The 144,179-nt window shown below is 41.6% G+C and overlaps 2 protein-coding genes across 4 annotated transcripts; one reads left to right on the top strand and one right to left on the bottom strand.

Annotated features, from left to right (window-relative positions):
• Positions 1–45,651: 45,651 nt before the first annotated feature.
• LOC148032392 (uncharacterized) lies at positions 45,652–50,107 on the bottom strand. Of its 3 annotated transcripts, none has more exons than XM_087683044.1 (4): positions 49,360–50,105; positions 48,539–49,157; positions 47,373–47,459; positions 45,652–46,922 (listed from the first exon to the last, which is right to left on the bottom strand). In XM_087683044.1, the coding sequence occupies exons 2-4, from the start codon at positions 48,562–48,564 to the stop codon at positions 46,733–46,735; spliced, it is 303 nt and encodes a 100-aa protein (XP_087539170.1). In that variant the 5' UTR covers positions 48,565–49,157; positions 49,360–50,105; the 3' UTR covers positions 45,652–46,732. The 3 variants fall into 3 exon arrangements, with proteins under 3 accessions (XP_087539170.1, XP_087539171.1, XP_087539169.1); XM_087683045.1 differs by having other exon boundaries at positions 48,539–48,611; positions 49,360–50,100; XM_087683043.1 differs by having other exon boundaries at positions 48,539–50,107.
• A 93-nt stretch (positions 50,108–50,200) lies between these two features.
• On the top strand, positions 50,201–118,952 carry LOC148032391 (uncharacterized). Its single transcript, XM_087683042.1, has 3 exons — positions 50,201–50,407; positions 115,734–115,852; positions 118,425–118,952. Exons 1-3 carry the CDS (start codon positions 50,329–50,331, stop codon positions 118,536–118,538), a joined length of 312 nt encoding a protein of 103 aa, XP_087539168.1. The 5' UTR covers positions 50,201–50,328; the 3' UTR covers positions 118,539–118,952.
• The last annotated feature ends 25,227 nt before the right edge of the window (positions 118,953–144,179 follow it).

The following is a 144,179-nucleotide window of genomic DNA, read 5'->3' as shown; positions in this document are numbered from 1 at the left end:
TTCCAAGATCTTATGACACTTTTCCTTGATTTCACCTTTCTTCACCTTTACCCCCTCCCCCCTTGGGAATGAGAAGAGTCCTTCCTAGGATTGGACATGGGAGAGGCAAGACATTTGAGTACCATAGGGTGCTATTAACTTGGGCATCAGCCAATTATAGAAATCAGAGTTGTATTCCAATTGGGCATGATGATCGAGATTACGAGGGCTAATGCATACTTGGGTAATGTTAGTCAGGACATCGGTTAGAAAGTCACCCAAGTTGATGCGGCTAGCGACATGTAGCTCTTCTTTGGTAAGGATACGATCAATGTAAGGATGGGCCAAGACCTGGTCGTCTAGGTGTTTGGATCGAGTGGTGTCCAAGACCCTAAATGAGGTTGGTGCTATGTAAGTTGGGTCATACCCAATTGTTTTGATGGCACGTCATTGCTCAACATTAGTCATTATTTGGCAACCTTGTTTCTTCCATTGGAGACGTAGGTTACCCCATTTTTGTAGGAACAAGGAGTTAGAGTTAGTGAGGTGAGTAAGTTCCTCAATCTCAACGGTACACACAGTCCGAGGTCAAGTCTTTCGTAGTTCCTAGCGAATGTGGTGAAGTTGGTATCCAAGAGCTTGATGCAAGTTACCAAGTCATCTCCCATATTCTCAATAAGGTCCTTGGTGATTGATAAAAATGGACGTCTCTCGTAGGAAAGCCTAAGGCCTACTGGTGGTTGAGGTGGAAGGGAGCAAGGCCCCAATGGTTCAAGGGGGAATGAAGTGACAGTGTGTGTCTACAGGTAGTTCCTTAGCCTGGTCGGTGGGACCAGTGCTACTTTGGGGTACTAAGGGTGGTGTCAGGGGCACGGATGGTGCTTTGCCTGCCTCATGTGCAGCCATTGGTGTGCCAAGCTCTCCACCCTTAGATGATTCCAAGGTGTCATGCATCCATGTGGTTTGATAGGTTGGTTGGGGTTTTTTTTACCACATCCATCACGGGTTCTGTAGTCTTGGTTGCTCGGGTTTTCTGGGTGTGTTGGGGATAAAGGCGCCTCCGTCGTGTCGCCCCGTGTATTACTACACTGACAGTACCCACCACTACACACTGCAGGTGATGGCCGCCCATCACGTCACTTTATTCTTTATTCTTTTAGTGACAGTTTGAATAAAGGAAGGCCTGGTCACACATTGTGACTGTTGGAGTTCCCATTTCTTGTCTCTCTCTTTCTTGCTCTTGCTCTCCCGCCATAGCTCGCGTGCAAGCTTCAATCCTTCTCACCTTTCAACTGGTATCAGAGCTTGGCATTCTCTTGCTCGAGCTCGACTCGGTGCTTCCCAACCTTCGCATCGACTCGCTTCACGCATTGGATCTCCATCCCGGTAGCCATATCTGATCTCCCCGAGCTCTCGTCACTCCCCAGCTTCCCGAGCACCTTCCTAGCCTATTGAGGCACCTTCAAGGCATTGATACTGAGGTGTTTGATCATTCTTTCAGGGTTTTATTTCAGTCTATAGGTTGCAAATAGCAAGGGCAGCCATGGCTTCAAACTCTTGAAGCTTATTCCCCTCATATTGTGCCTTACACCTATCAAGGCTCAAAGAGGCTTGTCATAGGCCTTTGATAGGCCCTTCTTGAGCCCCCCATTACCCCCTTTTCAGCCCATGTGGAGCAGCAGCAAGTTCAACACCAACAGGGCAGATTGCATCATTTTTTTCCAGGCTGTGAGCACTCATCTACTTCAGCTCCACACTTGGCCATTGCTTCTTGCTCTCTACCTTGATCAAGAGGGCTATAGACTTCATGTTTGATGTCATTCAAGCTTTGGGCATTGGTCTTGATCATTCGTGGCTGATTTCTTCAGATTTGGGACTATCATAAACTGTCATAACAGGCTGAAAACAAGGCAGCACCATTGGCATTAGCATTTGTTGCTTATACTCCATTCCGGTTGTGCTATTTGATGCCCGTATGCGGTCTACATGATGCCTAGTGCCTTGGGAATGTATGCACATGATTATGCCATGATTTTGTCTTGAAATATTGGCTGATTTGGGACTGTTATTTACTGTTATACAGTGCTGGAAACAGGGCAGCCACACTTGGCATTGGCATTTGATGCTTATACTCTACTCTGGTTACCTTATTTGATGCCCGTATGCGGTCTACTTCCTACTCGGATGTATTGGGGATGTATGCATTTGGTTTGATCATGATTTTGGCTTGAATTCGGGGCTGAAATCTACTATTTAGAACAGCAAATACATGCTGGAATAACAGTGGGCTGAAGGTACTTTACATGCTTTGGCACTTACCTACTGATACCGGATGTATGCTTTGAGCTTTGGCATGATGTCTCTAACATTTGGGGACGACTTGGAGCATATGTATGAGATTATGGGATGCTTTTGAGCTTCACATTAGCTCCATCTTCACTGGCATTTGGACCGACTTGGCATGCTCGTGGACCGCCTATGCCTCATGTCTCTGCTTGACAGTTAGGCTTTTGCATTACATGCTTTGGTTCGTGACATATGCTATTTGGTTCGTGTATGCCATACCGACATTTGGAGCTTGGATTTGGATGTATTTGAGCATTCCCGGCTTACTTGATCACTGATCTTGGTTGCTATTTGGATGTCATTCACTTGACCGAGAGCTTATTTGGGCTTATGTATTGCTTCATGGTTAATACGACCGGTGCTTCATGTATGTCATGCTCTCTTGGATGCGCTTGATGCATTGACAGGGTCACTTATCACTGGTGCTTTCTCTTGGGTTGTTTGAGCTTCTGAGCTCGCTTTGTACACCTTTTGTGCCAGTGGGAGCATTTTATATGCTTGCTTGACCTTTGACAGTTGCATGCTATTGGAGCACTTACATGTATTTGGAGCAGTTTATGTCTTGAGCAGCTACATACGCATTGAGACTTTGGGATCATACTCCGATATTTATGGATATGCATTGATGTACTCTTGGTTCACAGGATGCTTATGAGCTGAGTCTCATATTTGGATCTTTCTCTTTGAGCAGATACCTATTTGTGTCAGGTTTTGGCAGTTACAGGAACACTTTGCCTAGAGTGTCTGGGGGTGTGCCTTTCACTGGCAGATGTTATTTTGACATGCTTCGGTGTTGAGGTCATGTTCTTTTCACTGTCATTGGCCTTGCTTATGTCCGTTTCATGCCGGCTTTAGACCTAGCATTGTTTGCTTGACATTGGATCCTATTTTGGGACAGTTTGCTCTCTAGACTGCATACCTGCAATTTATTACAGCAAGCAGTTATTGGTGGACTGAGGTGTACTTTTCATGCTGAAATATCCTGATTTGGTGTACCGCACCTAGTACTAAGTGGGCAGCCACCTTTGGCACACTTTGCTCGCCCTTTGGACCCCGTTTTGGTCATTTTTGGGCAGTTTCTGCTGTAAAACAGCAAGCAGTTTTGGACTGTTTGGGCATTTCCAGCCTGCATAATGGCGTCATCTTCGCATGATAGTGCCATCTTTAACATTAAAAAGTTGGATGGTACCAACTACTCTTACTGGAAGAGTCAAATATGGCAGGTTTTGGTGTAGAAATCTCAGATTAAGCCACTTCGGTTGAGTGGGGAGCAGCCTGAAACTATGGACAATGACGACTGGCTTGAACTTGATGAGCTCTGCAAGTCCACGATTGTATTGTCTCTCACTGAACAGGTACATTATAATGTATTTGAGGAAGCACAGAGTGCATGGGATCTATGGAATAAGAGCAAGAATCTTTATGATAAGAAAAGTCCGGTGAGTCAGATGTACTGGTTGAAGCAGCTTATGGATCTGCACATGAAGGATAATGCGACTATGTCTGCTCACTTGAGCCAGTTCCATGCTATACTGAAGAACCTGACTTCTCAGGATATCACCTTTGGAGAGGAAGTAACTCCTCTTTTCTTGCTTGGGACTCTGAATGAGTCATGGGATGTATTCCGCACTGCTCTTTGTGCCTCTAGTGCTACTCTAAAATTGGCAGATGTTGAGAGTGCTCTTCTTCAGGAAGAGGTGAATCGCAAAAACTTGGATGCCTCTTGTGGTAGTCCTGCTTTGACAGTTAGAGGCAGGAATGACAGGTATGACCATGGTAATGGCCGAGGCCGTGACTCGCAGAAGGGTCGGTCTAAATCTCGTGGCAAGTCGCGTAGTAAGTCGCATGGGCGCAATGCAAATGTCGCTTGTCATCATTGTGGAAAAAAGGGCCATATTAGACCACAGTGTCATGAGTTGCGCAAGGAGAAGCGCAAGGATAAGGGGAAAGATAAAGTGCAGGAGAAGTCCTCTGATCGCAGCATAGTACCTGCAAAGTCCAGCGTCAAGATTGAGGAAATTAATGTCACGCAGACTGAGGAGTCCGATGGTGGCGATGAGTTTATACTTGTAGCTAGTTCTTATGATGCTTCACACTTGATTGAGACATCTAGTATGTATGCACAGTGCTGGTTATTGGATTTAGGTGCGTCCTTCCATGTGACGCCTTACTGTGAGTGGTTTCACTCTTACCGTACTGTATCTGGATCAGTCAGACTTGGAGATGACAGGTCTCTTGATATTGTGGGCTGTGGAGATATTCAGTTGCAGTTTTCCACTGGTAGTTCCTTTTTGCTCAGGGATGTACGTCATGTACCTGCGCTTACGCGCAGTCTTATGTCTGCTGGACAGTTGGATGATGCAGGGTTTCATGTCTGTTTTGGGGATTCTGCCTGGAAAATTACCAAAGGCAGACTTGTGCTTACTAGAGGCGCCAAGGCTGGCAGCCTCTATCCTCTTGTTGTATCTGGGTCTTTTGTAGACCATGTTTTGGCAGTGGGCTCTATCCCACATGTATCACTTTGGCATGCTCGTTTGGGGCATATGTCTTTAAAGGGAATGAAAATGTTATCTGGTTTGTAGTATCTTCCGCCTTTGGACTATGCACGTTTTGACTCGTGTGATCATTGTCTTTATGGTAAGCAGAATAGGTCTACGCATAAGAAATCGGGTAGGCCATGCATGAGTGAGCCCTTGGCATTGGTGCATTCCGATGTTTGTGGGCCCATGCCGTGTATGTCTATGGGTGGCGCGAAGTACTTTGTTACCTTCATTGATGATTTTTCTAGGAAAGTGTGGGCTTATCCCATAAAGCAAAAGTCCGATGTCTTGTCAGTCTTTTAGCGTTGGCTTGCTCTTGTTGAGAACAAGACTGGGTATAGGCTGAAATGCCTTAGGACTGACAATGGGGGAGAATATGTCTCACGAGCTTTTGAGCAGTTTTGTGATGACATGGGTATTAAGCGTCACTTGACCGCCCCTTACACCCCACCCCAGAATGGTTTGGCTGGGCGAATGAATAGGACTATTCATGAGTGTGTGCGCTCTATGCTTAGCCATGCAGGCCTACCCCAGAGTTTTTGGGCTAAGGCAGTTAGTACGGCAGTGCATGTCATAAACCGATCGCCTTCCAGTGGATTGGATTTCCAGGTTGCAGAGGAAGTTTGGGCTGGTAAGCCACCCTCTTATGCGCATCTCCGTGTCTTTAGATGTGAGGCATTCTGCCATGTGCCCAAGGACAAGAGGAGTAAATTGGATCCAAAGAGCATTAAATGCATATTCCTTGGCTATGGTGAGTCAGGAGAGATGGGCTATCGACTATGGGATCTGCAGGCGCGAAAAATAGTACGCAGCCATGATGTCGTCTTCCATGAAGACAAGATGCACAGGCAGCCTGAGAAGGTGGTTGAGATCCGCAGAGTGATCTTTCAGGAGGAGCCTAGAGCTCCAGCACAGCCAGTAGTACAGCCTGCAGCAGTTCCTCCATAGGGCCAGGGTGTTGGACAGGCAGTTAGACAAGCAGCAGAGCCTGCGGTGAGACGGTCTGCTAGAGACAGACGTCCTAACAGATTTTAGCCCTCTATGAATTATGTTTTGGTTACAGATGCAGGAGAGCCTTTCACTTATGATGAGGCTATGCGCAGGGGTGACACTCACTCCTAGGAGAGGGCTATGCAGTCTGAGATAGACTCCCTGCATAAGAATGAGACATGGGATTTGGTTGCCTTGCCTAAGGGCAAGAAGGCTTTGCCATGCAAGTGGGATTACAAGCTGAAAAGTATCCATGGACACCCCAAGCCGGCATACAAGGCTAGATTGGTAGCAAAGGGTTTTAAGCAGGAACATGGTGTGGACTTTGATGAGGTCTTCTCTCCTGTGGTTAAGATGGCCACCCTGCGCTTAGTCTTGGCTTTGGTTGCACAGCTTGACTTAGATCTATATCAGATGGATGTCAAGATGGCTTTTCTACATGGGGACTTGCATGATGAGATCTATATGGATTAGCCTAAGGGCTTTGCAGAACCTGGCAGGGAGCACCTAGTGTGCAAGTTGAAGAAGAGCTTGTATGGCTTGAAGCAAGCACCTAGGGAATGGTATCATAAGTTTGATGCCTTTATGCAGTCACAGGGCTACAGCAAGAGTGCTATGGATCCGTGTCTTTACACGAAGAAAGCCCGTGATGGCAGTTTGCTAATCTTGGTACTCTATGTTGATGATATGCTGATAGTAGGAAAAGCTCATGATGAGCTAGATGCTCTTAAATCTCAGCTAAAGAAGAGCTTTGAGATGAAGGATTTGGGACAGGCTTCACATATACTTGGGATGCGCATTAAGCGCGATAGGCATCAGGGGCTTTTGTATCTCTCACAGCGGGAGTACATTCATAAAGTCCTTGAGCACTTCCGCATGCAGGACGTAAAGCCTATTGGCTGTCCATTACCTTCTTATGTGAAGGTATCACAGGCCGATTGTCCGCAGACAGATGAGCAGAGGGCCGAGATGGCCAAGATCCCTTATGCATCAGCCGTGGGCAGTTTGATGTATGCCATGATAGCCACTCATCCAGATATTGCACATGCAGTTGGTGTTGTGGCACGCTATATGGCTACACCTAGCAGCAGACATTGGGATGCCGTGAAGGGTATCATGAGGTACCTGAAGGGCACAGTAGATATGTGTATTTGCGATGGTAGCCAGGATACAGGGGTCGTGGGGTACACTGACTCCGATTATACAGGACATGCAGATAGTAGGAAGTCCACTTCTGGCTATGTATTCACCTATGCTGGAGGGGCTATCTCTTGGATGTCCAGGGTTCAGAAGTGTACGGCTTTGTCTACCACTGAGGCCGAGTATGTTGCAGCCACTGAGACTTGCAAGGAGGCCATATGGTTAGGCCGTCTAGTTGCTGACCTTGGGATTGATGCTACACCCACACTGCATTCGGATTCTATGAGTGCCATTCAGTTGGCTAAGAATCCGGTCTTCCATGCGAAGATGAAACACATTGAGGTGAGGTATCACTTCATACGTGGTGTCGTGGAGGACAGGTCTGTTGACCTTATCAAGATCTCCATTGACGAGAATCTTGCATATCTGCTCACAAAGAGCCTCACTACTAAGCGCTTTGCCTTCCTCAGGAGGTTGATGGGCGTTGGATGAGATGTCGCCTTTCCTCATCCCTTGTACCTATGTACATTTGTACTGTCTTTTCTTTTTCTTTTCTCTCTCACTAGGGCAGATTCGCCTTTAAGTGGGAGGTTGTTGGGGATAAAGGCGCCTCCGTTGTGCCGCCCCGCGTATTACTACATGTTGAGATATCGAGCTCCACTCGTGATACGCCAGGGTGACCGTTGTGTATTTATGTCACCGACTTGTCAGTTTGCAGACGCGGTTGGTACACCGCCCATGAATAATAGCTACATGATAGCTATCCTTATCTACTCTAGTTTGTGGCTCAGTTAGTATGCCACCTTAGTTAGTTGAGTTTGGTTTGAGACCCATATATAGGGTTCTTCTATTTCTTTGTACTTGAGTTCTTTTGGCTTACACAACTAAGAAGAGGAAAACTGTTTTCAGCCTCCACCCTTGTGTGTATTCCCCCATTGTGCAAGCAAGAAAGCTTCAAGTGAGACTCCTTCCTTCTCTCCCACAATCTTGACATGGTATCAGAGCCTTGTTCGTGGTAAGGAGCTCAAGAAAGCAAGCCAAGCTCGCGATGTTCTGGTAAGAGGAGCAGTGTTGCTTTCATTTTCTGTTTTGGGAGCAGATCTCTGCAGGTAGCACAGCCGGAAAGTGCAGGAGTGCATTATCTCAGGTTGAGATGCCCTTCGCGGTGAAGCAAGAGGGCAGTATATGCTGCGGGCAAGGGCTTTAGCCCTTGGTGACCTTGTTTTTTTTATTTGAGGCCATTTTGGGGCCTGTTTTGGAGGCGGAAGTTTTCTGCACGTACTCGGGAAAAGGCCCAGTTTTATGCTGTGCGATCACTGTTCTACAGGTCGCTGAAAAGTTACTGTAGAAATTGCATTGTATGCCTGTGCGCAGAGACATTGGGAGTTACAGAATCATCCCTGTTGCCTGTTGATGCAAAATCGTCACTAGGAAGTGACTGTGTGGTCAAATACCACTTTCGTCAGTTTTGCAGATTTGCCCTTGTGAGGCTGAAGCTGTGTTCTTTGCAGTGACAGAACTTTTTGCAGTGTTCTGTAATGGCGTCTGATTCTCTTTCACAGATTTTCACTGAAAAGCTTGACAAGAACAACTTCCAAGCATGGAAGTTTAGAATGACAAATTTCCTTATGGGAAAAGGATATTGGGAATTTGTTGCAGGAAATGAAGAAGAACCAATTCTTCCTGATGTTCCCAATCAACAGCAAATGCAGGCATTCAAAACATGGCATGAGAGAGTCAGGAAAGCTATATATTGGCTGTCTATCAGTATTTCAGACTCTACGATTGTGCATATTCAGGATGCAAGTACGCCAAAGGAGGCATGGGATACTTTGTCAAAAATGTATAGCACAAATACGCAAGCCAGGAAAATGCAGCTCAAGCAAGAGTTGCATAATGTGCAAAGAGAAAGTATGAGCATCAATGACTACCACATGAAGGTGAAGAAGATTGCAGATGCACTTACTTCCATTGGGTCGCCAGTGGAAGATGATGATTTAGTTTCTGTGACCTTGAATGGTCTAGGAAAGGATTATGCACAGTTCCGAACATCGATTTCCGTCCGTGAAAGATTTCCTGATTTTGAGGAGTTGATTGCTCTTCTAATTTCTGAGGAGCAGAGAAATGGTGGTGCATCTTCTGTCAAGAATCGCGTGGTGGAGGGGGTTGCTCAAGATGTTGCGCCGAACACACACAGAATGCACAAGGAGAAGCTCACTCAAGAGACAAGAAGAGAGATGGAGGCCAAAACGTTTTCTTGCTGATTTCTTCTTCTTCTTCACACTCTTTACAATGTACACAAAGTATAGATAAGATACAACATAAAAGGAAAGTGGCCTACTAAGTCAAACAATGCATAACTGACTACACTAGTCGACTGGCGCTATAACTATGCCAGCTGTAAATAGGTGTAACGACTTGAATATAATAATTAATGAGTCAGTGGCCATGTGAGATGCATAATGACCACCGACGTGCTAGGTGTAGACGTGTGGACCCATCTAACCAGGCGGTCCATCATCAATGTCCGCATGTGTTGAGCTTGTCATCTCAACACTCCCCCTCAAGCTCAACTGCATCTCTGCAACTCCAAGTAAGCTTCGAAACTTTTGAAGCTTCTGTGTACCCAATGCCTTCGTGAAGATGTCAGCTATCTGATCTTGTGTGCTGACATACACCAAGTCAATCTGACCTGCTAGTACCTTCTCTCTCACAAAGTGGTAGTGTACCTCAATATGTTTTGTCCTGGCATGGAACACATGGTTCCTAGCCAACTGTATACTGGTCATGTTGTCACAATAAATGACAACTGGACCTTCCACCTGCACATCCAAATCAGCCAATAGCTTTTGCAGCCATACTACCTCACATGCTGCAACAGCGGCACCTCTATACTCAGCCTCTGTACTCGACAAAGCAACTGTAGATTGCTTTTTGCTGCTCCATGCAACTGCTGCACTATCAAGAGAGAACGTGTATCCGCTGGTAGATCTTCTATCAGACATACTACCAGCCCAATCTGCATCTGTGTATCCAAACACCTGTACATCTGTACCTGCCTCAAAGAAAAGTCTGTAATGTAATGTGGACTTCACATATCTCAATATGCGTCTAACTGCATCCAAATGTGGCTTTCTAGGTACTTGCATAAACTGACTCACAAGACCAACAGCGTAGCTCAAGTCTGGCCTTGTAATGGTCATGTAGATCAAACTCCCCACTATCCTCCTGAACATAGTAGGGTCTTCTATCTCATCCCCAACATCAGCACTCAACTTTACATTCTGCTCCAACGGGACTGAAAGTGGTTTGCATGCAGTCATACCATACTTGGACAACATATCCAAGCCATACTGTCTTTGGGACAGCCATATACCATCATCACATCTGATCACCTCAATGCCAAGGAAGTACCTTAGCTCACCTAAATCCTTCATCTCAAACTTCATCTTCAAATAGCCCTTGACTTCAGCAATCCCACTATCACTATCACCTGTAATAATCAAGTCATCCACATAGATGACTATGATGACCAAACCTGCTTCTCCCTTTCTCACATAAAGTGAGTAATCAGCATCAGAAACATAAAAGCCAATATTGACAAGATACTCTCTGATCTTGTCAGACCATGCTCTAGGTGCTTGCTTGAGCCCATAGAGTGCCTTCTTCTACCTGCACACATACGCGGGATGCTCTAAATCTTCATAACCTGCTGGCTGATCCATATACACTTCTTCCTGCAAATCACCATGCAAGAAGGCATTCTTTACATCCATTTGCTGCAACCTCCAACCTTTGGTTGCTGCCAAAGCAATCACACATCTGACAGTTGCCATCCTAGCAACTGGACTGAAGGTTTCATCATAATCTATGCCATATATCTGGGCATAGCCTTTTGCAACCAGCCTAGCTTTGTACCTGCTAATAGAACCATCTGCATTGTGCTTAATCTTATAAACCCACTTACATCCAATAGCTTTCTTTCCCTTCGACAATGATACTAGATCCCAAGTCTTATTGGCCTCTAATGCAGCCATCTCCTCATCCATTGCTGCATCCCAATGAGCATGACCAATAGCCTCCTCAAAACATGTGGGCTCAACATCCTCAACTAGTTTCACCATATAAGCATAATGGTGAGCTGCATAACCTTCAAAACCAAATCTTTTAACAGGGTATCTCACCCTGCTAGACCTGCGTACCACTGGATCACTCAATGGAGTCTTTGCATTAACACGTGCTCTCTGCACACCTGGAGTCCTCACACTGAAGGAATGCCAAGCTCATCATCCAAGCTCTCTGAGCCACTGGAGTCTCCATCAAGAACTGCATCAATGCCTTCTGACACTTTATTCTTTCCTTTGTCTTTACCTGTAGTGCTACTAGATGCACCTGAAGATGTAGAGGTACTCCTTAGTCTCCTAGACCAAGGACTACTAGATGATGTCTCTGGTCCACTAAGAGTCTGTGATTCTTGCTTTTCAGCCTGCACATGAGTATCATGATCATCATCAACATCCAATGCATCACCACTAGATGCATACCAACTGCTCATTTCATCAAAGATGACATCCCTGCTCACTCTGAACTTACATGTGACAGGGTTGTAATAGCGATACCCTTTCTGCTCTAAAGAGTATCCAATAAAGATACACTTTTCAGCCTTTGGATCCAATTTTCTCCGCAACTCATCTGGCACATGAACATACGCAATGCAGCCAAACACTTTCAAGTGTGAAACATCAAGCTTCTTACCTGTAAAACATTCTTCAGGGGTCATACCATGAACTGCAGCTGTGGGAGTTCTGTTCATAATATAAACAGCAGTATGAACAGCCTCAGACCAAAAATGCTTAGGCATATTCTTTTCAGCTATCAAGGCGCGTGCAACTTCTGCAATATGCCTGTTTTTTCTTTCTGCAACCCCATTTTGCTGTGGGGTATACCTGCATGTGAACTGTCTCTTTATCCCATGAGACCTCAGAAAATCATTGAACTCATTTGAGAGGTACTCTCCTCCTCCATCTGACCTCAAGCACTTTGCTTTCAAGCCTGTTTCTCTTTCAACTGCAGCCTTGAAAGTTCTAAAGTGCTCAAATGCTTCACTCTTTTCCTTCATAAAATATACCCACAGCTTTCTAGAACAATCATCAATGAATGTGACAAAGTATGAACTGCCTCCAAGAGATACATTTTGTGTAGGCCCCCAAATGTCTGTATGCACAACATCAAGGATATTTCTGCTTACATCTCTATCATGTGAAAAAGGTTGTCTTGCCTGCTTACCAAACTGACATGCTTCACATACCTTCTAAAATTCTACAACTCTAAATGTAGGCAAACCTGTAACCAACCCTTTGGACTGCATTAATTTTAGCCTTTGTACATTTGCATGTCCAATGCGTTTGTGCCAAATTTCAATGTCTGCAACAACACCTTTTTCCTTTGGCATACATAGCAGCATTCATAGTAGGAATTCCAGCGTCCAGAGTAAACATACGTCCAACTCTACTTCCCTTTGCTACCAACCTGCACTTGTCATTGAAATCTTCTACAAAGCAGCCCTTTGCATTAAATCTGACTTGTAGCCCTTGCTCTACCATTTGACCGACTGACACCAAGTTCTTTGTAATAGATGGCACATGTAATACATCTGAAAGACTCTTTGTCTTACCATCATGCAAGGACAAGGGAACTTTTCCAATGTGTGAAATTGGGTGGCATGAGTCATCACCCGTCTGCACATAACCTGCATTCTGCAAATTCTGCATCTCTCCAAACCATTCTGCATGGCTAGTCATATGATTGGATGCACCTGAATCAACATACCAAACATCATCATGTGCTCCCTTTTCTGTAACAGCATTCAGCATATGCTGCATAACAAACAGACGTTCATTTTTGTCTTCATTCTGTCGTGAAGACGATGCATAGTTTCCTTGCTGCAACTTACCACTGCGGATATCATCTCTCTTAGCATAACATTGGGCTGCAATATGACCTGTTTTGCCACAGTAGTGGCACACAATATCAGAGTTGTTAGAACCTCTGTTCTGCCATCCACCTCTTCCTCTAAAGCTCCCCCTGCCTCTAAAGTTACCACGACCTCTTGAAACCTGCATATCGCCAAATTGCTGATTCAATCTATTTTGATGGTTGTCACTACCACGTCCTGTACCACGGCCTCTTGAAGAGAACCTGCCACGTCCCCTTCCTGAACTGGAGTAGAAAGCTTGGACCTGTTCACCACTTCTTTCAGATGTCTCACTCTGCATGTTGATCTCTTCAGTGATCATAAGAGAGACCAACTCATCGAAATCTGGAAATGGCTTTCTAACATATATGGAAGTTACAAAAGACTTCCAAGCCTTTTCATTATTAAGTCCACCCAAGGTAGACGACACCAAATCATCATCATCGGGCATTGCATCAATTGCTGCCAAGGCATTTGCAATGCTCCTTACCTTCAATGCATACTCATTGATAGACATCTTCCCTTTCTTCAATGTATTCAACTCTTGCTTGAGTTGAATCTTTCGTGCCTTTGTATTTACAGAAAACATACTTTCAAGTATGGTCCAAGCTGCATATGCATTCTCTGCATTTCTAATGTGTCCCAACATATTATTGTCAATTACTGCAGACAACCAATACATGACCTTCTTGTCTTTTGCAGTCCATTCCTTTCGTGCCTTTGTCTCTTCTGCAGTTGGAGGATCACTCACCTCCGGCTCCTTTTCTTCACCTGAAACGAACTCGTAGAGGCCTTTTCCAATAAGAAAGTTCGTGACACGAAACTTCCATGAAGGGTAGTTGTTATTGTCGAGCTTCTCAATGATGGGGCTTCCACTATTCTCTGCCATTATCACAAGAATAATACCAAACAGCAAGCAAATCTTCTGCAACCCTCGACCTGTAGTGCACAGCAATACACCAGACAGCCTTTTTCACTGTCTGCTCAACAATACATGCAATCTGCAACCAATTTACAGATAAACCTTGTGTTTACTCACTGGTAAACACCTCTGATCTTACAGATCTGAAATCTGTAACCTACGCACCCACTTTCGGTCGATATAGCCGAAGTCACAGCGTACCCTGAAACTGCTGTCTGCAACCTTGCGGCTCTAAAACGGGCCCTAAAACGGCCTCAAATGCCCAAAATAACTACGGAAAAGCCCTAAATGGCTAATCTGCAGAATATACAACGCTCTTCGCGCACACCAAATCTCACAGCAATCTGAGATTTTTGCTCTGCCCTGCTTCCAGTGCCTCCACAAGCACTATCCAAGAGAAAGAGTGGAAGGATGGGAGAGCTTCTTACCTGTGGCTTGCTTGCTCGAACCTTGCTTCTTCTCCTTTGCTTCAACCTTCGAAATCAGCCTCTCTCAGTGGTGCGGCTCTGATACCATGTCAAGAATCGCGTGGTGGAGGGGGTTGCTCAAGATGTTGCGCCGAACACACACAGAATGCACAAGGAGAAGCTCACTCAAGAGACAAGAAGAGAGATGGAGGCCAAAACGTTTTCTTGTTGATTTCTTCTTCTTCTTCACACTCTTTACAATGTACACAAAGTATAGATAAGATACAACATAAAAGGAAAGTGGCCTACTAAGTCAAACAATGCATAACTGACTACACTAGTCGACTGGCGCTATAACTATGCCAGCTGTAAATAGGTGTAACGACCTGAATATAATAATTAATGAGTCAGTGGCCATGTGAGATGCATAATGACCACCGACGTGCTAGGTGTAGACGTGTGGACCCATCTAACCAGGCGGTCCATCATCAATGTCCTCATGTGTTGAGCTTGTCATCTCAACATCTTCTTCAGGAGGAACTTCAAAAGAAGCTGTCTTCTACTTAAATGCTGGAAGAGGTAGAGGAGGCCGATTTGGAGGCCGTGGCAGAAATCAGAATATGTAGCAAACTCAAGAAAACCAGTCCTATGGAGAACGTGGTAACTCTAGAGGCAGGGGGAGCCAAAGAGGTCGTGGTGGATGGCAAAGAGGCCAAAATGCAAACAGTAATGTTGAATGCTACTACTGTGGTAAAATGGGTCATATGGCTAAAGACTGCTATAAAAAGCAGAATGACATCATGAATGGAAAACTGCAACAAGAGAATTATGCATCTTCTAATAGATAGGGTGATGACAGAAATGAGCACTTGTTTATGGTGCAGCACATGAACAATTCTGTGACAAGTGCAGAAGAAAGCAATGATGTATGGTATGTTGACTCAGGTGCATCAAACCACATGACAGGTCATGCAGAATGGATGGAGGATGCAAGAAAAATGGAAAAACCAGGATTTGTGGAGACTGGTGATGATACTGTACATCCTATTGTGCAGATTGGAAAAATTCTCTTGTCTATGTAGGATAGGAAAAAGAAATACCTGTCCGATATATTTCATGTCCCGAATATCACCAAGAATCTGGTTTCTGTTGGTCAAATGGTTGAGCAGGGCTTGCAGGTCAGATTTAATCCTCATGGATGCTTTGTTGAGGATATGAAAAATAAAGGTCGCTTGATAGCAAAAGGAAAGAAGAAGGGCAGAATGTTTACATTGGATGCAGACATGTCTGAATTGAGTGCAGCAATGTTTGCACATGGGACCGGTGTAGTTGCAGATATTGATATCTGGCATAAACGCATTGGTCATGTTAATGTACAGCGACTTAAATCAATGCAGGCCCAAAATATTGTTGCAGGTTTGCTGAAATTCAAGGTTGCAGAAAATGCATAAGGTATGTGAAGCCTGTCAGTTTGGAAAACAGGCAAGGAAACCATTTCCTAGACATGTTCAAGGGAGTAAGAAGCCATTGGAATTAATCCACTCTGATGTGTGGACAACTAAAGCTGCATCTCTTGGAAGCTGTCATTATTTTGTTAGTTTTATTGATGACTATAGCAGAAAATTTTGGGTGTATTTTATGAAAAAGAAAAGTGAAGTTTTTGGGCATTTCAAAACTCTTAAAGCGATGGTTGAAAAAGAAACAGGCCTGTAGATAAAATGCCTAAGGTCAAATGGAGGGGGAGAGTACCTCTCAAATGAGTTTGCAAGGTTCCTACAGGAGCATGGCATAAAGCAGCAATATTCATGTAGTCATACCCCACAACAAAATGGAATTGCAGAAAGGAAAAACAGGCATATTGGAGAGGTATCTCGTGCCATGCTCAATGAAAAAGACTTGCCAGATTTTTATTGGGCTGAAGCAGTTGCTACAGCAGTCTACATAATGAACAGGACTCCCACTGCAACAATACATGGAATGACTCCAGAGGAGAGGTATACTGGTAGGAAACCAGATATTTCTCATTTGAAAATTTTTGGTTGCAATGCCTATGTACATGTGCCAGATGAGTTGAGATCCAAGTTGGATCCAAAAGCTGAGAAGTGCATCTTTATTGGTTACTCTCTGCAGCAAAAAGGGTATAGATGCTATAACCCTTCTACTCGTAAGTTTATAGTGAGCAGAGATGTTGTTTTTGATGAGATGAGTAGCTGGTATAAACTAGTAAATGTGATTGATGATGTAGATGCACAAAATGGTAATGCTGCACAGAATTCACAGTAGCAGTCACAAAATATTAGTGGACCTGGAGCATCCTCTAGCAGTGGTTCACATTCTTCGCCATGGACAGGCAAATTGAGATCAGGAGAATCTTCTCAAAGTAATGCAAATAGTGGTATGCAGGTATCACGAAAAGGAAAAGAGAAGGTTGATTAGCCCATGTTTGATGTGAATGCAGGTCACTCTTATGTGGATGGTGAATCCAGTGGCTCAGAACAAAGCATTGATGATGAGTTGGGTATTCCTTCTATTGTTACACCTGGAGTAAGGAAGACCAGGGATGTTTTGAGAGCATCTGGGAGTGAACCTACTTTGCGCAGGTCTACCAGGGCTAGGTATCCTATGGATAGGCTGAAATATGATGGATTTACAGCCATTCACTATGCATATATGGTCAAAGTGATACAGGAACCAGGACCCACTTCTTTTGAGCAAGCCATGGGAAAAGAAAAATGGGAGAAAGCCATGGATGAAGAAATGGATGCCTTGGAAGCAAATGCTATATGGAAATTGGTACCTTTGCCTAAAGGTAAAAATGCAATTGGCTGTAAGTGGGTTTTTAAGGTGAAGCACAATGTAGATGGTTCTGTGAACAGATACAAGGCAAGATTAGTAGTCAAGGGGTATGCACAAACATATGGGATTGACTATGAAGAAACATTCAGTCCGGTTGTAAGGATGGCAACCGTAAGAGCAGTCATTGCTATGGCTGCATCAAAGGGATGGTCTTTACATCAGATGGATGTAAAGAATGCCTTCTTGCATGGTGATTTGCAAGAAGAGGTCTATATGGAGCAGCCACCAGGTTATGTGCATGCTGTTCATCCTGAGTTTGTTTGCAGGTTGAAGAAAGCATTGTATGGCTTGAAGCAAGCACCTAGAGCATGGTCTGACAAGATAGGACAGTATCTTGTCACTATTGGCTTTCAAATTTCCAAGGCAGATTTCTCACTTTATGTGAGAAAAACAGAGAAAGGTATTATGCTACTTGTCATTTATGTTGATGATTTGATTATGACAAGTGACAGTGATGAAGATATCCTTCATGTGAAAATGCTATTGAAGCAGAAGTTTGAGATGAAGGATTTGGGAGAGCTGCGTTATTTCTTGGTCATTGAGGTGATTAGATCACCAAGTGGGATACAGCTCTCGCAGAGGCAGTATGGATTGGACATGCTGTCCAAATATGGGATGACAGGCTGTAAGCCTATTTCAGTTCCTTTGGAGCAAAATGTGAAGCTGAGCACAGATGCAGGTGAGCTTCTAGAAGACCCTACTATGTACAGACGCATAGTAGGAAGTTTGACTTATATGACTATTACCAGGCCAGATTTGAGCTATGCTGTTGGATTGGTAAGTCAGTTTATGCAGGCTCCAAGGAAACCACATTTGGATGCGGCTAGACGCATACTCAGGTATGTGAAGTCCACATTGCAGTATGGACTATTTTATGAGACTGGGGTTCAGATACAGTTGCATGGATACACTGATGCTGATTGGGCTGGTAGTATCTTTGATAGACGATCTACGAGTGGATATGTGTTCTCTTTTGGGAGTGCTGCAGTCACTTGGAGCAGCAAGGAACAGCCTACAGTTGCCTTGTCGAGCACAGAGGCTGAGTACAGGGGTGCAGTAATGGCTGCATGTGAGGTAGCTTGGTTGCATAAGCTACTTTATGATATGCATTAGTCTACAGATGGGCCAGTTGTCATTTATTGTGACAACATGAGTAGTATACACTTGGCAAATAACCCAGTCTATCATGCTAGAACAAAGCACATTGAGGTGCATTATCACTATGTGCGAGAGAGGGTTTTACTAGGTCTTATTGATCTAGTTTATGTCAGCACAGAGGATCAGGTAGCTGACATATTCACGAAGGCATTGGGCGTAGAGAAGCTGCACAAGTTTAGAGACCTGCTTGGTGTGCAGGAATTGGGATTAAGCTCGAGGGGGAGTGTTGAGATATCGAGCTCCACTCGTGATACGCCAGGGTGACCGTTGTGTATTTATGTCATCGACTTGTCAGTTGCAGACGCGGTTGGTACATCGCCCATGAATAATAGCTACATGATAGCTATCCTTATCTACTCTAGTTCGTGGCTCAGTTAGTATGCCACCTTAGTTAGTTGAGTTTGGTTTGAGACCCATATATAGGGTTCTTCTATTTCTTTGTACTTGAGTTCTTTTGGCTTACACAACTAAGAAGAGGAAAACTATTTTCAGCCTCCACCCTTGTGTGTATTCCCCCATTGTGCAAGCAAGAAAGCTTCAAGTGAGACTCCTTCCTGCACCCATATCCAGGTGTTGCCTAAGAGTTGATTGACAAGGGAGTTAGCTATAACATCCAAACTCACGCGAATTGGACCCTCATTGGTCAGCCATAGTTACAGCTGACCAACTCTAAAATTAGCCCATTCGGGGGCAAGTCATTTGCACTCCTAGGGAAATGCAAGATCTAAAATTAGTTGTCACGATTCAAACCACTAGGCAACACCCATATCTCCTCAAGCTGTCATGATTCGAACATTGCCAATGGCCAGGTGAATACGTTGTAGATCATAATCTACGATGCACTACACCTATTTCTTAAAGGTGCATCCTAATAATCATTATTGACATGCACCCTTTGTGTTTGGCAATACGTAGAAGGTGCCCCTGAATGGGCTAAGTTTAGAGTTGCTGGGCTGTAACCAATTCTCATGAGTCACGATGTTACAATCAGCTCCCTCATCAATCAAGACATCAAAAGTATGTGTGTGCCAAGCGGTGGCCATGATGCATAGGTATAGGGACATGAAACGAGCTTCCAGCATGGGGGGCTCATGCAGTGGGTGTATAGGAGAGTAGTACTTCTTTATGCGACTACTGTTAAAGAATCCTATGCCCTCACCTTCAAGGGTTTCAAGTTCCACATTGCTTGTCCTACTAATGGTGTGCACTCGAAAAGGTCCCAACCCTCAAAATTTCATTTTCTCATTGTGGCCCTTTATCGAGTAGAGCAAAACAAGGTCTCCTTGCTCAAAGTCACGTTGTTTGACATGCTTGTCGAACCACATCTTTTGTCGTGCTTTCTCACAAATTAGGACATGGGTAGCTAGAAGCCAAGTCTCAATGAGTCATTCAAATTCCATGAGGCAGTTGGTCCAAGCTTCCCTCCCCTCCCATCTCTCCTGCATTGCTATCCTCAAGCTAGGGACAAGGAATTTTAATGGCAAATTTACCTCAGTCTCGTAAGTCATCCTAAAGGGCGTATGTCCCATAGCCATTTTATAAGCCATCCGATAAGCCCATAATGTTGCCATAAGTTTGTTGTCCGAGTCACTTCGCAAGGTAGAAACTACCTTCGTAAGGACGATGACTAAGATCTGTTCGTGGATTCTTTTTGGCCATTAGCTTAAGGGTAGTAGGGTGAGGATTTTGTGTGGATGACTAAGAAGGTCAAGAGTAGGTGGGCAATCACCTCATTGATGAAGTGCATGCCTTGGTCTCTTACCAATTCAATAGGGTAACCAAATCGTGAGATGACTTGCTGCCATAAGAACTTTGCCGTGGTCCTAGCGTCATTCTTCCTAGTGGCTCATGCCTTAGCCCATTTTGTAAGATAGTCAATTGTTACTATGATGTATCTAGCATGTGAATAGTGCACTGCGAGGATGATGGGTCCGATGAAGTCGACTCCCCATTTCTCAAAGGGTTGCCATGCAATGATAGGAGTTAACTCCATCTTATCCTTTCGGACAGGGACTTTAGTCCTTTGACACTCGTCGCAATGTTTTATAAACTTAGCAGCATCACAAAATAAGGTGGGTCACCACAACTGAGATCGCAACACCTTGTGGGCTATCATATCCCCGCTGAAGTGCCCTCCAGCAATCACTCCATGTGATTTGCTCAATACATCGTGCATTTCATGCTCACACACACATCATTGTAGCAACCTGTCTTGCCCTAGCCTATAAAGTTGACCGGCCATCAACTAGTAAGGTTGGATTCTCAGAACAAGTCGTCGAAGTCTGGCCTTCTCGATAGGTCTATAGGGAAGACCATGCTCTAGCACCTAGACTATATCATCTGCCCAATATGGTGTTAGATTAGCTTTAAACAAATCTTTCTCGCTAGATAAGCTAAAAAGGTGAACGTCAAATATACCCTACCCAGCAACTTCTCCTGTAGGTATTCGGGACATGTGATCAGCCATGTAGTGTTGTTTTCCCTTACGTACGGCCACAGAGAAATCAAATTCTAGAAGAAGAAGTAGCCATCTAGTGATGCATCCAGTAGCGCATGGATTATTTACAAGATAGAGCAAAGCTTGATGGTCTACAAAGAAGAAGGTGAAAGGTGTGGCCAGGAGATAGTGTTAGAACTTCTTTACAATAAACACCATGGCCAGCCCTTCCCTTTTTGTAGTGGAGTAGTTCATCTCCATGTTGGTGATCTATCTACTGGAAAAACTCACAAGTTAATCCAAATTATGCTCCCCTGGCTGGCACAGGACAGCTCTAATAACACACTTAGACACGTCTATATGCACATCAAAGGTGATGTCCCAGTTTGGGGTGCGTAAGATGGGTGCAGTTGTAAGAGCCTTCTTCAACTCCTCATATGCTCGTTGGCACCCATCAATCCACTCGAATACAATCAATAGCTTATACAATGGTCTTGCAATCAATGCGTAATTCAACACAAAGCGCCAATAGTATCCTGTGTGACCCAAGAAGCAATAAACTCCCTTATAGTCTTTTGGTGGCAGCAAGACAACAATGACCTTGGCCTTCAAAGAGTCAGTGGCTATGCCATTCTTGGACACCACATGCCCTAAGATGCATCCATGCTTGACCCATAATTGGCATTTCAAGGGGTTCAATGACATGTTGTAAAGTCTGCAACATTCAAAGACTGCTTGCAGCTTCTCCAAGTTTTTTGCCCAACTAGAATGCATGCATAGGTCATCTACAAACACCTCTAGCTCTTGTCTAAGCATATCTTTGAATATGGTGCACATTAGCCATTGAAAAGTTGCAGGTGCATTCATCAACCCAAACGGCATTACGAAGTAAGCAAAAACACCCCACTCAATAGCAAATGCGGTCTTGTGCCTATCGTCAGGGTGCACTTGCACCTGGTTGTATCCTGAGAAGCCATCCAAAAAGCTACAGCTCTCTTTGCCTGCTACCCTTTCAAGCATGTACTATGTGTATGGTAATGGATAATGATCTTGTTTTGTCACGGCGTTAACCTTCTTATAATTCATGCACACCTATATCTTCCCATTCTTCTTCATGACTATCACAATTGGTGATACCCAATTTGTGTGCTCTATTTCATAGATGAATCCTACCCTCATTAACTTATCGATTTCCTCCATGATGGCTTAGGCATGTTTTGTATTCATAGGGTACGGTTGTTGTTTCACTAGCACTGCATCAGGGGCCATTGGTATGTTATGTGTCACCACTCTAGGATCCACGCCTTTGAGATCACATCTAAGGACCATGCAAACACATCCACGTACTCTTGCAAGAGCGTAACGAGACTGGCCTCTTCCTCCTCGGTCAGGGCATCAGCTATAAACACCAATCGAGGCTTCTCACCTTCCTCCTCGGTCAGGGCATCAGCTATAAACACCAATCGAGGCTTCTCACCTTCCTCCTCGGTCAGGGCATCAGCTATAAACACCAATCGAGGCTTCTCACCTTCCTCTGTCAAGTTGACTTCCTTGACCTTGGCGGGTCCCTCGATCGTCTTGTGGTTTCTTCTGTTATTTTTCCTCCTCCTTCTTCACTTGTTCTCTCCTTTTTTCCTTCAATCGCTAGAGCCTTAGGTGGATTGGCAAGTCCCCCTTTAGTGCGTTTAGTCCTAGGCGGTTGGGGTATCTCCGGGTCGCCGCTCTCTGTACTCACCTCCGATTGAGAATTAAATTCTCAATCCTTGCTAGAGGAAGAAGCTTCCCCTGGTAGTCAGACCTCGGTGGGTGCATCTATCCTAAGCAAGGATGTTGTTGGTGATTGGGCTATCCCTGCTTGTTCATAATCAATTGCTCCCACATGCTCTAGCTAGGAGCAATCGCATTCCATCCACATGACTCCCCTCTTGGTCCTGTGAGTACTCTCTTTTTGGGGCTTGGGGTCGGCCTTGAGCTGTTCTATCACCCTTCCTTCAATGTTGTATTCTATGGTATCTACCTCCTCCTCAATCTCCTCACTACTGGAGTAGCAGTCCTCATACTCATCATCAAATTCTGATCCTCCTGTTTGATTGTCATCATCTAGATTCTTGTCTCTAGCCTTGTCTCTAGCATGTCCTTTGTCGGTAACTAAGGCCCAATTGTACATTAAGTTTAGGTCATGCACCTTAGTCCATCTCCACTTAGGAGCGTTTAGAAGGTCTTTGAGGGGCTTGAGATTAGTAGTGGGATTTCCAGTCAACCTACCCGCCAGATACTCAAGGGTCTCATGCAGTTCTAGCTTGTTGCTAGGAACATGGAAGAAATAGGTCTGGGTCGGCTGCTTGAGCTTTTGGCCATCATACAGAGTGGCACTACGGGCTCCCCCTTGAGAAACTTATAGTTTTTGCTGTCTATTTGTATGTCTCCTCCTCATGTGAGAATGGGAGATCGATGGTTGCTAGTATGCACATCCAATCTCGCTCTTCGTCACGACAAGGGATGTATTTGGTCAGGGGTCTGTGGGACTTCCTTATTGGTGTGTCACCCCCCTGATCATGGTAGAGACAGTATCCAGGTCGATAGGGTTTGTCTTCCAAGTGTCCATCTCAACCTTTACTGCTTCCATTTGGTTCCCTAGGAACATTAGACCACTGTCCCAATCTTCAATGACTTGAGCATTCCTCATCCAGGGTCGTCCTAGCAGAATGTCATAGTCCACTCCTTCATGACAATGGAGTTCACATAGAACTGGACCGCAATCTTCACTGGCCAAAATTTTAAGACTCCAAATGGCCTTACTTTCATTATGTTAGCTAGAGTGACATTGCACCTAGCAGTTTTGATGGGCAAGTTTCCCCAAGCCTGGAGCACAGTATGGCTCAACACACTCACTCTTGCCCCGATATCTACAATTCCCACCAATACCCCCTCATATATCTTCACTTCCTATCCCAATGACCCACCCACCTGGTGGGCCTACCATTGCATTTCCAAAGTTCTTTGGATCTTCCAATGAGGATTTAGATGCCTTCATTTGCCATTTGATGTTGATTACACAATTGACTTCCTTGGTCAAGTCAATGAGCCTCACAAAGGTGCCATGTTAGAATCTTTAATGCAGAAAAAAGCTGCAACCTTGCTAGCAGTAGTGCCTGGATGGCCAATCTAAAATGATGCACTCACAATGTTATTTATTAGATTTCAACTCGACTGAATAGATCCATAAAAGCTAAAAATACATTGCAATCTTAAGGCAATAGATCTGTCCAAGCCTATACATCCAAGTTCATTGTTTCTCAACAATAGAATTGATCCAAATACCCAACCCAAAGATGAGATATTGAAATACCTTATATGCCCAAGGCTTCAACAAGCCACTCCGAAAAGCTTTCGCTTTCAATGACTTGTCTAAGAATAGTGTAGACCCATTTTACAAGAAAGCTCTCAAATTAGAATAGTTTTTGTTGAAGAAAAAGTTGGGAAAAGGACATAAATCCACCAAGTTAGCCCAAAAACACCAAAGTGATGATACTAATAATTCCAATTCTGAATTCAATTTGGAGGTAGAATCTAACAGTGAGGAAATTGACTCTAAGAAGGAAAAAGAGAAAAATCTTGATAAGATTAAAAAGAAGTATAAGAGCAAGAAAACCGCAGAATGATAAGAGTAAAAAGAAGGATAAGACCAAGAAAACCTCAAAATGCACTAGAAAAAATGAGGTCAAAAACCTATGGTGTACATAATGCAATAACCCTTGCTATGTTTAGGCTAAATGCATCCTAAATTAGAGGTGATGTGTAGTATTTGTGATAGGGCCACACATAACATCGAGTATTGCCAATACAATCTCAAGTATCAGATGGCCCTACCTAGGAGGATAGTAAGGTACCAAAGCATCCCTATCCGACCAATGGATCACCATTCTAGCTCATCAAGCTCAAACACCCGTAGTTGCTTGCACAAATCAAGAGTACCATTAGCCTGGCAGTGACCGTGGTATGCACAATCAAGGAGGAAGAGGTCGATGAAATTTTTGGTCATTCTCTAAACATTGATTCTTCTATATACAAGAGGGAAACTGTAGATCAGAGTGCCTAGAATCTTAGATATATAATGCCCAAAAAAGGCAAAGACAAGGCCCAGCACCCAGGCTTGGAATCCATATAGTTGAAATCAAGGAACTAACAGAGTTGAAGTTCATGTGCTAACCTAGTTCTAGAAAACATACAAGGAAGCTGCATTAAAACCCATAGGCACTTCATGGGTAGAACAAGAGAGTTTGCTATCAAGTGGCTAGTTTGTCAAGCGCACAAGAGTCGGTTGTAATGAAATATCCACAAACAAGCTCTAGTCCAAATTTTAGACTTGAAAGTTGGTCTAGTAGCTCATGCGTGGAGAAAAATCCTTTGTAGCACAAGGATAATTCGGATATTAAAACCTTGACATGAATGAAAGGTAGCCACAGTGTGATGAATTATCTACAGTCTAACTGGTAGTGGGATGCACACATCCCACTAGCATAGGGAGTACAGCCAAGTATGAAGATAAACCCACACCCAAGATCAAGTCACCCAACCCCACAAAATGGCCATAAGTCTAGAGTATGCGAAGTCAAAACTGTAGCAAGAATATGGATGTGTAGTTCCAACCCCAAAACTAGAGAAAAACAAGCAAGTTACGAGAGAAGATTCACAACCCAATGGAATTAAGAAAGATGGTCAACCTAGAATTCACAAGAGGAAGCAACTAGAGGTTTATACTAGCAAATAAAAGAATCATATACCAAATGATCATCTCGATAGGATATAAATAATCTAGAAGACCACCCCAACCAAGATTTGGTAAGACCTTGGAGACTAGTCTCAAATGCAGTAGAAGCCAAAAAAATGATGTCCAGCCATAGTAGCAAAAGGGAACACACCGATAGTTTTAATTGTTCTAGACTCATCCAAAGGACATGTAATGCGCTTGCTCGAGCTAATCCTCAGTGGTACATTCTTAGTAGCCCATCAAGAGATGTAACTAGAAACCGTCGTCTGGGATTTTGGTAAAACCCTCGAAGTTTGCTAACTAGGCTTGCTTAAGTCTATACCCCATAGTGGAAGTTCAGGCTGCTCCCACGAGGATCGACCTCAGTTTTCTTGATTAAATCTATTACTAGTGTCTAATTAATATTAGCAGATTCTAAAGCGATGTGAGTCTATCTTTATGGTTTATAATTATCCATCAAGTGTGATTTTTATTCCTTCTTAGGAAAGCTCTCGGCTTATCGAGACCACCCAACCATAGGTCTGGATGTCGGGGGTCCATCTTCTTGCTTCCCTCGAGAGAGTAGTTTTAGTTATTTAATTACCTACCACTTTAGGTTCAACATATAAAATCAGCTTCCTTGAATTACCTCTTGATACAAACTGGTTACATGCCTTTAATTTACGACACAAAAATAGAGTAAACCAATTCCTTCTTAATAGTTCCTTTCAAAAAAATGACTTTTACAATGTCTTCTATTCGAAGTATTATTCTCTCCAAGTTCCATTCCCTAAGTTGTATTGGAATCCCTAGAACACAGTCTAGAAATCGAAGGGTAGTTGGCAGTTTGTAAGAGCCTAAGGAGTTTATGACCAGAGCCCCTTGGTATCCTCACCTCCTCCTAGAATTCCCTACAATAAGACCTTTTGCGTCATGATTGGTCTAAACTCACTAATGCGAAACAAAAAGCAAAACCCCTTGGAGTAGGTTTTATTCACGCTGTCCTTAGGGAGGTCTAGCGCCACATCAAGAACATTGCCTCAATCGGCGTTCTGTGTTCACCAGATTACTACCTCAGTCACAGTGATTTGTACTCAGTCATCCATCTTTTAGCTTGATGATTTTAGGAAAGATCATTGCCTAGCTTACAATCACAAACATCTTACTTCTAATGCATTATACATAAACTTTTAACAAGTTTATTTCCAAGATAAATCTTTTCTTTTCAAAAATAATAACATTGAGAAAAATTAGCATAAGCGGCAAAATAACTTCAAGAAAAATCAACATTACTGGCAAAATAACTTCGAAACAAATCATCATAAATGGTAAAATAACTTCAAGACAAATCAACATAAGTGCCAATACCTTCCAATAGTCTTCCTAGATTCTTTCTTCCTTGGGGATTAGTTTGGATTGAATTTAAGCAAGAATTTCATACTTGAGGATAACTCCCTTGGATTTTCATGGGTCTTTGCCCACAATAAAAGAAAATCTTGATTATTTTAATTACAAACAATATCATTTGGCAATTGCATATCGTCTCTTATATACTGAGGATTAGCATTTGTGATTTAAAGATTTCATTTGATCGACACAAAAATAAAAAATATTAAATCTTTTAGGGGCATAGTACCTTCCTTGTACTCGCATAGGTTTCATTTTGTATAGACCCAAGTTAGCCCTTGGAATTCATGGTTAAGAATTCCTCAAAGAAACTATATACATGAATGGAATAAAATTTTATTTTTTGCATGTAGCTTGTGTTTCCTATTCATGGAATAAAGGCCTGCTAGCTGCTTTTATTTAAGAAAATTAGTACGTGAAGATCTGTGACGAGTGCTTGGTTGAAAGCAATTTTGGACAACCACTTTGTTGTAGAGGTGACAATTAACAAAATCTAGCAAGCTGGCTTGTGGTGGCAGACATGCATGGTGATGTACACAAGTGGATCTAGTAGTCTCGACTCCTACTAAAGGTTGGGTCAGCTTGGTGCTAGAGACCGCTTGCCACTCTAGCCAGACCTACCTTTGAAGCCCTTACAGAAATGAAGTCTAGACTATATTGGTCTAATCTCACTAATGGTTATTTATTCAAGAAACAAGTACATCTTGGCATCCACTAATTATTGCATGAAATGGGTAGAAGCATGGGCTTGCCAAACAACATTGCCAAATCAGTTGGCTAAATGGATATTCAGAGATATCTTCACAAGGTATGGTATCTCTATTGAACTAGTTAGTGACAATAGAGGTATGCCTTTTGTCAATAAAATCATCAAATAACTCACCTCGTTTTTCCTCATTGTACATAAAAATTCCTCCCTTATTATCCATAAGCTAATGGCTTAATTGAATCAACAAACAAGGCAATGTGTAAAATTTTAACCAATTTGGCAAATCAGAATAGAAAAAGACCATGATACCAAGCTTTCAGCAACACTATGGGCCTTTTGCACCTTCTTCAAGATCACTACCAGAATGACCCCTTACAAATTAACATTTGGCTTGGAAGCCATTACACCTCTAATGTATGTAGTACCAAATTTATAAATCATGGTTCAAGGTCATCTCATTCTGGAGAAATCACTTTCTTTTCGGATGGAAGCCATTGCACAATTAGAAGAAGACCGGATTTGAAGTGCCTACGTTTTATCCAAAGTCCAAGCCTGTTGGCAAAAGTATCGTGGACAAGCTTTTCAAGAAACCACTTTTCTAAAAGGGCCAACTCATCTTGGTCTTTAAGACTTGGATGGATAAACTTTCAAGGAAGCTCAAATTTCAATGGGGCAGTGCTTTCTAGATATTTCATAATTCCAGAATTAACTCTTTCTATCTAGCCAATTAATAAGGTAAACTGCTACCAAAGCCCGTCGATGGATCTCGGCTATGTCATTATCATGCTAAAGGCTTCCAGTGCCCATTCCACCCCATGGAATCAAATTCTCTTACCACTTCTTTGATGTATGGATTTCAGATCTTGTTCTCCACTAGTTTCCCGATCAACTTAAATCTAGAAGCGTCAATCACGGTGATGTGGCATTAATTTATGAACCCTCTCATTCGTCGATATCCCCAATGGTAACATAGTATCTTGAGAACCCCATTTTCATCATGCTCTTTTATGCCCCATTTTGCTTATATGGCATACATACATTGGCCACTATCCCTTCTCATTAACTCAATGGTCGTTTAAGAAAAATTTCCCTTTCAGCACCCTTATTTGTCATCTAACACGTGTGCATTACCTTGTTTCTCAAATTTACTTTCACTTCTTTTAAAATCTTTGTGTATCGCCTTTCTTGGTTCTTGCTTGCATGGCTACCTTCCAACTGTCAAGAATCGCGTGATGGGGGAATTTTCTTGAATGATGATTTTTCTTCTTCTTCCACACACTATACAATGTACACAAAGTATAGATAAGATACAACATAAAGGAAAGTGGCCTTGTAAGTCAAACAGTGCATAACCGACTACACTAATCGACTGGCGTTATATCTTTGCCAATTGTAGGTATAATAAGTGATAAGTCAGTGGCCATTTGAGTATCATAATGACCACCAATGTGCTAAGTGTAGATGTGCAGACTCATCTAGCCAGGCGGTCCATCATCAATATCCGCACATGTTGAGCTTGCCATCTCAACACTCCCCCTCAAGCTCAATTCTATCTCTGCAAATCCAAGTAAGCTTCGAAACTTTTGAAGCTTCTTTGCACCCAATGCCTTTGTGAAAATGTCAGCTATCTGATCCTGTGCTGACATAAACCAAGTCAATCTCTCCTACAAGTACCTTCTCTCTCACAAAGTTGTAGTGCATCTCAATGTGTTTTGTCCTAGCATGGAACACTGGATTCCTAGCTAGCTGTATGCTGCTCATTTTGTCACAATGAATGACAAATGGACCATCTCCCTGCATGTCCAAATCACCTAATAACTTTTGCAGTCATACCACCTCAGATGCTGCCATAGCAGCACCTCTATACTCAGCCTCTGTACTCAATAAAGCAATTGTAGGTTGCTTTTTGTTGCTCGATGTAATTGTTGCACTATTAAGGGAAAACATGAATCCACTTGTAGATCTTCTATCTGACATGCTACCAGCCCAATCTGCATCTGTGTATCCAAAGACCTGTACATCCTTACCTGCCTCATAAGAAAGTCCATAATGTAAAGTGGACTTCACATACCTCAATATACATCTAACTGCATTCAAATGAGGCTTTCTACGCATCTGCATAAATTGACTGATAAGGCCAACAATATAGCTCAAGTTTGGCCTTGTGATAGTCATGTAAATCAAACTCCCTACTATCCTCCTGAACATAGTAGGGTCTTCTATCTCATCCCCAACGTTAGCACTCAACTTCACATTTTGCTCCAATGGTACTGAAAGAGGCTTACATACTGTCATACTATACTTGGATAACATATCCAAGCCATATTGGCTTTGGGATAGCCATATACCATCATCATATCTGATCACCTCAATACCAAGAAAGTATCTCAACTCACCCAAATCTTTCATCTCAAACTTCTTCTTCAAGAATTCCTTAACTTCAGCAATCCCATTGTCACTGTCACCTGTAATAATCAAGTCATCCACATAGATGACTATGATGACCAAACGTGCATCTCCCTTTCTCACATAAAGTGAGTGATCAGCATTAGAAATACAAAATCCAATATTGACAAGATACTCTCCAATCTTATCAAACCATGCTCTAGGTGCTTGCTTTAGCCCATAGAGCGCCTTCTTTAACCTGCACACATATGTGGGATACTCTAAATCCTCATAACCTGCTGGGTGCTCCATATACACTTCTTCTTACAATTCACCATGAAGGAATGCATTCTTAACATCCATTTGCAGCAAACTCCAACCTTTGGCTGCTGCCAAGGCAATCTCACACCTAACAGTTGCCATCCTAGCAATTGGACTAAATGTCTCTTCATAATCTATGCCATATGTTTGAGCATAGCCTTTTGCTACCAGCCTAGCCTTATACCTGCTAACTGAACCATCTGCATTATGCTTGACTTTGTAAACCCACTTACAACACCAATAGCTTTCTTTCCCTTAGGTAAGGGTACCAAATCCCAAGTCTTATTGGCTTCTAATGCATCCATCTCCTCATCCATTGCTACATCCCAATGAGCATGACCAACATCATCTTCAAAACAAGTGGGCTCAACATCCTCAACTAGTTTCACCATATAAGCATAATGGTGAGCTGCATAACCTTCAAAACCAAATCTTTTAATAGGTATATGACCTGCTAGATCTGCGTACCATTGGATCACTCAATGGAGCCTTTACATTACTATGAGCTCTCTATACATGTGGTGTCATGGTTGAAGGAATACCAAGCTCATCATCCAAACTCTCTGAACCACTGGAATCTCTGTCAAATCCCAAATGACTGGTAGATGCATCATTACCATCTAGCACTTTCTTCTTTCCTTTGTCCTTCCCTGCAACACTTATAGATCCACCTGAAGATGTGGGGCTACTCCTTAGTCTCCCAGACCAAGGGATCATTGTAGGTATAGTACCAGATGATGTTTTTGGTCCACTAAGACTCTGTGATTCTTGTTTTTCTTTCTGCACATAACTGTCATGATCATTATCATAATCTAATACATCACCAGCAGATGCATACCATCTGCCCATCTCATCAAAGATAACATCTCTGCTCACTCTGAACTCACATGTGACAGGGTTATAACATCAATACCTTTTTTGCTCTGAAGAGTACCCAATAAAAATACATTTTTCAGCCTTTGGATCAAGCTTCTTCTGTAGCTCATCTGGCACATGAACATATCCAATACATCCAAATACCTTCAAGTGTAATAGATCGGGCTTTTTGCTAGTAAAGCACTCTTCAGGAGTCATCCCATGAACTGTAGCTGTGGGAGTTCTATTCATAATGTAGACAATAGTATGGACAGCCTCAGACCAAAAATGTTTGGGCATATTCTTTTTGGACATTAATGCTCGTGCGACTTCTGGAATATGCCTATTTTTTCTTTCTGCAACCCCATTTTGCTGTGGGGTATACCTTGCAAGTAAATTGCCTCTTTATCCCATGATTCCTCAAGAAGCCAGTAAACTCATTCGAGAGGTACTCTCCCCCTCCATTTGATCTCAAGCACTTCACTTTTAATCTTGTTTATGTTTCAACAACTGCCTTAAAAGATTTGAAGTGCTCAAATACATCACTCTTTTCCTTCATGAAGTATATCCATAACTTCTTTGAACAATCATCAATAAATGTGACAAAGTATTTGCTGCCACCAAGAGATACATTCAATGTAGGTCCCCAAACATTTGTATGCACTACATCAATTATTTTTCTACTTACTTCTCTGTCATGCGAGAAGGGTTGTCTTGCCTGCTTACCAAACTAGCAAGCTTCATAGACTTTACGCACTTATGCAACTCTAAAAGAGGGCAACCATGTAACCAATCCTCTGGATTGCATTAATTTCAGCCTTTACACATTTGCATGTCCAATACGTTTATGCCATATTTCAATATCTGCAACTACTCCTTCTTCTTTAGCATACATAGCAGCATCCATTGCAGGAATTCCACCATCTTAAGTGAACATTTGGCCAACTCTACTTCCTTTTGGGAATAACCTACACTTATCATTAAATTCTTCTACAAAACAACCTTTTGCATTGAATCGGACCTGGAACCCCTGCTCTACCATTTGGCCAACATACACTAGATTCTTTTTAATTGATGGCACATGTAATACATCTATCAGACTCTTTGTCTGGTCATCATATAAGGGCAAGGGAACCTTTCCAATGTGTGAAATTGGGTGGCATGAATCATCACCCGTCTACACATAACCTCAATTTTGTAAGTCCTGCATCTCTCCAAACCATTCAACATGACTGGTCATATGATTAGATGCACTTGAATTGACATACAACATCATCATGTGTCCCCTTTCATGTAACTGCATTTATCATATGCTGCATAACAAACATGCACTCATTTTTGTCTTCATTTTGTCGTGAAGACGATACATAGTTTCCTTGCTACAATTTACCACTGCGATTATCATCCTTCTTTGCATAGCAATGGGCTGCAATATGGCTTATTTTGCCACAATAATGGCAAACAATAGCAGAATTTCCAGAACCTCTATTCTGCCATCCACCTCTTCCTCTAGAGCTCCCCTTGCCCGTGCCTTTATATTTATTGAAAACATGTTCTCAAAAATTGTCCAAGCTGCATGTGAAGTTTTTGCATTCCTGATATGTTCCAACATCATATTATCAATGATTGTAGATAACCAGTACATCACTTTTTTGTCTTTCACATTCCATTCTTTCCATGCTTTTAATTCATCTACAATCGGAGGGATACCCAGCTCTTGCTCCTTTTCTTTACCTGAAACAAACTCATAAAGTCCCTTTCCAGTGAGGAAGTTCGTCACACAAAACTTCCATGAAGGGTAATTGTTCTTGTTGAGCTTCTCAATAATGGGATTTCCACTGTTCTCTACCATTATCACAAACAAGGACATAACACAGCAAGCTAGTCTTCTGCAATCTTTCACAACACGTGTACATCACTACATCAAGCAACCTTTTTCACTGATTGCTCAATAGTACATGTAATCTGCAACCTTTTTACATGTAAACCTTATGTTTGCTTCCTGCAAACACCTCAAAAATTACAGATTCGCAATATGTAACATGTGCACCCACTTTCGATCAATACAGTCGAAATCACAATGTACCCTGAAACTATTGTCCGCAATCTTGCGGCTCTAAAACGGGGCTTGCAACGGTCTCAGACACCCAAAAAAATTACAGATAAGACCCGTAGGGCTTTTCTGTAGAATATACAATGCTCTGCTTGCACACCAAATCTCACAGTAATCTGAGATTTTTGCTCGACCGTGCTTCTGGTACCTCCACAGCACTATCCAAGAGAGAAAGTGGAAGAATGGGAGAGCTTCTTACCCATTGCTTGCTTGCTCGAACCTTGCTTCTTCCCCTTCACTTCAGCCTTCAAAATCAGCCTCTCTCAGTGGTGCAGCTCTGATACCATGTCAAGAATCGCGTGATGGGGGAATTTGCTTGAGCTGCTGTGCCAAACACACACTGTATACACAAGAGGAAGCTCACTCAAGAACACAAGAAGAGAGATGAAGGCCAAAACGTTTTCTTGCTGATTTTTCTTCTTCTTCCATACATTATACAATGTACACAAAGTATAGATAAGATACAACATAAAGGAAAGTGTCATTCTAAGTCAAACAGTGCATAAGCGACTACACTAATCGACTGGCGTTATATCTTTACCAGCTATAGGTAGATGTAACAAACTAAATATAATAAGTGATAAGTCAGTGGCCATATGAGTATCATAATGACCACCAACATGCTAAATGTAGACGTGCGGACTCATCTAGCCAGGCGGTCCATCATCAATATCCGCATGTGTTGAGCTTGCCATCTCAACACACAACTTAGTTTGCTCTCCTACCCTTGAGGCTCTCGCTAATGCACAACCATGGATCAACTCCCTATAGCTTATCAACTTCATGAGCCTATCATGGAGCATGACCTCAGTTCACCCCTGATAACTAGGCCATCATAGAGTAGCTCCTCTCAAGCTCCACAATCCACATTTAGAGTCACAAATATACAATGTCCACTAAGCAAGTATAGGAGAAGTTGTGTCTACCCAACCATGGCAACCCCAACCCACAAATGCTCTCTAACCATGACCATTGAAAAAGTCTTTGGCCCCATGGTGAACCACTGAAATGCCGCACCCTTGAAAGTGGCGGGGAATATTGCTAACCAATGCTTAGGGTTTCTGGCATTGTTAGCCACACATGCTACCATAAATTCAGCTACATGAAGATCAGGGTATTCATTGTACTTTCCCTTAAAAATTGGCAATGGGACTACATTTGCTGGCATGTCATCAATATTTCCAGTACGAATCTGACTAGGAAGGGGACCTTGAGTTGCCATGGGGACTTCTGTAAAGAGTGATTTTAGGGCGTTAAAGGAGGCTTCTGCTGCGAGCTCACTCTCAGCTTTGATTTTTGCCCTCTCTCTTCTCACGTACCTCTAGACTTGTTCTAACACTTGCCTCTCCTACAAGCCAAGGCCTTCAGCATCTCCAAAAATGTAGATTCTCTCTTCTTCTCTTGCCTATATCTTTTGTGATGACTACCTCTTTCTCAAGGAAAAATACCTAGCACACCAGAGATCTAGCACTAAAACCATGAAGGTGATGTGTGGACAATACTTTACTCTATTGTTCCCCACACATTCTCACCTTATCCCGTCAGCTCTCAACACCTGTGATGGATGTCACCCAATCTCAACTTGAGGTTGGACCCTTGCGTGAGCCCAAACCCAATCCTCACCATGACTTGGTGGAGTAGTACCTTGAAGACCAACTCTTCAAAAAGGAGAACCAAATAGAGAACAATATCGAAAAGCAAGTCCCCTAAGCAAGACCAACCATCCCCCCAAATTACCCAAAATGTCCACCTTAACTACCAACCTTTTCACCAAACTCACCCTCCTCAAGTCTAAGGGGCAAAAGCACCAACAAGAGAAGGATCCGCAAGAAGACAAAAAGCCCCTTGGCCCCACTTCAAAATTCCTCATAAGCCAGGATGGCACCTCCTCTAGTACGACATGCCTTCCTACCAATTTGTCCCATCAAACTAGTTTTGATCTCACCAGAGTTTAGTTGGAAAATGGCTCACTAGTCATTGAACTTCATTAATGGGTTCTTGACCTGTTAGTAGCACCAAGAGTAGGAACTCACCACCCAAGTGGACCAACTCAAGCAAGCTAATGCCACCCTCTTCAAGTAGTTCTAATAGAAGAATATCGCCTTCTACGAACACTGACAAAGATTGGAGGCATGCTAGCATGCCCAACTAGCCTTTATAGATGATGTCTAGAGTTGAGCCTAATAGCTAGAGAGAGAGAATATCTTTCTCCAAGCACATGAAGTTGAAGTAAAGCCCTCGAATGGCATGACTCCGCTCTATCTAGAGGTCATCGAGGAATCTTAGCATGACTACAAGTAGGAAAGGATCAACCAATGGGAAAAGCTTAAATGCAAACTCCTAGCCACAATGACAAACTCCTTCTCCAAGCTCCCACCTCTACCCAACAAGCCAGATGAGTCTAACTCTATGGCTATGTTTACCCCTAGTACCCTACGGCTATGTTTACCCCCAATAGCCCACCTTAGTCCATTGCAACCCCACCCATTCCCCATTAATAAGGCAAGAGCACCCCTACTAGCTTTGCCCCATCGCACTTCCACTTTGCATCTAGCTCGACAATCAAGTTCAAACTTGTCACCCTCCCCCAAATCAGACTATTCACACTCAAAATCCTCATAGACCGGCCACCCAAGGAGTAAGAAGAGAAATAAAGCCCCCCATCCCCATAGGAAAAGGGAAGAAAATTGCTATGGAGGAGCTAGCCAATCCTCGAAGCAAGGGGGACGCTTCATTAAAACCCTGACTTCAGACTTCTTTGACTTCTCTGGCACTAGCTCTATGGATCCCAAGTGGCAGATGATAGTCAAGCACTACCAAGAAATGGAGTAGCAAAGTGTCAAGTCTAAGGAGAAAATTTAAGTGCCACAGCAGGCTATGTTTGGACTTGAACTAGGACTAGAAGGAAAATTTTGACCTTCTTTGGTGGCATATCCTAGAGAAAAAATGGGTCTCAGAGTGGCCTAAGACATGAAGAAGGTAGATATTCCCTATCATCCTAAACAACCAGTCCCTGCCCTCCATAGAAATGTTGTCGGAGCACTCACCTCTAGCCATCACCTCTAGCCAAAATCCAGAGTCAACAAGGAAACCCACCTAGATCAGGGAGAAGAATCTCCAAATCCTAATGATCCAAGCAAGGATCGGGGAGGAAAATATCCTAATCTTGATGATCCAATCTCTGAAGACCCCTCCATTCCCACCCAAACATCATGAAGTTGGCCAATATTAACTAGCTTCAAGCCCACATGTGACTAAATCCAAAGGCCTCCTCCTCAAGAAATAGCACCACATCCATGGTGTCTTGAGCATCAAATATGTGCATAAACTCAAACTTGAAGGATTACAAGCCCACCTTGCTAGGATCACATTCAAGCATGACTAGCTCTAGCAGCAAATCGGGCTTGGAATCATCTACTTGGAAAAGCTCAGGGCCAAGCTCATCTTCCACAACATCTCGCAACCTCCCTTTTGGACCCGGTTGGATCTCTAGCTATAGCACCACCACCTCCAACACAACCCACTCCCCCTAATGCGACCCCAACCTCCCAGCCACAACACCCTACCTTTGGCCTCCCCCTAACCCCAACCCACCTCACCCCTTATTGTCTTCCATCCCTCCTCAACCCACCTCCCTACTAGGACCAAATCTAGCAAGATGATGTGCTCGACATAGAGGATAACAGAGACATCAACAAGTAATTCTGTGGGTTCGAGTCCACCGTGCATACCAATGTCAAAGGTGATGATAGTAGTGGCATTTAAAGCAAGGACCACTAGCGGTGCATTCATGAGCCGATGAGTGCACGAGTAGTAAAGACCATGGCATGGAACATGGATGGAGGGAATATCATAGTAGGTAGCATGCTATATAAAGAAGAGACTTGCCCAAGTAGAGGGTTTGAGCGAGGATCAAGGGATCAAATTCTTGACTATTGGATTTTCTATATATCCCTTTGACAAGTCCTTTGACTAGCATCCTAAGTGCTACAATAGTAGTAGATTTCTCTCTTTTGTATGTTCTAAGTTATGATTTCTAGTAGTAGTACTACCATTTTCTATGTATCATTGGTTGTAATGAGTTTTTGTTGTCCCTCCATGGATTGTTCTTAAGTATTTTGTCACTATCATTTCCATCTTTATTGAGACTATTGTACTAGATTCATCTAATAATACACATTTAGGTATTTCCTTGGTTGAGTATATTTGGTATCTATTCTCATTTGTTTTGACTATGTCAAACTCTATACACCTGATGCCAATTGTAGACTAGGATGTCGTTGTCCACTTGTGTGGGCTTTGAGTATGACCACCCTCTACTATGTGGCAATGGTGCTTGGATGAGATTACAACTACTTCTACTCTTTTTAGGATAATATTTATTGATTAGATTTGTGTATATCGTGAGCCTTCTTATAGAGGCCAACAAATAGCAATTGATCTTACAATTTGAAATAAGATCCTAGCCTTATTGGTTATCTTAGAGGATTGACTCGTGTACTAAACTGAATAGCAGCATGGATTTCATGCATCACCATCTCATGCATCAAAATTGAGATGACAACAACACAGTAGATTTGAATAGTTGACATCAATCTCACAATAGTATTTTGAATAGTCTGTTGAGAAATAGAAAAATGATGTAGGCTCCAGGAAGAGTTGTACTGAATCCCATATGCACAGCGATGAGAGTGGAACAACCCAACTTCTATAAAGCATTGTATTTGAGTATCACTTTCATATGAAATGAATACGGTGTCATGATGCTTTGTACTTTCGGTTAAGTGTCTTGACTTTGTCAGTCCTACACAAGATTGTGTTTATGAGTCCAAGCTACCATCTTGGAACCTAATTCACTTGTGTAACAATTTGTCTCTACTTGTCTATGTCATCATGAGTTTGGTCCTTGTCTTCCACCCCCCATAGCATCTGCCATGCTCTAGATCCATGATTTTTAACATGGTATCAGAGCACAGTCATGCATGGCATGACTCCCTTCTCTACTCTCTCAGTCCTTCTTAAACCTCAAGTCAACTCAATGAGCTTATCTCTCAACTCATCTCCACTTGCTCCACCTTGGCAGCCATAGCCAGGTCTGCACCTATCTTCTTTCAAGCTTCTATAACTTTCTCTACAGGGCATACCTCTCCAACCTTCCTTTTCTGAAGATTTATTCCTTGACTCTCAAGTCTTCTCTGCATCACATAAGAACTTGAGATTTCCCTATCTAGAGCTCAGCATTGTCACTTCTATTAGTTGCTCCCATAAACTCAGTCTGTGGCCGGCAAGACATACCCTTCATGAGGACTTGGATCTCTCTCTAGAGGAAATATCTCTACAAGATTCCTTCTAAGGATATCCTTTTAACCTCAAGGCGCTCCCTCTTGTAGACTCAAAGCTTGACATTGCTCGTCATTCGACCCAACATTACCGAAAAACATAATTTCTATATGAAATTGTGCTTACCTATGTCTATGTGCTCTGCACGTGACGACTTTGCAGCGATCTAGATGATGATCATAGGGATTTCATAAAGCATAAATAGAGCTTCATTTCCATTAATTTTTTTTTGAAAATGATCCACTGTATCTCCTACAATCAGTGAAAAACCAGACCTGGGTCAAAACCCAAATCTAGGAACCCATAGCCAAGATTACTTAAAGCTTCAATTTTCTTCATTTTCTCAGTCCTCTTGGCATAGTCAAGCTCCTACCCCTCTGAACTAAGTAATCACTCAGTGTTTAGAAAATACTTCATTAACCAATCATTAAGCATTGGAAGATTTGGAGAAATCAAAGCTGAAGGGGTAATATCAACCATCAAGCAACAAGAATCATCATCTTCAAAACCATAGTATCTTTCGATACTACATAGTGGGATTTGATACTACCCATCACTTGTGCTTGTTAGCACATTCAAGAAGTAGCTAACCTTCTGATTCATGCTTCAAAAATTATTCTCAGTCCATGTGATGATTTAAAGTCACATTGATAAAATCCTATGTAAATCTCGATCTTCTTGTAAAAGGATAGACATTGCCCGAGAGTTCTCGTGCTAAGACCTCCTAGTAAGATGACTGAAGTGGAACATATAGCAAAGTTTAATAGTGAAGGCTTTCATGCCTGGAAGGAGAAGACCATGTACCACCTTATGTGAAAAGACTTGTGGGACTTGTTTGAAGATGAGGAAGAAGATGCAGATGACAAGAAAGAAGATATTGCAAAAGACCACGAAGGCACGGAAGAAGATGAACAACAAAGCTCTAGGTATTATTGCTTGGGGTCTATCAGATGATGTATTACTCCACATCTCCAACATCAGGGATGCAAAGAAGGCATGGGAAGAACTTGACAAAATCTTTGGTACACAAGCAAAGAACTCAAAGGTAAAACTACTTATGCAGTTTTATAAGTTGGATGTAAAAGACAGTTCATCTATGACTAAACACATCAATAAGTTCAAGAGCCTTCAAACTCAACCATCAACTCTTAAAAAGAACATTAATGAGGATGAGGCAATAGCAGTGCTACTTGCTAGTGTTAATCACGAACCATATGAGAACCTTGTTTCAACACTAAGCAATGTTCCCAATCTCTCACTCAAAGATATTGAGCACTCACTGCTTGATGGAGAAAGCAAATTTAAAAGTACAGATGTAAAAGAGACCAGCTCAAGCGAAAATCTCTTATACACCAAAGGAGCTACTGGACCCAAGGGAAGAGGTCGAGGATTCAACACCGACAACAGAAGTTGGGTGATATGTCATTATTGTGGTAAGATTGGCCACATTGCCAATGAATGTTTTCATAAGAAAAGAGCATAGCAGATGCAGAATGACCACCACCAAGGTCAATTCATGAATGAAGAAGAAGAAGAAGAAGAAGAAGATGCTTCCACTACCATTAACAACTCTAACAGATTATTCTAAGTAAAATTATTCCCATAGTGAATTTTCTTTGTAAAAACCCTTGCCAAAGATGTAAAGTATCAAGCTTTAACTTGACTAGGCTACCTATGAGCTAGTCTCCCGGGCCATGTTATCTGTAGGGGGGCAAAAGCTAGCAAGTGTAGGGACTCATCATTTGAGGGAGGGTGTTGAGAAATAGACAAATGATGTATGCTCCAGAAAGAGATGTACTGGATCCCATATGCACAATGATGAGAGTGGAACAACCCAACTTCTATAAAGCATTGTACTTGAGTATCACTTTCATATGAAAGGAATACAATGTCATGATGCTTTGTACTTTCAGTTAAGTGTCTTGACTTTGTCAGTCCTACACAAGATTGTGTTTATGAGTCCAAGTTGCCAACTTGGAACCTAATTCACTTGTGTAATAGTTTGTCTCTACTTGACTATGTCATCATGAGTTTGGTCCTCATCTTCCACCCGCCATAGCATTTTCCATGCTCTAGATCCATGATTTTTAACATAGTCAACATCAGTCAAAATATATCCTAGCATAGAAGGCAAGTGCATTATCAAGGCAACAAGTAAATACTATAAAAATAGACCTTCACAGTATCTACAACTTTGGATGGAGTTGAAATCAATGTGCGATTTAATTATGAAATTGAATATGAAGAATGATATATTATGTTTCTTTGTTACAGTGGTTTTTTTTTGTAATATTTTCTCTTTTATAAAATCTAGCTTTTTAGGGATTGTATTTCAATTATTTATTTTTAAAATTTTAAATGGACTTATCTCTCTCCCTAATACAGTAGGAATGGTGTTTGATATTGCAAACGAAATAAAATTTTATAATAGTAGACACAACAAATTTCACCGTTTCATAGCACATGACAAGTCTAAATTATCAAATCTCATCAATGCATTAAATAATATTTTTTAGAAAGAGGATCTGATCAACCTCCTCCCTTAGCAACAACCTAAAATAATTGCAAGGCCAATTTGAATCAAGATAATAGCTTAGACCATCCATCCTCATTTGCGAATCTACATAAGGAGTAGTCTTCTTACTTATTGCGATGGATCTTTTTTTTTCTCTTGCTATGTGTGGAAGATCTTCATTCCTTCCAAAAATGGTAGATGTAAGAAAATTTGAATCATAGTACGTCATAGCAAGAAGAATAACAACACCCAAGAAAAATAAGATTTTATTGTGCTAAACCACTAATGTCTAGAGTTGTTGGCTTCTAGTAGATTGTAGACAGTCTTGAAACAACCATAGCTAGTTGCACTTCCATGATCTTAGAGTAGTTCCTCCTGTTGATTTATGTTTAGGGGAAAATATAGCATGCTTTTGAAAACAATTTATATATTGCATCAATTTCAACTATATTGCTTTCCATAGGATGTTTCATTCCCTTTATGATTGAGCTGAAACTTTATGTATGTGCAAAGAATTAAACTATAGCAATTGAATGTATATGTTTCCTTTAAGACCCGTGTTCTTTTTCATCACGTTTGAGATCATTGAAACTTCTAAATTCAACCTAGTCTTTTGTGTTAATAGATTGTATATCTTGCGGGCAAGTCTGTGTATTTATATGGGCATTTCTCTATTTTGTGCCAAAGAGCGCTTAGGTTGGCCACCCTAATTTTGGATGCTAGTCCCTTAGTTTCCCGACCAGTATTTAGGTGCCCAATTATGGGATGCCCAACTAGTATTTGGGCATCCAATCGTGGGCTGCCCAACTAGTCATTCACTTTTGTATTTTTTATGCCTAATTATAGGGAGTCTCCCTCCACGTTTAGTCATCTTATTCACCACAATTGCTTCTTGGTGGAGAGAGAGATTGTGCCCATTGCCGATAACCAAGAGCTTGAGCTTTGTACTCTCTTATGTGTTGGTATATGGATTCCATTTCCCAAGCATATTCTTCTTGTGTTGTTTTATTCTTTGTAGTGTTTCTAATTCCTTTTTATGTTTGTGCAATTTATTATTTTAGATTCTCACACTTTTCACACTTTACCCCCCCCCCCCCCCCCCCCCCCCCCCAAAAAAAAATGGACATGGTATTAGACATCCATGTTAGAGTTGCTAATGTTACTTTCCACTATAGGATTGAGTTTATCTATTTTGAAGTTAATTTGATCTATGTTTATGTGCTATTGACAACTACTCTATACACTTGCCAAGGTTAGGTGCCATCCATCCATCTCTAGTAATTTGCACTACTTGTTGCATCATATAGTTTGTGTTTGACAAACATCCCCTATGTTCTATGCATAATACTTTGTACTTAAGGTTTTTGACCCCCTATTAAACTCGGTGACCACTTTGGTTACTACATGACCTCATTTGGACTTATTAAACCTATGTTTCTTCATTAGACCCTGCATCTGCATGTTACTTGCAATCATCTGATCTTGGCAATAGTTCTCTTACCAAATCGATTGCATGTTGCTACTTCAAACTTAGCATTTTTCAATCTACTAGAGCTATGCCTTGATTTGAGGATTGTCTTGGGTAATTTGTTTCCTATCAGAGTTGCTCTCAAGTGCTGTATTTTTTCCTTTTTGCCAATCATTTTGACTTTGCTCTAACATTTTTTCCATTTGCAACTATTGACTCTTCTTTTGTTAGTTAGAAAGACCTTTGTTTTACTCTTTTATATCAGAGAGAGTCTAGTCATAACCAATTATGACATTTTTACACTACTTTGTTTATTCTTGATCTCTTCTCTTATGCTTACCTGAACTACAAAAACTCTTGAACTTGTATTTCATAGTTGACGTCTTCACAGAGACACTTATCTCTCTCATATCCTTTAAATTATTTCATCTTCTCCGCATCTAGCTCATAATGGCTCCTATGAGCTCTACTACTAATCACAAGTTTCATGACATTGTGACCACTCATCTTTGAGTGTTCTTCTAGAAGCTTGATGTGTATAGATTTAGGTTCAATTGTGAATGTTATCTCTAGCTATTGTTTGTAATGCTTGAGCTTTTACAACTTAAAAGTGTGGAAGAATAAGAATAATGTATGATGTTATCATTGTGGCAAGAAGTGACACCTCTAGAAAGCTTGCACAACATTAGGGGCATAATGGCAAGATAAGGAACAATGAAGGTGCGCATCAACTCATTTGATGAGCCATCATTATCTTTAGGTTTTAGCCATGTGGCTAGGTGACAATTGTGTGGATCTCCTCTTCTTTGGTGATGGTGAAGGCCATGAAGGCCTCCTCTTCCTCTTACTAGTCCTAGTGGTTTGGTCATCCCTAGTGACTCTCTGGTAAAGGAGAGGGAGTGTGAGAGGATGGTGGAGTTAGGGCATCTAAGCCTCATCCATATGTGGATGCAATGGATCTAGAGTGTAGCTTTCCATATGCTTTGATGAAGTCAAGAAATTTGAAAACTTGGTACTAGGATTGACTTCCAGGTTCATGTAGACTCATTTCAATGAGAGCGGGCTTGGCTCCTAACATCACATGAGGGGACACTCTGGTAGTTTGGCTAAATGTGGCAAATCCATGTCTACATATGCAATTATAGAGGCATTGTTGATAGGAATAATAGACTATTGTGAGTATTTTTGGTTTTCAGGACTTGGGAAGATGGACATCAATGTTAGTGTCTATCTGAGGCACCTTGGTGGAGGCTTGCACACCCATTATGTGGGTATCCATGTACCATGAGCCATTACCATTGTATCTTTTATTGGATCATTGTATTTGATGGTTAGAGGCTAGCTACCCTGATTTTGGGCATCATTTCCTTAATTTTCCAACTATTACTTGGGCATATGTTTGTGGGCTCCCCAATTGATTATCAACTTTTGTATTTACTATGTCTATTTATAGGTAGGCTCCTCCTTCGCTTCTAGTCATCTCATTGACTTTGGGCATCAATTCCTTAGTTTCCCAACTGTTACTTGGGCATCTATTTATGGGCTACCCAGTTGATTATCCACTTTGGTATTTGGTATGCCTATTCATAGGTATGCTCCCTCCTCCACTTCTAGTCATCTCATTCACCACAACTACTTCATGTCTCAAAGAGAGGGAGACCATGCCCTTTACTGATGATTTAGAGCTTGAGCTTTGTACTAGCTTATGCATTGGTATATGGATTCCATTTTCCAAACATATTTTTATTATGTTGTTATGTTCTTTGCAGTGTTTTCACTTTTCTTTGTGTTTATTAAGTTTATCTTAGCATATTCTCATACTTCCATTGATGCCCCCCTATTCTTATATTTTCTCTATACAATTGCAAGTGAAATATTTTCTTATACTCCATAATTTGATTTTATTGTGTGGTGATTTGAAAGAAGTTGTATGCAAGAAGTATTAGTTTGCAAAAGAGCTCTCTCAATGAAGCTATAGATCTTGAGCAATACAAGGTTGGAGGTGGATGAAGTAATGTTACTAGCTTTTGGTTGTATGCCTTTGTGATTGATTTCAATTGGGTTGTTACAAGATTGATTGCATATGGGGTTTGTTTCAATAGCTTTTCTGTCTCATTATGTGACGACATAATGCACCACTCTAAATATGTTATGATTTGAAGGGTATATAAGGTGTCATAAAAATGCATCTCCTCTCAAAAATTAGATTTATGGAAGGGATGTAACTTTTGCCTTCAAAATTATCAAAAGGGGTATATAAAATGGTGTTTAAAATTTTTAAAGGATTTTATAGAACACCCTTTGAATACATGTTACATAGAGAGCTTCTATAAGGTACACCTAAGAAAAGTGGTTGTGCAAATAGGATTAAGAGGCATGTGCCAATTTCTTCCATGAGTCTTATGTAAGAGGGAGAAAGAGACTAAGCATGTGTTTTGAAATTGTTAAGAAGTGAATATTGTTTGGAAAAGAATAACAATTTTAACAAAAAATCTCAAAATAATTGTATTGTCACTTAAAAGAATATATTTTTAAGAGATCATGGTAATTTCAACGAGTTTAAGGGAAAAGCTCAAAACAATTATATTGTCACCTGAAAGAAGATACTTATAGGAGATTGTGGTAATTTCAATGAAGGATGTCACAAAAGACTTGAATATGACATGCCTATCTAATGGATGCTTGATAGCTCAAATTTGGTAGTCCATCAAGGGAGATACTTAGGTGATTCCATCGAAAACTCCCACAAAATATCCAAACTTCATGGCCTTGGGTCACTTGAGTCTACCCTCTTAGCGGAAGCTTAGCCTCATTTCCACAAGGATTGACCTAAAATAAGGGTTCTTGATTGACTCTTAAGGCCTCCCAATAAATTTTCTAGCATTGGTTAGTTACTTTTGGGCGATAACCTTAACCAAAGTAGACCCATGCCACACTTGCTTCAAAGAGAGTGAGAAACATAGGGGAGCTAAATGCATAAACCCCTCTAATTATGAGATTTAGAAGAGAAGGTGATGGGAGTTAATTAGAAGATGGAGAGGATATTGACAATGGATAAATAGGCAATTTCTTGGAATAGATGTAAGGAAGATGATTCATAATGGAGGAAAATGAGATAGAGCTTTGACTCAATGATGTTTGATGTCTTCTCACCTTCAAACTTCTCTCTCTCCTTCTCTATTGTTGCCTCTTCCCTCTCTTTCCATGTATCTCTTCCACACACACACACACACACACACTCCCCCTCTCTCTCTCTCTGTGTGCTACATCAAAATGATTTATGATTAACCTTTTGTGTGCTCTTGGAAAGGCTATTATATGGCCTATGTGCTATATTTAGCCGATGGAGGATGTTGGGGGAAATTAGAGTGTTGGGAACAACAATCACAAAAGCACCCCGAGCTGCAGTCATGGAGTATATGAAGGAGATCATTGCTTCCATAATGTAAGGAGGAGATGGAACTCTCAGTCACAAGAGTGACCGAGAGATGGGTCTAAAATAGGCCACCTCTTCTTCTCCCTCACTAATATGTGCTCCTCTCCATTCCCCTCATGTCGTCCCCTCTTCATGCCTTCGTGTCAATCCAAGGTCATCGTTTTTGTTCTCTGCGCTCCATCTGCTTCTTGCCTTGGCCATAGGGTAGAGGACCTTAGTTGAGGTGCATCACAAGTCAAATTGTACCGTAGGGTAGAGGGCCTTAGTTGAGGTGCATCATTCTTCTTCAATTCATGGAAATTTTATCAACTTTTTTGGCTCACAGTAATCGTTTACCCCTCAGCAAAAAGAAATTTGTGGGGGGATGCTTGTACAGGCCAAGACAATGACAAAATAGAAAATCACGAGTAACAAAAATAGGTTTTCATAAGGTGACAACATGGCACTTAACAAGAAATGCAAGGAGTCAGTTACGTGATGGCAATTGAACTCGCGCTAGTGAATGCTACAAAAACACAAATGATGAGCCGACGAAGTTTACCACAAGAGCTCTGGCATTACCAAGTTACATAGACACCAATATGTACCCAGAATAACAATGACAATGTCCAATTGACTCAATGTTACAAGCAATCTCTAACCTCAGGCTACAAGTCAATCACATGAATCAGTCAATAGTCAATTTCATGAACACTCAGGACCAAACAAACAAGAAAACAAATAACCCAGTTTGACCAAAGCCATTCTCATCATTGCCAAGAGAGGGTATCCTAACTTGGATTGACCATTTTGAGAACGTGGCCAGCTATCACTAGTGGTCTCCTGAGAGACAAGCCCTTGAAGTTTGAACCCTTCTAGAGGGAATAGCCACAACCTGGTTTGTCCAACAAGCAGAACATGTCAAAGCAGATTGGCAACTGACAAAGAAACTTCTCATTCAAAATTTTGCCCAACAAATCATAACCCAAACAACCTTACAGCAATTACAAGAACTCAAACAAAGGCCAAAGGAATCCATTGCCCAATTCGCAGTCAAATTAAACCAACTATTATTATGTGCCAACCCATCTATGATTGAAGCCATAAAAATATTTTTCCTTCGGTCAAGAATAAATCAAGAATTGGCTAGAAGGGTAAGAGACCAAGGCCCAACAACACCACATGCTGCAATCCGAATTCCACAGAGAATTGAAATCAATACCACCACCTCATCATCAACTCCATCAATCCAACAAGGACCTACCCCAATGGACATTGATGTCCAAAATGCCCAGTGGGCTCAAAAAAGAAGTACTACTACACAGAATAGAGAAGTACAACTTACAACTCCAGCTCAGAAAGTGTAAATGGGACACAACCAAACTGAAATTTCTTGGATTCATTGTCTCCGCGTCTGGGATTCAGATGGACCCTGCCAAAGTCATGGCAATCAAACAATATCCAGCACTAAGAACGCCAAAACACATACAAAGTTTTCTAGTCACAACCACATTTTGTACAAGATTCATCCCTAACTTTGCAAAGATAACATACCCACTGAGACAACTGCTAAAGAAGAATGCCAAATATGAATGGACTCATGAATGCTAGAAAATTATTGAAGAATTAAAAGAGTACATGAATGATTCAACAGCCTTAAGATACCCAGATTTCATGCAACCATTTGCAATACAAACAAATGCATCAAATGAAGGATTAGCAGTATTACTTCAAGAAAATGAACACCAACACATACAAGCCATCTCATTTATCAGTCGCAGCTTGAAAAAATTAGAGGAAAATTATTCAACAACCAGAGAAAGAACTACTAGCAATAGTATGGGCTTTAACAAAACTACATTGATATGCTCACGGTAGTCAAACCACAGTAGAGATAGATCACCAACCTTTAGTTGCTCTCATCCACAAGAAACATCCTCCAGGCCATTTGTTAAGATGGGTTATTTCATTACAAGGATATTAGTTCAAAATCCAATACAGGAAAGGCACAACAAATGAGCTGGCAGATGGGTTATCTCGCTTAGAAATACAACACATGCAATTGCTATCCATGATATCCCAAAATTTCAAAACGCAGATCCAACAATAGCCAATATTAAAGTTTTTATGAGACAAACAACACACAGCCCATACCACAAAAGCTTTATGATCAAAGACAACCAATTATATTTCATATAGAAGGATGAAGAACCAAGATTATATGTCCCAATTGGCCATTTGGGAGTTCACAAAGTACTGCAAAAGCTGAGGTGAAAACACTACTGGCCAAATATGAGAAACACAATCAACACAGTCCTACAAGAATGCACGGAGTGCTAAGCAACAAAAGATCCAAGAAAAAAACAAGGTATACTCACACAACAGTCAAACAACCTTTTGAATTAATAGGATGGGACATAATAGGACCATTCCACAAATCAACAATGGGCAACGAATACATTATCGTTATGATAGAATACCTTACTAGATGGTGTAAAGCCAAAGCAATACCTAATACCAAGTTGACACAGTACCATAATTTCTAATGGAAATCATTTGTAGATACTCATGCCCCGAAACAATCCTGTCAAATCAAGGCAAACAATTAAAAAGTGAAGTACTAGAGATAATCACAAATCAGCTAAGTGTTCAACAAAAATTCAGCTCACTGTATCGACCCCAAACTAATGGCCTTACCAAAAGGATGAACCAGACAATAAAACAGATGCTGAAATCATATGTGGATCCTGAACACAAGGAATGCGATAAAAACCTACAATACATCCTACATGCTTATAATACATCAGTTCAAGAGTCAACAAGGATCAACCGTTTCAAAGCACTGTATGGATGAGATCCCATCTTTCCTCTTGAAGTTCAACCATGGACTAAGAAAACAAACAAAAAAGATGCCACAGAATGGCTACAACACATGGAACAAAACTTGCCAATGATAAGAAATGCATGTGTCAGAAGTTTACAAATAGCTCATAAAAAATAAAAAAGATACTATGACTACGGACGTGCTGTCAACAAATACAAAGAGGTTAGCATTTACATCCCAATACGAAAGAAAGGATTGACTGAATCATTGATGCACAGTGGTTGGGTGCATACACGATACTGTAGCCTGTATCAGAAAATACTTACCAAGTTAGAAGGGATTCCAAAAATACAACAACTACAACACATGCAAGTCAAATCAAACCTTTCTATCAAATCAAGCCCAACAAAACCAAACAAGAACAACATTTTCATGACGAAGAAGACCCAGCAGATGAAGAACAACTACCAATTTCAACAGACAGAGGCCAATAAAACTACAGATATACCTCAACAACAGCCTATACCCTTCACTTCTTTTTCCCCAATGGGGGGAGGTGTAACGACCAACTGATCCAATCCCAACCGTATACGTGGATTGGCCAAGGCAAGAAGCGCATGGAACAGATAGAATAGAAACGATGATCTTGGATTGACACAAAGGCGAGTACAAAGGCGTGAAGAGAGGGGACGTCATGAGGGGAATGGAGAGGAGCATAGATCAGTGAAGAAGAAGAAGAGGTGGCCCGTTTCAGACCCATCTCAGTCACTCTTGTGACTGAGAGTTCCATCTCCACCTTACATTCTGGAAGTAGTGATCTCCTTCGTATACTTCATAACTGCAGCTCAGGGCGCTTTTGAATGCGTTTTCCAACACTTTGATTCCCCCTAGCATCCTCCTGTGATGAGAGTTAGTTCTGAGGAAGTGCATCAGCCTCAGAGATACTGCTTGCCAATTTCCTCAACCACGACAGTAGTTAGAGCAGCATCAACGAAGCTTGACCATGTTGGGAGCAACAAAGAGACTCTCTTCTTCACTTGCAAAAGTTAAACACATGCACAGTGTGCTAAGATCGGAAGTAGGAAGGATCAGAGGGAGATAAGTCCATATCTCCTCAAACACATGTTTGCTGTGGCGCACACAAAGCACTCGTCGCATAAAAAAAGTGATTTTCTTTTATTTAATTCAAAATGATATGAGGAGGAGCCCTCCGCTCTGTATTCTCGTAATAAAGGCGAACACCAAAGTATTTCTAATACCATTGTATGAAAAAAGGAGGGCATGCACAAAACACCAAAGTATTTCTAATACCATTCTATGAAAAAGGGAGGGCACGCACAAAACACCCGCCCCCGGCCCCCCAAACGAAAAAACACGGGCACCCCAAGAGGGAAAGCAAGACCCTGTCGAAAGCACCAAAAACCTGCTAACAGTGCAATTAGTGGAAGTCGCGCTTGATGTTGATTATGTGACTCTGATGGAAGAACCGAGTCAGCCCGAGGAAAAGATCAAGCTGTCGTGCGTGAAGCACATCGACGCCCTCTGGTTCTGCTACTGTGAGTTTCAAATCCCCTCTCATGTGCTTCCAGTCTACAATACGCTTTCTACGTTCATAATCTGGCCATACAGCGGCTAAAACTACAGTTGCCCAAATGAACTATGAGACCTCAAATTGACTGCAGTACTGGAATCTATGATAATGGCAAACTTATAAAGAGGAACTGTCGTGGTATCACCGAAGTAGCCTCTTGTGCAAGCAAACAACCCAAATGTTTGGTTTGAGCTCAGAGAGTGCTAAACACAACAGATGGGACTGTGCTGGTGTAATGACAATCACACAAAGTAAATAAGGCTGGACTGGTGCAAAATGCGGAGTTGGCATCAACAAGGATGAAGGCCCTGGCAGGGACTTGCATTGAATTGACGCAACTCAATCCTGGAAACACGGGCAGAATATGAGATGCAATAGTCACGCACAATCACGCACTCGGGGCTGAATTCTGAATGTTTTTATCACACTCAGCCAACACAAACAAACAATCAACCCATGTTTGGCTGCACAAGGGACTGTCGATCAATAGGCTCACTTATTCGATACTTGTACAAACATTCTATAATTCTTCATTGGGTTTTGTACCATTTAGATGTCTCGTTTGAATCAAGGTTCTAAATGAAAGTGGAACTCTCAACATTTAGATTACCATTGACTATGGTTTGATATGGCCTACTTCTTAGTGTAGCCAAACTCCAACTAGATAAAAGGGACTAGCTGTACTACGTGGTGCTTAAACCTCTCCCAAGGACACCATAGATGGAGTTATGCCCTAAGTGTATCTAGGTTATGGTGACTTTGGCACTTCATACATGTCTATGTATACACATCCATGTGTTGAAGTGCTAGTGGGCGCATGTGACATCGCCTTAGACCTAGCTTGTTGGTGGCAATTACATGGCATCCCCTCCCACCTTGCTGGTTGGTGGTAGTTGCATGGCATCTATATAATTTGCTAACAAATTGGAAATGCCTAGAAGAAGTCCTCATCAAATTGAATTGCTTAATGGGCTCCCCATCTTGGAACTTGATGAGGAGCTAACTTTGCTGTTGGGGTTATACCATGCTTTCAATGGTGGAGAAGGATTGGTTTCAGAGTGACTACTTTTGTCCAAGGCCTATCTAGTTCCTTCTCATGTGGTGATCCAATATTTGGCATTCAACCATGAACCATGAGGCATGGAATATATTGTGCATTCTATCATTGGGTAGAAACTGAAGTTTTGTAGAGGCGTCATTGGTCTTCTTCAATATGGGAAAGGGTTTGAAGCTACATAAAGATGACTTGGGACATCTCTATCCAACTTGCATTATCATATGCCTCATGAAAATTTTTTCCCTTCCCTGTAAATGACATCTTTATGTCTCTTTTCCAACTTGTCCTTCATATACTCCACTATTTTCACATAGGTCTCACTAGTTTGATTAGCCTTTGAAATTGGAAGACATTGTCTACATCGATAGATATTGGAATGTTGTTCAAAAATCACCTAGCATATGGAGTTTGATCCATAGCAAAAGAAATACCATTTAAGAAAGGTTGAGAGTGGCAAAAAGTCCCTCCAATGACTTTTTACCTTGAATTGCTCCCAAGACTTGCTCTAATTGGACCCCAAAATGCCAAATGCTGACCCCAAAATGCCAAATGCTGTCCCAATTTCACAATGGATGGGTTGGCATACGAATTCCTTGATAATTCCACAAATTTCAGGTGCTGAATTTAGTGTACAATGCTTTCTACTGATGGCATGGGTCCTAAGGTGGCTGCTAAACCCTAATTTCTATAGAAATTTAGGGTTTACAGCAGAGTTTTCTTTGTTGTCCACCAAATTTGGCTGAGATATGCTCCGAATGGCTAAGATAAGTGAGATCCCTTGAGAATTGACTGAAGGAGGTGAGAGAATGTGTGAGAAAATTCAAAGATTTCTCGTGGAAAAACCCTCCAATTTACTTGCTCTGTTTCAACCAGCAAGAAAAGCAAACATCTGCAGCTTGGGAGTACTAGAATGCTGTTGCTAGCTAGCGGATGATGCCATCAGCCCTTGATGGGCCTTTCCTGCTGTGGCCTGCCTGTTGATGGCTCCAAATGGTTGTCACCTGCTGTAATCTTTTGTTTTCTGCTTAGAAAATGGACCAACATTTTTCTCTTTCTCCTCTTCTAGCTGAAAACTGATCTGAATGGTTGAGACCAAGCCCCAAAGATGTTTTCTCAGTTTGCATGGGTATTTTTGCCAAGTGGTAGCCTGTTAAACCCCTCAAAATTAAATAATTCTGAAAATTAATTTCGGCCCTTCTGACCCTGCCCAAAATTAAATATGCCTATCTATAATTAAATTGGCTAGGCCATTTGCAGCCTAGAGTGGTTCCCAATCTCTGTTGACCCTTGGATTGACGTTAATTAATAATTAATGCTAGTCCTTAGTATTAGTACTGATGTTTATTGGCTTAACAATCGTTCTAGTGTCAAACGAACATCAATTGACCACCAAAGCCTAGTTGGCATAACTTGTCACAACTTTTGCCTTTGACACCCACAACATCCTTGGGGTCCTTGGCTTGTTACCATGAAAAAACTGCCATGTGTATCATATGTAATAAAAAACCTTGCACATTTTATTAATAACTTAATCAAATGTTATCTGCAAGATTAAAGCATCTCAAAATTTCACGTCCTTGTGACAGGCCGCTCCCTTGAAATCCTTGCAATCGTCCTCGATTGCATTGCATTGTGCCAATGGAAAAGCATATTGTATTGGAATTTCCATAAGGCATCACAATCACAAAATTGACCATTGTTGTCTAACCATGCTATATGCCCCAAACTTGCTAAAATTTCAAGCTAGCATAGACACCAAATAAAGCTGAGAAAAAGTCAGAATTGTTGCTAGAAACCCATTGGATGCATCCACAACTCATGTTTCTCAACTGTTCTGCCTTCACAACCATAGTAAAGCATATTCTCAGCATAAACCATGGTTGAAACTATCAATGGTATTCATTAACATGCTGTTGCCCATGGGACTAGTTGTAAACCATTGAAAACTGAGCATAATCTGATCATAAATTGATCACTTGCTGATCTTAGAACTGATCACAAATTACTGTAAATGTGATTCCAAATTGTTCACAATTCGATTGCTGAAACCAGCTTTCCTTCTCGAATACAGTGGTAATTTCTTGATCAAGCACTTAATTACAACAATCAACAAGTAAATACAAATTGAAATACACAATTTACCTTAGTAATCTTGGACATTGGACACCGTGTTGGCCCCAAAACTGACATCCCTTTCAGTATTTCTTTAACTTCAATTGCCAATGGATGTATTACAAGTTGAGATTTCTCGATCTCTGTGGCTAATCCAAAAGTCCCTTGCTGGTCCAACAATCAGTAAACAAGTTGGGTCATTTGCCTCTAGTTTTATGTAGGACTTGCTCTAATTGGACCTCAGTTGGCCAAATGCTACCCCAAATTTACAATGGATGGCTGGGCATCTGAAATCCTTGACAATACAACCAATTGTGGGTGTTGATTTCAGCGTACAATGCCTTCTACCTATGGCATGGGTCCCAAGGTGGTTGTCAAAGCCTAATTTTTGCAAAAATTTAGGGTTTACAGAGCAGAAATCATCTGTGAAGATATGCTACGGTTTGCACTAAGGAAACACAACATGTACGACCAAGACTGAAGCACAAAGACTCAGATAGAGATGAGCAAAACTCAAAACACAAATACAAAGACAAACATAAAGAGAAGATAATCTGAAGTGAATGAATATTGTACTCAAACCTTAAACTCATTACTGAGACCATTATTAGAGAGTATACTATTAGTCTTTTCCTAAATGGTTTTATTCATCTTCTCTTGGCAATACCATTTTGAGCAAAATTTTCAAGAGATATCAACTCTCTTTTAATAGCCTAACAAAAGTTAGTAAATGAATGAGAAGTGTATTCACCACCATTTTCAATTCTTGAGTAATTAAGCTTCTTGCCTAACTTATTCTCTACAAATGTTGAGAAATTTTGGAATGTACATATCACATCATTGTTCTTATAAAGAGGGTAAGCCCAAACCTTCCTAGTGGCATCATCTATAAAACTAAAAAATATTAAATTCCACTCAATGAGATCATGCGCATATGCCCGCATGAATCGCTATGAAATGTAAGAGTGTATAGAATGTGCAAGGGTAGAGGAATGCAGTGTTGGAGAGTGGTGTCCACTGGAGATGAATCCCAAGTGTTGTGACTCAGTCGGAGTTTCGGAGAGAGGAAGATTGACAAACATAGATCCCAACAGATGCTAGAGATGCGGGCAACAGTTGTGGAAGATGGTGACACCAGAAGGTTGCAAGCATAACCGAGTAGGAGACTCTTGGATGAGGAGTGTCACTAGTTGTTGTGTGGAGTGGTGGAGGCCAAATGCAAGCAACATAAGGTCATCGAAAGGTATGTGAGATCACTGTCAATTGTTGCCTAGTGGAGGAGTGCCCAAACACAAGTTGGAGAAGATAGACTGTGTGTTGGCAACGGTAGAAGAGTCCAAACGTAGCAGGGAAGAGGGTGCCAGTAGTGGGCGACAACTAGAGTCCAAACATAGCAAGAAAGAGGGTGCCAATAGTGGAAGATGGTGACACCAGAAGGTTGCAAGCGTAACCGAGTAGGAGACTCTTAGATGAGGAGTGTCACTAGTTGTTGTGTGGAGTGGTGGAGGCCAAATGCAAGCAACAGAAGGTCATCGAAAGGTATGTGAGATCACTGTCAATTATTGCCTAGTGGAGGAGTGCCCAAACACAAGTTGGAGAAGATAGACTGTGTTGGCAATGGTAGAAGAGTCCAAACGTAGTAGGGAAGAGGGTGCCAATAGTGGGCGACAACTAGGAAGGTGCTAGGCACTGCAAGGGTTGATGGAGGAGTGGCAGCAGTCATGAAGGATAGACTGCCACGTGGATGAATGGTGATGGCTGAAATCTACACTGAAAGAATGAGAAACTTGCACAAAGGGATGAGGCTAAATGGCGGGTGTTGAGAAATCACTTCTTGAGTTTGCACACTTCATTTAGCGTTTTGTACAAACAACCCCAAAAAGGGCTAGTGTCCACATTTTGGCCACTTTTCAGTGGACGCCCACAGTGGTGCGCCACCTTAGACAGCTTATGCCTATAAATAGGGAGTCACTCCATTGATTTTTCACCACTCCATCTCTCTCTTTAGTCATTTTTCACCACCTTCTTTGGTCACCACTACTTCCCTTCTCTCCCTAGCCCCTTCCAGTGCCCTCACACCCCTTCAGGAGGACATTGCGGTTCGTGGCTCATGGCTGCCTTCACCCTTCCTTTTTACTTCAGGCGCCCTGTTCTAGCATCAGGCCTTGCGTTTGGAGCATCTTCCACTTGGCGTCACCATCATCTTCTTGGCATGAGTACCCTCCTTTAAGCTCTACCTTCATGTGCGTTTTTCAGTTTGGAGGTCTTCTCCTTGCTTGACGTCATCATCTCCAACTTGATGTCAGTATCCTAGCTTTTGGCGGCAGTCTCTATCATCGAGTGTTAGCGATTTCATCACTCATCTATCATAGGAGCTGCTAGGACTTGCGTTTTTGCAGCGTGGCTTCTCCTTTATCACCTAGCATCACTCTATCACAAGGGCTGTTGGGACTTGCGTTTTTGTAGCTTAGCTTCTCCTCCATCACCTGGTGTCACTCGTCTATCACAGGGGCTATTGGGACCTGCGTTTTTGCAGCCTGGCTCCTCCATCACTTGGTGTTACTCGTCTGCCACAAGGGTTGCAAGGACTTGCGTTTTTGCAGCTTGGCTCCTCCTCCATCACTTAGTGTCACTCGTTTGTCATAGAGGCTGCTGGGACCTGCGTTTTTGCAGCCTAGTTCATCCTCCATCATTTGGTGTTATCATTATCCACTTGGTGTTAGTATTTGGGCTGCTCTCCCTGTGTTTGATAGCTTCGACACTTTGGGATTTGTGTTTTGATACCCAAGTTACTCCTCGGCATTAGACGAGTGCAGTTTGCTCCATCTACAGTTGGTGATAATCCTCCACATCTCTGACAGCATCAAAGGATCCGGTCTGCTCCCTCGACAATTATCTTTCACCTTCCAGGGATTACTTTGATAGTCCACTGCCCAGGGGATTGCGTTTCGCTCCCTTCACTATGCGGATTCCCATAGGTGTTGCTGCTTGATTTAGATAGGATAGTGCAATTATTTTTCGAGCTTTGGCTTTGCCGTATCAGCTTTTCTTCTCATACCATGATTCAATGCATCATCAGTATGTTCTTGTGTTTTTGAGTTTCTCTTCTCTCTTAGTGTTTGCTGTATACACTCTGTGTCACTCTCGGCAAACCCTACTATCTCTCTACACCGTTGCTTATTTTTGACATGGTATGAGAGCATACCTGTTATTTTTGACATGGTATCAGAGTGTAGGAGCTTAGAGAGCTAAAGACCGTGCTCATAAGAGAAGGCAAAGACAAGTTGCGGGTTCGGTATCATCTACTGATTTTCCCCTTCATTTTCCTTGCATCACTAAGAGATAGAGATACCCTTATTTTCCTCTCCCATCCACCCACCCTTTTATCGGTTGACACTCTGGTGTTATGACTTCTCCATTGGTAGATGGACAAACCATTGGGTGCTCCTCTTGTGGCATCACGAGAACCCCCATTGATGCTTGCTGACATGGACCTTTGCTCCCTACCCCATTGGAGTATATGCATCTACCCCCAGGCACTCGCTGCGCCACCTCTCCTTCTGGGCCACAGAGTTTATTGTGCACCGGCTTTCATATTTTTGTGCTCAAGGCAATAAGACGCATCGAATGCGCACTAAGCCCTTTCCAGCCATAGGAGAATCGACTGGTACCATGGCCTCCTCGTGACCGCCGCAATGCGCTACGGAGGTTGCTTCTACTTCTTCTAGGGTTTCAAGAATGCCACCTCGACAACCCATAGTTTTGCAGTCCGCTTTCTTTGATGAGAGACAGTGATTGTTGGATACTGTCCCCTCGACAGTCTGATCCTTCAAGAGATAGCGATTGTTCGATCTCTTCTATTACTTCGGCTCCATGGTACACTCCACTGAGAGAATTACTGTTGCCCACCCTTGGCGTAGCTTGCGCCTCGCCTTTCCCCACCCTTGACTACTCAGGTTCGAGAGGCCACCTCTAGGAGCTCGACACCCCTAATACCTTCTTCGGTATGTTTGGCGGCACTTTCTGTCATTAGATGATTCAGAGTCTATGATCCATGAGTTTTTAGATTCCCTCTCTCATAGAGGGGGATTGAGAGGGGGCTCTACTCTCTTTGCCCTCAGAGGGGGCTTCTACTTTTTGGCTTCAAAGGGGCCCCTGTGTCTCTACCCTCACATGTGTCACCTACTCATCATGAAGTTCGTCGCCCTCCATTTACTCTTTTGGGATGGCTGTCTTGGAGGAGTAATTTCCCCTATTGATACCCGAGATCTTCAAGTACTGCATAGAGTGGGGCCTTGGAGGTTCAACCACGACCTGGTGATGAGACCTTTGAATTTCTTCTAGCATGGAGTTACAGGGCTAGCGGCTTTTCTCTCGAGGTGGAGTTGGGTTCTACATTTTATCTCGTCTATTGTTCCTTACTTTAGGTTACTTTTGAGGTGGCAATTTTGGATCTTCAAGATTCTCTATATTTTCATGGTCTCTCTCTTCGCTCCTCTTTCTTCATTCCTTTTTGGGCTTGAGAGGGGGTGTTGAGAAACCACTTTTTGAGTTTACACACTTCATTTAGTGTTTCGCATTGATAGCCAAAAAGGGTTGGTGCTCACATTTTGGCCACATTTTCAGTGGACCCCCACACAGTGGTGTGCCAGCCTAGATAGCTTGTGCCTATAAATAGACAATCACTTCATTCATTCTTCACCACCTCCCCTCTCTCTTCAGTCATTCTTCACCACCTTCTTTGGTCATCACCCCTTCCCTTTGTTAGTAGATTAGTCAGTTCAAGGTTGAGTCTGTGCATGTGGTACAGCAGGTTGGGCGCCAGAGATATTTTTGGCATTTTATTTGCCAGCATTTATTGTGATTTGGCACCTCCACATTCATTCATCACCTGACAGTTCTTGGAGAGAGAGAGCATGTGCCAATGCTCCACAACCGGTGACTCACATAGCTTCTGTACTGTCCCATGTCTTGGTATATGGATTCCACTTTCCGAGCATACATCTGAGTTCTCATCTGTATTGTGTTTTTCCTTTTCCTTTTTCTTGTGTCTTGTGTTCAACAATTTATTTCAGCACATGTTTATGCTTCCATTGCTGCACCACTTCTGACATGGTATCAGATTTCAGGATCGGTGCTCATGTTGTGTTTTCTTGTTGATTTCAGGACTGTTTTCACCCTTGCTAATAATCAGCGACCTGTTTTATCTATGTTTTTTGCTGACATCAGCATCTGTATAGCTTGCGTGTCCGTTTCAGCTCGTGTTTTGGTGCCTTTGCATCTCCTCTTGTCTGGGAGCTTGCATTATCAGGCCGTTTTTGCTTTTTTTGTCAGTTTTTGACTTTTGCAGCAGCTTTTGTCTTATTTTGGTCAGATTTTGGGTTGTAATGTATGTGAACTCTTGCTTTTTGAAGTCTGTGCTTGTGTTTTGCTGTTTTTCCTCTTGAAATCCCTTCCTTTCTCTACTTCTCTTCTAAATCCTCTACAGATGGCTCCTCCATGCACATCCATTGATGACAAGCTCCATGGACCTGATTATCACAGGAGTGCGGTGAGGAAGGCTTGGTTCATCCAGAAGCGGTTATGGTACGTGGTTTGCGGAGCTATTGCACGTCCTTATCAGCCTTCTCCTGTTCTAGCTGATTTTGATGAAGATAACCATGAGGCAACAATGCTTACATGGGATTCGGATGATGCCGGTGCTTACGCGGCCTTACTTTGGTGTATTTACAAAGAAGTCCTACCAACGGTCACCTTTTGCAGGACAGCTTCAGACATATGGTCGAAGTTGCAGCTGATGTACGAGGCTTCTTGCACCATGAGGGCCGTTACTCTCTATGGCCAGCTCCAGCTGAAGTTTGAACCCAAAGATACGATCCAATCATTTCTACTTCGAGTTACCCAGATCTAGGACCAGCTTCGGACAATGCACTCTGCCCTATTAGAGGCACATTTTCTTGATATGATACTCTACAAGCTTTCTCAGGAGTTTGATGGAGTGGCGAATGCTTTACAGGCGCAGACATCTACGACTCCTATCAGTTTTCTTCATATGTCCTCAATGCTGCTTGAGCATGAGGCGACTTTGCGACTACAGGTCGGCTTTCTTCACATTATGGAGGTTTAGGTGAGACTCTTGCAATTTCAGAGAGGGGTTGGAAGACGAAGAAGTCGAAGGCCCAATGTTACCACTGTGGTAAGAAGGACCATTTGGGGAAGGATTGCAAAGAGTTAGCGGCTTTAAGGAAGAAAAAGGAGCAAAAGATAACACGGGATGCTGACTCCTCCAACAAGCCATTATCTGCCTCAAATTCCGACTTAGATCCTTCGGCCAAGGCGAAGTCCAAGGCATGGAAGGGATCCTCTTCTTCAGATTGTCGAAAGGGCCTGGTGGTCCCTTCCTCAGTTGCTTTCTAGTGGTGGTGATGAGGTCATCCCTCACAACTCTCCAGTGCTAGAGAGGGAGTATGAGAGGATGGTGAGATGGGCCAACCACGTCTCATCTATATTTTTATACATATGCACAGGATCCCGAGAGGGACGTCCTTGTTGCATCGACTGACGTCTGATAGGTACAAATCTTGGAGCTGGGATTGACATCCAGGTTCATGATGAGCTGTTCTTTTCTTGACAAAGAGCGGGTGGCTTTCGTGTGGAGCTCACATGAGGGGACACTTTGACGGTTTGACCAAAGGAGGGGAATTCATGGTCATTTATGCTGCGGCATTGGTGACAAGATGGTCACGTGTGCTACATCAGTCATCAGAGGCATTGTTGACGGACATGAGAGTTGCTATGATTCTTCTCTATTTTCAGGAGCTGGTACGATCAACATTGACATCAGCTTGTCTCCGAGGCACCTTGGTGGTGGCTTGTGCACCCACTACTTGGGTATCCATGGTTCTACCTTGATGGACATTGTTGTATGTACTATGATGAGACATTATCATCGTATATTGTATTGTATCCAATCACCCATGATTTGAGAGAGCGTGTTAGCAGATTAGTCGGTTCATGGTTGAGTTTGTGCATGTGGTCCAGTAGGTTGGGCACCAGAGATATTTTTGGCATTTTATTTGCCAGCGTTTATTGTGATTTGGCATTATTTGTAGCTAATCGACCAACATTTAATGCTGGCCGACCAGTCATATTTTATGGCATTTATTTTGCCTATATATTCTCAAGCTTCCTCCTCCACATTCATTCATCACCTGACAATTCTTGGAGAGAGGGAGTAGGTGCCAGTGCCCCATAGCCAGTGACTCACATAGCTTCTGTACTGTTTCATGTCTTGGTATATGGATTTCATTTCCCGAGCATACTTCTGATTTGTCATCTGTATTGTGTTCTTTCTTTCCCTTTCTCTTTTGTCTTGTATTCAGCAATATATTTCAGCACATGTTTATGCTTCCATTGTTGCACCACTTCTAATACCCTTTTCTCCCCAGCCCCTTCCATTGCCCTCACACCCCTTCAAGAGAACATTGCAGTTCGTGGCTCGTGGCTGCCTTCACCCTTTCTCTTCTGCTTCAGGTGTCCTATTTTAGCATCAGGCATTGCTTTTGGAGCATCTTTCACTTGGCTTCACCATCATTTGCTTGGCGCCAATACCCTTCTCCTTCTGGCTCCACCTTTACATGCGTTTTTCAGCTTGGAGGTCTTCTCCTTGCTTGGCGTCAGCATCCTAGCCTCTGGCTGTAGTCTCCATCATTGAGCGTCAGTGATTTCATCACTCGACTATTGTAGGGGCTGTTGGGACTTGTGTTTTTGCTTCTCCTTTGTCACTTAGTGTCACTCGTGTATCACAAGGGCTGTTGGGACGTGTGTTTTTGTAGCTTGGCTCCTCCTCTATCACGTGGTGTCACTTGTTTATCATAGGGGCTGTCGGGACCTGCATTTTTGCAGCTTGGCTCCTCCTCCATCACTTGGTGTCACAGAGGCTGTAGGGACTTGTGTTTTTGCAGCCCGACTCATCCTCCATCATTTGGCGTCATCATAATCAACCTGGCATCAGCATCTGGGCTGCTCTCCTTGCGTTTGATAGCTCTTACACTTTGGGATTTGCGTTTCGCTACCCAAGCCACTCCCCGGCATTAGAGAATTGCGGTTCGCTCCCTCAACAGTTGGTGATCATCTTCCACATCTCTGACAGTATCAAAGGACTATGGTCCATTTCTTTGACAATTGTCTTTTACCTTTTAGTGATTACTTCGATAGCCCATTGCTCGGAGGACTATATTTCTCTCCCTTCAATGTGTAGATTCCCACAAGTGCTGCCACTTGATTTAGATAGGACAATGTGATTATTTTTTGAGCTTTGGCTCTGTTGTATCAGCTTTTCTTCTCATAGCATGATTCAGTGCATCATCACCGTGTGCTTGTGTTTTTGAGTCTCTCTTCTCTCTTAGTGTTTGCCATACACACTTTGTGTCACTCCCTGCAAACCCTACTCTCTCTTTGCTATACCTATTATTTTTGACATGGTATCAAAGCATACTTGTTATTTTAGATAGTGGGCAGCTCGTCTATTTATAGATGTTGAAGGGTGCCCCAAAAATTAGGGTTTTGGGGGACCACTCAAACTCTCTCGAACCAAGAATAAAATTTGCGTTTTTAATTAGCTTTAAAGGGTATTTTAGCTCAACATCCCCTCTCAGGCCTAAAACTAATCCTAAAAGGGAAGGCATGCAATGGTTACCCCAAGGTGTCCCACCCCAAACTAGCTAGGGCATTGGACAAAGGGTGCATGTCGGCTGCTCAGTGGCCTCTCAAGACTACAGAGGCAATGGTTATCTTATCAAGGGAGTACAAGTAGTCATCCCAAAGATGATAGGAGATCAAACAAAGAGTGCTTGTCGGCTACTCAATGGCCTTCCAAGCCCTACAAAGGCGGATAGAACCACATTGAACTTTTTTTTCTTGGGTGGAAAACATAGTTGTCAGGTACGAAAGGTACGGTACGATAAAATACGGTACTAAATGGTATCTTAAGATTTTATAAGGTACGGTACGATATTAGTATGACAAAAAAATAACTTGATTATTTTGGACAAAAGATAATAGAATAGATTATTCAAGTCTAAATAGCAATGCTATTAGAGTATATAAGATGAGTACTTGAGGGTAACATGCCAAGGCCCAAAACCTAATGCCGAATGCGCAACATGCGCTACTGCTACCTACAACTTATAACTACATAGGTGGGAGTGGATACATCATACATGCATGATCATACAAGTAAGAGAAGTGTGGGCTTGAGAGAGAAGGTTGAGAGAAATTGTTTGAATCTCAAATAACCTAATCTCATGGGAGAATCATATTAATATAAGGAGTATTTAGCTCGTCCCAAAGTGCAGTTCGAATGAGAAAGATGCATCCGTTAAGTTGGTACCTTATGGTACTAATACGTAAGGTACGGTACCTAAAGTATGGTATAGTATCAAACCTTTCGTACGTGGTACTAGTGCAACTAGAGAGAGGAAGAGGCTAGAGAGAGAGAGAGAGAGAGAGAGGCTTGGGGAAGAAATAAGAAAGAAAGAAGAAAAAAAAAACAAAGGATAAAGAAAAAAAGAAAGTTGTAGACTTAAAGTAGAGTGGCCAAAAAGTGCCCATTTTTTTGTACTAAATCGTACGGATACGTACCATACTGTACTGTACGGATCAGTCCATACTACGTACGGAGACAACCTTGGTGGAAAAGTGAAGTGTACAGGTGGCAGTTGATTAAGTAATAGTGACCTAGAAGACGGGACTAAGGATGGTACACCCAACACATTACAAAATAGTACAAGCTTACTCAACCACTTGAGGAGGTCGATGACGAGGGAAAGGTGATGAAGTATCATGGGAAGAGGGATGGTGGTGTAATTCACCAATGGAAATAGCTTAGGATCTGTCCACCGGTGGGGCTCTGCACAATGGGATGCATAGAATGCTACATGCTGAAAAATGCTCATGCAGTAGGTGGCTACTTGGATAGTGTCCCTCATGGGGAAATTGTTCACTTGTCCAAGTGCCCTAGTACAAAGATGAAAAAAATCGTGTAATGCATAGGGAAGGGTACAACAGGGGGGAAAGGCTGAGGTCGAAGACAAGTGCTAAAACTTGTAGAAGGAACCCCCTCTCAACTTGGATGTCATTGTTAAAGAAGGAAGAGGAGCTTGAGGATGTCGGTCTTCGTGTGGTGCCGAGAACCATGTGGATGAAAATGAAGCATCCCAACTAGAAGAGCAAGGATAGAAGACACCATCATGATAGCATCAAGAGAGATGCTGCACGATTCGCCACGGGAGGAGAAGCCTCCATGCCGGTAGAAGAGCAAAACTCCAAGCAGATGGAACCATGAAAGGAATGGTGTGTAGCTTCTATCTCTAGCTCAGGAAGGACTAGTGCACACCTGCATGTGAGCCCTACACTGAAATACAAAAGCATGCAAAAGAGATCAAAATCTACAAGCACAAAGGTGAGTAGTGAGATGTTTCAAAAAAACAAAACTTAAAATAAAGGAAAGCATAGCTAACCAAAAGTGCAATGCAATGAGTATGTATGTATGTAGCGGAAGTCGAAAAGAGAAAGGCTAAGTGTGTGGTCACCATTGCATACGGCTAGGTGGGGAAGTGGTCCTAGAGGGTGCAATGGATACCCTAGGGGATGCATAGAGTGCAATGGGTGAGCCACTAGTAGCAGACCAATCAGCCAATCCTTCAGGAGAAGGAGATAGGTTGCTAAGATTGTCTGCGTACCGTGTATCTAGTAGCCGTTGGGGTAGATCATAGTTACATGGAATGGGGAACAGGAAACGGGAACGGGAACGGGAACGAGACCCCCTGGAACGGAGGGAACGTCCAAGGTAAGGGAACGGGAATGGGGGGAACGATACATGTCTTAAGTGCCCCAAATATGCCCTGCATGACCCAAATTGCCCCAAACAATGTCCCTCTAATTTCCCCAATACCGCTCAATGCTTGAAATTGACCCAAATGTCCCAAAATTGACTTGATTACCCCATAGCTCCAAATTGCCTTGAATTGCCCCAATTATCTCAATTTCCCTTGAAATTAGACAATATAAATGGATGAATACCTTGGAATTGAGGATAGGCTGAAATTTGATTGTGATGTGTAAAAGTTGATAATGCATCAAATTTGAACTTTGCATGGACTCCTAATTAGCTTGTGGGTTGTCTTGACACTTTGAATCTTCAACCCGAGAGAGAGAGAGAGAGAGAGAGAGAGAGAGATTAGTATATGCACATTAGGCAATGGAGATGGGTGAATATGTGGTAGAAGGAGTGTGATCCAAGCAAAAGAAAAAACAAAAAAAAACGTAGAAGGTTGAAACTCTAGGTAGTGAGATGATGTATTGGAAAAAATGAAAGTATTTGTTGGGCAACTTGTTTAAGAAGAATGTAAGTTGATTGTCGTTTGACTTCGGGGAGCCAATAGTGGCAAACTCGGCCAATAAACGTTGATCTTCGGTCAACTTGACTTCGAGATCATCCCCTTCCTTAATGGGAAATTCCTGAAGCTAAAAATCGGGATTGATATGTCGAGTGCAATCTCAAGCCGCATAGCAATCAATGATGACTTCCACACTTAGATGCAAGGGAAAAATGTTGTAATTGAGAGTGGAATTCAAGAAGTAACCCTTGCATCAACTCAATATTGGTCGTGGCATTGCGGGCTCTCCATTGACGGATGTGATGAGGGTGAATTAATTGAGAGTCCGACATAGGCTTGATATTGAGGATGAGGTCCCAAAGTCCCTGAGATTCAAGCACTTGTTGCATGAAGTTTGATCAAGTGGTAAAATTTGACCCGTTAAAACGAGTCTTATCCATGAAGGCATTTTTGGCATTGCAATAAGAGTGGTAGTGCTAAGAGATGGAGAATGTATGCAAGGGGGATAGGGTGAATAGAGGGGATAAGGTGGAGGAGTGGAGTACACTTGGGAAGGAATCTCGGAGTGCCCACCATGCAGACTAGAAGTGTGCATAGCGGATTTAAATGTGGGCAAGGGGATTAGGTATGGGCATGGTAACTACTTGTGGAGCCCAAGGTGGAGGGATAGGGACACAAGGAGCAGAGGTGGAAATTCGTGCGTAGGAGTGACCCAAGGGACATGTGATGACAATCCATAAGCAGATGATGGATATCCTTGTGTCTGAAAGATCATGTGAGGGGGTTATGAGTATCCGGGGGTAGTGAGAGGGATACCCATCAGAGCCGTCCCAGAGTGTAAGGATGTAGTAAAGTGGGGGTATAGGGAAGGTACAGTGTGAAAAGGTGGCATTTCCCCTAACTATGTACAAAGAGGTGGACTGAATGTAGGATAGGTAGATGGTGGAATGGAGAAAGAAAAAGTACTAGGATCAGAGATATTAGATTCAACCCCTAGTGTGCTTTGAGTGGAAGTGGAATGAAAACCCAAGTTTTGGAATGAAGATGTGAGCAGATCAGAATGTGGAGAAGATAGTGGTGGGATGAGAGGGAGTTGAGAACTTGCATATTTGATTAATAACTTAATTTAATGTTATTGGTATGATTAAGGCATCTCAAAATTTCACATCCTCGTGATAGATCTCCCCTTTGAAATCCTTGCAATCATCCTTGATCGAACTGCATTGTATTAAATGAAAAATATACTACATTGAAATTTAGATAAGGTATCACAGTCACACTGTCTCACGAGGACATGAAATTTTATCACTTAGCTTAGCATTTGATTAAAAGTTAATCAAATGTGCTAATGTAAGTTGCACACGTGAGGTGCAAGTCAATTATTTCACAGAGTGACCTAGGATCCCAAGATATCAGTTGGTGCCTAAGGCAAAAGTTGTAATAAGTTATACCTAACAGGTACTAGATGGTACCTGGTGTCAGATTTGGACCTAGACTAATTTATTGGCCACTAATGTTAGTGGTGATTGTACTCCTTTCATTTGCAATATAAGATAAAGAAATATCAAAAGGGGCACCAGTTTTGGGGCCAATGGGGTGTCCGATGGCCAAGATTAAAGTGGTAAAGTATGCATTTTCAGTTTACGTGAATTTTATGCTCTCTGTTATTAGTGCTTAATCAGGTTATTTACCACCTTATCTGAGGAGAAAAGCTGGTTTCATGTTTCCATCATCGGGATAGAATATATTCCTTGACTTGGTGGCCTTGAGGCACCTGATTGAAGGTCAGAAGCTTTGCTATAGTGTTGAAATTGTATTCAATTGAGCATTACAACAAGAATGTCTTTAGATAGTGAGATGGGATCAAGGAGAGGGATGATGCCTCTCGATCTGAAAATTCATAGAGTGTTGGGAAAAATGCAATGCATGAACTTGGATAAGGCACGTAGCATGGACAACAAGCTCATAATGTTGATTTAGACCAAAATGTGGATCCTTCTAGGTCTTTAGAATCTAATGATCAGCAAGAGGAAGAGGAATTTGATGACCAATTTAAAGATCAGCTGAGGACAGCAGCTGGAATGTTTATGCAATCAACAAACGATCCTCAATTCATGCACTTTTTGTACCCCTTAAAAGAGGGCAACAAAGGCAAGAAGCTGAGATCGTCTTTAAGAGCTTCGGGATAGCAAGATGTACCAAATGAAGAGCCAATACAGCAACATGATGTTCCAAATGTGGGTAGAGAGCATAAGCAAATGATGTCAATGGGCCAATTGATGCATATGCAAGGCCAACTTGGAAGTGCCAATCCAATGCTTTTTGGACAATGAGGCATGCATGCAATTATGGGGCAGTTAGGTGACTTTGATGGTGGTACTAGTTTTCATACTATGGTGGGTCAAGGACCGCATATGAGGATGTATGGCATAACTCCGTATGGTATGCAATAACAATGTGTGGTATGTAAGGCTGAATGTATTTAGGTATGATTGGTAATATGCATAACCTCATGTATAGCAATGTTGGCATGATGCTGGGGCATAAAGTGGCAAGTTTGACAATGCATATATGCAGTCCACTATGCTTGGGAGGTGGTCATGCAAATGCTTCGTATAGTATTGGTCATGAGAGAAAATACAGCTAGTAATGCTTGCACTTGGAAAAATGCAGCTAGTAATGTATGCGATGTATAGGAAAATGTATCTTGGTATGGCTGGTAGTATGCAAATTCCCATACACGGTCACATTGCAATGGTCTAAAGTATGCAAACAATAATGTTTTCTAATGCATTTGGTGCTCCTAGCATGTCAGGTATACATGAGGGGCTAGTCAGTTGGATGCAATGTTGCATATTAGTAAAGTTGGAATTGTAGTAGTGTGAAAGTATAAAGCATCGCTATGCTTGAGGGGAAGAAAGACCTACAACCTAGTAAAGGTTTCGAGGCAAGTAAAGTTAGAGGTAAAGCTTCCATATGATTTTTGGTGAAGTTTCAGAATTATTCACCATCGGATGGAAAATGGATGGAAGAGGATGACTTGGTAGACCATCCTCAGTTGTAGCTTTACTTAGATGCCTTTTAGTTAGAGTCAACTTCAGTTCGGGCTCAATCAAGTTCAGTAGAGCATGGCGAAGTATTGCCTGATGCTCAAGTGGGAGGTAGCACTTCCACTTTTCCAGCTGCTGTGGATAACTCTCGTATATCGTGGATCTTGGATGTATTCAGCATGCATCCTAGGTATTGTGCTGAAAGTATGTTTGCCATGGGGTCACTACTCAATGTACTAGTCACGGTGAGATGTATGTAGATGAGTATGGTTGTTACCAAGACTTTGAGACTATACTTTTGCATTAGTTTGGGATCAATTCATGATCAGTTGGGCATGAGCTTTTGCCTCAGTTTTGAGATCAAATTCTAATCAATTTCAGTTCAGTTTTTGATTAGTTTAAGAACCGTTTATGGTCGCTTGCACTGACTCTATAGGGTGGTTTATTTGGTGGGCTACTTCTAGGGATAAGGTCTATGCCATGATCTTTAAGCCTTTTAGGCAGTAGTTGTCCTAGAAGTGACTGAGAGAAGCAATCAACATACATTTTCAGAAATAATATACGATCAATCTCAAACTTGGACATATTCCTAACATTCTTACTATTATCTTTATCCTTAGTAAAAACCAAGTATACTGAAAGATGATTTTTCATTGCTTTAGAAATGATAGCTACTACAGATACAATAGGGACAGATTCTCAATTTAACTTTACATGAAGTGTGAGTGTCTTGCCCTTATGTTGAATAGTGATCACTTTTGCATAAGAATCAATCACTACATGCATACAATGACACCATGGTATTCCAAACAATACATCACAACCCTCAAGTGGAGCAACGAAGAACTCTTTGTTGCCCATATATCCCTGTGTATGTGACTGAAGCATTTCAACAAGTGGTGTGATAGGCTTTGCATGGCCTTTACGTGCCATTTCAACTTCCCCCGTGGGTCCCATTTTATCCTATTTGATGCCTAGATGGGCTGCGATGCCAACAGAGATGAAGTTGGCTCGTGTACAAGGTAACTGCGAAACATATCACCCTCGAAATGTTTCACCCTTGAAATGTTGTGTTTCACCCCGAAACGTTTCACCTTTGGGCAAGTCCCAAGCGAAACGCGAAGTGAAATGGTTGAATAATATATATGAGATAGTTTTCTTTATAAATAATTAGTTGCAACTTACATATTTATATGAGGCGAATACTTTCATGTCAACAAATGATGTCTATTATATATGTAGAGTGTCTAAAATCTCTCAAAAGAGCAAGAAAAAATGATTTCTTTTCCAATTTAAAAATGTGGTTTCAGTCAACCCTTTTACTCAAGGCGTTTCGCATTTCACTGAAACGTTTTAAGTATTTCAGGCGTTTCATGTTTTAGTGCGAGCGAAATGTGTTTCGTGGTTACCATGCTCGTGTACCATTATTAAAGAATATCGATGCATGCTGATTCCTAATTTTGTCCCATGTTTTGCACGACTCAGTAGCATCATTATTAGGCCAATCACTAACAACATCAGATACCAATCTTAATGATGTTTTGGGCTTCTTTCCCTTAGGATCTCCTTGATTTTCTAATTTTTCAGCTTGCTGCCTACAAGGACAGTCCCTTGCAATGTGACTGACCCTCTTATTCACATATGAAACATTTATTTCCAGCCATCAATTTCCTATATTGTGCCAATGTTTTTGAGCCCTTTCTCTACTGTTTGGGGCTCTTTTCAAGCTGACTTTTTGATCTGCTCTTTTTCCCTGCCTTAAGCAACTTTTTATTCGGCTTTTTCTTGCTCTCTAGGAAGCCTAAATCCTTTCCACACAGCAAAGCATTTGCTATAGCAGCAGTCTCTATGAGGTGAGACTATGCAAAAATCCTTGATTCCTTTAGGTCGTCCACAAACATATTTTTTCACTTGCTCATGAAGGGGTACGGGGCGATAAGAAGTGATGGGCATTAATGCATCCCAAAACTTCTTACTGTATTGCTCTAAATTCTTACATTCCTTATTCCAAGCTGTCATGATGTCCACTTCAAAGGTACTTGTCAACCAATTCGATGCAAACATTTGCTTGAATTGTACCTTGCATCAAAAGCGTGGATCACCACTGCAATGCATTTCCCTTCAAGAAAGTAGCTGCCTGTTGAATCTTCGAGGACTCGATGAAGTTTCCCCTTGTGAATAGGCTGTATCAAACTGCTGAATGAAAGTCAAAGCTTTTAGCCTATTACGTGTACCATTGAAGGACTCAAACTTCATTGCTTTTCCACGGTCATCATAGTCCTTTGTTGCCCCTTTGGGTGTGGAGTTGTCATACACTAGCTATTTCAAAAAGGGTGCATTTGCTGAAATTACATCAAAACCAATACCAAGCATAGCATTTGCACAACCAACACTCATTTCTTGAGTTCCATAGGCATTGGGGGTTGCAGATGCATTACCAAACATGCTACTTTGTGTCCTAGGTATTAAGCCAATGCTGCCATACATAGAGTTTTGTATATTTCCAACCATACTCCAATACGTTAGGCCTTACACACCATGCATTGGCTACTGCATAACATAGGGATTTATGCCATACATTCTCGTATGTAGTCCTTGTTCAACCATAGCATGAAAAATCGTGCTACCACCAAAGTATGCTAGCTGCCCCATCATACCATGCATGGGTGACTGCCCAAAATCCATTGGATTGGCACTTCCATGATGGCCTTGCATTTGCATTCCTTGCCTCGGAGGTACCAACTGTTTTGTTTCATTAGCATCTTTGGGAGCTTCAAGTGAAGGTTTTGGCATTACCTTTAGTGCACTTTGCTGTCCCAAAGTTGTAGATATCCTAGAGAGTTAGTGTGTTCCATATGCAAACCCTAATTTGGGTGTCCCAAACTATCTATAAATAGGCATGTAGACCACCACTCTCCCTTAATCTCATTTTTGTAGGTTTCAGGAGCCGTATTTGTGCTGCCTACATTGCCTTTGTGGAGGATATCGTGGTTAGAGCTTCCCCCAGCCTTCTACTACCTAGTCTTCGCCTTCACTCTACTGCTGTCTCCACCTGTCCCCCACGGTTGTCGCTTGGTATGCTGGAGCTATTGTCTGCAAAAAAATTGCCGCATTTGCTACTACTGATGTCATCATCATCTGGTGTTGTCACCGTCAGTTTGGAGTTGCCGTCCTGACATTCTCTTGTTGAGAGTCATTTCCTGGATGGCCACGTTAGCAGTGCCACGTGGTAGGTTGCCACGTGGCAGCAGTCGAACAGTCCTGACTGCAGTCGCCGACCTGATTATTTTTGGGCATTATTTTCAGCCTTTAAAAGGCTGAGTTTTCTTGACACATTGTCTTTGACAGATTCCAGCCTGCTGACTGCGGAGATTGCTCTCGAGGCTGACAAAGATCAAGATTCTGGAGATGGAGACATACGCATTTATTTTCTCTGCACGCGTGTTTAATTCTGCATCCTTATACAACATTCTTCACTTCAGATTTTCTGCGTTTCATAGTCTCTTTCTCTCTCTGTTCACTCTTTGTCACAGTCATTTGCTTCTGCATTGCTTCACTTTGACATGGTATCGGAGCATTGAAAGACTATGGATCTATTTGAAGAGGAGTTTTCAGTGCAACACAAGGCTGTGTTTTTAGTGTTCAAGTGCGAGCAGTTGGGCTATGCATCAGACAAGTCTGAGGCAAGCGTGGGTGTGCGAGAAAAGAGAAGATTTATTGAAGTTGCTGCTTTTTTTGGTGTTAGAGAAGGAAGAAGATTGCGTTTTGGCCTTCAAGTGCAGATTTTACCTTTTCATCGCCTCCGGCAGGTAAAGAAGGAACAGAACAAGTGAACCTCAACCCTAGCAGGCTGTATTTCAAAGTCAAAGGGGGTTGCTTTTTTTGTGTTTTGTGCAGGCATTATAGGAGATGTCTTTTGAGGCTGAGATTGAATTTCTGGCGATCATGGATTGGAAGGTGCCCATTCTATCTGCTCTTCCTTCAGATGTAAAGCTCGATGGTGAGAACTACACATCTGGTGGGTTATGATGCTTGCCATATTGGAGTCCTATGAAATGACGGAGCTTGTTATGGAGGCTATCAATTGTCCCTCGTGAGACGAGTCTAGACTCTTCTAGTGAGAAGGCGGAGTTGGCAAAGGCTCAGGCACATTGGGATAAACTCAATGCACTCATTCTTTTGTTTTTCTCTCTCTCATGTACTACAGTTGTTATCTCTCATCTAGAACATTTGACGGTGGCTAGGGAGATATGGTTAGAGTTGGATCAGATATATAATCGGATGACCGTCATAATGCGAGTTTCTTTGGAAGTGCAAATGAGGACTATGAGTATCAACAAGTCATCATCCATGCGGGAGCATATCAACAAGCTAAGGTAGCTTCATGTGCAAGTTCAAAATGCAGGGAAGGTGATTACTTCTGAAGACATGGCGATAAGTCTCCTTTCACAGTTTCTGCCTCGCTTCAGTGGTTTTTATTCCACCTTGATTGCTTCAGGGCGGTTTGAGACTCTTCTGTGGGAAGAGTTGGTTCTTATAGTCTTGGACTAAGAGGAGCAATTGAAAGGAACCAATGCTTCGAAATTTGAAGCATTGGTTGGTCAATCCTCTTAGAAGAAGGGGAAGGACTAAAAGAAGAAGGAAGACAAATCTAAGAAGGACAAAGACAAGGAGCCTACTTGTCACATTTGTGGCAAAATAGGTCATTGGAAGAAGGATTGCCCCGACAAGGAGAAGAAGGAGAAGGAGAAATCTTCAAAGAATTCTGGAGCGGTGGCTGCTCCCTCATCAACTGCTTTCCTCCATTTGGAGGTGGTTAAGGATTCGACCCTGCCGGCTTCGAATGCTGCATTGACCGTCCCATTTACTCGGGAGTGGATTGTTGACAGTGGTGCCTCTAGGCACATGACCCCTTCCGCAAGTATTACTCATGTGTAGCCTTCTCATGGTTAGATTCTTATTGGTAATAGTTCGTCTATTCCTATTTAGGGACGGGGCAACATGTATCTTATTCAAGATGGGCGTGGTGATGCTCATGCTTTTGAGGTACTTTATGTGCCACCTTTGGGGTATCATCTTCTCTCGGTGCAAAAGATTTGTGCCCTCGGCCTTTTGGTTGAATCTGATGTGTGGATTCTTGATTGAGAATCGAGAGTGGTTCTTTCTTTAGGTTATGAGGAGATTGGAGTCTACAAGTTGCGGTCTTCTTCTGCCTTGACTTCTCTTCTTTTTACCTCCCAAACTTAGTTCAAGCTTTGGCATGCTCGGTTTGGTCACCTCAATTATGAATACCTTCGGAAGGCGTCTAAGGACCAGTTTGTTCGAGGTTTGCCAGATATTGTGGTGAGTCAGCAGCCTTCTCTATCCTGCATCCGTGGGAAGTAGACTCGTGATGTTGTTCCTAGCAAGCCTTCAAGGTGGTCTTCAGCACCCTTGAAGCTTGTTTCCATCGATCTTTGTGGAATGATGAGGATGGAATCCCTTCGAGGGAGTTTGTATTTCATGCTCATTGTAGATGACTACAATAGGATGACATGGGCCTATTTTTTGAAGCTAAAGTCGGAGGCATTCTCCAATTTCAAGGATTGGTTTCTCTTTGAGGAGAACCGATCGGGGCGAAAGCTGAAGACCTTACGATTGGATAAGGGTGGAGAATTTGTTTCTAATGAGTTTACTCGGTTTTATGCAGATCATGGCATACACCAGGGGTTTGCCAATACAAACACCCCTCAGGAGAATGGGATTTCGGAGGGGAAGAATCGCAGTGTGATCAAGATGGCCCGTACCGTAATGGAGTATCGTTAGACACCTCAGTGTCTAGGTTGAGGCTGTGGCTACTTCAGTTCACATCCTTAATCGTTCTCCTAGACTATTATTGGTACGACACCTTTTGAGGCGTACTTTGAATCAAAGCCCGATTTTTAAAAATTATTTCAAGGTTTTTGGGTGTGATGCTTATGTTTACATCCCGAAGACACAACGCGACAAATTTGAAGCGGCTTCCAGAAGAGAGGTGTTTGTGGGCTATAGCTTGAAATCTCAAGGCTACTGATTGTATGATCCTGTTAAGCGGAATGTCTACATTAGCCATGATGTTTGGTTTGTGGAGGTTCCCATCCTAGAGGGGGGTGAGGATCACCTTGTACTTGGAGATCCTAGTGATAGCTAGGTCCCAACGACTGTTCCTCTCGAGGCCGTCTCTTGAGGACTCTTCTTCGAATGAGGAGCTACTTCCCAAGCCACTGGATTCACCGATTGGTCCTACGTTGACGGTAGACCTTCCAAAAACTTTAGCCGATGGAGAGCATCAAGGCGAGATTCGGCCTCCTCCTCATTGGGTTGGGGTGACATGCTCCGAGATTTAGGGATAGAGGGGGTCCTTGAGGAGTGGCAACCGCTGGATGTACCACGGAGGTCACGATGGCATGAGGCACATACTATGGAGCTTGTTTGCTCTAACTATTGTTTGATGTCCCGTGTTATGCAGGATAGAGAGCCTACATCAGTGAAGGAGGCTTTATAGTTTGATCATTGGCGGAAAGCGATGGAAGGCGAGTTGGAGGCTATGGAGTGGAATGGCACTTGGTTCCTTGTGCCTTGTCCCTCTCATAAGAAGGTGATTGGTATCAAATGGGTTTTCAAGACGAAGTACCATAGTGATGGATCTTTGGACAAGCACACGCCTTGCCTTGTTGCTAAAGGTTTTGCACACAGCGCCTAGGTGTTGATTTCCATGATACTTTTGCCCCTGCTACTCGCATGGAGACTATTCGAGCTGTTCTTGCCTTGGCTAGTCATAGAAGATGGCCCGTTTTTCAATTGGATGTGAAGTTGGCCTTCTTGAATGGTGATTTGAAGGAGGAGATCTATGTAGAGCAGCCTCTTGGCTTTGGTTCCTCAGATGGGAAGGTTTACAGGTTGAAGAAGGCCTTGTATGGCCTAAAGCAGGCTCCTCGTACTTGAAATGAGAAGATTGATTCGTTTCTCCAAACCAAGTTGGGATATCGGCGCTCTAGGGTCGATCCACAGCTTTATGTGCACACTTCTGAGGGTGGTTGTGTGTTGTTTGTTTTGTTTGTTTTGTTTGTTGATGACTTGATTGTTATAGGTGATCATGCCTAGAAGCTTGAAGAGACGAAGGCAGCCCTACATTAGAAGTTTGAGATGACGAATTTAGGACTTCTCTACTGTTGGAAAATGGCAGCCAGCTATGGAGAGAGAGAGGAGAGACAATGACAACAAGAGAGTGAGCTGAAGCAAAAAGAGAAGAGTGCACTTGCTAGAATGAAAGATAGAGTGAAAGTACAACTTATGTTTAGGTCAAGGGTTGACCTAACCAGCCTTCCACCAACTAACTAGAGTTAGGTTTATTTTACTCTAGAGCCTAGTGTCACTACTTTAAGTTTCTAAGACACTAGGTGTACACACCTTACATTGACACTTTAATAAGTGTCCACACCATACAAATTACATTGGGCGTTGCCCATAGAATCGGAAATTTCTAACAACCCCCTACAATGCCAATGTGATGAAGTACAAGGACGATCAATAACCAAAGGGTAACAAGTTTAAGGACTTTTGAAAAGCCTCAAACTTCTCGCGTAGTAGTGCCTTGGTGAAAATGTTTGCAACATTTTTCTGTGTGGGTACATACACCAAGCTGATGTCTCCTGCATAGCATCTCTCCCTGACATAATGGTAATGCATCTCTATGTGTTTCGTGCGAGCATGAAACACAGGATCTCGTGCTACTGCAATAGCACTTTGACTATTAGAAAGAATGGGTGTAGGACCCTTGTAGCTCCCTCACCCACGGTTTGGGCGTCGTGTTGATGCGCGTTGATAGCTCCACCCACCCTCCGTGACATGGTCCCTTGCTGAGCCCGTGCAAGCTTGTAAATGCTTTCTATCTATGAATATGACTTGAAGCCCCCAAGATGGGCCCTTTGGTAAACCTCGCGTCGTGTTCCATTCCGTGTCGCGTTCCGTGACGTGTTCCGTGACGTGTTGAGGTGCCCCGTGACGCGTTCCGGGGTCAAAATGCAAAAGTTCCAGAAAGGGTCTAGTGCCGCCCCGGGGCCTAGAAGGGGTCCCGAAAGGGTCCCGGAAGGGTCTCTGAGGGTTGGTCCATCACACCAATGGTAAATGTAGATAAGCCTACGATCTGCGCAACCATAATCATTCCATTGTTGCGGTGAAGGCTGCCCTATACTCAGCCTCACAAGACGAGGTAGCCACTGTAGGCCGTTTCTTACTTAGCCATGAAATGCATGAGCAGCCTAGAAAGAAATAGTGTCCACTAGTAGACTGCCTAGTGTCTGCATCACCAACCCAATCTGAATCACTGTAAGCCTATAAGTGCAAGTCTCCCCCCCTAGGAAATAATAATGCATGTGACTGAGTACCTTGCAAATATCTGAAGATCCGCTTAACAGCTTGCCAATGTATGGTCTGTGGGCTATGCATATACTTGCTCACCTGAGATACTGCATATACTGAATGTCAGGGTGTGTGTTGCAAAGATAAATAAGACAGCTAACAACCTAGCTGTTAATTGCAACATCAAACATCTCTTCACCATCATGCATAGACAGCTTTAAGCCTGGCTCCATAGGAGTGCACATAGGTTTGCAATCTTGCATACTAAATCTATGTAATAGCTTATCCACATATTGTGACTGTGACATGATGATATCATATTGATTTTGGGTGAATTGAATCCCCAAATAATAGTGTAGGCAGCCCATATCTGACATAGCAAATGCATGTTTTAATTCAGCCTTAAAATTTGCAATTTTTTCTTTTTTAGGTCTAGTGAGTAGCATGTCATCTACATAAAGAATGATAATCAACAAGTCCCCCCCCCCCCCCCCCCCCCCCCCCCCAAACCAAATTCTTAATGTATAGAGTGGGAGCAGTCGAACTATTTTTGAACCCTTTGCTAGTCAAATAAGCATCAATTTTGGAGTATCATGCACGAGGAGCCTGTTTGAGACCATAAAGAGCTTTATGCAGCTTGCATAGCATGTGCTCTTTTCCTTTAACCACAAACCCTGGAGGTTGTGACACATAAACATCCTCATGCAAATCCCCATTCAAGAATGCTGTCTTAATGTCCAACTGATGTACTTTCCAGCCATAGCAATCACACATCTCACCGTACTCATATGGGATGTAGGAGCAAAAGTTTCTTCATAATCTATGCCCTTCTTCTGTGCATAGCCTTTTGCTACCAATCGTGCTTTGTACCTGTCAATTGTACCATTCGCCTTGCATTTGAGTTTAAAAACCCATTTTGTGCCAATGGCCTTCTTGCTAGGTGGTAAATCCACAAGATCCCATGTAGAGTTAGTGGCAATAGAGTCTAACTCATCTTGCATGGCCTGCATCCAATGTACATCTTGTTGAGCTTCGTCCAAGGAAGTAGGCTCATCATCATCCAATAGTGAGCTCATAAACACATGCTCATCACAATCATCTACTTCCGTAAAATCAATCAAATGTGCCCCCCTTGCATCATTTGTTGCATTTCTGGCAGCCCTTCTAGTCCGTTGAGGTATAGGAGCATCCATTTTACTCTCCTAGAGAGTCTGTAACAGCCAGCTTGGGACTGTTTTGGCTGCATTTACAGCAGCCCTTTCATGTTGTACTGCTTCTTCTACTACATGTGGTAAACCATCATTGATACCCTACTGTTCGGGAGCTTATGGTGCAGCAACAGCTTGCTGTATTAAGTCTGTCCTGCTTTTTACAGCAGGCACAAACTCCAAAGTAAGTGGCAAAAGACCCTCAAAGGCATCACCAATATCATGGGTGGTTGGCATTTGAAATTGATCATGTGAAAATGCAGCATTTTCAGCAAATAGGACATCCCTACTGAGAAAGACTTTCTTCGTGCGTGGGTTATACAAGCGATAGCCCTTTGAACTGTAGCCAATAAGTATGCATTTTCTTGCTTGTCATCAAGCTTCCCACGAAGCTCTTTCGGAACATGTGCATAGGCTATGCAACCAAACACCCGAAAGTAGTCTACTTTGGGTTTCTTGCCATGCCAAGATTCGAACAGTGTGATCGTCTTCAGTGCCTTAGTGGGTGCACGATTCAACACATGATTTGCACACAAAAGGCCTTCTAGCCAGCATTTATGAGGTACCCCCTTGCTTTTTAGCATACAACGAGTCATCTCTATAAGAGTCCGATTCTTCCTTTCAACAACACCATTTTGCTGAGGAGTCATTCTAACAGTGGCTTGATGCGTAATGCCATGATCAAGCAAATATGTCTCAAAAGCACGAGACATGTACTCTCCCCCTCTATCTGTGCGAAGTGTTTGCACTTTTAAGTCAGTTTCAGCTTCAAGCTTTGCACAAGATGTTTGAAATGCATGGACACATTGGATTTTTCCTTCAGCTTATACACCCATGTATACGGAGAGTAGTCATCATTAAATGTAACAAAGTACTGATGACCTCCAAGTGCACATGTCGTCATGGGGCCACTGACATCAGAGTGAATAAGCTGCATTTTTTAGACAACACGTACTGCACCATCCTTTTTGAAGGCAAACCTATGCATCTTGCCCAAAATACATCCCTTACATGCATGAGGAGGTGGATTCTCCACTGGAGGCAATGCATCTACCATATGACACCTTTGAAGGGTCATCAAACTCCCAAAGCTCATGTGTCTATAGCGGGCATGCCATAGCTCCTCATTTTGCATAGCAGACGAAAGAGTAGTGATTGCTAAAGCATCATGAGATTGTTTGTTATATGTATCTAACAAAAATAGACCCTTATGCAGGGTGCCGGACAGTCTAAGTGCATAATCCATCTCTCTGTCTCTAACAATGCATTTGTCATCCTCAAAGATGACATGCAAGCCATGCGTATTAAAAGCAGAGATAGACAACAAGTTCTTTGTAATGCTAGGTACAAACAAGACATCTAGAAGTATGAAATTACAACCATCTGCAGTAGTAATAGTGACTGTCCCAATGCCATATACATCATAACTGCTGCTGTTCGCACATGTAACACGCTTCCCAGTAGGGGCTGAATGCAAAGAGGTAAACAAACACTTTCTGGAAGTGATGTGCTTTGACATCCCACTGTCAAAATACCATGTTTGCTGCGTTTCAGCAACATTAAATGCTGAATCAGCCATTGAAGAATCATGACTGCATGTGAGAAATGCACAGTCCTCCTCTACAAAGTTGGTTGAAGTATCATCATTAGTAGATTTGTTGGCTGATGTTTCTTGGACAACCAAATTGGAGTTCTTTTTCTTATATTTGGCCAATCTCTTTCTGCATTCATCGATATATTGACCGGGCTTCTTGCAATAATGGCATTTTCCCTTCTTTTTAGTCGTTTCTGTGTCTTGGACAACCTTATTTGATGGCTGTCCAACATCGCCCTTTTGCTGATTTTTTACATTTTGCTTGACTTTTCCTTTACCTTTGGACTTGGAAAGCATAGTCACATCACCTGAACGCAATGCCACATTCTTTCGAGTCTGTTCCTCTTGCAGCAAGAGGCCCTCCAACTCCACAAATGTAAGGGGCTTTTGTCCCCCCCTCAAAGAGGTGTGGAAACCAAGATATGACTCTGGAAGAGAGTTCAGTGTGATGTTTACCAATTCAGCATCCTGAATGACCTCATCAACATTGAGTAGCTGCTTATGCGAATCCTATATGTGAGTAAGGTGCTGTGTCATGCTATCACCTTCATCCATGGTCAAATTGGCCAACTCTTTGCGGACTTAGGATATCCTGGCCTCATTGCGCGCTGCAAACATATGCCCAAGTACATCCCATGCTGATTTTGAGGTCTTACAAGACCGACTGTGTGGAATAATTGCCCTTTTCACTGACAAGGCAATCAAAGAAAGTGCCTATGCATCTTTTGAGTCCCATTTCCTCTGATCCTCGATAGGAGGGAGAGAAGGGGCAGCAACAATAGCAGCACCAATACCACCACCAACAACACCAACAACTTGTCCTCGAGCGTTACGTTGAGGTGTTTGAGGTGCAAGACCTCTTGGTCATTGTGAATCACTTGTAACACAGTCCCACGAGTCCTTCGCCACAAGAAGGTTACGGACCATAAAACTCCACAGTGGGTAGTTTGAGCCATCAAGTTTGTCCTCTTGAGTGAGGACACGAAGGATGTTGCTCTGATTATTATTCCCCTGACGTGCCATGCTATCTATGATAGACAAAAATTTGCAGCCAAATACTTCAATGTTGAAGTATAGAGTATACTCCTCAGAGTACCAAAATCCCCCATGGGATTAAGAAACAAGTACCAAGCTGTCACACAAATGCCAAAGTGTGCTCAATGTCACCCAAATCAGCACCACTCAGCCAGTAAATTACAGCACTATACTGCTATACCACACCCGCCTCGAAATGTGTGCCCACAAAAGTACAAAATACAGCAACTTAATGCTCATTCTTACCAAAATTTACTGAATTTTTTCAAAATTCCCTGCCCAATCTGACTATAACAGCAATTAAATGCTGCTGTACTGCTTGTTGCTTGCCTTGGAGTGCGTGTCAAGCAAAAGCCCCAAATTTCTTTCTAGAATTTCAAAGAAATTGAAGAAATTTGTACCTTACAGTTTGAATTTCTGCAGAAACGTTGCCTCGGGATGCGTGCTAGCAGTGAACAACAGCTGAAATCTACCTCGTGATGCGTGCCACATCCAAAAACTGAAAAGTCCCAATTTTTCTTGAGCCAATGTGGAAGAAATTGCTCAATGTCTATGAGTTTGGTAACAATTTGCGCAAAGGGCCTCCAATCGGGCAAAAAGCCCCAAATTCTTGGTGGGAATGTCCAAGAAATTGAGGAATTTCTTCGAATTGGATGCCAATTCGAATTCCGAGAGCAAAAATTAGCAAAAGCCCCAAATTTTTAGGCAGCACGAGCAGAGATTCGAGAAGAGATGGCTGAAATAGTTTGGAAATTCCAGAAATTTTGAGGAAACCCCAAATCTGAAAATTAGGGTTTTTGCACATAATAGGGTTTGCAGAAATTGGCAGGCAAGATTGAGAAAATGGCGGGTAGAGCTGAAAACAGCAGCAGCTCTTCCAAAACAGCAGCTTCTCGGGCTGTGTGCAAGACTGTGTGGGACTGCGCGTTGGACTGCGTGCAGGGCTGCGCGCAGGCTGAAAACAGCAGATCTGCAGCGGATGACTGAGCTGGACAGATCTGGAGCAGATGGACAGATTTGGAGGTGATGGTTGAACTGGACAGATGTGGAGCAAATGGACAGATCTGGAGCAGATGGACAGATCTGGAGTAGATGAGAGATGGCTCAGCTACAGCTCCTCCTCCACTTCAGTAGCACCTCACAGAAGCTGAAAACTCTTCCTCGAGCTGAGAACCAAGCTGGCAGCAGTAGGACCTTGGGCGGATTGGCACCGACTGACTGTGGCTGAATAGGATCTGCGCGTATGAGCTACTTTGATACCAAATGTTGGAAAATGGCAGCCAGCTATGGAGAGAGAGAGGAGAGACAATGACAACAAGAGAGTGAGCTGAAGCAAAAAGAGAAGAGTATACTTGCTAGAATGAAAGAGAGTGAAAGTACAACTTATGTTTAGGTCAAGGATTGACCTAACCAGCCTTCCACCAACTAACTAGAGTTAGGTTTATTTTACTCTAGAGCCTAGTGTCACTACTTTAAGTTTCTAAGACACTAGGTGTACACACCTTGCATTGACATCTTAATTAGTGTCCACACCATACAAATTACATTGGGCGCTGCCCATAGAATCGGCAAATTCTAACATCCATTTCTTTTTGGGCCACGAGATTTATCAGTCTCAGAGAGGGATTTTCATCTCTCAGCAGAGATATGTACATGAGCTCTTGGTGACTTTTGAGATGGAGGATGGTCGGTCCATTTCTACTCCTATGGATCCGAACAAGAAGGCCACTTCACAGGCAGATTCTCTTTTGCCGGATGCTACCCGCTACCGTCAGCTGATTGGATCATTGATTTGGCTTCTCAACACACGGGTTGATCTATGTTTTGCTGTAGGTCTTTTGGCTGGGTTCATGAGTGCACCTCAGCAGGTGCATTGGCAGGCTGCTCAGCGGGTACTTCGGTTTTTGAGGGGGGCCTCAACCTCGAGATTTCCTATCTAGTAGGTACATGTACTTATAATTTTGTTCTTGTAGGTTGGAGTGATTCAGATTGGACTGACAATGTGGATCAAAGGCGGTCTACTATAGGTTATTGTTTTATCTTGGGTGTTGGTGCTATCTCTTGGAGTAGCAAGAAGCAACCCACAGTAGCCCTATCTTCGACTGAGGCAGAGTATCGGGCTGCGTCTTCTACCACATGTGAGACTGTGTGGCTTCGGCGGTGGTTGGAGGAGCTTTGCTGCCACCAGACTTGTTCTACTATCTTGTGATGCGATAATGAGAGTTGCATTGCCTTGGCACGTAATCTCGTATTCCATGCCTAGACGAAGCGCATAGAGATCCAATATCACTTTATTAGGGAGAAGCTTCTGGATGAGACCATCTATGTGGAATACTGTAAGATTGAAGTTAATCTTGCAGATTTGTTTTCGAAGGTACTTCCCCAGGCTGGCTTCATTGACATTCCAGATCCCTCGGCTTGCTGCCTTGTCCAGGATTTGAGAGGGGGTGTTGAGTCATTTCCTGGATGGCCACCTCAGCAGTGCCATGTGGCAGGCTGCCACATGGCATCAGTCCGATTGGCTGCATTTAATGCAGCCGACCTGATTTTTTTTTGTTATTGTTTTCAGCCTTTAAAAGGCCGAGTCTCCAGTAGTCTTGACACATTGTCTTTGACAGATTTCAGCTTGCTGACTGCGGAGATTGCTCTAGGGGGATGACGGAGATCGAGATTCTTGAGGTGGAGACATACACAGATATTTTCTCTGCACCCGTGTATAATTCTGCATCCTTATACAACATTCTTCATTGCAGATTTTATGTGTTTCACTATTTCTTTCTTTCTCTCTCTCCCCTCTCTCTATTCACTCTTTGTCACAGTCATTCGCTTCTGCATTACTTCACTCTAACATCTCTCTCCTTTCCAAGCTACGTTTACTGTTTTTGGCTGCCTTCCTGACTTTCTCTCTCCTCTATTTGCTGCGTTTGCAACTAACAAGTGTTACCTAATTTTTCTCTCCCCTGGTACTTGGGTTTTTAGTCTTTCTCTCTCCTGCACTGCCGTTTGCGTCAAATCTAGCCTTCCTTGGTTGCGTTTGCTTGTGTTTGACACATGGAGTCTGCCTTTGTTGCAATTTGGGATCCATTTGAAGTACGATACACTCTCTAGCTTATAACCTATGCCTTGATCTCAGAGATACGAGAGTTTGAGGTTCAATATTCAGTGCATAGTGTGTTTGCTGCATGAGCATTGTATATTTATTATTCATTCACTTTATTATTTCATTGTGTTCACTGTCTCTGAGTTATCCTAGCCCTAACTGTGTTCTGTGTTTATCAGTCTGTGCTTTGTTGTACGATTGGTTTTGTGTTTTCTACGTTTAGAGCATTTCTTCACAGCCCTTGCTATCCTTCTTCAGAGCATTCAAAAATTGGGTTAAGTGAGGATCCTTTGCCAATTCAGCAAAGAGATTTGTTGTTGTCCTTATCCGATTCTTGAACCGGTCATCAAATTCCTCTTCACTTTGCTGGTCATCAGCCTCATTATGCCTTGAAGGCCCTACATCTTACCCAACAACAACATTTTCAGCTTGTTGTCCATGGTTTGAACCCTGTCCAAGACCAGACATTTCCTTTTTTCCCATGTGAATGTCTATGCTGAGAGGCATCATCACTGCTTGATTTTGTATGAAGACATATTGCTGTAATATCTCAGCTGACAGCAAAAATCAGCACTAGCACAAAGCTTTGGCTTGCAATCAGGTGCCTTGGGCCCACCAAATCAAGGGATTGAGTGGTATCTCGGCAATTGAACCATAAAACCAGCATCCCTTCTCAGATAGGGTGGTAATTCCTTGATCAAACACTTAATTACAACAATAAAAAAATAAACATAAATTGAAATACACAATTTATCTCAATAATATTGGACATTGGACAGCATGTTGGTCCCAAAACTGGTGCCCCTTTCGATATAACTTCAATTGCCAATGGATGTATTACAAGTCGATATTTCTTGATCTTTGTGGCTAATCCAAAAGCCCCTTGTTGGTCCAACAATCAGCAAACAAGTTGGCCAATTGCCCCTTGAATTTCACCCAAGACTTGCTCTAATTGGACCTCAATTGGCCAAATGCTGCCCCAAATTTACAATGGGTGGCTGGGCATCTGAAATCCTTGACAATACAACCAATTGCAGATACTGATTTTAATGTACGATGCCTTGTACTGTTGGGTTAGGTTCCAAGGTGGTTGTCAATCCTAATCTCTGCAAAATTTTAGGGTTCACAACATAAGTTCCTTCTGTCCAACCAAATCAGATTGAGTTCTGCTCCAAATGGCTGAGAAATCTTGAGATGGTTGGAGCAGATGAAAGAATGCTAAAAGGAAGAGAAATTTCTGATTTTCATGTGGGAAAGTTTGAAATCTAATTGATGTCTGTACCAGACAGTATATAATGCTATCGCCAACTGCTTAGGAGCCCTAAAAATGCAGTCGCCAACCCCAATCTACTGTTGCCAACTCTTGGGAGGGCTAGGATAACATGTTGTTGCTTGCTTCAATTGGTCTTCTCTTGCTCTTGGTTGCTTGAGATGGTCCTTCAATGGTTGTAGATCAGACTAGCAATATCTCCTTTCTCTCTCTTGAAGGTTGGATCAATTGAATCCCTCTCTTGAGCTCCCAAAAACGTTTTTTTAGTTTGCATGGGCATTTTTCAAGTGACAACCTTCTAAATCCATTTTTCACCATTATTTAGCTATTAAATTAATTTTCAAAATCAAATAATTTTGAAAATGAATTTTAGCCCTCGTGACCTTGCCCAAAATTAAATGTGCCCATCCATAATTAAATTGGGCTAGGTCATTTGTAACCTGGAGTGATTCAACCTGATATTAGCATTAATTAATTAATTAATGCTAGTCCCTAGTGTCACCATTGACACTTACTAGCAAAACAATTGTTTTGGGGTTAAAACTGATACCAACTGACCACCAAAACCCAATTGGCATAACTTATCACAACTTTTGCCTCTGATACCCATGACATCCTCGGGGTCCTTGGCTTCTTATCATGAAATAATTGCCATGTGCATCACATGTGCTTAAAGAACCTTGCGCATTTGATTAATAACTTCATAGTCAAATATTATGGCAAGTTAAAAACATTTCAAAATTTCACGTCCCCATGACAAATGCACAAACTGATTAGTAACGCTGATGCAAAATTTGACTCCAAAAGTGATTATAAACGGTTCTCAAAGTGATAAAAAACTAACCTAAAATTGATCTAACCTTTGTCTCAGAATTGAGGCAAAAACTTATGCCAAACTAATCATAAATTGATATAAAACTCATACTGATATGCATACATCTCAGAGTGACTAGTACACTGAGCAATGACCCCATGGTAGACATACCATGGGGTCATACTGAATACATCAGAGATCCACTACATACGAGAGCTATCCAAAATTGGTGGAGTGGAAGTGCTACCTCTCCCTTAAGCATTAGGTAATGCTTTGGAGCCTTGCTCTACTAAACCTGACTGAGCCCAATCCAAAGTCTGCTCTAAGTAAAAGGCATCTAGGTAAAGTTGCAATAACTAAGGATGGTTTGTCAAGTCATTCTCTTCCATTCACTTTGTATCCATTGGTGAATAGTTTTGAAACTTTACCAAATATCTCTTGGAAACTTTACCTCTCTTTCTTTCTTTATGTGTCAAAATCTGCTTGGGTACCAAAATCTCATCTAGCTCCTCAATTTCAGGCTGAATTTCAGTAGATATATCCTCTGATGCATCACCATGAAAATGCCTCAGCAAACTGACATGAAAGGCATTGTGTATCCGCCAATGTGGTGGTAATTTCAGCCGATATGCCACATGGCGGATGTTTTCTATCACCTGAAAGGGTCCATAGTATCCTTAACCTCAAATACAACCTCTCTCTTCCTTTCATATTTTTCAGCCTTTCCTTTTCAAAATGAAGCAATATATAATTGCCCTCTATGAACTGCAAACCACGCCTATGGTGATCAACTGCCTTCTTTTGCTTTTCTTGTGATCTCTGAAGTGCATACTTTACCTTTGCCTAGGTTGTATCCAAGTTTTCCACATAACAATCAACCTCAATGATCTTATCCTTAGTCTGTAAGATAGGTGGTACCTTCTTGCGACCCTTAATCACCTCAAATGGAGCTTTGCCAAAGGAAGTATGCACTGTGTTGTTGTAAGCAAACTCAACCAATGGCAAATATTTCTCCCACTGTGTCTTGTGGTCTGAATCATAGTACGTAAAAAAGATCCAACATTGAGAAATTTACTTCCTTAGAATGACCATTTGTTTGTGGATGGAAGTATGATGAGAATTTCAGTGTGGTACCCATATTCTCAAACAATTCTTCCAAAATAAACAGGTGATCCAAGGGTCTCGATCATTGATGATCGACTTTAGCATCCTCCCAAAACGTAATGGGCATGTTTGTCATATTCCCATCATTCCATGTAGGTGTTTTAGAAAGCTCAAAAATCAAATCCATTACAATGCTTTACCAAGGCCTATCTGGAATAGGCAAGGGTTGCAACAAGCTCGACATATTTTTTCTATCATGCTTTTACCTTTTGATATACTATGCATGTCTTGACAAATTGCTCTACCTTATGTCTCAAAGCTGGCGAATAAAATAAATTCTCCATTGCCTTGACCGTGGCATCAATATCTCTATGGCTTGCATACCAAGGAGCATGACTTTTAGTGATGACTCTAGGTCTCAACTACTTGTGACACACAAGCGTCTACGCATTATCAGAAATCCATCTCTAAGCACAAATTACCCATGTCTCTGGCCACTGCAAAGCCAATCATAAACATTAGTAATGTTTGAATCAACAACATATTGGTCTTTTATGGCATCCAATTCAATGTGATAAACTATGCTGATAGCTGAAATTTATGGCTTATGTGACAATGCATCAGCCACAATATTCTTTTTACCATCAATATGTACTATCTGAAAATGAAACATAGAGAGAAAATTTACCCATCTCATATGTTTCTTTAACAACTTTGTTTGCGTCAAAAAGTGTCTCAAAGTCTGATGGTCTAACTGCACTATAAAATCAGTCCCCCAACAAGTAATGTTTGCACATAAATAGTGCATGAACTACAACCAAGAGCTCTTTTTGATAGACCTACAAATTCTTCTCTCTATTGTAAAGAATTCCGCTATCATAAGCCACAACTTGGCCATCTTGCATATAAACAGCACCAATGCTATTACCACATGCATCACATTAAACCACAAATGACTTCCTTAGATGGGGCAACACAAGCACATGATCTCCAGTCATCTTCTCCTTTAATGCTGAAATTTCCACTGCTATCCATTTAAGTGACACATTTTTCTTCTGCAAAGTATGCAATGGAGATGCAATTTCAGCAAATCCACGTACATACTTTCTGTAGTAAGGAAACGAACCCAAGAAGCTACGGATCTCATGAACATTTTTCAAAGGTGGCCATGAGTATATTGCTTCAACATTTGTAGGGTCCATACGAATACTATCAGTCGATACAATGTATCCTTAAAAGTGAATCTCATGCAAAAAAATTTCACTTTTTCTGTCATTGATAACCAGGCTATGCTTATGCAACTCATTGAGCACAATATCCAAATACTTTCTATACTTTGCCTTATTCTTTGAATAGATAATCATGTCATCAAAGAAAGTACCCACAAATAGTTTGTGGCCTAAAGATGCGATCCATCATCTGATTGATAGTTACAGGAGCATTCGTAAGTCCAAAAGGCATGACAAGAAACTCATACAATCCAATAGATGTCTTGAAAGCTAGCTCAGGCACATTCTCTGGTCTAATGTGTATTTGATGATACCCACTTTTCAAATCTATACGGCTGAATATGACTACCCCTTGCAATATCCATAACATCATCAATCCGAGAAATCGGGAACCAATTCTTTACCATGATTTTGTTCAAAGCACGATAGTTAATGCACATATGCCATGAACCATCATTTTTCTGTACCAAATGCATTGAAGAACAAAAAGGAGATGAGATGGGCTGAATCAGCCCTTTTTTTGATAGCTCATTTACTTGACTCAATCTCCTCATGATGGGCTGCACTAACTTTGTAGGGTGGCTTATTAGGTGGGCTACTACCATGGATAAGATCAATACCATGATCTTTTGGCCTTTCAGGTGGTAGCTACCTTGGAAGTGACTGAGAGAAGCAAGCAGTATATATTTTCAGAAGTGACATACGATCCTTCTCTAACTTAGACATGTTCCCAACATTCTTACTATTATCTTTATCCTTAGTAACTATTATCTTTATCCTTAGTAAAAACCAAGTACACTAGAAGATGATTTTTCATTACTTTAGAAATGGCAGCTAGAGATACAATAGGGACATATTTCCCTTTTAGCTTTACATCAAGTGTGAGTGCCTTTTCCTTATGTTGAATAGTGATCTCTTTTGCACGTGAATCGATCACTGCATACATACAGTGCATAGTGATAGGAAACGGCCGAAACAGCCCCCCGGCACGCGGAATCGCCGTCCCCGGCATGTATCCGGCGCGGACTGCGTTTCCAAATGATGGAACGTTCCCTGTCCCGTTTCAGACAGGGAACGCAGCCATGCTGTGTTCCCTGTCTGAAACGGGTTCCCTGGCTGCGTTCCCTGTCTGAAACGGGACAGGGAACGCCACGTGGCAAAATGACCTATGGGCCGCCCGCGCCCAGTTTCCGCCCCCACCCAGTTTCGGCCTGCACCCAGTTCTCCTGCGTCCCACCTACTCCTGCCTGCGTCCCACCTGCTCTCGCCTGGCCTAGTTCTCCTGCTCCCGCCTGCTTCCGCCTGAGGCCTTGCATTCTACTCGCGAGACCCGCTTGCATCCTGCCCCCAAGCCCTAGGGCCCAGCCACCTTCTTTGTGTTCCTTCTTCTTCTTTCTTCTCTTCCTTCTCTTCCCTCTCTTCCTTCTTCTTCTTTCTCTTCCTTCTCTTCCTTCTTTTTATTTCTCTTCTTTCTCTTTCTTCTCTTCCTTCTCTTCTTCCTTCTACCTTCTCTTCACTTCTCCCTTCTCTTGTTCCTTCTTTCATGAACCTTCTTCTTCTTCTCCCTTCTCTCCCTTTCCCTTCTCTCTCGACTCTTGAGTGAGTCTTGACTCTTGAGCCTTCTTCCTTCTCTCGAGCCTTCAATAATCAATTTTGAGCCTTTAATTTTTCCTTCTCTCGACTCTTGAACCTAAGGCCTTCAATTTTCAGCCTGAAATCATAAATGGCTTCATCTTCCCGCCCCGCTTGTCGAGTTGGTGGTCGAGGAAGAAGGTCTGATGATTGGTCATGGTGGGAAGAAGTAAATGCTGACTGCCCTTTGAGTGGTGGAGGATCTCGACCATGGACTTGCAAGCTTTGCCCATACAAGCGAACTAGTGGAGCAAACAAGGTAATCCATTGAGCCGAGCATTTGTATTTCAAATTTTTATTGATTTTAATTTTTCAAAGTTACTTAAATATTAGAATATGGACTACCAATTGCCACTTGTTCTATTTTAAATTTTAATATTTATGCATAATCAGGTCCGAGCTCATCTCTACATGAGTCAAATTCAGAGGTGCAGTTTTGTCCAAATGTGACCTTGGAGATGCAAAGGGAGCTTCGTGACCGTGTAGCAGGTCAACAAGCTTATCTTGCATCTAGACCACGACGTGTTGCAGTTGACTCTGCAACTTTTGTGACACCATCCCCATCAGATGTATCTAGAGCAGGGTCAATATCAGGAAGTGCTACCTCCACACCTACTAGAGGCATTGCATCGGCCATGGCATCAACAACGCCACATGTTGCACGTAGACAAAGCATACTTGATGCTAGTTGGGATCCCAAGAAGAAGGAAGAGGTGGATACATCAGTGGCACGCTTTTTTTATCATGACCACATTCAATTTCGTGCAGCCAGGTCAGAGTATTTTAAATTGATGTGCAAGAAGATTGGTGAGTATGGCCCTTCATATGTACCTCCATCATCAGAAACCTTACGCACTACTTTGCTCGACAAGGAAAAGCGCCTTGCTGAGCAAGCAGTAGTGATTAGAAAGAGCATGTGGGCTAAAAATGGAGTTTCCTTGATTGCTGATGGTTGGAGTGATACATGCAAGCGATCCATTCATGGTATGGTTGCTTATTCTCGTGGGGAAATGTATTTTATATCTTCATATGATGCATTGGGGACAGGAAAGTCAGCAGATGTACTTTGCAGCAGAGTGGGTTACAGATGTTAAGCTTATTGGCCCAGAGCATGTTGTGGGATTTGTTGCAGATGGAGAGCCTGCAAATAGGGCATCAGGTGCTATTATTCAGGGATATTATCCACATATCACAGTTTCATATTGTATGGCTCATTGCTTGAACAACCTACTAAAGGATATTGGTAACCTGTCATGGATTGCACCTGTCATAGAGCAAGGAGCTCAAATGGTTAGCTTTGTTTTGAATCACCAGTTTCTTCGCCATCACTTCTCTTTGCGGTCGAAGAAGACACTTTTAAAATACTCTGATACCAGATTTGCCTTTAACTTCTTGATGCTAGGTAGGTTAAGAGAATGCAGTGGTGCCTTGAGGCAGTTATTTCTTAGTGATGAGTTTACCTCATCAACATTGGCAGATACTCCTACATGTATCTTATGCTTGGAGAAAGCAAATAACTCCACTTTTTGGGATGATGTAAAGCTGATAGATACTATGGTATCACCCATTGTACATTTATTAAGGGTTATGGATGCTATGCAACCTTGCATTGGCAAGGTATATGAGGCTATGGACAGGCTGAATGAAAAGTTGCAGGAGTTGGCACCAAATGATGAGGCGTATGAGGAAATACACCATTTAGTTGTGACGAGGTGGAACTTCTATAGCTCACCCATGCATGCAGCTGCATTTGTTGTGGATCCTGAGTTCCAGGGCAAGGGTCAGGAGAATGACAGTGAGGTTATGGATGCATGGAGACTTATATTGTCTCGTCTAGTGCCTGATCATGGCACTAGACGAAAGATCAGAGATCAGCTTTCATGTTATAGGACCTTTCGGGGGTTCTTTTGGTTGTGGGGATGCATGGGAGGATCGCTGTAAGATTGGGGCAGCTTTGTGGTGGGAGGACTATGGTTCGGATGGTCCTGAGTTGCAGCAACTAGCCATTCGTATTTTGAGTCAGTCAGTTAGCTCCTCTTGTTTGGAGCAATTGTGGAGTACCTACGCTCACATTGCTTCAAAGAAGAGGAACCGTCTTGGTGTGGAGAGGGCAAACGATCTAGTATTCGTTAGTGCTAATTTGAGGATGTTATGTAACAGTATGACAACAAAGCCTGATCCATTCACAGAGTGGGAGATGCAACCAAAAGAGGAGACACATGCTGATGTTGAGGGAGATGCAGCAATTCATGGTACACATGATGATGAGGCTGGCACTTCAGGATTGGCTAGAGCAGCCTCAGATCATGATCATGATCTTTGATTTAGCTTACTTATCACGAGTCTCATGATACATGACACATTTACATTATATATGATATTATGATCATTGATGACACTGTGACACTTGGGTTGTTGACAGTTGTGCCATGCCGATATTATATTTGTACTTGAGTCTTGCAGTCTTGCAGTTGCCCTTTGGGCTATTTTGGCCTGCCGCATTTTGCTTTAGTCTAGAGATTAGACTTTATATTTGCGGTCTTTTTTGGGGCAATGAGCATGTTCTTTCAAAGATTAGACTTCAATTTTATATTTGTAATCTTTTAAGTTTTTTGGCAATGGTACCATAGGCATGTTTTTTTAGCTTAGACTTTTAAGTTTAGTTCATTGTTCATTGTTTTATAATTTATGATTTTTGGCATATGTATTATGGATTTTATTATTTATAATTGAATAGCTTACCTCTTGAGCCTTGTAAGTTGCAATTCAATTTCTAATGAGTAGTTTTAGAATAATGCATGATATCTTAAAGTTAAAACTTAAAATGATTTATCCTTGTGGATTATATACCTTGGTTTTAAGTTTTAACACTCCAGAGTCCACATGGATTATGAGTGAAATATTAATTTTTTTTCATGAATTTTGATTTTTTAAATGTCGTTCCCATTCCCACGTCCCCGTTCCCTAGGTTTGGCGTTCCCGTCTCCGTCCTCGTCCCCATTCCCCGTTCCCGTTCCCCGTTTCATGTTTCTATGATACAGTGACATCATGGCATACCAAGCAACACATCACAACCCTTAAGTAGTGTAATGAATAACTCTTCACTGTCCATATATCGTATATATGCAATTGAAGCTTTCCAACGAGCGGTGTGATGGGCTTTGCATGGCCTGTACATGCCATTCCAACTTTTCCTATGGGTTCCGTCTTATCCTCTTTGATGCCTAGTCAGGCTACCACGTCAACATAGATGAAGTTGACTTATGTACCATTATCAAAGAATATCAATGCATGCTGGTCCCTAAAATTGTCCCATGCTATGTACAACTCAATAGCATCATCATTGGGTTGAGCACTAACAACATCGGGCACCAATTCCACTAATGTTTTGGGCTTCTTCCCTCAGGATCTCCTCGATTTTCTGATTTTTCAGCTTGTTGCCTATTGGGATAGTCCCTTGAAATGTAACTATCTTGTTCACAAATAAAGTATTTATTTGCAGCCATCAATTCCTTATGTTGTGCCAATGTTTCAAGTATTTTCTTTGCTGTTTTGGCCTCTTTTTAGATTGATTTTTGAATCTGTCCCTTTTCTTAGCCTTAAACAACTTTTTATTCCGGCTTCTCCCTACCTCTAAGAAGCCCGAATCCTTACCATGCAGCAAAGCATCTATTGTAATAGCAGTCTTTATGAGTTGAGATATGCTAGAGATGATGGATTTTATGCAAAAATCCCGAGTTTGTGTAGGCAGCCCACAAACATATTTTTTTACTTGTTCATGAAGGGGTATGGTGTGATAAGAAGTGACAGGCAACGATGCATCCCAAAACTTTATATTGTATTGCTCCAAATTCTTGCATTCCTTAGCATCCAACTTGTTCCTAGCTGTCATGATGTTCACCTCAAAGGTACTTGTCAACCAATTGAATGCAAATATTTACTCGAATTATACTCAAGTTGACAGTGTCTACCTTGCATCAGGAGCATGGACCACCATTGCAATGCATTCCCCTTCAAGAAAGTGGCTACCTTACAAATATTTGAGGATTCAGTGAAGTTTCCCCTTGGATAGGCTGCATCAAACTGTTAAACTGTTGAGTGAAAGTCAAAGCTTTCAGTCTATCTTGTACACCACTACAGTACTCAAACTTTGCTGCTTTTCCACCCTTATCGTAGTTCTTTGCTGTCCCAATTACAACATTTTCAGCTTGCTGTCCATGCTGAGCATTCTCCAAGTCTAGGTGTTGCATTTCCTTCTTCCCCATGTGAATGTCCATATTGAGAGGCATCATCCCTGCTGGATTCATCTCACTGTATGAGGACATCTTGCTGTAATTTCTCAGCTGACCGCAAAAATAAGCACTAGCACAAAGCTTTGGCTTGCAATTAGGTGTCTCGGGTCCACCAAATCAAAGGATTGAGTGGTATCTTGGCAATGGAACCATGAAACTAGCTTTCCTTCTCCGAGAGGGTGGTAATTCCCTGATCAAGCACTTAATTACAGCAATCAGAAAATAATCATGAACAAAAATGCATTTTTTTTTCTTAATAATCTTGGATAGGAGACATCTTATTGGCTCCAAAACTGGCGCCCCTTTTGGTATTTCTTTTGACTTTATTGACTAATGGTTGGGTACAAGTCGTGATTCTACAATCTCCTTGGCCGTGTGAGAGGAAGAAGGGATTGAAGCTCAGTTGAGAGTATGGTTGATAGTATATAGTGTGAGAGCATGACACCCAATGCAATAATCTTAAGTGTAAGGTGCAAGTATAAAGTACAACCCTTAAATCTTAGGGTTGTAAGAGGATGTTCATACTCTATGAGTGTGAAATACGATAAGTGCCTTAAACTATGTAATATAGGCATATAAAATAAAAGAAATAAGTATGAGGAAAAAAACCTCTCGTACAGAGAGTAAAAACTGTCCCAGTGTCCTACTAAAGATCACCAACACTCCTCTGTGAGCGTAGGTATGAGTCAAGCCCAACAAATCCCCTTGGAGTGAAGAGTGATCAAGATACAAGGGTTATTCATCAAAGGAGATCAAATTTAAAGCATTGTGAAATGCTTCAAAATTGTCACGAGAAAGAGCTTTGGTGAAGTTGTCTGCCACATTATTGGTGGTCTAATAGTAGACAAGGCTAATATCACCTGCATGTAACCTCTCTTTGACAAAGTGATAATGGATCTCAATGTTTTGGTGCGTGTATGAAACATTGGGTTTTGTGCCACCACAATGGCACTCTGATTGTCAGTGAACAAAGGAGGAGACTCTGCGATAGGTGCATCCAAATCCACTAACAACTGTCTAAGCCATACACATTTAACTGTGGTAGTGAAAGCTGCCTTGTATTCAGCTTTACATGACGATATGGCAACAGTGGATTGTTTCTTGCTAAGCTAAGAGATGCAAGCTGAGCCGAGAGAAACAATTGCCACTAGTGGAGTGACGAGAATCATAATCACCAGCCCGATTAGAATCACTGTAAGCATGTAAGTGCAGTAGTTTCCCCTTGGCATAAAGCAATCCAAGAGTCCTAGTACCTTGCAAGTAATGAAAAACACTCTTGTCAGCTTACCAATGTGACATGCGTGGCTGATGCATATATGTGCTTAGGACTGAAAGTGCAAACAGTATGTCTGCTCTTGTGTTGCATAGGTAAATAAGACATCCAACTACCGGAGTATATGTATGGATATCAAACAAGTCACTGTCATCGTGCAATGATAGCTTTAGTCTAGGTTCCATTGGTGTACAAATTGGCTTGCAATCGTGTAAGCCAAACCTCTCAAGAAGTTTACTAATTTATCTCAATTGTGACAGTCCAATGCCTCTAGCATCATGAATGAACTAAATGCTTAAGTAATAGTGCAAAGGCCCCAAATCTGGCATCTGAAAAGTTTGCTACGAATTTTGTTTGAATGCTAAACCTTGATTAACATGTGTCCCTGTGAGCAAAAGATCATAAATATATAGACATATGACTAGCAAGGATCCCCTCTCTTTACATACATAAAGAGTAGACTCTGAAGAGCTGTTTATGAACCCTTGTCTGAGTAAAAAGACATCAATCTTTGCATACCAAGCTCGAGGAGCTTGTTTCAAACCATATAAAGCCTTTTTTAGCTTATAGACCAAGTGGTCAGATCCCTCAACTGCAAAACCAATAGGATGTTGTACGCACACTTATTCTTAAAGTTCCCCATGTAAAAATGCAGTCTTTATATCAAGTTGATGCGTAGTCCATCCATAATGGGCAACCAAAGCAACCATAGACCTAATGGTAGTCATGTGGGAGGTAGGAGCAAATGTCTCCTCATAGTCAATGCCTTTCTTCTGTGCGTGGCCCTTGGCCACAAGCTTGGCTTTATATTTGTCAATGGATCCATTTGCATGCCTTTTCAGCTTATCGAGCCACTTTGTACCAATGACTTTCTGCCCTACAGGCAAAGACACTAAATCCCATGTTTGATTCTTTATGATGGAATCAAACTCAGCTTGCATTGCTGCCATTCAATGCACACTATGTTGTGCATCCTCAAAACATTCAGGCTCATCATCAAATGTATTTGTTGCCATAACAAACTCCATGGTATGTGCACCATCATGCATACGAGCTTGCCTTCTAGTATGACTAGCAATAGGAGCATCCAAATGACTATCTTTCATAGTTTGCAAATACCATCTAGGCATTTGCCTAGTCTCTTGACTATGTACAAGCTCTTGCTGAATTTTAAATTTAGCACTTTGCTGAATATTCAGATCAGCCATGGGCTGATTTTTTGCATTACCTAATGTGGCAATTGGCTAGACATAAGTTCACTTGTTGAAGCTCTAGCTATATCATAGAAAGAAATGGGAATCAGCCCTTCAAATACATCATTGGCAGCCTAATATGTGTGGAGACCAGCAAGGGATAATTTTGATTTTTCATTGAAAACCACATCCCTACGGCAAATATATTTTTAGAGACAGGATCATATAATCTATATCCTTTGCTCTCATTGTTGTACCCCACAAAAATGCATTTAACATCCTTGTTATCCAACTTCTTCCTAAGTACCTTGGGAATGTGTGCAAATGTAAGATACCCAAAAGTACAAAAATGCCCAACAAAAGGTTTTCGGTTGTTCCAAGCCTTAAAACACGTGACATTCTTTAATGCCTTGGTGGGGCACCTATTCAAGACATGACAAGCACACATAACTGCTTCCATCCAAAAACTGTGTGGCAAGCTCTTTGCTTTCAACATACATTTAGCCATCTCCACGAGTGACCAATTCTTCTTCTCTGCAACCCCATTCTGCTGTGGAGTATAAGCAGTAGTGTATTGATGAACAATGCCCTTCTGCTTCAAAAAAGAATTCAGCATAGAGGACATGTATTCCCCCCCCAATCTGAACAGAGAGTCTTTACTCTACAGCCAGATTGATTTTCAGCAAGTGCTACAAAGGCAAAAAATGCATCACACACTTCTAACTTTTTCACCAAAGAGTAGATCGAGCAAAAACGAGTAAAGTCATCAATGAAAACAACAAAATAGTAAGAACCACCCAATGACTTTGTCTGGATAGGGCCACATACATATGAGTGGACAATTTGTAATCAAGCAGTTGCTCTAAAAGCAACATCATGGAGAAATGAAAAACAATGCATTTTCCCCAATATACATTCCTTGCATATATGCTCATGAGGCCTCTCTAAGAGAGAGAAACCATCAAGCATCGATGTACGCTGCATAGGTATCAAGCTACCATATTTTACATAGCCCATGCGAGCATGCCATAACTCCACCTGTGACATAGCAGGAGTAAGAGTGGATACTAGATAGATCGGCTGATCAATTGAAAAAGCATCCAGCTCATATAACCCATGATATAGAGTGTCAGTCAAAACCAAAGTCATGTGTTCCTTATCTCTCACCATGCATCTGCCATCATCAAAGGTGACCTAGAAACCACACTTGGCCAAAGAAGAAATAGATAACAAATTCTTCTTTATACCTGGTACAAATAAGACATTCGGCAAGCGAAGAATAGAGCCATCAATGGCTGTCAACACAATCTCTCCAATGCCTCTAACAGGGTATGATGCATTGTTGGCACACTATATAGACTTGCCAATTGGGGCTGCAATAACAAAAGTAAATCTCTACGAGATGTGATGTATCTGGAAGCACACTATTAAAAAACCATATGCTTGCATCCTTAGTAGAGCTAAATGCTCTATCAGCCCAAGAAGAGTCATAACTGTACATGTAAAAACAATAGTCCCTGTCTGCAACAAAGGATGCAGACTTAGTAGTAGTAGAGGGTGCATAAAAAACAGACATCCTTGACTCTTTTTTCTCCTTGGCTATGCACTCTACATTCAGTGATGTAGTGTCCTGGCTTCTTGCAATAGTGACACTTGCCCTTCTTGGCTTGTGTGTTCCCTTGTTTCTTATTGCCCTGTGAAGTGCTTGAAGTGCCAGAGCTCTTTGGACCATTTTTTTTCTTGGCTGCCCTTGCCCTTTTGCCTTGCCATAAAAGCGTGCTTAGAGGCTATAACATCCACACGATTGTCCTTTCTTGTTTGCTCTTCCTCTAAGAGCAAACTGACCAATTGAAGGAAAGTAAGTGGCTGTGGGGAAATCCTCATGGTGAGGTTCAAGGCCATATGAAAGGCCAAGTGTGAGGGCGGCAATGAATTCAAGGGAGTAGATATCAATTGCGCATGTGAGTTATACTCATCTACATTCATAAGCTGCTCACGCAAGTCCTAAATTTTATTTAGATGATCTTGCATACAATTACCCTCATCCATCTTCATAGTCTCAAGCTCTTTCTTCAAGAAAGAGATGTGTCTCATTCTTTCCAGCAAACATTTGCTCTAAGGTCAACCATGCTTCTCGTGAAGAAGCTGCAGACCGAATGTGAGGGATGATAGACCGTTGAACTACCAATGCAATCAGTGACAAAGCCTGTGCATCCTGTGTATCCCATGCCTTTTGTGCTATTGATCTTTGGGGAAGTGGTTGAGATGGAGCGGACTGAATAGGCTGAGTTGCTTGTTGTCCATGTCCTCCTGGAGGAGGAGTAGCAAGAGCCACAACTCTGGGCCTAACTTCTTCACCGTTGACATAATCCCAAAGATTCTTCGCAATTAGCACATTCTGCATCATGAAGGACCAGAGGGAATAGTTGTTGCCATCCAACCTATCCTCCTTCGATACATAAGTAAATACATCACCTCCCTGATTGGCCATGATAAATGTTGTTGATCAGAGAGCAAAAGAGCACTACCTCAAGCTGGACGAACTTGGAAATCTTAGAATTTTTAGAAATTACAGCAAGTACTTTGCTGTAATCAGAAAATTTAATCACACTCTATCAAAACTGTCTTAAGTGCATGCTATCCAAGGTGTAATAAGTGCTCAGCAGCACTGAAAATGCAAAAGCCCCAAAATTTCTTGTCCCAAAATGCACGAAATCAGTCTATTTCAGATTGTCACAGATGTACATTTGCCAATCACTGAGCTGATTGCAAGAGCCCCAAATGCTTGGCCCAAAATTCACAAAATCTTTGTAGTAATTGTGTCCTAGACATGTGCTGGAAGTGGGATTGCCTACCCAGGCAAGAAGTCCCTTCCAGAGAAATAAATTTGAATTAAAAAATAATTTAAAAAAATCTTTTCACCTTGATTTTCAAAGTTGTGCTGAATTGTCGGGTAGCTCCTAGCTGACTTGGCGAGCTAGCTGGTGGTGCAAAGAGGATTGGAGTTGGAGGGTGGCGTTGTTGGCAACGCATAATGTGGGCGTGAGGTAGGTGGTAGGTCGGTTGAACAAGGCATGCAGAAGTTGGCAGTGCCTGAGGCGCAGCTAGTGCAGTTAACGGGCCGCAGTGTCTTGTCTTTGGTGGCGACGCTGAAGGCTTCAGCACTGGCGGATAGGGTTGACAAGGAGCAGTAGCACTGGTGGCGATGGCTGTTGATGGACAACGTGGTGGTGGTGCAAACTGTTGCTTGTAGACGGAGGCAACAGCTCACCAAGCTGAAGCTAGAGTTGGGCAACAAGCTGAAGCTGGAGCTTTGAGTAGAGTTTGAGCTAACTTGAGCTCTGATACCAAATGTGAGAGGAAGAAGAGATCAAAGCTCAAGTGAGAGTACACTTGACAGTATAGAGTGTGAGAGTATGACACCCAATGTAATAATCTAAAGTGTAAGGTGCAAGTACAAAGTACAACCATTAAACCTTAGGGTTGTAAGAGAGTGTTTATTCTTGAAGAGTGTGAAACACGATAAGTGCCTAAAACGGTGTAATATAGGCACATAAAATAAAAGAAATAAATTTGGGGGAAAAAACCTCTCATACAGAGAGTAAAAAGTGCCCCAATGTCCTACTGATGATCACCAACACTCCTCTGTGAGTGTAGGCGTGAGTCGCGAACATACTAGGCTGATCCAAAAGCCCATTGCTGTAGATGCAATCAACATACAAATTGGGCAAATTGCCTCTTGAATTTTTGTGCTGATCGGACCATGCTTGAGATGGCCCAATCGATGTTGGTTGGAGAGGTGAGACCATGGCGATTGTAGTCCATATTTGCAATGTGTCATCTACTTTGACATTGTAGGATATGCCTGTTAGCAGTCATGTTTGTCATGCCTTGTCATCTCCTGCCTGTGAGCCTCAGTCTGAGTCAGACGAGGACATTAGGAGCTCTGACTTGTCTATCACTTGTTTTGACGGAGGAGGTAGCTCATTCTAGAGCACTCAGATGTGCATTTCCCGGGGCAGTTTCTGCATTCATCAGCTTGCCTCACCTGCCGGACATTGTCCACCCTTTCCGGGATTTTTCTGAGCATTCCTGGCATTTTTACCAGCATTAAATGCTGGTCAGATCAGCATTAAATGCTGGTCGGACATATTTATGGCCTCAAATTTCAGGTCGGCCAGTTTGTGGGTTTTTTGGCTATTTATAGCCATTTCCCACTTGGCAGTCAGTTGTATTATCAACTTCCCTCCTTCTTTGGCAGGTGCACACTCCGACTCCGTCATCTTCCTCCATCTTCGGTGCTGCCGTCATCATCAGCCTGATCTGGTGCCCTCACTGACGCTGTGGGCTGCGTGCAGGGACTGATCAGTCCATTTCAGTGTATTCAGCATTCATTTCAGTCAGTGCAGATTTCTCTTCCTTATTTTCTGCTTTCTCTCTCTCTCTCCCTCCGTGTTCGTATTTCCTCTTCCGTTGCGCACTCTCACATGGTATCATCGCCAAACTGAGAGTACATGGAGCTGAGTTTTACGCGGGAGAACACCCACAACTCTGCGTTTGCTGGTCAAGACGTCTTCAACAGCTGAGGCGTCATCCTCTGCACCTTCTCCTTGATCAGGGCGGCCTGTTTTGGTGTCAACAAATTTGCGTTTGCTGCTGGCGCCTTCTCCAGTGGCTGCCACGTCATCACCACCCTCTTCCTGCCTGCGTTTTCAGCCTGGGCAGCCCTCCTCCAGCTGGGCGCCACCCTTCCAGCCTGCGCCTTGCTGTTTTGGCTGTTTTTCCATCGTCCGGCGGCTCTTTTCCTGCTGGCGACTTATTCCCAGGCTGCGTTTTCAGGCAGGCGGCTGTTTTTCTGTGGTGATTGCATCGTCAGCATTTGCGTTTGACATCATCCTTGCGTTCTGTGCAAGGCGGCCAGCTCAGGAGCTTCTGGTGTTTGTGTTTCGGCACCGGCAACCTTCCCTTGTTGTGTTTTGGTGTTTGCAGATTGGAAGATGTCTTCTCATCAGTCTACAGGTTTTGATGGCTCAGATGATGAGCTTTTGTCTCGACATTCATCTGAACGGAGGCGTGATTTCTATCACGAGGACCGTCGTCCGGAGTCTATTCCTCTTTCCCGTCCCCCTTCTATTCATGTATCTCGGCGATCCCCTTCCAGTGGGCCGAAGATGCAGCCTTTGGTACCCCCTGTACAGGTACCCGTACTTCCTCAGCTGCCCAAAGAGGACCGGTTGGATGGCTCCAACTTCTCTCTATGGTCCTGCAAGGTGGAGTGTATCTTGGACTCCTTCGATCTTTGGGAGCTTGTTTCTGTTCCTATTCCCCGGCCTAAGGTGGATCCCGCAGATGGGACATCTATGGATCGTGCAGCCTTATGGGATCGGCTTAATTCTAGAGCCAGATCTTTCCTCTTTCTGAGTTTGCAGGATTCTGTCCTTGTTCATGTTCACAGGTTGAAGACTGCAGCGGACGTGTGGAGAAAGCTCGCGTCTCTCTATCAACAGAAGACGTTTGCCCACCGGATATCTCTTGAAAAGAAGTTGCCGATGCTCGCTATTGATGATAGTCCTTCCATGAAGGACCACATCAACAGATTACAGGATATGAGGGATGAGCTTGCATCCCTCGGTCGGACGATATCTTCTGAAGACATGGCTATGATTCTTTTGACTCAGCTGCCATCGCCTCGGTTTGATGTCTTCTACACCAGCCTTCTTACATCGAGGACCCGTGAGAAGCTTCTATGGGAGGAGCTATCCCCGCTTGTCTTGGAGCATGACGAGCGACTCAGAGAGGTCAGTGCTAGTGGATCCGACTCCATTAGAGCCTTTGTTGCAGGTTCGGGAGGACAGAAGAAGAAGAAGAAGTCAAAGGCTAAGAAGAAGGACAGTTCTTCAGACTCTGACTCAGATTCAGAGAGACTGAAGTGCCCACACTGTGGGAAAGGGACACATCCCGAGGAGAAATGTTGGAAGAAGTACCCTCACCTTCGTCCGGGAGCGAAGGATGGATCTACATCGGAGCCTTCTTCTACCTCTACACCAGCTGTTATCCTTGAGTCAGTGTTCCTTCATATCCATGCTTTGGAGGAGGATCCTTCTTCCGTGGCTATAGTGTCTTCTGCGCAGCCTTGGTTAGTGGACAGTGGTGCTACGAGTCATATGACTCCCCGAGGTGATTTGTTACAGGATCTCCGTCCATCAGAGGGTTCAGTCACTGTTGGTGACATTTTATCGGTGCCTATTAGTGGTGTTGGCACATTGCCTTTGTTTACAGACCGACCTACGAGCTCCTTTTCACAGGCCCTACATGTTCCGGACTTGGGCCTTCCCCTCCTCTCAGTTTATGGCCTTACGAGGCTTGGCACATGAGTGATCTTCACCGAGCATGCCGTTGTTATTGAGGATTCTTTTACAGGAGCTGTCTTATCTACAGGTTGGCAGGAGAGCGGGCTTTACAGGCTCCATTCCCCTTCTTTGATGCAGGGTCCTCCGAGGCAGTTTATTGCTACACCCGTTCCCGCTTGTGCACCTTCTATTCCACAGGTTCCTTCCCATCCCCCACCTTCTCCTCCGGTGGTTCCCTCGTACCTCCCATCCCTTTCAGAGGGGGACGATCTCGGTGATGCGGCTGTGGATTCCCTGGCCCCTAGTGTTTTAGAGGAGGCTTTCCAGGATCGTGAGGAGCTCCTTCAGCGGCAGTCTACATCGACGGACTTCATCGACATTGGCATTCCTCTTGCCACCCCAGGATCTATTTCCTCTTCGGCCTTCCGCCACATCCAGGATCTGAGAGGGGGTGTTAGCAGTCATGTTTTTCATGCCTTGTCATCTCCTGCCTGTGAGCCTCAGTCTGAGTCAGACGAGGACATTAGGAGCTCTGACTTGTCTATCACTTGTTTTGACGGAGGAGGTAGCTCATTCTAGAGCACTCAGATGTGCATTTCCCGGGGCAGTTTCTGCATTCATCAGCTTGTCTCACCTGCCGGACATTGTCCACCCTTTCCGGGATTTTTCTGAGCATTCCTGGCATTTTTACCAGCATTAAATGCTGGTCAGATCAGCATTAAATGCTGGTCGGACATATTTATGGCCTCAAATTTCAGGTCGGCCAGTTTGTGGGTTTTTTGGCTATTTATAGCCATTTCCCACTTGGCAGTCAGTTGTATTATCAACTTCCCTCCTTCTTTGGCAGGTGCACACTCCGACTCCGTCATCTTCCTCCGTCTTCGGTGCTGCCGTCATCATCAGCCTGATCTGGTGCCCTCACTGACGCTGTGGGCTGCGTGCAGGGACTGATCAGTCCATTTCAGTGTATTCAGCATTCATTTCAGTCAGTGCAGATTTCTCTTCCTTATTTTCTGCTTTCTCTCTCTCTCTCCCTCCGTGTTCGTATTTCCTCTTCCGTTGCGCACTCTCACAATGCCTTCCTACCAGTCTTTCTTTGGGAAGAAGCCTTTCATTTCCCACTTTCGCATCTTTGGATGTGAGGCATATGTCCATGTAGACAAGGAGAAATGGCAGAGCAAACTTGATTCCAAGTCAAAGAAGCTTATCTTCGTTGGTTATAGTACGACCACAAAGGGCTATGTGATCTTTGATGAGGCTGCGACCTCTGAAGATCCGATTGATGGATCTTTTGTTACAAGCTTCGACTAACTTGAACCCCCCATCCCCCCTTGCGGACCAAAGCCCACCATCAACCCCTCCCCTTCTTTCTAGGTTATCCCTTGGCACCCCTTCTTCATTTGCAACTACACTCCCTTTCTCTACACCCTTCCTTCTCCCCTTCCACCCTTGACGGCTCCTTCATCTACTACTTTGTCATTGAGTATTCCTATCCCTTTCTGGTCTCCTTAGATTTTCTTTGGGAGGATTGAGCCATTAGATGGGGAGTTTCCTTCATTGGGTGAGGAGGATCCACCTTCCCTTAGTGAGGGGGAGTCCCTTCCACAAACAAGTGCTTTACACTGTACAGGTAATGGAGACTTCTCGGTCTATATCTCAGTTGTACTTTGTCTCAATCCTTGCACACAGTTGTCTTCAAACGGGTATCAGAGCGAGCAAGAGGCAGCTTGACAGTTGGCCAGTTAACAGAGGTGATTGTCAAGTAGATAGCTGGTGGAGCAAGTGCATGTGACCAAGGGGCAACGTGTGAGTAGATGATTGCTTGACGAAGGCAGTCGGATCAGCGGGCACAAATCGGTGTAGCAAGGAGGCGAGCAGGCGACACATGACCGAGTAGGTGGCGCAGTTAGGTGGACGTGACGGGCGATAGGTCACAGGCGACGGGGCAGGTTAACGCAAGCAGGCAGCACATGACAAATACCTTTTTGCCAATATTTAACTATTTCTTGCAAATTTTCCTTCTCTTATTGTTGGGCATTTCCATGCCCAAGCACGGTGTGCAATCTTGACCCGAAAAATTGGGGCTTTTCTTAGATGTGGGGACTTTGATGCAGAATAGGACAATCCGACTTAGAAATTGCAAAATCGGTGCACATTTTCCCGGGAAATTTTGAGGCTTTTCAAAATTTGGTGAATTTTTTTCAATTTCACTGACATTTTGTACACCAACCCAAGAAAATTGGGGCTTTTGCAGAATTTCATCAATTTGTGTAAGAATTGCTTAGTATATCCACTTGGGTACATGTATGGATGCAATATGGACAGATTTTCTTTTGAAAATTTTGGGCTTTTGACCAAAATTGTCAAATTTGTACTTGGGAATGCTTTCGGAGCAGAAATTGCAGTTTAATTTTGGGGATCTCACATGCAATTGGTGCCTTGGCTTCTAAATGTGACTGTAATTGCTTGTGGAGTGCAGTAGCAGACACTCTAATTCTGAAAATTAATTTAGAGTTCTGAAATTTCTGCAATTTCTTGATTTTCACTGCTAATTGGTACTTACAGTGTACCGTGGTCATTTGTGTGACATTTGGGCTTGCATTTGTTGACTTTTGGGTCAATTTAGTGCTGCGAATCATGGCTGGAAACAGTGACAGCAGCAACCTTTTGCACGTCAAGAAGCTTGAAGGTGCACACAATTTTGCAATATGGCAAAAATAGTGCTACAATGTCTTGGTGCAGAAGAAATAGGTGAAGCCCATCAAAGTGAAGGGAATAAAACCAGGAGGTATGGAACAAGAAGAGCAGGATGATTTGGATGATCTTGCATGATCTACCATTGAGCTCTCAGTGTCAGAAAACTTGCTCTTTAACATTGAGAAGCTGAATTCAGCATATGCAATGTGGCAAAGACTTGAAGAATTGTATGCTCAGAAAAGTGTAGTGAGCAAGGTTTATTGGCTGAAAAAGTTGATGGACTTTCGGGTGAAGGAAGGTATAGTCATGTCTATGCATTTGAATGAGTTCAATTCAATTTTCAGTTAGCTAATTGCTTTTGATTTCCATATCGATGATGAGTTCAAGGCTACTTTCTTGCTATGCACTTTTACTGAAAGTTGGAATACTTTCAGAACAGCTCTGAGTAACTCAAATGCTCAACTGTTATATTTTGATATGGAGAGCTCTTTGCTGATGGAAGAACTCAACAAGCAAAATAATTTAGCAAACAAGTCTTCTAATGCATTACACACTAGGGGCAGATTTCAGTAAAAGGGTAGTTTTGAAAATTGAGCACGCAGCAAGTCTTGTGGCAAAAATGTGGTGTCATCATTGTGGCAAGAAAGGGCACTACAAACATGACTATTTTCAATTGAAAAAAGAGAAAGGCAAGAACAAAAATATGAAAGACAACAAGGTTGAGAAAAAGGACAGCCAACCTACAAAGAAGAGCAGTGTGAAGATAGAGGAGGTAAATGTAGTCACTCATGAGAATGATAGTGATGGTGATGTACTTCTTGCTTCTTCTTTGAGTGCACATGCATTGATTGCAGATTCTGAGGATTACATGCACTCTTGGATATTTGATTCAAGAATCAAGTGCGTCTTTTCATGTTACACCACATCATGAGTGGTTCTTTGACTACAATGGTGGTGCATGTGGTGTTGTTCACTTTGGGGATAGCTATGTATGTAAAATTGCAGGTATTGGCAGTGTGAAATTGAAATTTTAGCATGGCTCCATATTTGTTTTGCATAATGTGAGACATGTATCTCAGCTCAAGAAGAGCTTGATAAGCACAGGGCAGCTAGATAACGAAGGCCATCACACCACCTTTTGAGATAGCAAATGAAAAATGTGTAAGGGCTCTCACATTGTTGCTAGGGGCTCCAAAAGTGATACTTTGTATCCTTTGCATATATCTAGCGTGCATAACCATGTAGTTGCTATAACCAAGCATCTAAGTGTTTCTTTGTGGTATAGCCGGTTGGGACACATGAGTGAAATTCGAATGAAAGTACTTTCTCGTTTGGGTTATTTGCCATCTGTGAGATATGTTGATTTTGAATAGTGTGATCATTATATTTATAGTAAGCATACTCAAACGTCACATAAAAAATCTTTTTTTATAAAGTCTTTACCCTTAAGAGTTGGTACACTCAAATGTATGCTAGATGCTAGGGTTATCTATAGGGGGAAAGAAATGTTTATTACTTTTGTTGATGATGCCACATACAAAGTCTGGGTTTATCCAATCCGTTGTAAAGATGAGGCCTTGGATAAATTTAAAAAATTCTTGGCATTTATTGAAAATCAGACCAGCAAGACATTAAAGTGTCTTTGCTCTAACAATGGTGGAGAATATGTGTCCAAAGCCTTTCAAGACTTTTGTGACAACAAAGGGATTAAAAGGGAGCTCACCGCCCCTAACAATCCACCCCAAAATGGTGTTGCAGAGCATATGAATAGAACCATTTAAGACAGGGTCGGTACCATGTTGTCACATACTACTTTACCTTAAGGATTTTGAGCAGAGGCTGTTATGATAGCCATGTACTTAATTAATTGGTCACCAAATAGGTCTTTGGGAGGGAAATTCCTCAAGAAGCATGGTTGGGCAAGCCACCTTCGTATGCTCACTTGAGAGTGTTTGGTTGCGAGGCATTTGTGCACATTTGCAAGGAAAAACGCAACAAACTTGAGCCAAAGTCTTATAAATGTATTTTTCTAGGATATGGTGGCAAGGGTGAAATGAGATATCAACTATGGGATCTCAAGAAAGGAAAGTAGTACACAACATTGATGTTATCTTTCGGGAAGATCGCATGCACAAACAACCGAAAAAGGCACAGGAGATCAAAAGGGTTATATTTCGGTAGGATGTACTGATAGGACAACAGAGAATGCCTGTTAGAAAGGAGCAAATACTTGCTGTAAATATCCTTGAAAATGCAAGGAATAATGTTGAAAATTATCAGCAAGATATTACCCATGATGTACCACAAATTCAGCAAGAATAGATGCCTTTGGAACAACCAGAACCAGCTATATAGCATATTGAACCTGCAAAACAACAAGTTGTTAATGCAGATTTGGAGGTTGAACAGCCAGGAAATCTTGGTCATTGGGTCCATAGGTCGACTAGAGTGTAAAGATAGCCAGATAGGTTTGTTCCTGGTGTCAATTATGTGGTTAATTATGTTATGTTGATAGATTGTGGTAAGCCGTTATGCTTCCAAGAAGCAATGGATAGAAAAGATAGCCAAAAATGGCATAAGGCTATGTTGTTAGAGATGGAATCTCTCATGAAAAATGACACTTGGGATTTGGTGCATTTGCCTAAAGGGCAAAAAGTGCTACCATGTAAATGGGTTTAAAAAATGAAAGTTACTTCTAGTTCTTTGTCAAAGTACAAGGCACGACTGGTTACTAAAGGGTACAAACAAGAACATGGAATTGATTTTGATGAAATCTTTTCTCATGTAGTCAAAATGACTACTTTGTGAACCATTTTGTGCTCGATTGCATTGGAAGATATGGAACTTATATAGATGGATGTCAAGATATCCTTCTTACATGGTGATCTGCATGAGGAGATCTATATGTAGCAGCTTGAGGGTTTTGTTGCAAAGGGGAAAGAGCACATGGTATGTAAACTTAACAAGAGTTTGTATGGGTTAAAACAAGCACCACGAGAATGGTATCATAAATTTGATACATTTATGCAATCTCAGGGATTCCATAGATCTCAAGTTGATTATTGCTTATACACCAAGGAGGTAGTAGATGGTAGCCTTACTCTTGGTTTTATATGTGGATGATATACTGATTGTAGGCGGGGACGTTCATGCCTTGGACTCTTTGAAGTAAAGCTTACACAGTAGCTTTGATATGAAGGATCTTGGTGAGGCTAATCATGTTCTTGGCATGTGTATACTTAGGGACAGATCAAAGGGTCTTCTCTATTTGTCATAGCAGGAGTATGTTACTAAGGTTTTATAACATTTCAATATGGAGAGGGAAAAAGCTATTGATGTATCATTACGTCCATATGTGAAACTTAGTGTAGATGACAGCCATATATCTGATGATGGAAAGGTTGAGATGGCCAAGATTTCTTATGCTTCAGCCATTGGTAGCTTGATGTATGCTATGGTTGCTACACAACTTGACATTGCATTTGCGGTGGAAGTAGTTAGCAGGTACATGGCATATTTTGGGAAAAAACATTGAGAAGCAGTGAAGGGTATCATGAGACCCCTTAAGGGCACAAAGGATTTGTGTATCTGCTTTGGGAAGTAGAAGTAATCTATTGTTGGCTTCATAGATGCAGACTGTACTGGTCATCTTGATTGCAAGAAGTCTACTTTAGGATATGTGTTTACATTCACAGGGGGAGCAGTCTCTTGGATATCTAGGCTGCAATAGTGTGTTCCATTGTCTACTACAGAGGCAAAGTATATGGCTATCACTGAGGCATGCAAGGAGGGTTTATAACTTTCACGTCTAGTGAGAGAGCTTGGTATTACAGAGGTTTCTGTCCTCCACTATGACAGTTAGCGCGCTATCATGCTAGTACGGAATCTTGTCTTTCATGCAAAGACAAAGCACATACAAGTAAAGTATAATTTTAGTAGGGATGTACTTAACAGCAAGAGCATTGAGTTGGTCAAGATATATACAAATGATAACCCTGCAAATGTCATAAGGACGTATTTTTGAAACCTCACTTAACTTGTGGATTAATTTTTAATCACATGGTTAAGTAGATGTTGCACATGTAAGGTGTAACTAGGATTAGAGTAAATTTACGAGCGCGGGACCCGAGGAAATCACAGGATGCTAAATACAAAAGGTGCTATAAATTATGTTGCATAGGTTCTTGGTGATATCTGGTGCGAGTTGTTGGCTTAGGTCATTCATTTAGCCATAAGTGTCAGTTGATGACACTAGAGAAGTGACATTTAATGGTACCTAATGCCAATCTGATGGTCAAAGATGGCACAGAGACTCGAGAATGAAAGTTGCCTAGCCAATTTAATTATTGGTTAGTCAAATTATTTTTAGAGCACTAAAATAATTAGTAGATTAATTTTCAATATTTAAAGACAAAATTAATATTTAATTATGGATAGTGCTAGAAAAACCATTTAGGAAGGTTACCCCTTGTCAAAAATGTCCATGTAAGACTGAAAAACATCTTTAGAGGTTCGAGAGAGGCATTTTTAGTGTATTCATCTTGCAAGAGAGAGAGAAGAGATGCTACTGGTTTGATTTGCAACCATTGGAGAACCTTCTGAGGCAGCCAGGGGCAGGAGATAACCAATCAATAGTAGGTGACAGCATCTATAGGTTGTTGAGACAGGGCAGCAGTAGTAAATGTTTGATTTTCTTCAATTCTTTGCATCTACAAGCTATTGAGACAGGGCAGCAGCAATAAATGACATATTTTCTTTAGTTCTTCACGAAGAAAGTCTGAATTTTCTCTCTCAGCATTCTCTCTCACCTCCCAGCCTTGCTCCAAAGATTGCAACATTGAGATCACCAGAGGCTGAAAAATTTCGGATTTCTCTGTTGTAAACCCTAATCTGCAGTAGAAATTAGGATTTAGCAATAGCCTCAAGAAGTGTATTGAAAATTGAAAGCTCCAAGACTTGGATTCAACAGGCTTGAAGCTGTTTTTAGCCTATTCAAATGGAGGAACCAGAAAATCATTGAATTTGGGGCATTTTCCATCTTCATGAAAGCGGACGAAGGCCAATTGATTGTCTGAATCAAGGGGCAAATCAAATTGAAGACTTGCTGGTCATTTTGAATAGCAAGGGGAGTTGGAATAGTGAAAGGGATTGGAAGAATCCCATTGTACATCAACTTCTTCTTCAATTAAGTTAAAAAATTTACCGAAAGGAGTGCTAGTTTTGATGCCAATAGGGTGTCCAATGTCCAAGGTTATATAGTAAAGTGTGCATTTCAGTTTTGTGAATTTGTTAATTGCTGTAAATAGTGCTTAATCAGGTTATTTACCACCCTATCTGAGGAGGAAGGCTGGTTACATGGTTCCGTTACCGAGACACCACTCAATCTCTAAATTTGGTGGGCCCAAGGCACCTGATTGCAAGCCAAAGCTTTGTGTTAGTGCTAATTTTTACTCTCAGCTGAGAAATTACAGCAATATGTCTTCATACAGTGAGATGGACTCAAGCACTGATGATGCCTCTCAGTATGAACATTCACATGGGAATGAAGGAAATGCAATGCTTGACCTTAGATAAGGCTCATACCATGGATAACAAGCTGTAAATGTTACTGCTGGGCAAGATGCACGGTCTTCAGGGCATAAGAAGGCTGATAACCAGCACAGTGAAGAGGAATTTGATGACTAGTTCAAGAATCGGATGAGGACAGCAGCAAATCCCTTTGCTGAATTGGCAAAGGATCCTCAATTTACTTGATTTTTGAATGCTCCAAAGAAGAAGAGCAAATACAAGAAGAAGAATACGTCTTTTACACCTTCGAGACAGCAAGATGCACCGAAGATAATGCCAAACCCTTCATTTGAAGCTCCCAAATATGCGAATGAAATAAAACAGTTGGTACCTATGGGGCAATGCAAATACAAGGCCATCACGGAAGTACCAAGCCAATGGATTTTGGACAACCAGTTATGCATGCTATGATGGGGTAGTCAAGATATTTTGGTGGAAGCACGATTTTTCATGCTATGGTCGGACAAGGACCACATACGGGAATGTATGGCACAAATCCCTATGGTATGCAGCAACAAATGCATAGTGTGCAAGGCCCAATGTATTTGGATATAGCTGGAAATATGCAAAACCCTATGTATGGTAGCATTTGCTTGATGCTTGGGGAAAAAACAAGATTAAGGGCTGAATGGAGGGCACCATACATATTTATAGAAAGTTTGGGCCCTCCCAAGTGGTTTTGTGCTTATGGGACACAGAAACTCTCTAGGATCGCGTTTCTTTTAAATAAACTAGGTTTCTTCATTAATTAAGCATGTTTTGGGGCTGTTCAAGTAAAGCTAATGCATTTTTAGCTCAACAATTATCACCCTCTCCGAGGAGGAAGACTAGTTTCAAGGCTCCATTGTTTGGATAACATTAACTCCCTTTAATTGGTGGACTTAAGGCACGTGATTGAAGGTCAGAAGCATTGTTCTAGTGTTGAAATTGTATTTAGCTGAGCAATTATAAGAAGGATGTCTTCAGATAGTGAGATTGGATCAAGCAGTGATGATGTATCTATTTTGAAAATGCATGTAATGAAGGGGAAAATGCAATGCCTTATCTTGGAATAGGCGTACAACATGAACAAAAAGTTGATAATATTGGTTTAGACCAAAATGTGGATCCTTTTAGGCCTGTAGAGGTAGATGATCAGCAAGAGAAAGAGGAATTTGATGATCAATTTGACTGAGGATAGTAGCTGAAATGTTTGTGCAATTGGCAAATGATCCTTAGTTCATGCGCTTTTTGAATCTCTTAAAGGAGGGCAACAAAGGCAAGAAGAGGAAATTGTCTTCAAAAGCTTCAAGATAGCAAGATGCACCGAAGAAAGAGCCAATATGGCAGTATGATGTTCCAAATGTGGTCATAAGCAAATGACGTTAGTGGGGCATTTGATACATATGCATAGTCGACTTAGAAGTGCCAACCCAATGCTTTTTGGATAGTAGGGCATGTATGTAATTATGGGGCAGCTAGGGTACTTGGTGGTGGCATTAGTTTCCATGCTATGGTTTGTCAAGGACCGCATATGGGATTGTATGGCACAAGTCCTTATGGTATGCAGCAACCGATGCATGGTGGACAAGGCCCAATGTATTCGAGTATGACTGGTCATATGCATAACCCTATATATAGCAATGCTAGCACGATGTTGAGGCATAGAGTGGCAAGTTTGGCAATGCATATATATAGTCCATTGTGTTTGGGACTCGTGGTATTAATGTTGATTATGCAAATGCTCCATATAGTGTTGGTTATGAGGAAAAATGTAGCTAGTGATGCATGCAATGTATGGGAAAAATATCTTGGTATAGTTGGTAGTATGGAAATTCACATGCAAAGTCATATTGCAATGGTCAAGAGTATGCAAACAAGAATGTTTTCTAATGCATCTGATACTCCTAGTATGTCAAGTATACATGAGCGACTAGTTAACTAGATGCAATGCATATTAGTTGGAATTGCTACAATGTGAAAGTATAAAGTATCACTATGCTTAAGAGGGAAAAAGGCCTAGAATCTAGTGGAGGATTTGAGGCAAGTAAAGTAAGAGGTAAAGTCTTTGTGTGCTTCTTGGTGAAGCTTCAGCATTTTTTTACCCATGAAAAAATGCTAGTGGATGGAGGAGGCTAGTCTAGTAGATTATCCTTAGTGACGCACTTTGCCTTGATGTGTTTTAGTTAGAGCTGATTTTGAATTGGGCCCTTTCAAGCTCAACAGAGTATAGAAGGTTCAAAGTATTGCTTGATGCTCAAGGGGGAGGTTACACCTTCACTTCCCTATTGATCGACATTCAAGTAAGTAGTGGATCTCGGATGTACTTTGTTTGCATCCAAGTTACTATATGTTGACAACATTTCTGCCATTGGGATTACTGTTTAGTGTACTAGTCACTATGAGTTGGTATGCACATGTATATGGTTTGCATCTAGCCTCTAAAACTATATATTTACAAGGTTACTAGCATGTATGGAATATATGGAATGTACAGTTGGATGTGGTGTACATTTGCAAGGCATGTATGAAATATATGAATGGTATGTAATGTACATTTACAAGTGATGCAAAAGAAGTACAATTGCATAAGTTATATGTGGTTTGGAGTTGATATATGCTTTATATGACTATCATGTGATACATCATTGCTATGAGGTGTTGTTTATGCTTAGTTTATGCATTACAATGTCTTGGTGGTGACAATGGTGTTGGGTTTTGGCATGTGGATACATTTCTTGTGCTTTTGATAGTGGTTATAATCCATGTGTATAGATTGTAAGTGGTTAAACCCTAGATTAATTTATTGGTCACTAATGTCAATGGTGATATTAGAGACCAAGAATAAATTTTCTTAATTCATCTCGGCTTAAGCACTAATAATTGATCAAGATACTTTGAAGACAAATTGGTTTAGCCAATTTAATTATCGGTTAGTGGAATTATTTTTTTTGGGTACCAGAATAATTATTAAATTAATTTTCAAAATATTATTTTAAAATTGATTTAATAAGATGGATAATGTTAGAAAATGGGATTAAAACACTATCACTTGGCAAAACTTGCCCATACAAGCGGAAAAAACGTTTTTGGAAGTTGGTGAAAATCTATTTCAACCACTACGAAAGATAAAGAGACTCTTAGAGAGCAAGGAGATGTTACTGATATGATTTGCAGCCACTAGGGACCAGTTCTACAGCAGGTGATAGCAATTTGGAGCCCTCCAGATGTAGATGACAAGAGCCCAAGGTTCTCTTGGTGCAGGTGACAACATACAGGAGAGGGCAACAATCTTTTTGGTGGTTGTAAGTTGTAGGTAGCAACTCCCATGGTTGTCTGAGCAGGGCAACAGTAGTTTTTTTGCCTTTCCTACGATGAGACTCTGAATTTTCTCTCTACAATATTCTCTCTCATCCTATAGCCATCTTTCAAGTTATCTTTGCAAAATTGAGCCATTTGAGTCATTAGAGGTGGAGACATTGGAAAATCTTTGGTGTAAACCCTAATTTACAGCAGAGATTAGGGTTTGACAGCCACCTCAAGATGGTACTCAGAAGTGAGGGCCTAAGACTTAAATTCCAGTAGCAGGAATTAAAGGATTTTAAGGAGATTCTAAAGGCCGGTTGACCACATCAGATTTGGGGCTTAATTTATCTTTCAAGGAGCAAGGTAAAGGCCAATCTACAAGCAAACCAAGGGGCAAATTGGATTGAAGGCTTGATAGTTAGTTTTAATGGCAAGAGACACTTGGATTAGTGGAGAAGATTGGAGAATCTCAGTTATACTCCATCCATTTGCAATAGAAGCAAAAAAAAAATCCTCAACGGACCCATTTTCGGGGCCAACATGTTTGTCTATCGATTAAGGCTTTTGCAATTTCTCTAGCCGTTACGAAATCAATGCGATCTTTGATGCATTAAATGGAGTCAGAAATACTAAGTCAAATATAATGCGGAAAATATTATGATTAAGCTGTCGTAATATTATTTGTGAGGTATCTTTGCTTCTTGTTGGCTGGGATCATTGAAGCGTCTTCTCATGTCGGATTGCAGAATTGATTTAATGCAAGATTCGGTATTCTATACGGTCACTTATGTGATAACTCAATGAGTAATTTTAAAAACATTTCAATCCCGAATTTGTTTCTTGATATGAAGTGTTATGGCGGGAATATTATAGTTGCAATGGTCTTTGACACCTTAGCAATGATTGCTAGCCACCTCCACATCTATCCTTTGGATTTGACTCCATTTTGACATGTTGAGCTTCAACCCTTGACTGTGAGAACATGGCAAATTGCTGTTATACTTCTAGGACTGCATGTTTTGTTATGCCTATGGCTTGCATTATGCTACGGGGATTCTATTATTGTGCCTGGACCTTAAGTGGATGCTTTGGAGAATTTGTGGAATGCTTTGAGCCTTGATAGCTCATTTTTCACAGGGTTTATGGTTGTATACAGTTCTGGACAGCAAGCATTTATAGGGGAGTTTATGCCTAATGCCTGTAAAGTATGCATTTTTAATTTATGTGAATTAATTACTTGCTCTAAATATTAGTCAATCAGGTTATTACCGTCTCTGAGGAGGAAGGCTGGTTTTATCAAACACATATTGTTGAGAGTCAAAAGTAGTGATTACCTTTCAATCAGAAGCGCTTCTATGAGATTTGGGTGTATTTTAAAACTGTAACATGACAGTGCATATTATGTTTATATGTGAATATGACTAGGGTGATTGTTCCATCAAGAGTTTTTTGAATCTTTTATTAGCAGCATGACTATGGTCAATGTTAATACTTCTCTATGCCATTCTTTTGATCATGGTGGATCTGTTATGACAAGTCAGAAAACACTTTATGGATTGTATCTTCTGTTTTGGATGTATGGCCATTGTGAATATGTGCAACTTATTTGCTGTTATGGGAGGGAAAAGTAAGACTTGGTTGTGTGCCCAGCACCTTTCTACCAAATGAAAGAGTATTATAGAGAGGGGACGTTTGACAACTGCAGGAGCAAATGGGGTAACCTCTTCGACTGTTTCCACTTGAAAACTTTGTCAGAGGAAAAACTTCAGGTATCACCACCTTTCATGCTAGAGAATTGCAAATATTAGTTAGGTATTTTGGCTATGGAGAATCAAATAGTCAGCTGCTTGTACACCATTCAATCACATGCTCAGATACAAAGCAACTGAGAAGACCTAGTGATTTGATTACTAACCTTGATATCCAAGTTCCTGGTTAAGAGACCAACAAATGTCACTGCTCTTTCCTGTATACTAGTAGATCTCTCTTTCTTATCACTATGTATACTGCTTGGCTCCCAGAAGGCACCAGAACACCACACTGACTCAGAATAATCGAGCCCCTTCAAGGGAAATTATGTCTATCTTTAGAAGTATAAAGTCATAGTTGACTTACGAGCATGGTATCACAAACAAGAAAATTAGCTAGGCTTCCCTATTGAACAAAGTGGCCACTGACAATCTAACCAATGGCAGCCAGATAGTGGTCCACACATGCAACAGAGAGAATTTACGTGTTTGTACTCTGTCCTCAAGGTAGTTGTCCAAAAGAAGCGTAAACAAGGAGAATAAAAACACAACTTATCATCAATGCATATTCCCCAAGGAGCTACAAGATCCACTCATCCAAGTAAGCTGTAACATGATGTAGGAAACCACCAAGCTTTGTGACTATATTGCAATGTTCTTGTCCAAAGGCTTTAATGGAAAATGTGGCTGCACAAACAGCTGGGAAAGGGGGGGTTAAATCCCCATGACACCTAAGTCAATTATGCTTGTCAATGTGATTTTTGGTGCCTCCTGGATGTGAAAAACTGCACCTGCCAGTCCTGGAGTGCCTTTGTGGTAAGTTAAGCTTTTCACTTGGATTATCAGCTGAACACCATCAAACAAAGAGCCTGGTACATAACGAGAACTGAGTGAAGAATAGAGGGCAATGAATGTTGTGGGCTGCTAAGAACTCTATCTTCCTCGTACTAGGAGACCTAGTAATGATTATTCTTCTTTATGTCATCTTACCTGTACTAGGATTTCCTTTGTTGACTCACATTGCCACCTCTCCATCAAGAACTTAGTCCCACCCTGCCTTTCTCAAACTGTCACCTCTTTGTAGTGCATCTGACTGGCCTTTCCTTCTGTCACTACTGCTTCCTGCCACAGTCCACTACCACTGTCTGCTACAGAGGAGTGGTCAAGATAGAAGTTTGGAATTGGAGATGTGGTGCTCAGTTAGAGTCTATTGAAGGAAAAACTGAAGATATAAGTTCTGCTTAAGTGAATACTGAACCTGGAGAACTTACTGACCTCCCAGCCACTCGTTCTTTGATTCTCACAACGAAACCTGAATCTAAAACCAATTCAACAAATTCTAAGTTGACTTACATACCTTATTCATTGCAACTCTGTTAAAGAATGGTTTTCGAGTTACCGGTGTGTTTGAAATAGTAGTTGCATTTGTTTAACAAGTTGGACAATCCCAAATTACTGATTGGACTTGATCCAGACATGCTTTAAGGTAACTGCAAAATAAAGCAATGCTTTACCATGTTCATTTGTGCGTTTCTATGAAAATAGCCACTCTGTTGCCCTCCAAACAGCATGATCTCACAGCTAGAGATGTCAAAGGAAATCTCTCTAGATGTCCTTGTGGTCATTTAGGTCAGTTTGGTCCAAATTTGTCCATTTTATGGTCAGTGTCCTCTTGGGCTTGCCCATGTTATTTTGACCCCAGATGTATTTTGTTCCATTTTAGGTCTTAGGGGATGCTGGGCATCTAGTCTTCTTCCATCATAGTAGCTCCCATCTTCAGTGTTCACATTCCTAGCATCCTCACTACAGTCACACACTGTGATGTGTAGGGGCTTTTCATTGCATCAGCCTTCATCAGCATCATTGTTTTCTTCATTGTCTTCATCAGCTCTTTGAGATTCTATTTCCAATGTCATTTGACAGCCAATAACTCAGCTTATGGCTTTAACCTATGCATTGCTTACTCACCTCTGTATTTCTTCCTCAAAATCATTATGCTTGAAATAGTTCGTCAAGGGAATTAGATGGCTTATGATGAGTAATTGATAAACACCTGTGATAAAGATGATTCATCTTTGATATTGAAAGTAGTGAATGCTGTATTTTGGATGATTTCGCCAAAGAACTTCTGGGATTGTTGTGCATTTTCCACTGCTAATGAAACTGTCAATGGCTAATGAGACTCTAGTTTGTCTGCTCATGACTGCGGGAGTATTTGTCTAGGTTTTTGCGAAATGCTATCAGTGAAGGGTGATCTGTGTGTGGTGTTGCTACAATCAAGGCTAATAGAGCCTGCTACATGTTGTGACCTCAACATTATGATGATAATGCTTCCGGTTGCTGTGAGACTCTGCTACACCATACAGGCTCGAGCCTGGCTCTTTACAGGTTGCCATGCAACTTGGGTTTCACATAGCTTTGGTCAAGGAAATTGTTTTTAAGATCGTTAATTGCTTCCAAGTTCTCTCAGTCTGTGGTAGCTTGTAATGGCAAGAGAGAACTGAGCTAAATATGTGAGTTATTTTTCTTTTACATCTTTACCTGAATTGGCTTCAAAGGGAGACCTGACAAAACAGAATTTATGCATCTGCAGAAAACTCTTAGAGAGCGTAAAGAAAAGGAACCGGAGCACATTTGGACCTTCCGAAGTCCTGAGGAAGCTTCGGAAGAGTGGAACAAGGTATTTGGACATCTCCAAGATGATTAAGTATAACAATAGTTGCTGTATGGCTGCATTCTTACCTTCTCTTACACAATATACATTCTCAGCTCCAAGCCATTCTGATCTAGTGGATAGCAATTGATATTGCCAGTTTCTGTATGTTAAAATTTATCAAATTGTTGCCAAGGTTCCCATAGCCTTGAGTACTCACTGTCAATTGGCTCAACATCATTCATCACACTTGTAGAAACAATGGACTCTGAAACATCTAACTAGAGTTCTTTGATGATGAGATTCAATTAGAGTGGATGGTGGTCTTTGTCACATCTTAATTTTCTACTCTGCACATTGTAATATTAATCAGGCGTATAGTAGAGAGGCAAAAGAAGGCAAAATGTAGTTACAGTTAAGCACAGATGAGAGTATATTTCTTAATATATAGTGAAGTTAAGCATATATAATTGAAGCCTTCATCACAACATGTCATTTTGGACCATAGTTTAGTGGATGATGTCTGTTTACTCGAGGTGAGTAACCCTACTTTCTTTGGTGGGTGATTTTTTGGCCCCTTATTACACAAGTATTTGGGCTTGCTATCTGGCTTCTTGGGCGATGCTTTCATAGTCTATTTGAAGTTATTGATCGTGTTAGAGCTTATCATAGGTAGGAAATGTCTTTGGAAGCATCTAAAGTACTCCAACCTTGTTTCCTAAGCTTGTTCCTTAATGTCTCTTATTTCAGCATAACAATTGGGATACATTTGATTGAAGTGTGTTGCTCCCTTGATTTTGATATCAATTGGAGTAGGTTGACTCATGCTTTTTGTTTACTGCACTTCTGATTTCAATAGATGTAATATTGATAGGTATTTATTCTTTATTGGCATGTATGCTCCAAAAGATTGGTAGGGAGGTCCCATGGTGGATGAGTAAAGTGTTGAGAGTGTAGATCAATAAGAGTGTTGAAAGAAGCCCACCATGTGGTGCATTTACTTATAGGATAATACTATGCCATACATTTCTTGAGGATCTTGGAGTTATTGACTCATGCGCATTCACTTAATGTATGGAGCATTTGTTCAAGCGCCTAACTATATGAGCGAATGTATGACATCCCCACAAACTTGTTTTGTGATTGCAATGAATTAATTAGTAAATATTAAAGGATTCATATATTAAATTCGCGCACTGATAATGGACCTAAACCATTCCACACTTTGATAAAAACTCAAGGTTACATGCTAGAATTTGATGTGTATTTGCTAAAACTTCTAGTTTCTTGTAAAGCTCTAGAAGATTACACAACCCCCCTACTTGCCCTTCACCTTTAATCTTTCTTGGCCATATTCTCAACTATAAAGGATAGCTAATGTCCAAAGGTGTATATATTTTTGCATGCATTGATGCTTTTACATGCAAGCATATCACACTTTTGCAAATGCTATTTTTGTTTACTAGTTCAATTGGAGGGTCCCTTAGTTTGATGGATCTCTATATTGGGACAATCATAACCTCAAATTACAGTGATAGATTGGGCTAAGTTCATTGTAGAAATTCACTTATTTGAAACTCTACACTCTCTCACAAAGGCATGTTTATACTTGCCATAAGAGTTTGTTAGGAAAGTTGTGAAGGAATTAAGATGCCATTGAAGTTTGAACCTTTTATGGGATCAATGAACCTCTATTCAAGATGTGGTTCTAAGAGGTCAACCTTATATCAATGAAAACAAAGTGCTTGCTAAATGATTGTCATAAGTCTTTGTTGTTTGGAGGCATGATTTTAACCTAGTCTTACCCTTCAAAATTGGCAAAAAATAAGTACTCACTAGTTGGGCGTATTTTTTGATGGGATATTTGAAATTGTGGAGGCAAATGACAAACGCCTAAAAATGTGTATCATACCCATAAAGAAGCAAGCATGATTGCTATCATCTTTCTTCTTCTAGGATGTTAGTCACTAGCTTCCATTTGTTGAAAAACCAAGAAACTATTAGTAGCAATTTGTACCTACAAAATTAGAGACTAGAGCATTTAATTTGATCTACATTCCACCAAGGTCTCATTAATACCCTTTAAACATCTCTTGCTTTAGTTCTTACTAAAGAAAATGAATTGTTTTTCTAAGTGAGGCTAAGGTTCTTATCACAATGGTTGAGAGTTATTGGCATTTCCTATCATCAATTAAAAGTATTAATGGCTTAGAGCATGTTGCAGGTAGAGTGATTATTTACTTAATGGCAATATGGAAACTTCCCTACAATTCTTTGAAAGTCTCCTTCCAATTACCAAACATTGTTCATATGACAAGACTCTAGAGATGGATTGGTTCTTTCTTAGAGGTACTTTACGTGGGTTTTGGTGAATGCTTTGCTTTACTGGTTTTGAAAGAGAACATGTCCATAACATTTTGTTAAACTAAAACAAGCTTAGTAACAAGGTTACATAGTTATGACTTCTACATAAATTGAACCTATTTTAGTAGGATATGCATTGGTAATTGGTTCAACAAGGACTCCTTGCACTTTTAGGAGATTAGGAGCTCGAAGTTGAATAGTCCAACTCGATAACTGAAGTTACAAGTATTTATTCAATCTATTTAGATTTATAAATATGAAGATCAAGTTGGTCATAAAAGTCCAAAACTTCTTATGCATTAGGGATGGTCCAATGTTTAGTTCACATTAATAAGTAACTTTATTTCCAAGCTTGGAGGGATCTCTTAGTTTTATGTATCATCCTTAATACATTGAATATGATGGTCAACTTGAATGTGTGAACCAAGTCATTGAAGATACTCTCAAGCCCTACTATGCCCAAGGACACATGAGTTAAAATAGACTAGTTTTACAACTCCTCGAAGTTATTATGATGAACCATTTATAGAAAGCTTTGATTCAAAAGATATTTGTGATTTTTATCTTTTTTTCATCTCCTTCGATAATCAACATAAGCGGTTAGGTCTTATTACTAACAAGATCTTCTAACAAAGAATTACATTTGTCATGTGTGTTTAATGATCTTCTTGTCCTTAAGGAACGACATGTATGAACATACTTTTATTACTAAATTTTGATGTAAGATTAAACAATGATTTCATCCATACATTCATGGTTTTAACTTGTCCCCTTGAAAGCTTAGGGTCTTGGTATTATTCATCACATTGCAAGTTATAATGTAGCCCAAAAATTGCTTGTGAATCAAATTGGACTTGGATAGGTGTGTGCCAAAAGAATTTGACACAAGAATTGAAAACTTACTTTCACTTACACATTAGATGATGCTTGAGAATCTTTATGTAAAATCATTGCTTTGCTTAGCACCTAGTTTGACCTTTGAATCACTTGAAGGCTTGCCTCTCCAAATCATGTAAGTGATGCATTGCCTTCATCCCAAAGGCAACCCTCTAGAGTCTAGTTTGGGAGGTCATTTTGGTGAAACTTTCATCCGTAACCTTCCTACCTTTGTGGTCCTCCACGCCATGCTCTTTTTGCTTAACTTTGTTTGCTTTGTGATCATGAGACTCTTACATTTAATGTGTTAACAAATGCATTCCTTCTTTTCTAAAAATCACATTTATTAAACAAGGGGTTCTTTTTTATTATTATTTTTTCATGCTTTGTTTACTTTGTAGGGATGCTACACTTCAACTAGAAAGCCAATCTTGTCACCTTGGAAATCCCTATGAAATTAATGGCCTTGATACTGATAGCCCTTGCTCATTGAACAAATGACAATAGGCCATATGTCAACCCCTTTTGAGTTCCAAAAATAAAGGTTGATAATTTATAAGTGATCAAATGAGCATGCTTAAGCTCTAACTTATTAAACTTGTCAGATCTTGTGGGAAAACAATTTAATTTGCATAAAAATTTTAGCATTTCAAAGTAGTACATTTGCCTAACTTATGTTTAAACTAGCTCCAAATGTTTAAGAGTGGGGGCTTGAAATTTGAGAGTTATTCAATGACCTCTCTTGCTACACATGTTTGAGAGAGTTTAATTCCTGATATTTTCTAATAAAGTTTGAAATTTGAATAAAAGACCATTATCTATTAAACTAAATTGTGGGCCTTGTAAAAGAAAACTTCAAATATTTCTATATGTTGTGAATTGTATATAAAGATAGCATTATATGTCTATTAATCTAAAGAAATTCCCTTAATCTTCTTTAGCACTATTTTAGGCCATGATCTTGCTGTCCAAACATAAGTACTAATCATGATTAAGGCAAGTATCCTCAAGTGATTCATCTTCAATTATTTGGAGAAATACTTATTTGCAATACTAGAAAGATCTTTGGTTCAACTCTATTTTAGGAATGGAAAAATGTGCTCTAGTTAGCATCCTTGAAGTTTATGCATGTGCAAACAAAACCTTTCAACATCTAACTTTCAAATCTTAATTCAAATGCAATGTTATTGGCTTGGAGACCTTGCATTTGCACATACTCTTGACCCTTATTCCATGAATTTGTGCTATCTCTACAAGTGTTCATGGGAGCTTATAAAGGTGATTAAAATATTTATTCCCAACATTAGTAAGGATTTGATGTGCAAGTGGGGTGAGGTATTCATTGCATAGCTATCATCACATGTCATTTTGGGATTTCACATCATGTCAATCTTCATATGGTGAGATTGATTTTGAGGATTAAGATCATCTCTCATAGTTCCAAAAATTTTATTGAAGAAGCTCCAACTCTAGATGTCCTTGTGATAGGCATGTTATTGTATCAAGGAGAGTAGGTTTCTCAAATATATTATGAAGAACTTTGATAGCAAGGAACAAGATAAGATATGAAAGCAAAGGACAAAGAAACATGAGTATCTTCTCAAGTCCATGTGGTCAAAGTCAACTAAAAGGGAGTTGTTGTGTAAGCTAGCCCCTTTGTTGACAGTATCATCTTTTAGATAAGCATGATCAAGGTGCCTTGATGATATGGAATTACCTCATGTATTTGTGATGAGAATGTGCTAGAGTAATTATTATAATGTTGCCCTTGGTTGATAGTATCAATGTGCAAACAAACAAGAGATAAGGACTACTAAGATGAGTAGAAATTCCAGAATGACTTAAGGACACGCATGTGTGTGTGTGTGTGTGCACGCGCATGCACACACGCACACACACACGCCCACCCGCACATGCCCACACGCCCACACACACACACACACGCACACGCACACGCACACGCACACACACACGCACACACACACACACACACACACATACAGAGTGCAGGCATGCACACGAAAGCAAATAAATAACATAGAATATGTTCGAGCCATGGAAGGCAAAGCAAAAAGAAAAAACCACAATATATTAGTGATATGTAATAGAAATCTTTGTTTTAAAAATTATTTGGCTTAGCTCATCTTGTTACCTCACTTCTTTGTGTTTTATGAGTGTAGGGAAGCAACCATGCTAAAAAGCAAAAGGGGCGAGCCATGTCTTAGAGAAGTCATGTTCATAAATAAATACTATAAATTATTGCATTGGTAGTTTCCCTTTGGCATCTAACATGGTAAAGTGACACACAAAAAGGTTGTCTAGGACAAGCTATAAAGGTGGCACTAACAAAAAACCTTGTTTTCATATAACATATTTTTTAATTTTATTCTACTCATTTATATTTATTATATATATGATAATTAATTTTTCACTTATTTTTTTTATAGTTTTTTAAAATTAAAAAAAAACTAAAAATTTTCCTCTTCTTCTCCCACTCCACATTCATGTAAATGTAATACCTCTCTCTCTCTCTCTCTCTCTCTCTCTCTCTCTCTCTCTCTCTCTCTCTCTCTCTCTCTCTCTCTCTCTCTCTCCCCACATCACTACGCAATTGTTTAGAGCTCCATTGCTAAGTATCTCTCTCTCTCCACACACACACACACACACACACAGAGTGCTACTCTATGTCATTGGTTGTCAATAATAGTTATTGTTCTTATGTATGTTGAGATTCTTGTTACATACGTTGAGGAGGTTAATTCATTAGTAGCACATCTTTCTTTCTTGATCATTGTCAATGCTATGGATTTAGTCAGTGGTACAAATGTATATTTGGCCTCTAATACGGGTTCTTTGTTTAATAGAAGATTATATATCAATATGAGCTAGATAGGAAAATGCATTATTGACAATCGGTCCTTGCAAAAAGAGTGCAAGAGGATAACATTGAAGTTAATGAGCCAAAGCAAAAGGTAGTGGCAAAAAATCTAGTAAATTTGTATTTAAAGGAGATGTATTGCATGGATGTAGTATTAAGAAGGGACATCTTTGAGCAATTTTACCTTCTACCTTGTGTGGAAAAGTCTCAACCAAAGTTTAATGTAGAAATTGATGAAGCCATCATATCTAAAGTACGATGCAACCTAAACTTGATGAAACAACCCCGATCATGTGATGAGTTGTGAAGAGATCCACAGTGCTTATGTTGATGAACCAAGAATCATCCATCAATGTTGCATTATCCTAATTGAATCTCTATCCAATGGCTTTATTATACGTCAAAAACTTGTATGGAGCATGATCTAGGTTGGCCACTATGGAGAGGGATTCTTGTCATCGAAAAGGACGCAAAAGCATTATCATAGAAGAGATCAAGGAGCTTGTTTTCTCATTTTGGCTCAATAAGACTCAAGTCTCACCAAATAAAAAGGATGTTTGCAGGAAGAGACTTGGGAGAAAATCATATCTTGAACACCCAATTCATAATCTTGAATTCTCCTAGGCTAGATCTTTTTAAAAAGTCGATTCAACATGCATGTCTCCATAACGCACCTACATTAAGTATGTACATTACTTTCAATAGGATGTTATGTTAATTCCAATGTTCAATACTTTTTGCTCAAGTTTGATCCTATTTGATGCAAATAGAGCTGTTCATTCAATTTAAAGGGCACACCTAGACATCATCATACAACAATGCTCCTTTGAGAAATTAAATCCATATTTTGTAAGAAAGCTCAAAGATAGCAATACATGTTGTTGGATTCAACATGTTTAAATATCACTTCTTTGGGATGTTGTAAAATTTCATTGTAGGTCATGCTTCTGCACTTGCAAGACTTGTAATGTTGATGTGGATGGGAGTGTTGGTAGTGCTACAATTGCATTGGTGAAGCTTAACATCACAAAAACATGGGAAAGTGCATTATATGCAAAGCTAGAGAGGGATCCATTTCATGCTTTACCATGTTTGATGGGAAGATGTAACAAGTGCAACATTAGGAAACTAGAATGTTGTCCTTGTGAGCCAGTCGAAATATAAAGATTTGTTATAGTAAAGATATTGAAGTTGGCATCAACAAGAAAGGAAAATTTTTGAGAAGAAAGTCCTTACTTCCAAGCAAATCAGCTATAGTGATGTACTATGTGAGTTCAAGACTTACCTTCAAAAGTTCATTCGACACAACTTCATCAATAAGTGGTAGGATGAACAATTCAAGCAATGTATGCAGACATTCCTGGAGCATATGGTTGTGTTTGTCATTGGCTATGCAAAAGAGTACACTTTTTAGGAGAAAAATGAAATACAATCTATACATTGGTACTCTAGCCAAATCAAGATATTGATTGATATCACCTACATTCATGTTGTTGGCAAGGTCCAAAAGTACATGTAGTTTTATATCTCAGGTGAAAAAAATGCATGATACACTTTTTGTTCAGAAAATTTTAATGCTACATTACTCTTGGTTGAAGGAGTAAGGCCTGACATAGTTAAGCAAACACTGTGTTTGGTCAGATGGTGTGGCATCACAATTCAATGTGAAATGACCATTCTACTTTGTGGCCAATATAAAGGATAACAGGGATGCTGATGAATCATCATATTTTTGGGTCCAGAAATGGCAAAGGTCAGCATGATGGAGCAGGCATTGTGGTGAAGCAAGTATTGAGCAACTACTAGTGATAGTGTAAAATAACAATTTGCAGCTAATATTAGCAAAGAAACATTTAAGTTGAAGGATTTTTTGGGAGGCAAAAGCTATTGACATTAATCAATCCAAAATTTGGGAGTACAAACCCATTCCAGACTCATGCTCACTACACTATGTTTGTGGGTATTCTATTAGTGATGCTTATAGTCAAAAGGTTGTTATGTTTTTGTGGCATATGTGTGGAGGGAAAGTGGAGGCATGTGCAAATAGAAGACGTGTGGAAGCATGAAAATGTCATAGCATTGAACCAAAATACGATGAAGAGGGCATTGATGATGAAGGCTTAGATGAGCTAGCATATGAGGGTCACTAGGACTTTCTTTTTTATGCTTTGAGTGTTGAATACAAGTTTTTAGTGAGCATTGAGGAAGCTAAAAAAGAAGGTAGCTAAGAGAATGTCATTGTTGCAAATACTCATTTGGTCTCTGGCTATTAGTATCAACAAGTTAGGAACTTCACTTATTGCTTGCTTAATGAGCATCAACATGCTATAATGTATACAAATGTAGTGCAAGCTATCAAGTTCCCACTGTGTCTCATTGATTCTAGTAAGAAACTATACCAAATGGAGGAAGAAGTGCATGAGGCAATCTATAATAGTATGCTATATGGTGTATGATTCACATTCCCACTATAGCTCATTAATGGAAGTAGTTGTTGTTGGCTACAACTTATTAATGCTCTAGTATCTTTAAATTTTATCCCTACATTTAGAAACCTCATTGTCTATTGTGTATTTCCTTAATGTGCCATTCACTTTTTGGTACTAGAACAAGGGCTCCATTAAACTAAAACAAGTTGGTATACCCTTTTATACAACTATCGCACAACTTTTAATTGTAAGCATGGTTTTGGTTTCACCATATCATGACACATGTACATATCTACATATTGCTATATTGTTTGCTCTTGTGTAGCACATACTTATCTAACTAGCTAGCTAATTGTCTAGTTAGCCCTATGAGCATAATTTTGGTGCTAGTTGAGTAGTTGCTACTAATTTAACTACCTAGCTTCTAGCTAGCTAGTTGCTACTAGCTAGGTAAAGCAAATAGCTAGCTACTAGAGCTAATTTGTTTACTCTTCAAAAGCCCTTACTTATAGAAGTAGCTAGTTAGTCTCTTGGTTAGCCTTATGAGCATCATCTTAGTGCTAGCTAGCTAATCGCTATTGATCCAATTACCTAGCCACTAGTTAGCTAGTTGTTACTAGCAAGGTGAAGCTTAATGCTATCTATTTACTATTAATAGCTAGCTAGTTTTCTCTGATTACCTAGATGAGTTTAGGAACGTGCATATATTCTAAATATTAGACATGACAAAGGTTGATCCCTAGTACATTAAAGTTGCATATTGGCAAAAAGTTACACATCCACAAAAAAGGTTGTTTGCTATTATCACATTGCTAGAAAAGGTTCTTCAAATTGCAATATAATGTCAAGTAGGTTAGCATTTCGGATTTCTTTTATTCAACAAGCTTCTTGAAGGATTCCAAACACACTTATATTTGCTATCATCAATTGGTAATGTGTTTGTTTGTAGGAGTGTAAGGAAGTTGGTTTTTTCAAATACTGACACGCTTCTTATAGAAAGCTAGCTTACATTTGTGCAAACCATCTATGGTGAAACACTCCTCTTCATGATAGTCCTCTTGCGAGTAGCCCTTTTTAAACATTGTATGTTGATTTGGAAAACAAGCTTGACATAGCTTGTTTTCCTTTTCCTTTTTGTAGATAGTAGGTCCAAACAAAGAATCAAACCACTAAAAGCACCAATCCAAGAATGTTTTGGCATCATCCTTCATAGCAAGATCCATTCCTTTGAGGTCCCAATGACACTTCTTCATTAGTTGGACATAGGATGACACAATCTCTCCTCCTTGACCCCTATTTACTATTGTAAGAAGCGATCCATTGAGCTCTGAAATGAGAGCTCGTTTATTTTTTAACAAAGGATGCTTTGGGACCTCCCAATATCAATACCATGGCCCATGCTTACCAGAATTTTCCAATACATGCTCAACCACATCAACATGTGCCACAACATGTTCCACATTAGCATTTGGTGAACTAGCATGTTTCAGTATATAAGCATGTTCCAACACATCATGTAATTTAGCAACTACATGCTCAACCACGTTAGCATGTTCCACATTTGTAATTCCATATGTATCTCTTTGGCATCCTCGCCTTGGGCATATGTCTTTGAAAGTAATGAAAATGCTTAGTAGTTTGCACTATCTTCCGCTCCTAGACTATTAGTGTTTTGAGTCTTGTGATCATTGTTTATATGGTACGCAGAGTACGCATAAGAAGTCTAGCATGAAGCGCATGGGTGAGCCTTTGGCTCTTGTTTATTTGGATTTATGTGGTCCCATGCCTTGTCAATCACTAGGTGGTGTGAAGTACTTTGTCACATTCATTGATGATTACTCACATCAAGTTTGGGCTTACCCTATTAAGCAAAAATCAAATGTCTTCTTGTCTACCTTTCGGCATTGGCTTGCTCTTCTTGAGAATCAGTGGTATTAGGCTGAAATGCCTAAGGTCAAATAATGGGGGTGAGTATGTCTCAAAATATTTTGAGCACTTTTGCAATGAGCAAGGTATTAAGCATCAATTGACTACCCCTTACATCCCTCCCCAGAATGGTATTTCCAAATCTATGAACATGACGATTCAAGAGAGAGTTTGCAATATGCTTAGCCAGGTAGGATTACCACAACACTTTTGGACTAAGGTAGTTACTATTTTTGTACATTTGATTAACTACTCCCTTTGTACTGCTATTGATTACCATGTTGTTTATAGAGGAGGTAAAAGGTGCAAGAAGTGTAGAAAAGTCCTAAATCAAGGAGAAAGGCGCACAAGAAAAAGTGCAAGTCAATACTTTTGTAAAAAAGCGTAAGGCACACATGATTTATTTTAAGAGTGCCGGGTTCCCACCCTTGCAAATCGTAAAGGTAGATGGGCGGTAGGAATGAAGATAGGAAGATAGGAGGACAATGGAAAAAAAGGGCCTAGGTTATGACCGGCCATGTAAAAAGGGGATGACTTCCCAAATGGGATTTAAGGCTTTGTATATAAAGTTCAAAAGATGAATGAGAGCTCATTGTTTTGGTGTGTGGAAAAGTGGACTTTTCTTCTCTCCTTCTCTTCTATTTGCTTGCTTGTGTGTGCTTGAGGGAGGGAGTGTGAGACTGTGAGGGAGTGAGTGTGTGAGGGTGAGGGATCAAGGAGGTGAAGCTCTCCACCATCTCCTCTCTTTTTCTTCTCTCCTCTTCCCTTCTCTTCTCTTGTCTCATGTGTGGCTATGGAGGATGGAGTTTCGAGGTGGAGGTTTGAGGATGCTTGAGCTTGTATCAAGAATCATGGAGCTATTGGAGTGCTTGAGAGAGGAAGCAACTCAATTGGGCGTCAAGGAAAGCTCACTACACTTGTAGAGAGGGATAGCGCATTGGCTATGTGAGAGGTAGCCATTAGTGCTTGCTTGAAATGCTTGAACAGTAAGCGGTCCATGGGTCTTGGCAGTAGAGTTTGTGCTTGCCTCTACATTTTGGTTTCATTGCCGGAACCAACAGATTCAAGGTTGAGTGCTTGCATGCTTCAAATCGAGCATCGAAGTAAGGGTTTCATCCCCGAACTAGAGCTTGCGGTAGATAGGAGATTTAGGCGTATTAATTATTGAAAACAAGTAAGTATTTTTGGGTTTGGATGTGTGGATGAGTAGGGTAAAGAAGCATGAATGCTATCTGGTGATTTTTTTATTGCATTAGGTAGGATAGGATTAAAACAATGTGAGCACGCAGTAGGGTTTTGTTGCTATATAAGAGCCTGAAACAGGGAAAAGAAGGGCAAAAAATGAAACATTGGGTTAAATACTGGTAAGAGAAGCAAGATAAGGTGAATGCAGACCTGGGCAGGCCAATGGAAGGCTAGGAGTGGCAAGGAAGACCTCATTTTGCATGAGAGAGAGACAGAGAGAGAGAGAGAGAGAGAGAGAGAGACTTGCTAATCATAGAGGAGCTCACACATGTTGATTCTAGTGTTTTCGATCCATTTAGGTGTGTAGGAATCTTCTTTACACACCAATGTGTTAGAAATCAAGCTCACCGTCAGTGTGTCTTTATTTATGACCGACATCTATGACAGCTAGTGTGTACAGCTGTCTACATGTGACTACATTAAATAAGTCGGGTTAGTAGTCTTGACTAGAGTTAGTCAGTCTAGTCTACATTTACACTAGGTCACTTTATCATGTAGTGTGTGTGTGCTTTTCAGTTTAGAGTGTGTGGAAATGAAGGAATGAGCTTGAGAGCCTGAAGGCTCATGGATATGGAGTCTTTCCCTCTTTCTCTCTCTCTACTCTTTGAACATGGTATCAGAGCTTCATCCATGAGGCTGTGGGAAAATGGGCATGACAACTTGCAAATGAAGCCATAGTCAAAGGAAGGAATCAGCGTGGACTGCCTTCTGAAAATCATGGACTGCCTCCTGAAAATCAGCAACCTGTGTCTGAAAATCATGGACTACCTCCTGAAAATCAGCAACCTGTATCTGAAAATTTGCGTCTGCTGATCTGAATGGACACCAACCTGTATCTGAAAATCTGCGCCTGCTGATCTGAATGGACAACAACCTGTATCTGAAAATCTGCACCTGCTGATCTGAGTGGACAGCAACCTGTCAATCTTCAGTGGGGCACCTGGACAAGGTTCATAGAGCATGTATGCTCACTATTGAAGGTATTTGAAGTGTGCAAGAAGTAAATGCTTGTGTGGGAGATCTGTTATGAGCTGGAGTGACAGACACAGACCTGTAATCATTTTTGAATTGCCGTAAATATGAATGGACAGCATGCATTCAATCATTACTGACACACAGGAGCCTTGTACTACACTCAAAAGGCATCTTTGGAGCACAAGAATGTGTCAAAGCATGTATACATTGGATCAAATGTCTTGGAGCTGAGATCTCTTGCTCAGAATACTCAGATCTAAAAATCAATGACATGCTGAAAACTGACATACACAGTCAATGACAGAATACTCAGATCTGAAAATCAATGACAGGCTGAAAACTATCATACACAGTCAATGACAAGTACTATGCATTACTGAAGCAATACAGGTAATCTTGGGGGTTCCATCATCTATATGAACTGGCCTATACATGCTGAATGCATGGAGAATTGAAGCAAGCAATGAGCATCATTGAAAACTAAATTTTGAAGCTGAAATAAATGCAGTTACACTATCCTGGTTAATTACAAATAGCTCATGAGGTTTATGCCATTGGTCAATGAAGACAGGTTGTCTATGCCTACTCAGATGCTCATGTATTAAACTTGCCACTACAAAGTAAATGTATGACATGGTCAAAAGACATTTTGGAGCTGCTTGGAGCTTGGTATGCTGAATTCTGGTTGACTACAACCTGAAACTGAATTTGTTGACACACTCAGTTTTGGACTTGAAATTGCTGCTGGTTACTCACAGTTTACAGTTTTCAGACTGCATGTATGTACCCTGGCAGTGAGGTTACATAAGCTTAAGCTGAAGCAAATACATAGCTTATGTATTGACAGTTATATCTACAGTTGAGACCACTTTCTTGTGGGTTGTTTTGGGGTGTCAGTGGGCTGAAATACCCTGGTTTTTTTCTGCAATTTAGTGCAGAAAACTATCATAAACTGTTACGGACTAAACTTAGTCATACTTATTGGACTGCAGGGAGTCAGGCACTTGATAGACAGTCTATTGCATCATGGCTAATGCACATGGGACTGACAATATCACTCAGATAGCTGGAGAGAAGTTGGATAATAAGAACTTTACATTATGGAAATTCAGAATGAAAAACTTTCTAGTTGGCAGAGGTTATTGGGATTTATGTACAGGAGATGAAGTTGCTCCTGAGTTGCCTGCACCAAATCCAACAAATGAACAGAAAAGAGCCTACAGGCTATGAAATGAAAGAGCATGCAAGATGCTGCATTGGTTTTCCTTATGTATATCTGATGCTATGGTAATTCAAATCACTGGATGTGAGACTCCGAAGGATGCTTGGGACATACTGATGAAAAATTATGGAACCATGACACATGCAAGAAAGATCCAGTTGAAACAACAGCTCAACAACATGTCTAGGAATGGCAAGAGCATCCAGACGTATACCACGGAGATTAAGACCATAGCTGATCAACTTGCTACTATTGGCTCAAGTGTATCAGAAGATGATATGATTGCTGTTGCTTTGAATGGCTTAGGCAAAGAGTACACAGATTTTGACACTTCCATTTCTGTCAGAGAAGAGCCCCCTAGCTGGGAAGAGCTAGTTGCTTTGTTGCTGCATGAGGAAGTCAAACTTGGTTTGAATACAGGTTCTAGTGCATCTCAGAGTAGAGACACTGTGTTGTACTCTAGCCAGCGTGGCAGAGGATCTAGAGGTCATGGTTCATTTCGAGGTCGTGGTGACACTCGTAATACTTATGGACAGCAACAGCAGCAGAGTAATTGGCATGGTGAAAATACACAAGGCCAGCGTGGATCTGGTGGGTTTAGAGGCAGGGGGAGATCACCCCGAGGTAGAGGTGGTGGTTCTGGTTCATGGCAGTCGTTCGATCAGTCCAACAGGGACAAGGATTGTCATTATTATGGCCGGTATGGGCATATTGCAAAGGATTGTTACAAGAAGCAAGGAGATATGAAGGCAAAGGGAAAACAACATGGGCACTATGCATCTTCCAGTGGTGCTCATGATGAGTCAGTTGATAGACTCTTTGCCATGCAGCATGTATCTAAAAATGCATCGAGACATGATAGAGATGACAGATGGTACATTGACTCTGGAGCGTCAAACCACATGACCCCGCATGGAGAGTGGTTTGATGAGATGGTTGCAAGTACACATGGTCATGTATGTATTGGGGATGATACCCAACATGACATAAAGCATAAAGGGATTATTCCATTGATGATGCCTGATGGCAAGAAGAAAGACCTGCATGATGTCTTACATGTACCGACCATATCAAAGAATTTCTTGTCTGTGGGTCAAATGGCAGAACAGAATCTGCAAGTGAGGTTTAACAAGGATGGATGTTTCATTGAGGAGTATGGAAATGGCTACAAGCTAATTGCCAAGGGCAGAAGGGATGGCAGGATGTTTACTTTGGAAGCGACCATTCCTGAACTTAAAGCAGCTATGTTTGCTCATGATAAGAGTGCCATCAGAGATGTAGAGATCTGGCACAAGAGAATCGGACATGTCAATGTACAAAAGCTGAAATCTATGCAGAAGAAAGAAGTAGTACTTGGATTACCTAAATTCAAGTATAATGATTTTGGTCATGTATGCCCTGCATGTCAGTTTGGGAAGCAAGCACGGTTTCCTTTCATGAGACATGTAAAAAATAGCACTAGGCCTTTACAGTTGGTACACTCTGATGTCTAGGGTCCTTCACATAATGCTTCCTTTGGCGGTGCACGATATTATGTCTCATTCATTGATGATTTCAGCAGGTACACTTGGCTTTATATCTTGAAACATAAGGATGATGTGTTTGATGCATTCAAAGACTTCAAGAAACATGCTGAAAATGAATTGGACTGTTATATATCATGTTTGAGATCAGATGGAGGAGGTGAATATGTCTCAAACTACTTTGACAGGTATCTTGCTAAACATGGAATCAGAAGACAGCTCACACGCAGTTATACACCGCAGCAAAACGGTGTTGCAGAGAGGAAAAACAGGGTTTTGATGGAGTCAGCTAGAGCTATGCTAAATGAAAAATGTCTACCAAATTGTTATTGGGCTGAAGCAGTGGTGACTACTGTATATGTGCTGAATCAAACCCCTACAGCAGGGATTCATGAGGTCACTCCGTATGAACAATTGTATGGTCATAAACCTGATATTTCACACTTGAAGGTATTTGGCAGCATTGCATATGTGCATATATCGGATGAGAAGAGGAAGAAATTGGATCCTAAGGCAGTGAAAAGTGTGTTTATTGGATATGTACAAGAACGGAAAGCTTATAAGTGTTATGTACCTTCTACGCATGAGACACTCATAAGCAGAGATGTGGTATTTGATGAGTTAGCATCTTGGTATGGGAATCCTGTTGCAATGCCTACTGATGGCTCACCCAGTATGAGTCATGCTGAAAGTACTCCTGCAGAGAGTACTTCCATGATTGGTCAGACGTGATGTATCATCTACAGTGAGTCCTTGGACAGGACGATTACGGAGTCGTACTACTGCATCCACTGACACAGATATGTCAGTGAGGGGGAGAACAAATAAGGGAAAATAAAAGGTTTTTGAAGATGTAACAGGTCCACTCACTGCAGGTTATGATTCATCTAGCAGTGACAGCTTAGATAGTGAATTGGGGATTCCGTCTGTTATGACGCCAGGTGCTAGACAGTGCTAAACAGAGCCGTTATGTGCCGCCTCATGAGAGGCAAGCTCACAGTGAGCTATAGCTCAGGAGCTCAGAGAGGGTCAAACGACCTGTTGACAGGTATATTTACACTAGATATTCAGCCAGTCATTATGCTTATATGACGAAAGTAACAGGTTTTAGAGAACAAAGTAAGTTTTATGAGGCAGTTTCAGATGAGAATTGGCGTGCTGCTATGGATGAGGAATATTCAGCTTTGGCTGAAAATTGTACATGGGATTTGGTACAGTTGCCTGAGGGCAAAACACCTATTGGATACAAGTGGGTGTATAAAGTAAAATGTAAATCAGATGGATCATTGGAAAGATATAAGGCCAGGCTAGTTGCAAAAGGGTATGCGCAGCAGCATGGTCTTGATTATGAGGAGACTTTCAGTCCTGTAGCAAAGATGGCTACAGTTAGAATTGTGATTACTTTGGCAACAACTAGAGGCTGGAAACTATGGCAGATGGATGTAAAGAATGCATTTCTCAATGGAGAATTACAGGAAGAGGTTTACATGGAACAGCCTGAAGGCTATGTACATCCAGAATTTCCAGCACATGTATGTCGGCTGAAAAAGGCATTATATGGGTTGAAACAGGCACCCAGAGCATGGAATGCTCGCATCAGCAGTTATTTACAGCAACATGGTTTCCGATTGGGAGATGTTGATCATAGTCTATTTGTGAAAAAGACAGATAATGGCTATGTTTTACTAGTTGTCTATGTTGATGACTTAATCATTACAAGAGATGATGAAAATGGGATTGCTGAAATAAAGACATGTTTACAGACTGAATTTAAGGTCAAGGACCTTGGAGAGTTGAAATACTTTTTGGGGATTGAGGTTGTCTCTACACCTCGAGGCATATGGCTGCTACAGAAGCAGTATGCTCATGACATGTTACAGAAATATGGTATGGCTGATTGCAAGCCTATGGATATGCCTTTGGAGCAGAATGTCAAGCTACAGATTGATGTTGGGACAGAGATTGAGAATGTTACTATGTACAAATAGATGGTAGGCAGCTTGATCTATCTCACGATCACTAGACCTGACTTGAGTTATGCTGTGGGGCTGATCAGTCAGTTCATGCAGAAGCCTCGCAAACCACACTTGGATGCAGTCAGAAGAATTCTGAGATATGTAAAGGGTACCATAGATCATGGGTTGTTTTATGCATATGGGAAAACCCTTGACTTGATGGGATACACTAATGTTGACTGGGCTGGTTGCACATATGATAAGAGGTCAACCAGTGGCTATGCATTTGGATTGGGTAGTAGCATGATCAGTTGGCAGAGTAAGAAACAGCCTGACAAGAGGTCAACCAGTGGCTATGCATTTGGATTGGGTAGTAGCAGGATCAGTTGGCAGAGTAAGAAACAGCCTACAGTTGCATTGTCTAGTACGGAAGCAGAGTATCGTGGTGCGGCCTTAGCGGCCTATGAAGCTAAGTGGTTACAGAAGTTACTGAATGACTTGGGAGTACACTTGGACAGCAAAGTCAAGCTGTATTGTGACAATTTGAGTAGTGTTATGTTAGCAAGCAATCCTGTTTATCATGCAAGATCAAAACACATTGAGGTTCACTACCATTTCATCAGGGAAATGGTTTTAGCAGATTAGATTGACTTAGAGCATGTGAAGAGACTGAAGACCATGTAGCAGACATCTTTACCAAATCACTTGGTAAAGATAAGTTCATTCACTTTAGACAGCTACTTGGAGTGATGCAGATGATTTGAGTTTTGTTTTTGAGCTTGAGGGGGAGTGTTAGAAATCAAGCTCACCGTCAGTGTGCCTTCATCTATGATAGCTAGTGTGTACAGTTGTCTACATGTGACTACATTAAATAAGTCGGGTTAGTAGTCAGTGACTAGAGTTAGTCAGTCTAGTCTACATTTACACTAGGTCACTTTATCATGTAGTGTGTGTGTGCTTTTCAGTTTAGAGTGTGTGGAAATGAAGGAATGAGCTTGAAAGCCTGAAGGCTCATGGATATGGAGTCTTTCCCTCTTTCTCTCTCTCTACTCTTTGAACACAATGATGTGATCTGGAAGGTATGATAGGGGGCCGTGTGACGAGCGCTAGGCGAAATCAACCAAGAGTCCTTGTGTTACACCATCGAGTCGGACCAACGTGTCTTGGTTTGATTCCCAAAGTCGAGTGGTTGGACCATTCGACCGAAAGAATCTGACCCTCCAACTACCAAGAGTAGGTGCACTAGACCATACTGTTAGACACACTTGGCAGTCGAAAAAACTCCTTTTATTTCGATCAAACCAACAGTCTGGTCGGGACACCCACCCATCCAATCGGACGACCTTCTCTAGTCGGACTTCCCATCAGCCGACCACGTAACCCGATCAGACAAAAAAAATGCAATAATTAGACCACATGAACAGTCAGATCATCTTTTGGGGTCGGACTAGACTAGTCGGCTAGACTTCCGACTCTGAGAGTTGGACCACCCAAAATCGGACCATCCAATTCTAGGAATCGGACCAGTTGGGAAGAAGATAGAAGAACTAGGGGTAGAACCACCCTCTAGGACAAGACCTATTGGGACACATTTTTGAACACCTCAGAAAACCCACCTTGGCTCACCAAAGCCAGGAACTAGAGGAAACCATGACTATGCCACTTAGAGGTAGACTCTAGGAGCCTGGCCAACTAGGCTTATAGCCCATGGATTGACCTCTTGACTATGGCCCATCCTTGATAGAGCGTAGAGGGAGTAGCATAGTTCCTGTACTACCCTCAAGAGCAACCAGAGACTGCGCACAGAGCCGTACTAGGTTGTAGACACGAAGGGGGGATAGTTAGAATTGTGTGATCATTTTATCGATGTACCCCACACAGTAATTTCTTCCACAAAAGTGCATTGGAAAAGGACAGAAAGCTTGATTTTTCAACGTGCAAAACGAAACACCCAACACTGAGTATACATAAGTTGAGGATTTTTTTCAATAACAAGGAATGCAATCAGACTTAATAACTCAAGGAACACATCAATAGGAGGAGACCCCATAACATAGTCAGATCCTTTGGAGCCCCATCAATAGGACCTTTGAAAATGGCAGTGGGACCAAAAGGACAACAAGATTGAGGGAAAAACGCTATGAGAGCTGCAAAGACTGATTGACAACCTCATGGAGCAGGAAGTAGGAACGATGTCAGGAGCAAACACAAACCAGGGAGGGGACTAGCTGGACCTGGGTGAATTCCTAGTGACAATCCAAGACATGGTTAACAAATATGACATGCTAACCAAGATAGTGGTCCAGTAGGCTAGTGGAGGAGGTGGTGGCATGCTTGGAGGAAGAGAGGAAAGCAGTGAGGAGAGCACTCCAAGGCATAATTGCCTACAACCACGAGCAGAGAACTAGGAAGCTACAACAAGACATAGATGTGCACAAGGCTCGACGCGTGCTAGCCTTAGTTGGAAAAAACAAGGCAAAACCAACTGCAGAAAAAAAGAAAGCACTAGAGGTAGACCTAAGGCTAAAATTAATGTAGTCTAGAGGATTGGTTACAGGGTTGCCTTCTTTTGGAGTTGCAGAATTGCATAAAGTCTGTGAAGCATGCCAGTTTGGTAAGCAGGTGAGACAACCCTTCTCGCATGATAGATAAGTGAGCAAAAACATACTTAATGTAGTACATACAGATGTCTGGGTACCTACATAAAAAGTATCTCTTGGTGGTAGCAAATACGTTGTCACATTTATCAATGACTGTTCAAGGAAGCTATGGGTATACTTCATGAAGGAAAAGAGTGATGTGTTTAAGCACTTCAAATCTTTTAAGGCAACTGTTGAAACAAAAACAAGCTTAAAAGTGAAGTGCTTGAGATCAGATGGAGGGGAAGACTAGCTCTCTAATGAGTTCAATGGCTTCTTGAGGACTCATGGGATAAAGAGGCAATTTACTTGCAGGTATACCCCATAGCAAAATGGTGTTGCAGAAAGAAAAAACAGGCATATTGCAAAAGTTGCATGGGCATTAATGGCTGAAAAGAATATGCCCAAATATTTTTTGTCTGAGGTTGTCCATACTGCTATTTACATTATGAACAAAACTCCCTCAGCTAAGTAGTTCATGGGATGACTCCTAAAGAATGCTTTACTGGTAAGAAGTCTGATGTATCGCACTTGAAGGTATTTGGCTGTGGTGCATATATTCATGTGCTAGATGAGCTACGAAAGAAGCTTAATCCAAAGGCACAAAAATGTGTTTTTATTGGATACTCTTTAGAGCAGAAAGAGTATCGTTGTTATAACCCTGTCACAGGTGAGTTCAGAGTGAGCAGGGATGTTATCTTTGATGAGATGGGAAGTTGGTATACACCTACTAGTGATGTTTTGGATGATGATAATGATCAGGATAGCTATGTGCAAAAAGATAAACAAGAATCACGGAGTCTTAGTGGACCAGAAACATCATCTGGTACTACACCTACAGTGAGCCCTTGGTCTGGGAGACTAAGGAGTAGCCCCACATCTTCAGGTCGATCTATAAGTGTTGCAGGGAAGGACAAAGGAAAGAAGAAAGTGCTGGATGGTAATGATGCATCTACCAGTCATTTGGGATTTAACGGAGATTCCAACGATTTAGAGAGTCTAGATGATGAGCTTGGTATTCCTTCAGTTAGGATACCAGGTGTACAGAGAGCTCATAGTAATGTAAAGGCTCTATTGAGTGATCCGGTGGTATGCAGATCTAGCAGGGTCAGATATCCTATTAAAAGATTTGGTTTTGAAGGTTATGTAACTCACCATTATGCTTATATGGTGAAACTAGTTGAGGATGTTGAGCCCACTTGTTTTGAAGATGCTATTGGTCATGCTCATTGGGATGCAGCAATGGATAAGGAGATGGCTGCATTAGAAGGCAACAAGACTTGGGATTTGGTATCCTTGCCTAAGGGTAAGAAAGCTATTGGTTGTAAGTGGGTTTACAAAGTCAAGCATAATGCAGATGGCTCCATTGGCAGGTATAAGGCTAGACTGGTTGGAAAAGGCTATGCTCAAACATATGGCATAGATTATGAAGAGACATTTAGTCTAATTGCTAGGATGGCAAGTGTTAGGTGTGTGATTGCCTTCGCAATAGCCAAAGGTTGGATTTTGCAGCAAATGGATGTTAAGAATGCCTTCTTGCATGGTGAATTGCAAGAAGAAGTGTATATGGAGCAGCCAGCAAGATATGAGGATTTAGAGCATCCCACATATGTGTGCAGGTTAAAGAAGGCACTCTATGGTCTAAAGCAAGCACCTAGAGCATGGTCTGACAAGATTGGATACTTGTCAATATTGGATTTTGTATTTCTGATGTTGATCACTCACTTTATGTGAGAAAGGGAGATGTAGGTTTGGCCATCATAATCATCTATGTGGATGACTTGATTATTATAGGTGACAGTGACAATGGGATTACTGAAGTTAAGGACTTCTTGAAGAAGAAGCTTGAGATGAAAGATTTGGGTGAGCTGAGATACTTTCTTGGTATTGAGGTGATCAGATGTGATGATGGTATATGGCTATCCCAAAGGTAGTATGGCTTGGATATGTTATCCAAGTATGGTATGACATCATGTAAGCCTCTTTCAGTACCATTGGAGCAAAATGTGAAGTTCAGTACTGATGTTGGGGATGAGATAGAAGATCCTACTATGTTCAAGAGGATAGTAGGGAGTTTGATTTACATGACTATCACAAGGCCAGACTTGAGCTATGTTGTTGGCCTTGTCAGTCAGTTTATACAGATGCCAAGAAAGCCTCATTTGGATGCAGTTAGACGTATATTGAGGTACATGAAGTCCACTTTACATTATAGACTTTTTTATGAGCCAGGTAAGGATGTATAGGTCTTTGGATACACAGATTCAGATTGGGCTAGTAGCATGTCAGATAGAAGATCTACAAGTGGATTCATGTTTTCCCTTGGTAGCGCAGCAGTTACATGGAGCAGCAAAAAGCAACCTATAGTTTCTTTATCGAGTATAGAGGCTGAGTATAGAGGTGCTGCTATGGCAGCATGTGAGGTGGTATGGCTGCAAAAGTTATTAGGTGATTTGGAGGTGTAGGGAGATGGTCCAGTTGTCATTCATTGTGACAACATGAGCAGCATACAGCTAGCTAGGAATCCAGTGTTCCATGCTAGGACAAAACACATTGAGGTGCACTACCACTTTGTGAGAGAGAAGGTACTTGCAGGAAAGATTGACTTGGAATATGTCAGCACACAGATAGCTGACATTTTCACAAAGGCATTGGGTGCAAAGAAGCTTCGAAAGTTCCGAAGCTTACTTGGAGTTCCAGAGATAGAGTTGAGCTTGAGAGGGAGTGTTGAGATGGCAAGTTCAACATGTGCGGACATTGATGATGGACCACCCGACTAGATGGGTTTGCACATCTACACTTAGCACATTGGTGGTCATTATGATACTCACATGGCCACTAACTTATCACTTATTATATTTAGTTTGTTACACCTATCTACAGTAGGCAAAGACATAGCGCCAGTTGATTAGTGTAGTCGGTTATGCACTGTTTGACTTAGTAGGCCACTTTCCTTTATGTTGTATCTTATCTATACTTTGTGTACATTGTATAGTGTGTAGAAGAAGAAGAAAAAACCAAAAAGAAAACGTTTTGGCCTCCATCTCTCTTCGTGTGTTCTTAAATGAGCTTCCTCTTGTGTATACAATGTGTGTTTGGCGCCGCAGCTCAAGCAACCCCCCACCACGCAATTCTTGACAATTCCTTGGCCATAAATCTCCCATGTACCATGAGTTAGGATGAGGTTGCAATATAATTGGAGGAATAGAGATCATCTCCATTATCTCAAATATAGCCTTGCAGAATGAGAAATTATTTGACCCTAATGCTACTTGATACATGATGGGAAAATAATCCTGCAAACGTGTAGCTTCCTCATCACTAATTTCTTGATGAGCACAATGTGTATGCTAGTGTTAGTGCAAGATAATCAACAACAGTTTTCCTCAAACAAGTGTGGTTATCTTATTAATTTCTTTTATGCGTTGACTACTTAACCTTACACTAAAAGCTCTTTTGAAACCTAGGCTTTGATACCACGTGTCAAGTGCCTCCGCCAACAAACCCGGAGGAGTCCTCTAGTAGTTGACTGAAATTCATTTCCATGCACATCACCATCTCGTCTCCCCATGGGAAACCTTGGATGAATTAGTTGAACACGGGAATCTCAATTCTACTTCACAAGGAAAACATGGACAAAGTCACCCCTAACAGTAATCTAACGCCCATCTAAGAAAGACCGCTTTGTAATCAATCAAAGGCAGGAGTAAGGTTAACACCGCACTTGGTTCAAGGAGAGTGAGAGACAAGGGAGAGTGTAACTCAATCCCCCTACCCATAAGGTAAAATATAAGCTCCAACCCCCTAAAATGGTGTTAAACCTGGTAGCTAATCCTATCGGTATTGGGAGGGTCACGATTTAATCAACTCTATCTAGTCTTGTAAAGTTACCTGACTTATCAGGTCCACCAAGCCATAGGTGTCCTATCGTCAAGATCAAAGTCTCCCACTATCCTTGATGGGTTTGCTTAGTTCTCTAATTAGCAAAGAGTACTACCACACTATTTGGACATATAAAATCAGCTTCCTTTTATTACTCCGTTAAATAAGGTTCGTTAAACTTGATCTTTATCACATAATAAACAATTTAGAAATCAGATACTTTATTTAACCATCACTCCGTAGAGTGATACAAAAACATTTCCACAGAAAGACACCATTCAGCCTAGGATAGAACATTCCAATCCCTTGGGATTCGACTATATGTGATTGCACTCCATCCACAGTCAACAGGGAATTTATTAGCTCAGAACCCCTCTAAGCTTCCCTGAGCCTTCGGAGCTGTCCTACATAGCATGGGCACTTACCACTCGGCCCTTTGCCCTCTCATGTGCTTGAGTGATCAAAATAAAAAAACACCTACCTCCCTCGGGAGCCTAGGACCCCCACCTACAGGTGAGTTTTTCCACACTCCACAGAGTGTAAGGGAGCATTGGGTTGGGGACCCCAATGTCCCAAACCATCACAATCCACAACTCGTCTAGTTGTGCAAGCTCGAAATCATAAGATTCATAACTCATCATTCACAAATCCAAGAGCAATCATAACCATAAGAAATTTTAACACAGTTGTCAATGCGATGCATAGTATCTATCCCCTTCATCATTTTCCATGTTTCTTCCTAAAAAGAATTTGATAATACTAACATGCTTTTACAAGTCTAAGTTCTAACTAATCTGATCATTTTCTTATGTACTAACCTGATTATCTTCGTTTGGCCATCCATCGTGAATACGGGTTATAGCCACAACCTCAATTTGTCATGGGATGGCTAGTTCTTTGGTTTGAATGGGTTCGGGGTTAACTTTTGCTTGTGCTTTAGCATCGTGTTGAGTTCCCTCAGCGGCAATGGCGACCACTTCCACGTGTTGGGGAGCTCTCTAAGCGTGACCTCGCTTCGTACATCGATGTCTCTTGGAAGCCATGGAAGAAGCTTGATGGGTTCGGGCAGTGCTTCCGCATAGGGTTAGAGAGAGAGAGAGAGAGAGAGAGAGAGAGAGAGAGAGAGAGAGAGAGAGAGAAAGAGAGGCTCGATTGATTGCAGTAGAGCTTCTCATGTCAATAGCAACAGAGAGACTTCTGCATGGATCATTGTGTGTTTCTAACGTGACATTCTACCCCTATTTATATAGTAATCGGGGGAGGGGGGTAAAAAGATGATATTTTCTTTTTAGCATTTTCTGATAACGTCATCGATGATAAAGAGGGGACGCTTTATTTTAGTGTTTTTCATGACATCATCGATGACATCAGGGAGGGGCTCCATTGTCCAAGGTGGTGACTAACAATGACCAAGGGATAGACTTTGGCATCTTGGCCTTGGCATACTTGGCAACGGGCTATAAAGGCTTCATTGGCACTGTTGCCTGTGCATGAGAAGCTCCCACTAACTTGTAGAAAAATCTTCCCGAGAGGTCACCCATCCCAGCAATGTCGTCACCCAAGTGCACTTAACTACCAAATGACTATCCACCAGGCTAGTTCTTTTTGTTGTTCTATACTACAAACATAGTTTTAATAAGCTAGTATTGGGAGGATTTTCCAAGTCTTTCTTCTATGAACTGGCATATAATGCCTTATTAATAATAACAATTATCTTCATAAATAGAGCCATTTTCATTTAAAAAAAGTGCAACATAAATCAACAAAATAGAGCCATTTTC

This window comes from Lygodium microphyllum, chromosome 8, assembly GCF_053477565.2.
Source record: "Lygodium microphyllum isolate KBCC chromosome 8, Lygodium_microphyllum_v1.1.10, whole genome shotgun sequence".
Lineage (NCBI taxonomy): Eukaryota > Viridiplantae > Streptophyta > Polypodiopsida > Schizaeales > Lygodiaceae > Lygodium > Lygodium microphyllum.
Note: the sequence above shows the minus strand (reverse complement) of the source record. Positions and strands in the feature narration are given on the sequence as shown.

Bases quoted from the DNA above. Each gene is read 5' to 3' on its own strand.
- LOC148032392 (XM_087683043.1), bottom strand. From the start codon at position 48,564: ATGGTACTGTGTCAACTTGGTATTAG. The intron at 47,460-48,538 runs GTATTGCTTTGG...TGACTTTGGCAG, and splicing joins CTGTGTCAACTTGGTATTAG to GGTCCATCTGAATCCCAGAC. The intron at 46,923-47,372 runs GTAAGTTGTACT...TGGACAAACCAG, and splicing joins ACACTTTCTGAGCTGGAGTT to GTTGTGGCTATTCCCTCTAG.
- LOC148032391 (XM_087683042.1), top strand. From the start codon at position 50,329: ATGGAAGAACCGAGTCAGCCCGAGGAAAAGATCAAGCTGTCGTGCGTG. The intron at 50,408-115,733 runs GTGAGTTTCAAA...TTGTGTGCCCAG, and splicing joins CGCCCTCTGGTTCTGCTACT to CACCTTTCTACCAAATGAAA. The intron at 115,853-118,424 runs GTATCACCACCT...ATGCATCTGCAG, and splicing joins TGTCAGAGGAAAAACTTCAG to AAAACTCTTAGAGAGCGTAA.